The sequence below is a fragment of the Dunckerocampus dactyliophorus genome, chromosome 17 (assembly GCF_027744805.1).
Source record: "Dunckerocampus dactyliophorus isolate RoL2022-P2 chromosome 17, RoL_Ddac_1.1, whole genome shotgun sequence".
In the NCBI taxonomy this organism is placed as follows: domain Eukaryota; kingdom Metazoa; phylum Chordata; class Actinopteri; order Syngnathiformes; family Syngnathidae; genus Dunckerocampus; species Dunckerocampus dactyliophorus.
The window spans coordinates 9,545,943-9,690,121 of record NC_072835.1 but is presented as its reverse complement, the minus strand read 5'-3'; the positions used below and the strand labels follow the sequence as shown (position 1 = coordinate 9,690,121).

At 40.4% G+C, this 144,179-nt stretch overlaps 1 protein-coding gene across 1 annotated transcript; it reads right to left on the bottom strand.

Annotated features, from left to right (window-relative positions):
• Positions 1-57,031: 57,031 nt before the first annotated feature.
• Positions 57,032-143,116, bottom strand: LOC129169822 (ephrin-A5b-like). Its single transcript, XM_054756655.1, has 5 exons — positions 142,411-143,116; positions 70,271-70,563; positions 61,407-61,472; positions 61,193-61,273; positions 57,032-57,276 (listed from the first exon to the last, which is right to left on the bottom strand). Exons 1-5 carry the CDS (start codon positions 142,533-142,535, stop codon positions 57,152-57,154), a joined length of 690 nt encoding a protein of 229 aa, XP_054612630.1. The 5' UTR covers positions 142,536-143,116; the 3' UTR covers positions 57,032-57,151.
• Between the last annotated feature and the right edge of the window lie 1,063 nt (positions 143,117-144,179).

Genomic DNA, 144,179 nt, shown 5'->3' with positions numbered 1-144,179 from the left:
AGCTTCCCAAAGCGCGGGCTAATGCAAGGCTGCCAGAGCCGTGAATGAACTGACTGGGAGGCTGAAAGTTAACACAAATGCGGAGTAGGATAAGACGCCACTCACAGAATCATGTGTGTTGTGTAGTGTACGGGTGCTGTTGAAAAGGGTGACAGATATTGTTCAAAATAGCTCAGATCTTACACAGCGTTCTGTCTCTGATCACCTCCTCCAGTTGTAGCCACTCTGGCCACAGATGGCACAGCCTTTTTGAGTTTTTTCAGCTTGTTTTTATCTTTTACCTTAACTCCAGCTCCCCAACACGGCAAAGGAGAATGTGCCAGCCAGCAGTTTTTGAAGGACCTCAGCCTTCTGAGGAAATACAGCCAGCTCAGGCTCTTCCTGTAGATTGCCTCCGTGTTTGTGGACCACCCAACCTTCTTTGTTTTCTCCACATTCAGCTGCAGATAATTCTCCCCACATCACATCACGGTCATTCACCAGTGCTCTGTCCTCCTCTTCTTTCCTCTCTCAAGAGATCCCACTGTAGGCGTGTCATCAGAATATCTTTCTTACTTACGGTGGCCAGCAGGTCAGGTAGTTTATGATACAGGTGATGATTGACGTCCATGCTTTCCAACTTCTCCAGCAGCAGCCTGGGTTGGATGGTGTTGAAGGCAGACAAGAAATCGAAGAACATAATGAGGACGGAAGTGTTTGGTCTGTCCAGGGTGGAGTAGGCCATCTGCAGCACCTACACCAGCAAAGATCTACTCGACTACGATCTTCTTCCATAAAATGTATGTTCTGACATTGATTGTTCTCCACCATTTTTTTCCAGAAGCTTTTGAGGACATCCAGGACAGGGCAGGACAGATGTGAATTGTGCAGCATGCTGTTCATACCTCTTGTTATCGGCCTGGTCTATTGTCAGTGCAATGATACGGCATTTTGCCAATCTATGTTCTATTATGCCGACCACTGATAAAACAATTTAATTTTAAACATCAAAAGTAACAATTGAAGTGCCATACTTTGTCTCGCTGCAGTGGTTTCCTCTCCCTCCTGGTTTATATTCACTCACTGCTCTTATCTAACGTCCTGCCCACAATATTATCTTGGCTATATGTCACAGCAGTAATAGCCCATCGAATGAAGCGCCTATTAAAGAACGCACCCCAAACATGAGTGTCAAATCAACTTTGGTCCGAAAAAAATGACGATGAGTAGCGGACATTTGATCTTAGTAATACATATTGCCTTGCCTTTATTTATACATTTTTATTTGTCCCCTCTAGGCATTGTTACCCTGATTATGGAACCAGTCACTCCAACCTGCCCAACTACTCCAAGTGCCCCAGTGTCAACCACTCCAAATATACGTTCAAACTCCGGTTCACTCACAGGACCTGGCAGGTAGTAACGTGTCTTGGTAAGTGGGTATTGAGGTTGCAATTGAGGGCGTGGGTCCGAAGGTGATAGCATTATCACTGTTGCAGACATGGAAATGAACACCCCATCAACCAAAGGGATGTAGGTTGTCATTAATGATATTGTTGTGTCATTGTTTCTAAAGCAGATACATTAACTTAGCCACTGCAAGAACATAGGCACTGCTGTTGCAAAATAAACATTTGTAAATTGCTGAGAGGCACAGCTTATTTGTCATTCATATTTCATATTTATTCAAAAATGTTTCATATTTTCTCTAAACTATCATGTAAAGTTGTGCGGAACAACAAGCCTACTTTCCATTCAATGTTAGTCATGCAAGTTGTGCTCTGTTCCTCTGAGTTGCACTTCATTGGTTTCCATGTCAGGATTTCTGTCAATCTTCCTTGAAATTATAATCGAAAAGGTAGACTCGCAATGACACGTATCACCCCAGTGAGTTGTGTATCATCATAAAGAAAGGGAGTGTATAAGCTATAAATTACATAAAAATGAATATAATAATAGCCTAGGCCTAATTGATATTTTGAACTGTATAACTCTTAAACTGTCAACGCTGGACTTTAATTAATGCTGCAATTAAAATCCCAAATTTGTTCAGCAGTCTCCATTGTCTTTTGAACAATTACTGATAGTGATATTGAGAAGAACCTATATCAATAAGCAGTCTCAATAACGTCATAATAATATCAATGACATTTTAATCACACCCATCCCTACCGGCAGGCTATGGTGTACAAATTTCCAGGTCAATTGGGACCAGATGCCAGCAGCAGTTCAAACTGCACTCGAAACTGAAACAAGACCAACACCACAGGACAGAAGAGTCACGGTGAAAGCTGTGGTCGACCAGATTATGCAGCAAATTATCACAACCCCACCAGAGCAATGTGCCACTGTGTTGTCTGGGGTATTGTAAGGAGTCATACAATAACTTTTGGTGACATTGGAAGAGAAGGAGACCTTCTTGGAAATGGCTGTCACTCTCTTTTACTCTCATTTAGCACACTTTGGACACCCCTGCCTTAGACCTTCCTTAAGATCCAACAGTGCAAAATGTTTACCAGCATAGTACAAAAAATGAACAAAGGTTACCCGACAGGGATAACAAAAAGCACCGTGGGGGAGAAAATAGCTACAAAAAAATAGCTCACAGGGATCCAAAACGGCAACTGGGATGGAACAACAAGCCAGGCAGAAAGAAACTATAAGAAAAAAAAATACCACACCAAGAAAAGGATGGAAACAAAGCTCGGACAGGGAATGAGGCAGCTTGGAGTTTGCAGGGGAACGATCCGGTGTGTTCGTGCTGCAGCCGTTGCGCTTTAACGCACCTCTAACGGTCAATGGCTGCTGGTGTGCCTCGTTGTTCAAACAATATTTCATAGATCATTGACAATGTTTTTGGACAAAAGACATACCAGACACATTAAGCATTTCTATTCTACAGCTGAGCTCCTGAAGCCATTTCTGCAAAGCTCATTTTTAACCTCACACACACACGCACCCTAGTCTAGCCCCATTACTTCCGCGAATTCATGCATAATCAAACACATTAGCCTTTATGCTAATTTCCCAGGAATCAATTACGTAAAAGGCCAGGCTTAAATGACAGTTATAATTGCGCTCATAATGCTGGCGGAGATAGTAGAGAGTAATGAAAATGGATGTGAAGGAGCCTCTGTGGACATGCTATTGAACAGGTCAGACAGAACAAATAAATCACTTGCTTGTAAGCTCTTTTTGTTTATTAGCACAGAAGTGTGTGTGTATCTATCATGTGTACTTGGCTATTAAAACAAATATGCTCTTGACCAGCCATGACTAGGGATTTTAAAATCTTGGTACTTTGCTATTTGACATCTACATCGTCATGAACACAAAATGAAAGTGAAGACCCTGACATTTCTTTAGGAAAATATATACATTTCTTGGCTTTACAGGTCCAAAAAACAGTGCTTTATGTTTGGAACCAGGGATTTCTTTCTGTCTCTGTGACGTATTCATTCATAAATTAAGTACAAAGAAGTCCCTAATCTTGTGGCACTTGCCAGATGTACTGATAAGATGAATGTGAAACAATGCAATAAAGTAATGCACATCCAGAAAGGAATTATGACTGATCTATCCATATAACCGTGGAAGGCAAGCATTTCTTCTTAAGAATGTTGCACTCATTAGTCCACCAGGTGCTCCAACAAGCATCTTCTCCCGTTTACTGTATGTTTAAGCATCTGCCATGGCAGCCCAGTATGGTAAACAGTGACAGATTTACAGTTCAAAATGCATTTCAAGGATGTTTGGGAGTGTATGTACATCTTATATACAAAGGAAGAAGTTTGAATTAATCTTCTAAAGAGTTCCCCATGGCCATAAAAAGTGCTGTCCTGTTTACGTGCCCTATTTAGTACAAAAAGTATAATGCCAATAATTTGTAGGGGAAAAAATGTAAAAAAAAAATGTTGGCCTTTATTGTTGTGAGACATTAAAGGCACATTTCTCCAGAAAATGTTGGTTAAATGCAATAAAATTTCATTTGTATTGATATTACTAAGGCAGGGTGTAGAGATGGTATGATTACAATTTTATATCGATCAGGCTTGACAAATCTGTAACGATTTGTGATTGTTTTGGAAACACTTACAAAAAAGTGAAGAGAACAGTAGCTCCAACTAGCTCACAGAAAATACACAGCTCTGCCAAAAGGGCAACTGGGACGGAGGCAGGCAGGTTATAGGAAAACAAACCCATACCAGATGATAAAAAGGATCAAAATCACTGGAGGGGATGAGGTAGCTCTCTCAGTGGCTTGGATTTTGGGTGGGGGACAAAAACAGAGTGGGAGGAACCAAGACAAATAAAAAACGGGAACAAATTGTTTCATCCAAAAACGTAACAGACGGTACATTAGAAGTGTACAGTACATCCTTCAGGGCAGAAAAAAGATGAGGAAACCGCATAATAAACCATATAGATAATAAATATGTATTATTTGTGCATCATTCCTGTATTTCAAATATAACTGTACATTATCTACATCTTGCTGCCTTGGTTCACTACTGAATGTGACAAATATGACAATTACCTAAAGTAGCAGAAGGTGGCATAGACTCAAATATGGAAAGGAGATTGGATGCTAACGTATTTGAAGGCCACACCTGGGATAGCCTCCAGCTCACCTGTGACCTTAATGAGGACAAGCGGTATAGAAAATGGATGAATGAGTATCTATGAGTTGTTGGCCAGAAGGGTATCAATCCTGACTGTACGGCAAACTTAACATACAAATGAAACTCCAGGAGAGCCCCCCACCAGTGAGCTGGATAAATCACACCATATGTAAGTGTTTGGATATGCTCTGTTAATTGATTTGTTTTTATATGGACTATATGGATTCACTTGGGCGATGGTGAGTCATCCAGAGAGACAAAGCATCTGCCAATCACATGAGTGAAGAGGACATCCCAGGCATCTCACTTTATGACTTAATTCCATAAATGCAATTTAAGTTTTCCAAGGTTATATGTCGAGTTGACAAATTAATCTTTGAGTTATTAAGTGATGGAAAAAAAACACCCCAAAGCCACATGGTTTTAATTACCGTAATTTCCGGACAATAGAGTGCACAGGTATATAATCACCCAATAAATTTAAAGAGACAAAAAAGATTTGTACACATATAGGCCCCACCGGCCTATAAACTGCAAATGTCCATGTTGTAACATTGGATATTAAACTTTTGATTAAATAAATGCTTTTTTGTGAACATTGCGTGTAATACCACTAGTTAAAGAGTAGCCTACCAACACTAGAAGCCTATAGTAGCCTAAAAGTCATTCATCGCTGTCTTCATCCTCCTCTTGGAAACTAAAACTGCTAAAGTCGTCGTCTTCAGCGCTCAGAATTGAACAGCCTCATAATTCCTTCATCACACACTTTGTCAGTCTCTCTGATATCGATACTACTGACGTCACTGGTCCAAGTAATACGTTATAGAATGTTTACAATGAAGACACAAGCCAAGTGAAATTACAAGTGGATCTCATACAAGGGTACTTAAAAAAGGTTTGGGCCATTGTCCGGTCGGATTACCTGCCAGATGTAGAAAAGTATAACACAGCTGACACAGCTCCTCCACGTTCCACAGTGTTGTTTTCTTTGTGTGTATCATTTTGTGCGGCTATAAACATAAAACTTACCAAAAAGTCTGGTGGTTCGTGTCTTAGCTGCCCGGTAGCGTTGGTTGAACAGGTGGTGAGCGGGGTGTGACGTGTCCTTCAGGACAGTATCTGCTGCCATACTAAACCAGGATTCGGTAGGTCAGGACACTTAGGATAGAGGAGTGGTAGGACAGCAGCAGATGTTGTGACAGGTTGTACTTCCTGAGGGTTCTCAGGAAGTACAGTTGCTGCTGTGCTTCTTAACCACTCAGTTAGAATTTTTTTCCCAAGTGAGGTCCTCTGAAATGTGTGCCCAGAAACTTGAAGATTGTCATCCTCTCAAAACCTTCCTCGCATATCTCCAGTGGCTGATTGTCATTGTTTTCCTGTATCCTCGTGGGGCTGTGGTCGTTTGTTTAAAAAGTCCTGTATCCATAGGCAGATGTTATGGTGAAGGCCTTGTCAGTGTGCTTGGGAGGATGGTATTTAAGGCAGAACTGTAACACACAAACGGCAACCTTGCATATGTTCCTGGTTTTTCCAAGTGGAGCATTGCAGTGCGGAGGGCGATGGAGATAGCGTAGTCGGTCGACCTTTAGTTGGAATACTTCCTAATACTCTCCTGCCTTGGAGACTGTGTCTGCAAGTAATGTGCAACTATACTTATATGATACAGCAGTGCTGTATAATTAGGACACTGATTATGTCTAATTTAAAGATTGCAGCTGCTGTGTCAGCCACTGACTAACTAAATACACACACAACATTTTCAGTCTATCTTAATTATTTTGTGAATACAAAAATGACGTTTTGGTGTTAATATATGGCTGTTTCATCCGCTTATTTCAGCTTCTGTAACTTTAGTTTGTATCCTTGTTGGTGTAAACATTGCCCCCTCCCCCTGGCTTCGTCTTCTCTTGTGAATTTTAAGTTGTTAGGAGTGGCGCCATGATACTCCTACAAAAAGCACGCCCAGATGATAGCTCCATCGTAACTACCGCTTTAAGCGTCTTATAGTCCAGTGCTACTTATACATGTTTTTTTTCCTCTTCACGACACGTTTTTTTTGACTGATGCAACTTATTATACTGATTTATAGTCCAGAAAATACGCTGCATTTGTCACTTTTAAATTTAGAATTTTTAAAAATGTTTTGGATTACCAACAAAAAAAATATTTTTTTTTGCATTCCATCCAAATAACACATTAATTGACATTGTTACAGTTGTATGTAAGTAAATTCAAAGTCATTTGACAACAAATAGCAAGATCAGCAGTAACTGTGAAGGTGATGTCACAGGAGAGACAATAGATTACATCCTACTTGCTATGCAAATGAGAAGTACCTTCATCTTCCTTTGTAATATACCTTCTATGTCAACTCTAATCTACTTTCACAGTGATATCCTTCTCATCACAACTGTAATGGTGGTCATTACGCTCCATCTGATTTGATTTTAAGCTCATCACCTGGTGATTGGGGCACATATTTATTAGAGGAAGAAAATTGCTGTTAAATGACTTTCATTTAGTTTAGATGCACAATTATATTCCATCATTGTCTGCTTGTTAGTGCCTTTGTATCATCTGTTAGGTGTTCATGCTTGGTTCTTAATTACATTTAGAGGTTATTAAAAACGTTTTTGGTGATTATTTTGGGAGGAGGGATGTTTTCTTTTGCAATTCCTCCAAGTTGGAAATGTCAAAGTATTATTGAAGACAAACTGCAGATGTAGATACTGTAGTTGTCATGTTCAACCTACACTTTTTTTTTTTTTTGCCTTTGAATCGTTGTTTATTATGTGTGGACATCATCTAACACACATAACTGGCATCCGTATGGACACTTTCATTTTCTTCATTCCTGGCAACCTGGTGAGTCTCCTCCAGGCTCCGGGATGACCGACACTTGATCCAGTCCAAGACTCTATGAAATCTCCACCAAAGCCAAAACCAACGCGCTGTGATTAATAAATATAGGTCTGAGTTTGCGTGCTGGACCACAAGCAAGCGTGTTTTGAGTTAAGTTCTCAGCTGGAAGAGGCGACACAGATGCCACAGAGGAAATAAAAAGACAAGAGGAATCATATTTATGGCTGCAATATAGCAGATTTAAACACACCAGAACAGGCCAGAAAGACTTTCATTCGACAAAAGCAACAGATTAAAGGTAGTAGTAGTAGTAGTAGTAGTAGTAGTAGGTAGTCTGCCTGTCAGCTGGGATAGGCTCCAGCTCGCTCCCTGGGACCGTGAATAGGACATGTAAAAAAAAAAATGGATAGATGGATCTAGGGGCAGTTGTAGTGAGACTTGTGTTGTTTGTGTGGACGGCACCTTGAGTGAGATAGTGGTTCGAGTTGATGACCCTCTGTTCTTTTATGCTGATGCTTTTAGCAAATAAAAGAGCACTTCCTTAAAGCGGGTTGGACCATTTCCTGTCCAACTCAACTCTGTTATAAGAGTGCCAGTATCCAGCCCAGGGGCACTGTATAGGGGGGAAAGTTCGAACATCTCCAGTCCCTAAAAATAGGTAAATTTTTTTTTTTTTTTTTTGCGACAATATTTTTTATTTGCAAATACAACAAATCTAAGAATTTGTACAGTTACTATGCATCATCATAGGTTCATTACTGGACTCTAAGATAATTGCACCTTCCCCATGCCCCATTTTGTGAAAGTCACAGTGTACAAGGCATACAGTACCTCGAGGGTACCACCATGGTAATAACCCAGTTGTGTCAGTGAAGGTACAATGGGGTTAAACTTCAAACTGTTGGACATCTGTTGAAACCATAGTTGGCTTGACAGCAGTGCTGGAAGCTAAGTCCAATGATGTTCCACCGTCAAGGAGGGCAAAAGTTAATTGAATTGTCTGTCTTGACTGTACACTTCATTTCAAAAATATTAGTCTAGTATTGTGTGTGCTAGACCATTAAGAGGTTAAGTGTGTCTTTGTTTTCAGAAGCCTTGCAGACTCTTTGCTGCGCTGATGAAATCCATGCGCTGTAATCGAAGAGGTCTGTGAAAAAGAAGCAACTGCCAAATACACATCTTTAAAAGGGAGACCAGAGAACTGAAGACCAATGGTTGCTTTTGTCAAAGAGCATACATTTTGGGATTTGTGCAAATTACTAGTATAATATAATATTTGATATGTTGACCTGGATAAGTCCTTTTTCTTCCACGGACCTGTATGTTCCTAATAAAGTGTAATGGTCAAATAAAAGAACATATTTCCAAAATGTATTATGCAAGGTAAGAAGCTGTAATATAAGCCTAGCAGAATGAAATTGGCTCTTTCTCAGGGAACACAAAAGTGTTGCATTGTCAATCCATGTGGTTCTCGTTACCCTGGCAGGGTGAAGATGCCCGATAAGATGTGTAATTCACGCTTTTTATACTTTGATTTCTGGGACTCCACGGCAGTATCTACAGTGTATGTTAATAAAAGCTGAAAACTCTCTTCTCTGCCTTGTCTTTTATTCACCTGGCCGCTTCGGCACACTGACGCACAAGTGATTGTTCCTCGTACATGCGATTATATACAGTAAATACTTACAGTATTACTAACACAGCAGCAGTTTGCATTTATTAACCACACATCAAATGACACATTGATTCAACTTTCTTGAATCGGCTGGTCCTTATAGTCACGTGCAACTTGTACATCAAAATATATAATTTAACATGTTTAAGTTGGTTGGTGAGGCACACAAATTGAATGATACAGAGCGTACGATGCTTTTTGTTACGGAATACTTCCTAATACTTTATACCTTGGAGACTGTAAGCAATGTGCAACTATAATGATATGATACCTGTCCGGATTGAGAAATGTCATATTTTAGACAGCAGTGTTATTTATTACACTAATTATGTCTATTTATATTTTAATTCTTTGTAGATAGAAAAATTACATTTTGTAACACACATTAAAATTCACATATTCACATATTAAAAGTGTCTTCTTCAAAAAACTGGTAAGTTTGTATTTTGTCCATATGCTTAAAAAATTGACTTATTGCTGTCACGCTGTGTGAACTACTTTGCGTGACAGCTCATTTTGATGCCTTAGTTCCATTTTTTGTGCCCTTATTTTGCATTCGCTTCCATATCTGCTCCGTTCTGTGGTCTCATGCTTTGCTTCTCTGTTTTCCCGCACCTGCACCTAATTTTAGTTGTTCTATTTAGTTCAAGTGCGCGCGCCTCAGTTGGTCGGAGTATTGTCGTTTGTCGCTTGACTGCTCTTTTTGGTTATCCTGCTGCTCCACTGCAGCATTTCAACTTCTGTAGCTTTATTTTGTCTCCTTGTTGGTGTAAAGATTGCGCCCTCCCTCTGGCTTCATCTTCTTTTCTTGTGTTTTCAATCTTGTTATGACACACACACAAAAAAAAGCTCGCTCTGATAGCTTGATCGTAAATACCGGTAAATGCGACTTATAGTCCAATGTGACTTATATGTTTTTTCCCTCTGCATGGCACATTTTTAAAATAATACTCTGGAGCGACTTATGATCCGGAAAATAAGGTACTACTACCACGGGGGCAATAAACAACATCTAAGCGCAAACAAACAACATGTAACTTTAACTGTTATTTACAATTCCTGTGTACGTGCGGATGAACAATGAACGATAACGATGCAAAACACAGCAAAAATGCGGGAGAGAGTGTGGCATGCTACCCAGCATGCCTTGTGGCTGGAAGATATAGATGTCATTTTGACATATGTGCTGTGCGTTGACGTTTTGTTGAATACCCGCATGGTGCAGCGTGAGTAGGTTTAGTTAGTGTGTGTCATGCGTGTTGTTTTTGTTTGCACCTGTTTCCTGTGAGACTCGAATTTGCCACAATAGCACGATGTTTAAAAAGATAAATATATTGAAACATCGGGCGGGCCGGATTAAGACGCCTGGCGGGACTGATGTGGTCCACAGGTATGTCGATATCAGCTCTAGCGTCACCCCTGCTGTCAAACTGCAAAACTTTTGCAAAACAGTACCAGACCCCCCCGTGTGTAAGACAGATTACTGGCCATCCACTATATTTATAACATTTTAAAATAGCACTGGACAATTCCAGGGTGCTGACTGACAAATGCAATTTATTTTTTTATGTCTTGTCTTGACGCAGTCAGATGAAACATGATGTTTAGAATAGGGGGCTCATGCATGAGCAGAAGCCCCCAGGGCTCCTTCAGTCAGTGCTCCTCATGTCATGACCCAGAGGTGACCCTCATCATTTCTCACTTCCCACTATGCATTTTCCCACCAACATAGCAACACACTGTTGATGACCTGAGGGCCCTTCGTGATATAACTGCTGCCTCTTTATTTAATCGTCATTTGATTACAAGCCACAAGTCAAAGTCAGGTCAAAAATGTTTGGCTGCTTGTCCTTTTCACAATAAACCTTTCATGGTGTTGCGTTATTAATGAGTAAATGAATGGGTCGGCTTGAAAATGAAGTGCTAATTCCTTGACATGTTTAAAAAGCAATGTGTTTCAGTGTTTCTTTTTGGAGTGACAAGCATGTCAAATATGGAAGCGTCAACGGCGTCCGCTTATTTCCCTACCAAAGTCATGTTCTTTGCTACTTGCACGTACGTACATCTCTGGAGAGACGGCCATGCACAGTTAAATGAATTTTAATGACCGTTTCTGATTAACATCTCGAGGAACGCTCAACGAGGACCAATGATTTAATGAAGCGGTGTATAATTTAAACGCATGAGAAACGTCATCCTCAGCCACAAATAAAGGAAAGCTCAAGAGATGCATATGATATTTCCCCAGATATGAATTTAATACCATCACATGAGTAATGTGCTGCCTCAAAAAGGTATATCACACTGACTCTCAGGACTTTTTATGCCCGTGTTATTTACTGCGCTTTGAATAAATCATCGCGGTAAGGTCACATTAAAAAAACAAATATAATTGCAGACGTTACCTACTTGTCATTTCTCAATAGCTGCATAATGTGTTGGCTACAAGGTCTTAATAAGGCACCCGCAACTATGGGCTGCATCTATGTAAGAATGCTGATGGGACACTTTTTTGAGTCTGAAGGTTTTTTGTGAACTTTTCATACCACTCACAGTAATAATAAGAACAAAACATGAAATGACCTGCACCATCATTACCACATCATTACGACCCAGAATAACACTTGTATTCATATTATATACGGTACAGTGTTGTGCAAAGGCTGCCACTAGCTATTCTTTTTCACAGGATTCATTTTACTATAGTAAAACAGTCAGTAATCATACAGTCATCAGGATTACGCAAAAATTGCATAATCAATTTTGCTTTGTTTCGGTGACGTGCAAAAATTCACTTGGGCGAGGAATAAAGGTGCTGATACAATAATGAATTTTTATGTTTTAGTCAATTCCACCCTACCAGATTTTTAATTAGCACACACTTATGCTATAAGAAGTGGGAGGAATAATAAGGTGGCCGGCAATGCTGTGAAATGAACAGCTTCTATTACTGTTTTGCAGCATTGGAGGTTGCTATTGCTCTGCAAGCGTGAAGGCCCGTAATATTTCAACAGTTTCTTAACTCTCATAAGCAAGTAATCAACTTATTTTGGACCACGACAGAAGAAGAGGTAGTCTAGAGACACTGAAATCCCAATCAGTGAAAACAAAACACAGCGTAGCTTGTTTCCAAACATGCAAATTGTCTTCAATGCTGCATCAAGTAGCAAGGACCGGTTGTGTCGTTATTGCTGTTGTTGTTGGAACCATTAATTTCCCTTCCCCACTTCTTCCAGGCCTGAATCTAAATTTAGAGAACAGGGCTATTATAATGGGATGATAAATGGACTCACCGAGGCCTAATTTCATGGGGCAGGAAATCACTACAGAAAGGCTCAACTGCAGAGGTTGTAATCATCCTCAGGGGCAGATCAGCACAAAGTCCAATACAAGAGATGGATGTATCACGAGTCACTGCAAAGTAACATGATGTGAGTTTGATTTTGCACTGCGATACCGCCTTCACATGCTCACGCTGCTTTGTGTGCCCTCTTAAGCGATACAGTATATTTTCTATCGACGTAAATCCCTCATCGCATTCCACTTCCTTGGAGACACTGAGGCGTGAAGCTGCCTGACATACTGCGCATGACAGTATGTCACACTGGATGTTCATTGTATGCACCAATGTAGGTGCACCTTCATAATATCATTTTAAAAATTGCCTGATTGCTGACCAATCGCAACAGATTATGTGTGGTTGGGGGAGCAGGTTGCAGAATCTGAACGTTTCGGGCCAGGAGGAGAAGAATGCAGATTTATATCCACATCCAAAAGACGCCTGGGTCGCATTTGAAAAAAAATACTGTTCACGCATACATAAAAAAAAAATCCACTGCTATCCTGCATGCAACTTAATGTGGAAGTGAAGACCAACATTTTCTACATAAACGTCTGCTTTGTCCGCTGGTCCTCTTTATCAGAAGGAAATTAGAATTAGTCACTTTGCAGGTTATTTTACCACACTGCAGGTTGCAGGTGGAGCTCTTTTGTCTATGCCAAAGGAGCCCATGACACTTGGGTATTTCACTGTTTCGAGATTTCCCCTTCAAAGCATGTGTCTGGTTCTGCGGGAACCTGTGGACAAATGCGGTACAAACACAGACACTTCTTGTGACGATTGTCGAGGTCCCCCTTGAACTCGGTCACCACTCTCCCATACCAACTAGAAAAACATAGCCTGTCCAGGTTTACAGTTAAGTTGACCATGGCCATAGGTGAAGGTAGGGATGTAGATCGAGAGCTTTGCCTTTCAACTCAGCTCTCTCTTCACCACAACGGACCGATGCAGAGTCCACATCACTGTCGACACCGCACCAGTCCGCCTGTCCATTCCATCCCTCCCTCACTCGTGAACAAGACCCCGAGGTACTTAAACTCCTCCACTTGGGGCAGGATCTCATCCTCAACTCGGAGATGACAATCCACCCTTTTCCGAGCAGGAACCATGGACTCGGACTTGGAGGTGCTGATTGTTATACCTGATGCTTCACACTCGGCTGCGCACCGATCCAGTGAGAGTTGAAGGTCACAGCCCACTGAAGCCAGCAGGACCACGTCATCTGCAAAAAGCAAACACCCAATCCTACAGTCACCAAACTGGAACCCGTCAACGCCTTGACTGCACCCAGAAATTCTGTCCATGAAAAGTAATGAACAGAATCGGTGACAAAGGGCAGCCTTGGCGAAGTCCAATCCTCACTGGAAACGAGTCCCATTTATTGTCGGCAGTGCGGCCCAAGCTCTGACCCCAGTCATACAGGGAGTGAACTGCCTGATTAGGTTGTCTGGCACTCCAAACTCCTGGAGTACTCCCCACAGGATTCCTTGAGGAACACAGTCAGAGTCAGTGTCATGAGCCTTGGGTTGTGACCCAAAGGACAGGCCGCTGAAATGAGTTTGAAATCAGCCACCTGTGTTGGCTTGTTAATCTGATCGGGATGCCTCCTGGATGCCTCCCTGGGGAGGTGTTCAGTGTACATCCGACCGGTAGGAGGCCTCAGAGAATGCCCAGGATACGTTGGAGAGACTACGTCTCTTAACTGGCCTGGGAACGCCTCGCGATCCGCCGGAACGAGCTCAACGAAGTGGCCGGGGAAAGGGAAGTCTGTGCTTCTCTGCCTAGGCTGCTACCCCCACGACCCGACATCGGATAAGTGGAAGAACAAATGAGTTAGTCCCCTGTCCATCTCCAGGTTCTCCCACCAGGTTCCACAACCAGATCTCTCTCACTGATAAAAATACCATGCTCCATCTACTAAAAAAAAAAGTAAGGACATTTTTTATTCCTTAGATCAAACAAAAGTAGTCTTTCTTTGAACAACATTAATTTTGTAAGTAAAGTTGACTTACTTTTGCAGGTGACGTCAACTTGCTTTTACAACTCCCTCAAAAGGGAGTTGGCTTTTTTTTTGCAAAAGTTAACATCATCTGCAAATGCAAACCAGCTTTACACACAACTGATGCTGTACAACGACTACTCTTGATTGATCTTGATACGTATTAGCTAATGCTTCACCGCTAATGTGATGTAGAGGCTTACTTACCTTCAGTTGTTTTACTTAATCGTTTTTACAAAAATCAAAAACTGACAGACTGTAGCAATGAACCAACTATATGCCGAACAAGTGTCCCGCTTGTTCAAATTTCTCCCTTTTCTGCTGTTCAGGCGGTTTGAACTGATTGGCAGGAATTACCCAGAATTCACTACATCAGGGCACAGTTGGAGCAGAGTAAATACAACGAGGAAATTGTGTGTTTCGGGTGTCATCATATGAAGCTTTGTTGAGCCACTTACATATAGCTTCCATCCATCCATCTATTTTCTGTGTCGCTTATCCTAATTAGGGTCGCGGGGGTACGCTGGAGCCTATATCCCAGATGACTCTGGGCGAGAGGTACACCCTGGCCTGGTCGCCAGTCAATGGCAGGGCACATATAGACAAACAACCATTCACACTCACATTCATACCTATGGACAATTTACAGCCACCAATTAACCTAACATGGATTTTTTTTCGGGAGGAAACCAAAGTACGCGGAGAAAACCCACACATGCACAGGGAGAACATGCAAACTCCACACAGAGATGCCCAAACGGAGATTTGAAACCCAGATCTTCCCGATCTCCCGGCGTGGCCAACATGCTAACTACAAATAGCTTGTTAAGGTTAAATGAGAATGACTTTTTTTTAACAAATGATTCAGTCTATTAGCTCAGTGCCTCAAGAAGGCCTTCTTGACACACACATACACTCACATAGCACAAGTAGAGTTGCACAGCACTCACGGATAACCCATGGAAAAATACTGGGAGACACCCAATAGATGCATTGTGCTCACCCACATACGCTTAACTCTCACTTCCACACAAACTTAACTTTCACTTTTTAAAGGGTCTTTAGGGGCTAACTACTAGATAGACTGTGTATATTTATTCCTCCTTGATCTTCCTCATTGATGATAGAGTCCAGCGCTGTGGTCGAATATATTCCGCTTATTTTTTTAAATGCAATTCAAAAACCTTTTAAATTGTGGGATCATTGACTACTTCTCCGATAGCAACGCGGGCCAAAGAACCAGGAAGAAAGACTGAAGAAAAGAAATAGGCTTTACAATGTCAACAGACAAACTTAGTCTTTTAATATTATCACAGGCCTAATTATGTTATAATTGCATATTCTTAGATTGAAGTTTTTCTTTACTCCGATTGCAGTGAATGTTAATTTAACCGTTTTTATCTTCTGTCACTGCTTTCTCTCTTTCCTTTTTGCCTGTCCCCTCTTACGCGTGTTTAGTAGACTTAGAAATAAAACAGCGATACAAAAAAAAGGAAAGTAAATGACAACAAATGTTCTTAAGACTTGGTAAGGATCGCACAGTGACACCTGCAGACAGCGAATGAACAGGATGACATCTGTTTTGTGTCTCAGAAAAACATGAATTCTTTGTGTAAACATTTATATTAGACTTTGGAGTTCGTGTCTGATTGAGCTCACACACAAATACCACTTAATTCGATCTGAGGAAAAATAATAGTTTAGGCTTGAAGAAGTACTTTAGGAAAAGGGTTCGTGTTAGGAAAACACTGTGGTCTGGGTTCAATGGAGATTGCTACATAAATAAGCGTGGGGTTAATACCAGTGGACACGTGATCGTGGGTTTAAAAAAGCAATATAAATAGTGACCTCCCAGCCGTCAACCTCCTCACTCAAATGTTCCTCTCTGTTACTTCGTAATAGCATCATTAGATATCCTCCTTTGCTCCTGGTATATCCCTTACAGCTGCGCTTGTGACGCAACGCAGGGACAAGCGATACTGTTATTTTTCTTGGAGGGGCCGTCTCGACTGTGTAGGGACAAAACGGATGAAGGTGATAACAGTTAACGACCTTCGGTTGTGATGAGGGTAATTAAGGAACGCGAAGGCGTGGCTGACTACATTAATAGCGCAGAAAGATTAAGAATGCTCCATTCTCACAAGAAAAAATACAAAACATTATCCAGTTCATTTTCATTTATTATTTGATTCATTAATTACTTTATTACAAGACAGGTTTTTTTCAGTCATGGTAGTCATGGTCTTGGTCCAAAAATTCCCCCAAACTGGATCGAATTGTGTATGACAACTTAGACCAGGGGTGTCCAAATTGCGGCCCGGGGGCCATTTGAGGCCCGCAGCACTTTTTTAAAAATATAATTAAACAAGAAAAGTAAAAAAAAAAAAAAAACATAAAAAATGGAAAAATCAGCAGTACTTTTACAAAAAAAAGTAAGTCAAAATATGAAGAGAAAATGAAATAAGTTGTAATTTTATAAGAAAAAATGTCATTTTAGTAGCATAAATTTGAAATATTGAAGAAAAAAAAGACTTTTTATAAAGTTCAACCATGAGAAACAAAAACAAAACACAACAAAAACAAAACAAATAAAGCTGTAATTTTTGGAGAATTTTGTTATATGATGGGAATAAAATGAAAACATTATTGAAATAAAGTAAAGTAATAAAATTTACAAGAAGAAAGTTGAAGTAATTGAAAAACAAAAAGCTGTGAATTGAAGTCAAACTATTAAGACAAAAAAGTCTTATTCTAATGAGAAAATTTGCAATTTTACAAGAATAAACACATGAGGAAAAAAAATGTCATTTTAGTAGCATAGACTTGAAATATCAAAGAAAAAATATGTTATAAAATATAAAATATATACATACATATATATATATATATATATATATATATATATATATATATATATATGTATATATATATATATATATATATATATATATATATATATATATAATATATATATACACACACACACACATAATTGTATGATTTATTTATGTAATTATTTATATAATTTAGTATTTATATAATTTAAGTATTCAATTATAATTATGTTGCTTGTCACAAAATTCAGTAAAAATAAAATAACTTGTTAATAATAATTTGAATATTTTCCTTTTTTCAAAATCGTTTTGGGCACCTTTTAAGCGCCGGGACTGTTTCAAAAAGTATAGATTTGGCACCGGACTTAGACAAAATGTAAACGATACCTAACTCTAATCTAGAAGGGGCTTTCTGATGTCCAGGCGCCCGAATAAGGTCATACATTAACAATTATGCCTTAGATTATACATTTAGATCAGATAAATGTGGAGCTATTCTTGATTTACCCTGGATACATCACTCTGGTGGACCACCTAACCAGTTAAATCTTAAATGTACTTTTTATTTTCATTTTTAATCTTGTTAATGATGTATCAGAGACAGCGTTTAACTAAACGTCATTACCATCATCAGCTAAATTAAAAGCTAAACCAAACAAACTGAAAATAATGCAGTTCGCATTCAATTTTGATTTTATTGTCTTAGAAGTGGCCATGTTTTTTTTATAAACACTGTACAGTATAGCCTACTGATAGTGCCAGCAGAGGGCGCCAAAACTTGCCAGTTATTTTTGCTCTCCATCTCGTCAGTTGCACAGCTCTCAGATAGTATAGCTCTTTTCAGTGTGTGTGCGTGTGTGTATTCGTAAATATAAAAAAGGCTTCACACAGGAAAGCCCTAATTAGTCTGTCACTCCAAAGTCACCATCAAGACCCCCACAACAGCAACTCCTCATCCAACATTCCCCGACCCTCCCCCCCCTCACTCTCAGTATTTTGCCCTACTGTCAAGAGTTGGTCATCAGTGTCAGATTGAATCTGTTGTTGGGGTCAAATAAGTGCTAGTGTGTGTTTATCACAGATAGAACCGATAGAAGGATTGGGCCCTGGAGTACGGAAACAGCCTGACAAATCCAATAATTCAATAAAACACCTCAGAGGAGTGTTACCATTTCGCTTCGTCTCCTAGAATAAATAAGAGTTTGTCTAAATGCATCATGCGGCACCTTACTGTTGTGTGTAATTGACTCATTTTTCCTGGACTGTTCCTCGGAGTGAATCTCATTACAGGTGTCACCATCACTCAGGTTGGTTGATGGAGTGGATAATGTGGACAATTCATAGCTTGTTAAGAGGGAACCCTGGTGATTATTTGTATAGTAGTGGAACAAGCAATGTCTCTTAGTAGTTACAGGGGAGGAACACAAGACCTTTTATTTAATGTCCTCCATTACCAGTACACATGACCTACACAAATAAAACTAGCAGGTAAGTGAAGGTTTTTTTTAATAGACTTGTGGTACAAGAATAAACTTGCAATATCAGCTTGATAAGTGCTGTACGACACCGACAATGCAGGTATCAAGCTAGACGCTAACACACTAATATACTTGAAAACCACTACTTTAAAAAATAATAATAATTTACAACCCAAAAGTCATGCAGGGAAGCCTGCACACACACTTCCCCAACAGGAAGTTACCCAGCTTGATTTGCGTATTATAAATTAATATAAAACAGTATTGTTTTGCATGTATACTACCGAGTACGCGGTTATTTTGATACCGCAATAGTCTGTGTGGTACAGTTACATTGTGTGTTCCACATGTGCTGCTTTTCAGTTGGCGTGAGAATGTAAATAGCGCGGATCTACTGCATTGGGTAATACTAGTACACTACATTAAGAACAAAGAACCAAAGAAACCCAGCAAAAGAGGCCATTTCAAAGACGGTAGAGCAAACCAAACATTGGCACAATCACATTAAACTGCCAAAACACTGACTACAGCAATCCCGCATTTATCACGGTTAACTGGTTCTAGACTCGTCTGCGATAAGTTAATTTTCGGATAAGTCGGATTTGATATTAATAAATGGAATATTTTTGCAGTTAGAGCATAGAAAACCTGTTTATGACTTTTTAAACACTAGTTTTAACATTATTAGAGCCCTTTAGAGATGAAATAGCATCCATCTTCTATGTCGCTTGTCCTCACTAGGGTCGAGGGTGTATGCTGCAGCCTATCAAAGGTGACTTTGGGCGAGAGGCGGGGTACATCCTGGATTGGACGCCAAACAATGGCAGGGCAACAACCATTCACACTCACATTCATACCCATGGACAATTTAGAGTCTCCAATTAACCTAACATGCATGTTTCTGGAATGTGGGAGGAAACCGGAGTACCCGCAGAAAACCCACGCATGCACGGGTAGAACATGCAAACTCCACACAGAGATGCCCAACGGAGATTCGGACCCAGATCTTCCCGATCTCCTGACTGTGTGGCTAACCACGAGGCCACCGTGCGGCCCCTGGTAGTGTTGCATTGCCTTATATTGTTGTATTTATATAACGTTAAATTGGTTGTCCTTGTGTGATTATAATTATGATCAACAAATGAAAGGCAAAATCATTTGATGATCTTGAACATTTTCAAGTAAAAAGTACTTGTATTAACAATACCAAAACTTGCAGTATCGCCCAACTCGACTGCTGACCAACAGTTATTTAAAAAAGGATGAGATGCTTTAACTGAAGCTAAAGTTAATACTCGTAAACATGTATTTGTTGAATATAATTGTCAGTAAAAATGACAAAAAAAGAGTCCAGTAATAATAAGCGTTGATCTTTTTTGCTCACCAAGCAAATGCACAACAGTGTCATTCTGTTTTTTGGCCTTTGGGGTCACACATAAGTAGACAGGGTTAAAGACGCATCGAACCAGCCTGCCCTTCCTTTTAGGGGCCGAGGCCAAGAATCCCTGTAATCAGTGGTAATCGTTTTCAAAGGCAAAAATGTTGATAGATTACAGACAGGATTCACAGCATTTGGAATCAACTTTAATTGGTTTATTTCAAAGGTTTGAAACGTTCTGCTTAGAACTGACAACCTATCGTCCTCTTATTTAGGCCAAAATGTCTGAATGAATGTCATGTACTAGTAATGTTCAAAGAAACTGCTTACTTATCTATTCGTCAGTGCTAATGAGGCATTTCTCAAAATCTGACCATAGTAACTACTAGTTTTTCAGCCTGTATTATATATAGCTTCAAAGGGGCACCTGTGTGTGTGCACAGATGATGCATGAGTGTGCTTCATTCACCGGTTATGTTGGTTAAAAGGACAGGAAGGGTTTTAAGGTTTTTAATATGCAGAATTTTTCAAACATTTCGAACATTTCAGGATAACTAATAAGAAAGATACAAATTTGGGGCATGGGCTGAGGAGTAATGTCCACTTCGGCCCAAAACCTAAGAAAGGCTTTGAGTTTTGTCCCTCTGTGCAGTTGAGTTTGAGACCCCTGAACTATAACATTACTTGCTTAGACAGGAGTGACAGCTATCATAACGTTAAAAAAAATTGTAAGTTTAACGAGCTGATTGCTGCAAAGGTCACCAGTCAATCACAGGAGCTTTGTAAATGGAAATATATAAATAAATAAATGTACATAATGTATCATATTTAATCAGTATTATACATAATAATTAGATTAAAATTAAATTTAAACAAATTGTATTTATTTTAATTTTGATTTGAATTTATATTTTATTTAAATTATAATTTGTAACATTGCAACTTAGAAATTATAAACATAAATTTGTAAATGGCATTTTTCAAGTCATTTTTTTTATTTGTAAATATTTGGAATTGATCGCACGCCATCTCTGACATTCAGTTACGTGAACCACTGCATAATCAATGGCCCATCTATATGGAAGTTGTACCTGTCCTGTTCAGCAGCTTCGTCATGCAGTATGAGTCAACTGTATGATGTTTTGCCAAAACAGTTTTGCTTTACAAGAGGAGAGTCTGTTATACCCCTCCTGTACAAATTGCGTTGCAAATTTATTGTTAAGACCAACAGCAACAGATGGTGACAGCATCCACTTCATCGCCTGTTGCTGTGGTGCATCTGGTGCAGGAATAGTAGGGGTGTAGTTGTGAGAACCGATTGAAGAACCTTGGGATATGGAGGGGAGGGCAAGACATACCAGAGGGCAAGAGGGCAAGACATATCAGCACATAGCAATAACTATAGTAAAAGTATCTTTTTATATGTTGCTATTACTCCTACGGTTACTGTCATTACTGTAATATGAATACAAATTGAAACAATGGTGATAATAATAATATTAATAATATTAAGTCGCAAATTAAAGAATGCTGAAAACCATGCATGCATGCGTGTGTGTGCGCAAGTTTCCCCCGGGAGTGCCACGCCACCCCCCAACTCCGGAGGGTACCGAGGGCCCAGTTCAGATCACCCCACCTCCCCAAGCCACCAAGAGCACAGGAGACCCATGGAAACTCCATCCCCCGAAACAGCCCGACAGCCAACCCATTGAGGAACCCTCTTGCGGAGCGCGAGGGTACCCACTCCTCCAGAGGGGAAGCCCCCAAGAACGGGATGGGCAGGGACAGAGGACCCTTGTTTCACCCTGAAGCTTTTTCCAGTGATTCCTGTTTCCCACAACAGATTGCATTCAACATCAGAGGTTCCAAAATAGGGTTGTCAACTGTGTAAATTGTCGGTAAATGGTCGGTCGCAACCCATAAAGTGGGTCGTGGAAAATATTGTAACGACCCAATGTCTATGAGTGCACCTCGCGCTCTTCCTATCTGTGCTATTTGCTTGCGGCGCTGCCACGAGTTGCGTGCCATGTTTCTGGGCGACTTTGTCGAGCTTGAGCGGGAGGAGAAAACCATCTAGTGGGGACTGAACATGCGGCGTGTGCCATAAAGAGAGAGACAGTGTATCACTGTCGCATGGGGGAATTCCTCCCACAACGTAGACTCCCAGGTACGACAATAAAGCCGACTGGGAGGTGTTTCATGCATAATTTGAAGCTATTGGTCCAGGCTAGAGGGTGGCCTGCAGAAGAAATGGCCCTCCTGTTATTTTTAAACTGACCTACAGAGTTAATCAGAAGAAAAGTTACATTTGTACATTGAAATCTTTTTGAATTGTACTTTTAGTTTACTAGAGTTGAATCAGAGTAACTGAACTTGTTTGATTTTCTTGAAGATGTTTCACCACTTGTCCACGTCCAAGTCCACTTTCTCTGATTCAACTCCCCAGATATCCTTCAGACAACTTTTGTTCAAATACTTTGACTTGTGCATCGTTAAACTTGTTTTGTGTGATATTTTTCACTACCTCACATTCCAAATGCACTTTAATGTCTTTTCATTAAATATATGCTGTAATATTTCAGAAATTTAAGTTGAAACATGTCCGCAATTTGGGTCGCCTCTTGGCATTTAGGGACGATAGCTGCCAAACCAGTTAAGAACAACTGGTCTAGAATGTACATGGACTTCCTTCAGCTGACCCCCATGTTCCTCTACAAAGAGATATTAGAGCTGCTCCTCAGGGTGAGTCGTGCAATGTCAGTAATAGTCTTGAATAACCTCCAATTAATGAGCCAGATGGTGTTGCCATAGTTAACGCTCGGGATAGCCCTACGCTCAGCAGGTAGTATTAATTACACTTAGACTAATGTTTTAAAAAGTGTTATCCCCTCTACACCCCAGTCGCATTCATCTGGTAGGGTAGCTGCTTAAAGCTCTTATAAATGGCTTTCGTCCCTAATATGCCTGCACATGTTTTGAAAGCGTGGCTTTGTGGTTCCTGTTAAAAGATAAAACTGGGAGAGATGATTTCTTGGGAAGCACACATGTTTCACTTCCATGTACTGGTCTGTTAACTTCATAATCTTCTCAGGCCCCTGCAGCACAGCATGGAAGCTCTGGCCCGGCACACATGGACTGAATGATTTTATCTGGGCAAACACGGCAACATTAAGCAGGAATGCGAGCAAAGAAAGAGCAGCCAGCAGGGAACATGTGGACAACCTCTTGTATTTTGTCTTCACTTCAACCACATCCGTAAATACACATATGAGCCGTGACCAATCACTGTCCTGGGACTATTTTAGAGAAGGAGTATATTTTTTTGGTAGTATTTTTTAGATACAAATCTGCGTGGCATTAAATTCTCTGTATTGTTAACGTCATCGATATTTTGCTGGCGTCGCTTCTTTGGAATTTATGGTGGCTTTGTAGTTCAGAGCAAAACTTTTCTGATGAAACATCCAAATATAAAATGTAGCAACAAAGAGAAGCAGTGGGAATGAGAACAGAGTGGAAAAAAAGGGGTGAAGCCGAACTGAAATGTAGGATGAATGTTGAAATATCCTACAAATCTATCTGACGAGGATCGAACCAGCAACCCTCATTTTGGGAGATGACCGCTGTACGACCTGAGCCATGCCACCTTGCACAGAATGATCAGCATGCTACAGTACATGTAATGTTAAATGTAAAATGAATTTCCACCAATAGGGGGCAACATTGAAATGTCACACAAAATATTGAATTATGGAAAATGTGGGAATTTTATGAAAAGTCCTGATAGACAGCCTACGTGTTCCGAGTGATCTGAACATTTTGATGTCGGAATGGTTCAAAGCGAGTGAGAAATGTGGGAGTAGTTAGCAAAGAAAACACAGCAAAATTTGAAATGTTGAATGATTGACGAAATGTATAAATATGTTTAACCATAAGACAAGAACAAAGACAATCCATAAGACAATCGAACCAGCAATCATCAGGTTGGGAAATGATCGATCTACCACCTGAGCCATGTCTCTTGAATAAGTGGAATGTTACAGTAATGCAAAATTATTTTTTACCAGTAGGGGACACCGTTTAACTTGTCAATTGTTTTTAGCAGACTAAAAAAACGGCAGAACTTGAAATGTTGTAAAGTAAATCTGCAGACTGGATGGTGAAATATACAAATGATGAAGTATCAAACCAGCAACCATCAGGTTGGGAAACATAATGTGGGAGTAGTTAGCGGACAAAACACGAGGAGGAATAAATACAAGAAGAAGTAGAGAACTAAATAGATGAAAAATGGTGTAGAACTGTACATGTTTGCATTGTTTATTTATGTCTAATATGTCTTATTTTGTCCTATAGTATCTACTATAAGGTGGTCTAGTGGTTAGCATGTCGGCCACACAGTCAGGAAATCGGGAAAATATGGGTTCAAATCTCTGTTTGTTCTGTCCGTTTGCATGTTAGGTTCATCGGTTAATCAGACTGTAAATTGTCTGAAAAGGTATGAACGTGAGCGTGAATGATTGTATGTCTCTATGTGCCCTGTGATTGGCTGACGACCAGTCCAGTGTGTAACCCACCCCAAAAGTCAGCTGGGGCATACCCTCGCGACCCTAGTGAGCATAAGCGGCATAGTAAATGTATGTCTACTATATTGGGTAATACGAGTGTAAAAGTGACTACGGGGTGTTATTTCATGTCTAGAGGGCTCAAATCATGCTAAAAACTGTATTTTGAACGCCTCAAACAGGTTTTCTAAGCTCTAACTACAAAAATATTCAATTTATAAAGAAGGAATCCTATTTCATGGGAATTCACTTATCTGGAACCAGTTAACCACGATAAACAAGGGATTACTGTATGTGGTACCAGTTTAAAATACTTCATTTATAGACTTAATTGAGGAACCTCTGACCTGAGAGTTACAACAATCCAATCTGGAGATTAAAAAAGTTTGACGCTGCAAACTACAACCACATATTGTTAAATGAACACCTCTCTGACTGTGTCACTCGAAAGGGAGCAATTATATCTTGTGTTCACGCGGATTGTGCAGCTGCACCTAATATTTTGACAGGTGAGTGTATACAACATGCGACTAACCTGTTACTGGCTTGACAGTCTGGCTCGCTTATTATACGGCACCCATGCTGCCTTAAATACACAGAGTGGGCCGTGGGAGAAAGTGGCAGAACTTGGAGGGAACACATGCAGCCACAAGGAACCGTGTAAACTCTTCATAGAAAGGCTGCAGAAGCTCTTACTTTGAGAAAACAGTGATTGGGCACCAGTGCGCTGCTCAGCTATCCAGCACTTTACAATAAAACATCCTTAGGTAAATACGGTATATTATAACTCATGGGGGAATGTCCTGCTTGGGAACCTATGCCTATACAAATAGTGTGAAAATGAGAATAAAATGCGTACACATTTGTGTCAATGTAAGCTTTTCTATTTGAAGACTTAATAGTAATAGTTAGTTTTAATATAATTATATTAAAGGTCACTTTTTTCCACAATTTTTGGTGCCCCCCCGGAGGTCACGGCACCCCGAGAATTTGCCTATATTGCCTTAATGGGCATTTGATAGCAAGGGCATGATTGATACGCTTTCTTTCATGATCATTAATGGAATCAGAGCTCATTTGGGTGATTTTGCTGTCCTAAAATGATCAAAGTTGGCTCAAACGCATCTCCCCATGATGCTCCCGCTATGGTTTCGTGTTGCCGCCCGGGGGCTCGGCATGCCATATGGAAGACATGTGCATGGGGTTATTTCTTCATGCAGAGACAGCCTCTTTACTCTGTTCTATCATGTAATTAGTAGCTTCCCCTGTCAAGAATGAGGCTCCTGTTTATCTTTGTCAAAGCCTGTTCACTAAATCATTATTAGCTGGTGAAATGCTATTTGAGGAGTGTATGGCCTCAGTGTGAGTTATGACCAAATATCTGTTGTGTCTGGCTGCCCCATAATTGATGGCTCTGGTTTGAGTTTGGGTCCAGTATAAAGGCCACCGGGGTTCATTCAGGCCTGGAAACTGAGCAAATATGAGATTGGGGAGGTGGTGAGTCACAGGAGGACACAAAAATCCCTGTATAAAATCTATAAAAGACATGACATATATCAATGTAATGTAATTTTGCTATTGTCCAGCCAGATCAAACTATTACTTCTCTCGAGATCAATGAGGCGAATACAAAAGTGACTCACCTGGGGACTTTATAATGGTTTCAGCTCAGCATGTTTTTGTCATACAGTGCTGAGTTTCTGGACTGTCGGAGGAAACCAGAGAACCTGAAGAAAACCCATGCAAGCGCTGGGAGAACATGCAAACTCCACATAGACGTGCTAATGATTGCCACCACGCTGCCCAAATGTGTATAGTTGAGCCATATAACTGCCCTATAATGGCAGTGCATTTAAAGTGTGTCTCTGTTGAAACCGATCAGGGGTTTTATCCCAAACGTGTTCACAAAAGGCACAGTGTTTGTTACCACCCCAATATCTTTCAATATCTATATTTGTGAAGCAGCAAAATTAAAATGGTGAATAAAACTGTAAAGCAGGACATAGGAAAGGAAAAACAGAATAAGTATCGATGTAATACTTTGTGAAAACAAGAAAAAACAATAATTGGGATGCCAATGCTCGACTAATGCTGTTTCATTGCAGCAGGTTGCACTTTATCGGGCGAGAATTCCAACATAATTGCAGTAAATCAAGCCAGCCAAATAAAAATGATAATATTTGCTAGAAAAAAAACAATATGTTTATATTGTATAGTAACATTACATTACATTGTATTGTAAGTATTTCAATTATCGATCAATACACTAGTGCCATTAACTGTATGGAGTGTTACTTATTTTATTACCTTGAACACTTATGCGGTAGATATCACTACACCTTCAGATTGAGTCTAATAGTTTTTCATAGAAGGCTTTTTGACAAGATCGCGGGTACAAGCGGCCGAAATGATTTTTCACCGTAGGGTGGCTGGGCTCTCCCTTAGAGATAGGGTGAGAAGCACTGTCATCCGGGAGAGACTCGGAGTAGAACCGCTGCTCCTCCGCCGCGACCCGATCTCGGATAAGCGGTAGAAGATAGATGGATGGATGGATGGCTTTTTGACACACTCACATAGCACAATCAGAGTTGCGCAACACTTAGATATGACTCACGGAAAAATACCGGGACAAGAGGCAAGCACAAAACAGGTCCATCTCTCTCTCTCCTGGACGTCTCCCCGGTGAGGTGTTCCGGGCATGCCCACCTGGCAGAAGTCCCCGGGGCAGACCTAGGACACGCTGCAGGGATTAGGTCTCACAGCTGGCCTGGGAGCGCCTTGGTGTGGCTGGAGACGTCACTACGGAGACTACTGCCCCCGCGACCCAGACCCGGATAAGCGAAAGAAAATGGATGAATGGATGAAATTGTGTGATCATCGGCTATCCTCATCTTCGCTAGCAATGCGGTCCACCAGAACCAGGAAGAAAGACTAAAAAGAAGAAACAGCCTTTGCCTATGTAAGTTTGAATGTAGTACCAATTAGTTTGTCCACAAAACTACACATTTTCTGTGGCTTAATTTATTCCCTCTACACAGTTTATAGTCAGAAAAGCAGAACTAGTATCTAAAACTGGGAAATAAAGTATTTCATAAGCATATGTCATGGGCTATGTACTGTGTAATGATTAATGTAGGCAAAAACTTCCTGAGCTTATTATACAAGAAACCATTGCTTGCTGACTATCAATGGCTAGTGGTGGCCTCAAGTGAAGGGACTAGAGCGCGACACCAGACTACGATGATTAATGTGGCTGGCCAAACAATATCATTAATTCAAGCATCACTTACAGCAGGGGTACTCTAATACAAATCGTAATGGTTCAAATATTTCAATGACTGAAAGGTCCATTTTTTAATAGTCCGTCAAGCCACAAGCCATAGTACTCTTATGCTCAAAACAAAAAATGTATACTGCATTTTCTAGTGAACGTAGGTTCTAACAGTGAAGGAGACTCACCTCCAAGCATAGGGTCCGCAAATCAGACAATGAACAATGTTTAATGAAAACCACGATGTCTGATATCACATTCCCGAATTCATTCATTTGTTATAGCTTAATGAAAACCACAATGTCTGACATCACGTATCCTGAATTTATTCATGTATCACTGTTTAATCCAAACCACAGTGTCTGATATAATTGATCTTTAATGTGCAATGTGTTTTCCACAGGATATACAGTATGATATCAGACATTGTGGCATTCATAAAAAATAACAAATGAAGACATTCAGGGTAAATGATATCAGACATTGTTTCCACTCAACAATAAAGATGCCTTAAAATGTCCAAGAGTAACGATACAAGAAATGTCAACACGAGCCGATAAAGTTAACTTTGCGGTGGCGCTGCAAGGAAAGACAAAGTCATTTTTCAGGGACTGTACTGTATGTGTCACATTTCAAAATGCTAAACCACTCAGGATTGGCGGAGACTGTTTCTCTTTTGACCTCAAAAGATACAAGGGAACATTACGCTATTTCAAATTAAAGGAAAGGTTTTTGGTGATGTATTAACAACCCCGTCAAATATATTGTGTACAACTGATTTTATGGGAGCTCAGCTCCCACAGCTCCAGTGTAAGTCAAACACTGTATGTCATCTGACATGACAATACATATTTAAATCACGTTAAGCACTTAAGAAAAAAACTCCAGACTATAAAACTAATACATCAGCAGACTGAAAAGGCATGCAAAGAACTTTGGATGTGCCTCAATGTTATTCATCTTTCGCTGGTAACATGAATCACCACAGCATAGTTGCCATTTGACTCACACTGTGCATTTATGCTGGCTTGGATGAGTGTGAAGGTCGCAAGTGGGTCAAGTACAACTCACAGCAATTGTGCAATAACAAATACAGATTTCATTTGATTTGACACTCAGAGACTAGTCATTCCTACTAACAATGGGCCTCATTCACGAAACGTTCTTACGCACAAATCTGTTCTTAAAGCCTTCTTACGAAGATTTTTGGCATTCATGAAACGTGTTCTTAACTCACAGTTCTTAGATCTAAGAACAAATTCTACGAACGCTCAGGAGGACTCTTACGCACAAGCAAAGCTTGCACTTTCAATGCGCAATCGCCCTCATGATGGATTTTGCAACCTGATCCCAAAAAATGTAGTGCAAATAAAATATCCCAACAATGATTTATCATCAAAACAACTAAAATATACTCCATCGATAAATATATATTCAAATCCCAATTCATCAAAAAAAAGTAGCTGGCTGGACGTGCGCTGCGCAGAGAGAGAATGTAAAGGGACCATTAGATTTATTTGCTGAAAGCCACGAATATTTGATGTCCTGCTTCAGGCTTCAGGCTTCCCTCTCTGTTCTTGCAGGTGTTCAGGATCATCAGAATAACATCGCAATGAAACGTGGTGTGCCTATTGCGCACGTAGCACCCACAGATAACGACATGCGCCCCCAGCCACGTCTTGAGCCCGAGCACGGGGCTGCTGTATTAATTAGGCAGCGTCTAATCAAATGTAACCACAGAAAAAATAAATTGTCACACACAAACTATGTATTTTTACTTTATTTTTCCATCATGATTGTGTAAATATTTTCTGGAGTTTCTGAAATGGTTTGGTTTCTGATTGATGGCCCACCTCCCGTTTCCTCCAGATCCCTCCGGTGCAGTCCAATCTTTTTTTTTTAGTCTATTTTAAGTCAAAACACTTCTTTTTAACCTCGGTGGCGCGTTTCTCCGTGGAAACGGCATTTATGTTTCCTGCAATGGTGCTCCATGCCGACTCTTTTGGATGGCCTGATGACCGGTGGATACACGTGAAAATAAGGTGGTCTTGTGTTCGCTCACTCCTTGTAAAAGCACCTCTATTTCTGTAGAATTGAAGTTTTTCTTTCGTTTGTTGTCAAGCTGCTTCTCAGTCTCCCCCTTGCGCGTTGCCATCTCCGCCTCCAGCTGCCGGTTGCGCACGGCACATTTTTGACCTTGTATGGGAAATAATAGGCGGTGACCTATGCAAATTAGGGCTCACATGCACGGGTATCGCAGTTGGCATTCATCAACCTAAGAACACCGGTGCGAACGATTATCCCTACTTAAGAACGTGTCGTGAATGTGGCGCAGTTTCCAATCCGCGCCTTCTTAAGTACACCTCTTAAGAAGACTTTTAAGATTTTCGTGAATGAGGCCCAATATGCAGTGGTGCTGAAATGCATTGCATCATATTGGTATGAATTTATTTTTTTCCAACATGCGTAAGAAAACCACATACCATCACATGTTCACACTCGCAAAATTCAACATGTCTGAAAAAAGCTTGTTATATCCTACCCCTTCTCCGAGTCCCAAACATGGTACAATGAACAAATAAATATGGAATACATGATAGATGCCTAAATAAAAAAATAAACAAATACATTAAATATCAATTATATCAGACACTGGTTTGGATTAAACAGTGATACATGAATAAATTCAGGATACATGATGTCAGACATTGCGGTTTTCATTAAGCTATAACAAATGAATGAATTCGGGAATGTGATATCAGACATTGTGGTTTTCATTAAACTATAAAAAAATAATAAATTCAGGATAAATGATATCAGGCATTGTGGTTTCCAGTCAACAATAAAAATGCTTACATTCAGGATCTATGATATCGGACATTGTAATTTTAATTCAACGATGGATTTGGACAAATTATAATCGGACAATGTGTTTTCCACAGGATATACAGTATGATATCAGACATTGTGGCATTCATATAAAATAACGGATGAAGACATTCAGGGTAAATGATATCAGACATTGTTGTTTCCACTCAACTAGAATACATTTGGATAAATGATGTCAGACATTGGGTTTTTTACTCAATAACAAATGAATACATTCAGGATATATGACATTAGACATTGTGGTTTTAATGAAAAACAATAACAAATGAAGACAACCAGGACAAATGAAATCAGACATTCTGGTTTTCAGTAAACAATAAGAAATGAAGACGTAAAGGTTAAATGATATCAGACATTGTGCGTCACGGTGGCGCATGGTCTTGACTACAAGATGCAGACACAGAAGCAAAGTATTAAAGACTTTAACCTTCAATATCAGCACAGACAGGTGCAGGTACTCACAATAGCTGGAGTTCAATTCCAAAGTGGAAAAAGGCGAAATCGAAAATGCGGTGTGATGCATTAAACTGCTCCACAAGCATGTTACACACGTATGGCAAAGACACGCAAGCGATGACAATGATCCAGCAAACAAAAGAAGCTACCAGGTGAACTAAATACAGTAGGCGAAAACTCAAATTAGCACCAGGTGTGCAAAAAAGAGAAAAATCAAGACCGCTGAAAGGAGCAAGATGAAACAGGAAAAGGAAATACCAGAATAAAACACAGGAAATAAGGAGAACCACAACACAAAAGAATCCAACAAGTCACGCAGAGCGTGATCTTGTGGTTTTTATGAAACAATGATTCAAATCAGGATATATGATATCAAACATTGTGGTTTCCACTCAATAACAAAAGAATCAATACATTCAAGATATGACATCAAATGATATCAACCACTGAGGGTTTCACTAAACAATAAAAACTGAATAAATGTGGATACATGTTATTTAGAAAACCCAAAGTGTCTGATATCATTTATCCTGAATTTATTTATTTCTGTTTAATGAAAATCACAATGTCTGATATAATTTATGCTTAATGTTTTATTATATTAGTACATAGTTTGAGTTCCATAATTTCATTCCACATATCGATATGGTAAAGGTTTTTGTGTTTTGACAGATTTGACGTGTTTTAAATAAGGTGGTATTTCACCTTCCTTGCTGGAAAAAAAGAAACATTGTACATTAAAGGGGAGCAGGCTGTTGTTTGCTCAGAGTCATGATGGTTTTAGTTGTTTGAAAATGTTTGTTACAGGCATTGGCTGGACAGCTATGTAGTGGGGCTTGTTTAACCTTTGACTTGTGGGCAAGCAGGAAGGAGAGACGGGATTGGAGGTGTGTGTGTTCTGAGCTGCTCTCTGGTGGCCGCGTTCAATAAATAAAGTTGGCAGAAGCAACAGGAGAAGTTTCCTTCTTTGCTGGAGTCAGGTCGCCCTTACTACGGTTCGGAGCTGAAAATTCCGCTGTAGTAACGAACGGCAAAGAAGACGGCTTTTTTTTTGTGTCGAATACAGAAGATGAGGACTTTGATGGATTTGTGGATGAGGATTAATCAAAAATAACGTGAGTACATTCTAAAATACTTCAATTAAGTACAACCGAACTCAGTTTTTCCTCCCGCTGCTTTTTAAAAACATACGATAGCGTGCATGCTAGCATGGTTTTAGCGTGCAGGAGGTATTGTATTGTATTGTAGCATCGCTGGGAGCACGTCCTGTTCAGAGCCTACTTTGCGGTAATGTTTTGGTGCAAATGCTCTTAAAGTTACATGTTTAACCAGGAAATAGCAAGTTCAAAAGAAGACGGCTTTTTTATGTGGAACATCTGACAGTTTGTGTGGATCTTGTGAATGATTGTGACTGAGCTAGGACCCAGTAATTAAAGTCTACACATGACGGCTTCATTGATTGAAAAACGAAACTTTTTCGTGCATACTTGAGTCGGTAATTTGGCCGCTATATGCGGTCAGATATTGACCTAGGCAGACAAAATGGGTGGCCGCTGGCCGCGTTGGACAGGTGACTGCTAAACACAGGTTCTATAACATGTAAATTTGCTGCGGGGGATTTTTCAGTGGCCGCTATAGGCAGGTGGCCGTTCTATAAAGGTGGCCGCTAAGACAGGTTTGACTGTACTTACTTACAACACATTTGCATTTAAGTATGTTCAACGCAAAAATATTACGACGTAATGAAATACATGTGTGTGCAACAGGTTTGACTGCATTATATTGTGTTTATAATCAATGCAACACTCCATCATGAAGTTGACAGTTTACTGGTTCCCACCATCACCAGAAGGTTTTATGCAGGTACGAAGAAGTGCGATTCACTACCGTACTGGAGAGAAACCTCAAAGTGTGCAGCTAGATGTTGGAGCAAAGTACAAAAAAGCAAATTAAAAAAACAAGTTGACTCCTATCAGTAACGAGGTGAGAGGTGTTCTCATGAGGCAGCGTAACAAGCCTGGGCTATGGCACGTACGCCACACTGCGATTTCTGGCCATTAAAACCAGAAACCCTGAGCTCACCCCTACCGTCGTTATGTGGCGACTTGTTTACGCGAGGGTCAATGCTGACATGGTGCTCGGCTCTGATAGCGTGTCTCCATCTAATTGTAAGAACACTCATTATGGCTGATAAGGAAGAACATAAATCACCATGAAAGGTTTGACCTGCCGCTCCCCCCGGATGTTTTTGGCGGGGGAGAAAACTCTCAGGGGCGAACACAGAAGATCTCGTTATATCTTTGTCCTGACAAAGATGCAGCAGCATCTTTGATACGGTCAGAAAGACCTGCTGTCATACACAGTGCCTCTCCCGTGTGGTCACATAAAAGCAAACTGACACTAAGTGGCTGTCCATCTTCTTGAATATATAAATGATGTGGCTACAATGGCGCTCTTAATGTACATAAACAGACAGAGTCCTTTTATATTTCCTGTTCGGCAATTTAGTGATGTTCCTTTATAGATAAATGCACTTTTGCCTGTTTTGATTTATGTTGTTAGAATTGGCAGAAAACTATGGCAAACTCTAGTGAGCACGAAACAAACACACAGTGCTTCCTAAATGGTTTTAAAGCAAATGTTTGCATTATGCCAGTGCTTTCTTTGTCTATGTAGTGCATTTGGCAAGAGGAATAATTCATATACATGTAAGCACGTTGAGTGCAGAGTGGCTCATACAAGTGAATTGAATGCAAGGGAATCAAGGGAAGTGTGTGGTAAATCCACAAGTGTGCAAAATGCCAAAACACAAACCACCAGTATGCTTGCAGTCTCATTATGGAATGGGTTTATTTTTTTTTTGTAAAGGGATCTGTTTTCTGAACCTGCAGTCTTGCTTTTCTTCCTTGTTTTGGAATCCTTCTCTCGACGTTTTTGTTTTTCTTTCCTTATCTGATTATCTTTAGTGGTTGGATTCCTTCTTCCCTGCCTGGCCGTTCATGCTTTTTGTTCACTTCACCATTTAACCTCTCCCTCTTTTGATTCACCCCTTCATTCTTATTCATCGTATTCCTTTCTTTAGTTTCTCACATTTTTTATTTCCTCAGATAATTACCTCCACTTGTCTACTCGAATAAATAAACGCCACACCTCAAATAGACACATCGTTTTTTCCCCTACCTTACCACCATTTGTGGGGGTTACTACCACACACCCACCACACAGCAGACATGGCATCTTACAAATACTGTTTGGTGGCTCTTAAAGAGACTTTACTATTGTAAAGAAACAGCGGCTGAACGCTTCAGGATTGACGAACAACTTGAAAAAACAATCTGCTGATAAGAACAATGCATTCTTCGCTGGAGTGCAGAGACAGAAAGTTAGCGAGGAGTTGGATGGAAGAGTCGAGCAGATTTAGTCCAGTACTGGTAGTGATAACAAAGAAAGCTACTATGTGACACAAACTGTACATTAAATACATATTAAATGCAAAAAAATACAAAATAATATTAGTAATAATAATAATAATAATAATAATACATACTGTACTATAAAAAAAACAATATTATGAAAATTAATGTACCGGAATGATGTTAAACTCCAAGTTAATTTGCTTAATTTGTGGTGACGTGTGAAAAAAAACATCCGGTCTCTTTCCGTATACGTCACTCAGCCATTTTCTCATCGTCCTTCCAGTCCCTTTGGTCCGGCTGGAAACTTTTCTTTAGGCAGCGTCAGCGTCTACCACAGGTAGCGGTTTCTGTCCATTACCATGGCAACCAAGCACAACAGTAAAAGCCGACTTCTCGTGTCCCGTTGTGTGTATCGCTACCGTGCTGGTCTTCTCTACAGTGTGGTTCACCAGGATGTGGAAAGTGAGCGGCACGTCGTCCATGTTGGTGATGTAGTTGGGTAGTAGTTGGATGGATAGATGGCGCCATTTCATAAAATATACTTATATAACTACTGGGTCGTGCCTTTAGCGTCCTCAGTCACTCCACCTTTCCTTTCCTCTATACAAGCAGCGTGTCGGCAGGCTCCCAGTCAGTCGAGCCGAGCGCTCATAGAAGTCACGCAGCAACACTTACACATTTTGGAACTCGGTACACACATACGGCGCTCCGCATTATAAGGCGCCCCGCCCATTTTGGACCAAATTTAAGACTTTTAAGTGCGCCTTATGGTCGTGAAAATACGGTATACAATTAATGGCTTTGATTCTAATAAAAGCACCGACTACTCTCCATGTCCTCTGAAACTATAGGAGAATATTTATGCTTTATTTCTGCATGATGAGTGTGCGTGTGTGTGCAGAATTTACTACTGTATTTTACTATGGCAGAAAGATTTTCACGTTTAATTTGTGCAGCTTTTTTCTCCAAAGTAAATTTAGAGGAGGCTGTTGCACTATTCAGCAGGTGAGTGCACAGCAGGCCACCAGCGAATGCCGAAAACCGCGAGTAATAGATTCGCACATAAAAAGGTCGAAATGTTAAAATGTTACATTTTGGATCAACATCTGCAATAGCAGTGGCCGTTAATTATTTGATTATTTGATCTGTTCACATATGCCTCACACACTTGTTAAATGTTAAAGTATAAAACATATCGGCACTAGAGGTGTCACGAGACACCCAACTCACAAGACGAGACAATGCACGCAATATGGTCCACGAGAACGAGATGAGATTTTAACATTGATTTTAAGAAAAGTGCAATGAAAAAATATGACTGGACAAGCAAACATTTTATTTAACCAAGTCATGAATCAACACAGGTGTGTCTCTTTTCCGAAAAGTACAATGAAAAAATATTAAAAATTATATTACAATATATTGCAATCTACTAATTTAATTTCTACTACGTTCCACTCTGTGTTTATGCTACCGGCCCCCCGGTATGGTTGCCAAAAGGGCTACTCTGTTCATGTCACTGTTCTAATGAAACAAACGCACCAAGGTGAGTGAATCCTCTTCCTGCCTGTTTAGAGGCGAGAGACGAGGAAAAAAGACACACATGCACATGGCAATATATTAAAGGCCAGGAAAATGATCCAGTTCATTTTCATTTATTGTGTGATTCATTTATTTATTATTGTCCCAGGAGGCCTAGTGACCACAAGCTTTTTTTTTTCGGATTGAGAAATCTTGTCACGTTTTAATCTTGTGGGTGAATGATAATGTAAGATGATCGATATACAGATGGAATCGGAGTCTACTGCATCTCACAGCAACCATGGTTGCGTTCAAGGACCGCCGAACAAAGTCCAAATACTCAGCGCTTATCAATGAAGCATAAAGACAAAACCTTTTCAAATTGTGGGCGTTTCATATGTGTTAAAGGCTCTTGTTGACAGTTCCATTAGGTTTATGTAAATCCTGACTGATAGCAGCCTATTCTTGAATAAAAAATGCCTGGAGTTTGTGAGAATTTGCAAGTTTTTGTTTGCCCAGCCGCCTCTTGAGGACTGACCATAGCCCTCAAACAGGTTAAGGTCTGAGGAGTTTCCTGGCCAAAATATCGATATTTTGTTCCCCGAGCCAGTTAGTTATCACATTTGCCTTGTAGCAAGGTGCTCCTTTGTGCTGGAAAAAGCCTTGGTTGCCACCAAACTCTTGGATGGCTGGGAGAAGTTGCTCTCGGGGAATGTTTAGGTACCATTCTTTATTCATGGCTGTGTTCTTAGGGAAAATTGTGTGAGTGAGCCCACTCTCTTGGCTGAGAAGCCGCCCCACACATGAATGATTTCAGGATGCTTAACCGCTGGCATGACACAGGATGGTAGGACGGTAGGATGGTAGGATGGTAGCGCGCACCTTTTTTTCGCTGTACCAGGTATTCATCAGAAAAAATGGTCACACTAATGTACACAAAAATACAGTAGAGACTGAGGAACTAATTAAGAACTGAGGAACTAATGACTAAGGCACATACATTTAGTCTAGTCACTGAGGAACTAACGAAGAACTAATGAGGAACTAATGAGTAGAGTAGTTACCAAGGAACTAAGGCACATAAATTTATAGTAGTCTCTGAGGAACTAATGAGAAACAAATGAGGACCTAATGACTGAGGCACATACATTTAGAGTAGTTACTGAGGAACTAATGAAGAACTAATGAGTAACTAATGAGTAGTGGTTAGGGTTAGGTAGGTTTGTTCCTCATTAACTCCTGTTATTTTGTGTACCTTGTTGTAAAGTGTTACCAAAAAAATGACTTTACCATAGTCTTCAGGAGCCCAATTCCTGTACCTTTTGCCATTACCAGTCTGTCCCTGATGTTTTTCCTGGAGAGAAGTGGCTTTTTTGCTGCCCTTGTTGACACCAGACCATCTTGCAAAAGTCTTCAGCTTACTATGCAAGCCTGTCTGCTACCATTCCTGAGCAAGTGCTGCATTGGTGGTGCCCCGATCCTTGCAGCTGAACCAACTTTCGTTGACTTTCCTGACGCTTGCTGGACCTCCTTGGGCGCCCTGAAGCTTTTTTCACAACAATTGAACCTCTCTCATTGGAACTTCTTGATAAATGGTTAAATTAGTTGCAATCTTACCAGCAATATCTTTGCCTGCGAAGCCCTTTTTGTGCTAAGCAACGATGACTGCACATGTTTCCTTGCAGGTAACCATGGTTAACAGAGGAAAAACAACAATTTCAGGCACAACCCTCCTTTTAAAGCTATTATTCTAACTCAAGCATGATGACAGAGTCATCTTCAGCCTTTGTCCTTGTCAACACTCGGACCTGCGTTAAACAGAGAATCACTAACATGATGTCAGCTGGTCCTATTGTGGCAGGGCTGAAATGCAGTGGAAATGGTGAATTCAATTCATGACTCAGAAGGACTTTGCAATTCATTGCCATTCATCTTATCACTCTTCATAAAATTCTCATATATATGCAAATTGCCATTGTAAAAACTGAGGCAGCAGACTTTGTTTAAATTTTTACTTGTGTCATTCTCTTTTTGGTCATGACTGTATACAGTACATTTTACCTGTATTTTCACATATTTATCAATTATTACTGATTATTAGGGTGAATGCAATGTGTTTTCTGTGGAAAAAATTGCCTATTTTCAAAGTCAAAAAATACCAATAAAAACAGATTTTTTTGCTGGGCCGTGAATGGTGAATTGTGAGTGAAAGGGGTTGACCTACTAACTAGTTTTCTGTTTGAGGGTTGACAGTGCACAATGTGTTTCCATGTCTCTTCGAACACACCTTCTCCTCCAGAGAATCAGACCTGCACACGCCTGCAGACGTTTGACACACGCTGTTTTTCCAGCACATGGCTAATTTTGTCCTCAACACATTGAAAGCCAAGACAAATATTCTCTTTTTCTCTCCTGTGTGAGTTTGGATTTGTGATCAAACATTTGACTGAACACTATGGAAAGAGCTGACTGGAACGTTTTGCCTCTGTGGAGCACTGCTGAAACTCTAAAGGAAAAAAAAAATCATTGTATTGGACAAAAAGTTTACTTTTACTTGGCAACAAAGACATGGATGTATCCAAGAATCAATGCAAAGACACCGCTGACACTGTAGTATGTTGGGAATCATTATTGCTATCCAACTACACTTGGACCACCAGACAGGGTACATTCTTCCTATTTTAATTCAAGGATGTCTGCAAGAATCCTAACACTGCAACGCACTGTGATCTTCATCTTGTGAAGTCATTTCTGCCTTGTATGTTTTTACATGGAGGGACAGAGAGCAATACTTTCTCATGAGGTATTTTGCTTTATATTATTGTTCAATGCTCGATAAACTTTCCCAAGTGTCTGAGTCAATACCACCCCTTGTGCAGGAGACGCAGACAAAAGCACCTTTTACATTTCAGACCTGGAGTATTACGCTTCGCTCGGCGGTATAAACTAACATCAATTTGTACTATAAAGCTGCAGTGAAGACAGTGCTCAGTCAACGTCTGTTTTCCCAGGACAACCAACAAATCATTACAAAACTATTATACAAATACTGTTGACACATACTGTACATCTGGAAGCTTGGTGTTTGTAGGGGGTGTTATAGTATATCTGTACCTACTATGTGGGCTATGTGTCATTCATCAGGCTTTGCCCCAGCCTATTTTGTTTTTGTGTTGACGCAACATGAGCGCACCTGGGAATGTGTGTTACAACACTAGGTGCACTACAAGGAGCAGTAGTAGGAAATTCACGCTTAATGAGTGTATGATGCAACAGGAAGGTTGTGTGCAAGGTTTTGCGTCATAGTCTTGTCCCTGAATGCAAAGATTCAGCCAGGCCTCGGTAAGTGAACGAGGTGCATCATTACAAGTAAAATCAGTTTATGGAAATATTAATGCCGCTGTTGTAGCCAATTATAGAAGGCTTGAGGTCAGACCTCAGGAATTTCTTCTTCAATTTGACAACAACCTTCGAGAGTGGAACTTCTTAAGCCGAGGGTAGATTCTGTGAACATCAGTGAACCCATTTTTACATGTATGACAATTGGGGTTGTCAAAAATAACGCATTAACGGCGGTAAATTGTTTATTTAATTAATTCTGTTAAAATTTGACGGCAGACGGAGGCACAGTGTAGCGTCTCCACAGAGACAAACAGAGTCTGAAACTCTTTTAGAACTTTATTGTGACCTGAACACATCACAAGCAGTGCAATTCCAGCACCATATATGTATCTCCAACTCACAAACATGTCTCTTGTTTGGTCATCCTCCTTCACTTCCTCATTCTCGAGGTGCATTCACGGACACTCATACTCGCGGACAAATTCACAATCCAGGCTTTAAGCCCTTAATATGCCTTACACACTGTCAAAGCTAGTGCTTCGTAGCTAAACAAACTCTTGCATCTCAGCACACAACTATGGTGTGTTCAAGGCCTACCGAACAAAGTGACAATTCTCAAATCTTGAGGAAAAAACATTATGAGTAAAGCTTTAATACATAAATATGTTAAAAATGTGAACTTCATTTAAACAATGGTACATGTATGCTGTACATTTTACCTGTGTAATCACGTATTTATAAATTATTACCAATTTAGGGTAATTCAGATGCGTTTTCTGCGTTTCCTGTATAGTTAATAAAGGTTTAAAACTCAAACATTTTGACTAAGGCAGGTTGTATTTTTCATATTTCTGTTCAGTTGCAGCGGAGGCTTCTGTTAATCTAATTAACAAACCCTGTATGGGTGCCCACATACAAGCAAACTCTCATGCCCTGGTGTGGGAAACAGACGCAGGTGCCGCATCACCTGGAGCTATGCTAATTGGCCAGGCAATAAAGACATTTAACAAAGAAAGGCTTGAAAAAAGGAAAGAATGTCAAACACAGAGGATGAGGGTAATTCAAACTGCTGCTCACAAAGAAAGGAATGCAAAAGACCAAACACCCGCCAGTGTGTGTCTGTTTGCATGTGTGTGTATGTGCAGTTGCATTGTCCTATTGAGGCATAGTTATGTTGTGGGCTTGGTATCTAAAAAAATATTTAACTTTTGATGAAACCAAATGGGAATCAGATCAGAACAACTGTACATAAACCATTAGTCCCGACAGGATCGGTTTGCTTCAAGTAATAATTTAATAAAAAAAAAAAAAGAAATGAACAGAATTTGCTCCCGAGTATACAATAGCATTGTAATATCACAACCAGTAATAGTAGTTTTCATTATTACAATGGAACCATCCATCTATCCATTTCCATCTCATAGTGAGTTTTTACATGACAGAGAGCTGGAAGCTATTCCAGCTGACTTCAGGTGAGAGGCGGCGAACACATGGGACTGGTCACCAATCACAGAGAACATACTGTGGGGTAAATAATTATTTGATTTGCTTCCCTGCTGACTTTGTAAGCAGACCGCCTTACAAAAACATGAGCAGTCCATAGATTTATTTTTCATTGTCCAACATCTGCCAAGTTGTTCAAACAGAAGCTATAGTAATTCTACACTTGATCAAACTTACTTAAGATTTGTCAGATGAAAACACAATCACCGCATAAGACTTCAAAACATGATATTGGCTTCCACTTCAGTCGTCCAATTCACTGTTTGCTGAAGCTACACTGTAAGCATCATGGGAACTGCAGTTCTTGTAACCATAAATCCCTGTATAAGCTGCAGGGCTCAAAGCGTGAGAAAAAAGTAGCGGTTTTAACACTGGAAATGACAGAACTCGGGTTTTTTTACCATTTCGCTGGTGGTCGCGGAACGTAACTCTGCCGAAAAAACAAGATCTACTGTATTAACCAGCAATAATCCTGACCTGTGCCCATGAAGCACACACATTAGTCATGTCCCATCAGCCAGAAGCTTGGTGAAAAAAACACCACTGTCTGCATGCTAATTATAAAATGTAACAAATACAAGACAACAGTTCATGGCCCTCACTCTGGAGCTCCATGCAAGATCTCACTTTGTTGGGTAAGGATTATTCTGAGAAACAGCCCACGAGACGATGGGTCTTCCAGCATGACAATCACCCAAAACATACAACAAAGAAGTGGCTCAAGAAGAAGCACATGGTGGGGCCTATCCAGTCTATATGTATAATCAGAGGCATAACTAATAAATTACCCTGTCAAACGACAAGACTGTTGCCATTTACCTTGCAATAATTCCCAACAGTTGCATTTACCAGTACTCCCATGGCACTTCATTTGTTTTACTTCGCTATAATTCTGCTGGGGCAGAAGTTGACAGGTTGTGTATATGCTTGCGCATGTTTACGTGTGTTGAGTCGCTCTGTCAGTGAGTTGGCTCCCAGGATCTCATGAGGTGTGTAACAATGTGTGTGTACTTGTGTGCCAGGTGGCCTCCTGAGGGCCGGGGTGGAGAGAACACCTGCCTCTGCTCTGCCTGCAACTCCCCTAAATCCCTTGTGTTTTGTTTTTATGTTGTTATTGTGTTACAGTTACTGTAACATGTTGTCAAAGGATTGGTGCACGGTCTGGACTGAAACCAGGAGGAAAAAAAGATAGAACTTTTCACATCTAACTTGTAAATTAGTGTAGAAATAAGCTGTTAAAAATGAAGTGATGTAAGAGAGTTTCTCCCTATAGGTGCTCTATGACTTAATCTAAATAGAAAAATATGAAAATTCACCTGTTGCATGAGGTTCAACACCTTGGGCTGTCTTCAGTCTAATAACTTAATCATGTTAACTATTGCAAAAACCATTTCCTGTACAGTTAATACAGTTTTGTTACGGTGATAAGAACTGAACTATTCCACTGTACCTAGTGATGCTTCGTCACAAAAACTTGACATTATGAAAATGTTGATTAATTTCCTAAGAATAAAAGATTTTGATGATTTTACTGGCCTTGAGTCAATCACGGTGTGGTTCTCTGTTTCTCTGGCTCGCCCTTTCACAGATCACATCCTCGACAGTGAGAGGAAAGAGCAATGAATGAAAATATTCCCTTTCACTCGGCCTTTATATTTAGTCTTGAGTGGAATTACAGATGGCCTACATAAAAGTGAATAGGGCTTCATTATAACAGTGGGGCATAACTGCTCAGCAAGCCATTGTGTGGTCTCCATTATGTGAATACGTGGGAGGCGGGTAATACTTCTGATCCTGACGACAGCCGGCTTCATTTTTTATGATGATTTCTGAAATGTTGCCACGGGGTCAAAAGTCATTGCTACTAAAGGTACAATTGCTAGGGTGCTGATATTATCCCTCATTCTACCCCGAAATGGTTCATTTAGCAAAGGCCCGAGCTGAATTCCATCTGTTTGAGCATTCAACTAAATTGAAGCCGACAAGGAAAAAAGTGGAGTAGAAGCATTGAGAATTGAAGCGGCGATATTACGGGGAGGGCTGTGGGGGTTCACCCGGTGAGATCAAATTAACACAAGCCACAGGAGGTTTTCTTCGAACCAACATGACAGGAAAATGAATCACGTAAAATGAAGGATTATAAATTAGAAGGTGTCAAATTGGTAACATACCAGTGTGTAAAATGCATTCCAGCACAGTGCCACATCACATTAACCTACCAGTCAATGTGTTGTTTAGTCTCATTTAACTTTAAAGAACATTATTACCAAAGGTACAGCTACAAATTGTACTTCCTTCTGTTTTTTTCTTTCTTTTCTCCTCCTTCATAGAGATCAGCATTTTGTGGACATGAGCCTTTGCAGGATGTGTAGTGTCACTATCACCAAAAAAATGGACTGGCATCGACCACCATTGTGTAGTGAGAGTATAAATGTAGTATAGTATAGTATTTTGTTGTCTCTTCTCCCTGATCTGTTTCTTTAAGGTGACGTGGCTACTGACACGGGCCGTAGCAATGAGGCACCACTGGAAAATGCGTGGCATCCAGGCCAGGACGACGTCAGATTGTTCCTTTGTGCTCCACTTTTTTGCCGTGCTGTTTTGTGCGTGATGCCAAAATCTCCATCGGCTCCTTCAGATATGTTTTTTTTTTGCTCCACTGCTTAAGGAAGGTAACTCTTTGATCGTTGCGTTTGCTGCTTTGTATTGTTGTTGTCTTTCTGGTTTGCTTCATTGCTCTCTTTTCTTTTTTTTTTTTTGCTTTGTGTCCACCATGCCAAATGCTGTACAGTGCTTTTAGTTTTTATTACCCCGTTGTTTTTATTCATAATATTTGGACCTTGGACTAGCTACCTTTTTGTTTATTAAATAGTATTGTTATTATTATTTATTATTATTTATTTGTATATTATACATAGTACATTGTTATTAATATATATATATACATATATATATATATATACATTATTGTATATATTATAGAAATAATAATTATATATTTCCTATAATATATAATATATGGAATGTATGTTTATTATGTATAATAATTATTATATTATACATGGTTATAAATATAGTGGTAGTAATAATATTATACATTGTTATTATTACCCCTTTGTCTGCCCTTACTCTTAATCCTTCAGTTTATCAAAACATTCTTGGCAGTCTACCTTTCAAGTTGACGTACCTGTCAACTGAATAAGTTGGTTTACAAAAAATATTTAAGTTGAATTTTGTTTCCCGTGCTACCCCACTGTGCCGGCTTGACTTGATTTTTTTCATTTTTACTTTAATAATATGATCTGTTTTCCGTTTCATTGCAGTTTGGCAGGGTATTCCTTTGCAGCTGCTTTGCCAGTCTACCCTTCATCAACTCTCCCAGCCCTTGAGACTGTTGACCTTCCGTGGCATCCCCTGTGAAGTGGTATCTGACAGGGGAGCTGAGTTCCTTATGCCAGACCCTGGGAGATTTCCAGCCAGACAACCAGACAGAGTGGAGTCATCAAGACTCGGTGGCGAGAGAACATGCAAACTCCACACAGAGATGCTCCAACAGAGATTCAGACCCTTTATGGCTTGAATGGGAGGCCGAAATGTTCACCATTATTCCACCGTACAGCCCTCTATCCTATGACTTATCCTATCACGGGTAAGCCAGAGTCTTTCCCAGCTGACTTTGGGCAAACAGCATGGTCCATTCGCACTTCAGTTCAGAGTCACCTTCAATGCTAACATGTTTTGTATGTTTTTGGATTGTGGGAGAAAACTTGAGTGCCTGCAGAGAGCCCATACAAACACAGGGAGAACCTGCAAACTCCACATAGAAAGGCCCCATCTGTGATTTGAACCCAGAAGCTCCATGCTGGGCAAAAGGTGCCCCTCTGTGCTGTAAGACAAGTGTTTTTCATTTTTACTCTCATAATACAACACATTTTACACGGCATTGCAGTTTTGCAGGGTGTTGCTTTGCAGCTGCTTTGTCAGTCGACACTTCATCTCCTCTCTCAGACCAAACAACAGCAGACGCACTTCTTGCTGTTTTTCTCTCAAGGTTTCATCGCAGCTGACTTAATGAAAGTGACGTGCCTTGAACCTCTCGCCAAGTCGTCTGCCGCCTGGGGTGCACTGCACTGACAGAAAACAGCTTCTTGGCGTTTACTGGCTGTTTTGTTTTTGATGGAACATCCAACCATTTTTTTAGTCTTCATCCCATTGCAGTGAGAGGTCATTGCAGCCTTCCACCCAGGTAGCTACCGCTGATTGAATGTTTAATTCCTGACACTTTATGGCGTAAAAGTCTGAGAATTACCATAGGGATGCAATGCAGTCAGTTTTTAGACTATTTCATATCCAGGAACTGTAAATCACTCATTCAGTGATTGTAGCGCACTGAGCAGGAAGTGTCCGCCTAATATGTTTCTTTCAGACCCAATAAGCAGATAACAGGAGACTGGTGACAGTGGGAAGTCCCGTTCAAGACATTCCCACAATCCACCATGTGTCAACATGAAACTCATACAGGATGTAGCCAAAATAATTGAAACAATTCAGGGTGAACAACAGGCTTCCACTTGTAAAAGTCATTATAATTAAAGACAACCTGAATGAATCAACAAATAAATAAAGATGAAAAGATGTTCAAGGTTTCTTCGCCAGAGAGAGTTTGGTTTCACCCCACCCCGGTATTTGTAGCACTCAGTTTTCGACAAAATATTATTGAAAAAAATTATGGCTTTTGTTTTCGTACACTGTCTCGGTTATTGTACGGTCAAACGCATCCACGCATTGGTTGCGCAGTCTATTAGAAGAATGGATAGTGCTCCTTTTAGAATTCAGACACTAGAGAAATCTTCCAGCCAGGGAATCCTTTAATGATCTTTATTATTATAAAAAATTCTAATCAATTAAATTATAATTCTGGACTATTGAGCGCGCCTGAATATAAGCCGCACACACCACATTTAAATAGAAAAAAAATGTTGAGACTGCATTTGTCTATGGAATGGAATATTTACACAAAAAACACACTATAAACCTTACAATCCTACCTACATTTGGTGATTTGCGCCGATGAGTGAGATGTAATACGTGAGTGTAAAAGTGAGTTCTGTTGAGAATGGTGTTTCACCAGTGGTTGGACCCCAAAGCAGAAAACAAAGATGGCGAAGAAAAAAATGTTTTAATAACACAAAGCACATTCAAAATGAGTGGGAAAATAGAAATTAGACAAAAAAGTACAACATAAAATCCGCAGTCCAAGCAGAAGGTGTAGTAATTCTACACTTGATCAAACTTACTTAAGATTTGTCAGATCAAAACACAATCTCTAACACAATCTGCATAAGACTTCAAAACCTGATATTAGCGTCCGCTTCACTACTTCATGAATCTGCACCCTAAGCATCATGGTGACTGTAGTTATTTTAGTCATTAATAAAACACATTATTGTTTAAGCTGCAGGGTTCAAAGCGTGGGAAAAAAGTAACATCTTATAATCTTATAAAATTTACGGTGTGTGTGTGTGTATCTTATGTGTTCCCAGAGTGCACAGAATGATGAACAACGCCATTTCTATCTTCTTCCTTCCTCCTAATAAGCAACTGTGCACCCTGCACTGATAAGGTGTTCAAACGTACTACACATTCCTGAAGTGTACAGTGTGCTTATTTTGCATTACAGCTGCAAAATAAACCACCACGACCAAGAATAAATAAACTGAATACAAGAAAGAAAAGAAAAGAAGAAAGAACAAAGGCAGCGTCTGTTAGAATGTAATGTAAAGTTCATAGTTAACACGGGTTCCAGGGAGAATGGTTTAAGGGGGACACATTATAGGAAGTGAACGGGGGCAGTGTGTAACGATGATTGTACCTGCTGCTGTGCAAGTACAAAGCTCGAACTGTCCACTCTTTAAAGGACTAGAATGAAACAGCAAACAAACTGTGTGGCTCTTTCATCCCCTCCACCTCTCTCTGCAAGCATTTCTGTGTTTGCTCATCTTCAATACAGTTGAAAGAGAGGTTAAAAACTAAAAATGTGTCTTAAAAAAATTGCTTGTTTCGGTTTTCATCTGACATTTTGTAACAGATTAATGATGAAAACCAAGGTTTCATTGTTTTCACAGTTTTGTTGGTGCCGGTGAAAAGGAAGAGCAAAAATCTGAACTGTACTTTGTGGCGAAAATGGCGAATTAGTGACAGCAATTGCATGTTAAAAATGACAAATAGTTAAAGCCTCTAATAAAGTTGACATATTTGGCCTTAGGACGATTTGCATTCACACTCGAGGCAGAAAAGTCTGCTTAATATTGTCTTTTCCCATGTCTTTTACAAGGACATGTCAAAACAGTCATTTAAACAGTCATCTCGCGTTTGATGATCACTGAAGTACCGTTTGAGAGCAACCTTCAGACAAGATGTGCGAACAGACGGAGGGCGATGGAGGGCTTATGTGTCATAAAATGGAATGTATTTTGACTACTTTTGGAGGAAACTTTCACTAAATATTGGAAAGAAACTCCATCATGTTTCTCTTAGGGACCAAAGGGGTGGATCTCATGTCTCGTGTTGGTAATCATCATTGCTCATTGTTCCAACATGTTTCAACCGTGACTCGGAAGTTCTTACAAGGGATGGGTGTTGTTGATCATCATTATTATTCACAGGAGTATTTCATCATGATATGACTAATAATCATGCTAGTTCATGGTGACTGGCAATTAAAGTGCAGAGCAATGAAGCACAGGTGGACGTGATCAGTTATCAAGATTATTAATAAGCACTGCGTCCATGCCAGAAAGACATATTTTGCCTGCTTTGTTTGCTGCTTGTCAGTATTTTTTTGTGCAAGTTTTTGCTCGTCTGCATCATCTCACATGTTTGACGTCTTCCTGGTAGCCTCGTTGTTCTTCGTTGGCTACGTACCAAGCAGCCAGCGTTCTTTGTATTAGTCACTTTTCCCTTTCTAGTGTTCGTTTTGCTCAGTGCCTTTTTGCCCGTTGTCGTCTGTTGTACTTTCAGTTAGCTATTGTTTGCGAGGGTGCTTTGTGCCATTGTTCTCAGGTGTTGTTGGCTTTTTTTTTGTTTGTTCTTTTTAGTGTTCAGCGTCACACCCAGTTCCACATGAACATGTGCTGCGCATGGGGACTGGTGATGAGCTGAGGAAGCCAAGTCACGGACATAATGGATGTTGTCATTTTAATAACTCAGCTTCAGAAAATAGCGCTGTGACACATGCCTTTTTTAATATGACGGCACAAAGAGAAGTACAACTCATTTTTTTGGACATTCGTTGCTCCTCGGGTGATATCCTCAGTTGAATCTCCGATGGTGTAGGGTTGCAAATAAGTACAGTAATACTCGTTTATCGTGGTTAACTGGTTCCAGACCAGTTAATCAACCATGATAAACAGAGTTACAGAAAGTAGGACTCCTTATTTATAAATCAAACACACATAGTTACAAGTGCATAGAAAACCCGTTTACAACCTTCTAAATACATTTTTAAACATTCTTAGAGCCCTCTATACATGAAATAGCACCCCTATAGTCACATTTACACTTGTATTCTGCAATATAGTAGACATAATAACAGGCATATTAGACATAATATAGACTCACACATGGTATTGGTTGCCAGTTCTTCCTGGTGTCTATTGTCACATCAATGTCACATAATGGAACCCTACTGACACCTAGTGACTGGTGTAGAATACTACATACTACAGTGTGTTTTTCAATGCGCTTTCGGAATGCCTTATATTTGTATTCTAGTTCATTGAGGCAGTTTTATGTGTGAAAATGCTTAATTTAAGCCAAAAATCCATGACATTTTTTTAAATATGCATTTTTTTTTACTAATAGCAGGCTATAGTGAACCACAAAACAGCATGATTTATTAATTAATATATTTGGAAGAGCCGTGACAGAGTAAAGCCGTGAAATTTGAAGCACGATGTGGCAAGAGATGACTGTACATAAAGAATTGTGGAGCGAGCAATGAAGCTCTTGCAAATAGAAAACTGAAATTTAAGATGTAAGTTGCAAAGTGGCTAAACAAGCCCAAAGCCCATCACAAAAATAAGTATTTAAACAATGCAACACTTATTTCAGCAATGGCATTGCTGATAGACTATCATCTAAATCATCATCATCATTGCCAAAATAATCTTATATTAAGAAAGTATAGCTTGCCAATTCTTACGGAGATATTTTTTGCCAGAAATTAGTTCTTTTTTTTCTAATAACATGCTAAAAACCGTTTTGGTTATTCTTCAACAACAAATTAATATATATTTGTATTAAATTAAGAATAAAACTGGTTTCTAAAATTTCTAAATTTAAGAATGGACTCACACACAGGACACACTGCAGAAACTAAATTTTAAGAAAGTAAAAAAAGGCTCATTTTGAGCAACCATTTCTTAAAAATGTGCTGATTTCAGACCACGGTGAAGGCTGCACAGTATTTATTATAGATTTATTATATTATATTTATTATATTATATTGAATCGATTTATTATATTAAATCTATTCATAAAATCTGTGTAAATGTGTCAAATTATAAACTTGACTCAAGAAAATATTACTCTTTTTATCTAGTTTATAAATCTAAAAACTAGTGAATTTACATGCAAATCATGCCAAAAAAGAATTCTGATTCTGTTTACGACAATAGCTTTTCCTAAATGAATTAAGACTTTTAGATGCAATCACACTTTTTTCTTTTTAAATAAATTCATTTAATTCAGTCTTGTTGAAAAGCTCACACCGAAGAAGTAACCAACATAACGAGACAGGAAGAGCTGGTACAAGAAGCTGCACGGTGGCTGAGTGGTTAGGATTTTGGCCCCACCATCAGGCAACGCTCTCCCTGTGGGTATTTTCTGTGTATTCCGGCTTTCTTCCACATTTTAACAACATGCATGATAGGCCATGGAATGGTTGTTTGTCAATAGGAAAGCCTCTCTTAAAGAATAATCCTCCTACATCTACTTGTAGAATATGTCAAAACATTTTGCTTAAATCTAGTTTCTTAAAAGCAAGTTCTATCTCGATTTAGGAATCTTATAATAGCATTTGGCTTACTTCTCACTTTGTAATAAGAATATTTACAAAGTAGAACGTAAGGTATGCAGCTTTTGCTCTTACTTTCGTCCATCCATCCATTTTCTATACCGCTTCTTCCTCATTAGGGTCGCAGGGGCATGCTGGAGCCTATCCCAGCTGACTTCGGGCGACAGGCGGGGTACACCCTGGACTGGTCGCCAGCCAATCGCAGGGCACATATAGACAAACAACCATTCACACCTACGGGCAATTTAGAGTCATCAATTAACCTCACCTGCAATGTTTTTGGAATGGGAGGAAGCCGGAGTACCCGGAGAAAACCCTGCACACGGGGAGAACATGCAAACTCCACACAGAGATGCCCAGGGGAGAATCGAACACGGGTCTTCCCGATCTCCAAGCTGTTACTGTGTTGGCCAACGTGCTAACCACTAGACCACCGTACTTTCAAATATATATAAATCTGTTACTGAAGAATAATCAAATGAAGTTTTTAGCTTGTAATAAGAAAAAAGACCTAATTTCTAGCAAAGCAAAAAAATATCTTCATAAGAAATGGCTAGCTATACTTTCTTAATATAAGATTATTTGTCTCAGGTGAAATTTGCTATACAAGATATTATTTCTCTTTAGGAAAAAAATAAGAAATGGTTGCTTAAAATGGGACTTTTTTTTACTTTCTTGAAATGTAGTTTTTGCAGTGCAAGCATCACAACGTCAAGTTTGCATAATCATTAAAAAAATCACACACCATTGTTACAATGACCAAGAAATATTTATTACTATTGACCTTTTTTCTCCATGATTGTTTTCGTTAGTTATAGCTGCTCCAACACGTGTATTTACAAACAAATGTATTTTCTGTAGGGGAAAAAAAAAAATGTAGTGATGAATTCAGCAGGGAATCATAAACTTTACCAGAAATCAGGAGATGCACAGGGTACACTCACTACAATGTTACAACAAATGTGCAGTTTGGGTAATACAGCTGTTGCAAACATACATAACATGAATCTTTCCACAGACACAGTGGTCTTTGTAGCTACAAAGGATGGGAAAGTGATTCTGCAAACCAGGAACACAATGACATTGAGTTGCAGGCTACGTGGAAAATTCAGGTGGTGAAATCCAAACAAAACCATCCTAGTGGTATCGTTTCTTCAGAAGCACAGCGAGCTTGCATACCGCTGGAGGTGATGATTATCAATGGGCCACCGGGATATACATGAAACACCTGCATGAACAGGGGTGTCTTTCTAAAATGCAGCGAGTAGATTTTGTAGCTCTTAAAGACCCATCTGGTCTTCATTTAGGTTCCATTCCATGATTCATGAGTGTAAGACGATCACTCTGCTTGTCAAACGCTCCACATTTGTACAAATCCACGTCTCAAGGGTGTGATGATTTCTATATGTCATATAAAATACATAGAAAATAAAACAGATTTCTAATATCAAACGTTATTACTAATCACCCTTCAAGAGGGCTGTGGACAAAGTATCTAACACTGTATGTTACAACAGACTCAATGTTGGATACACAGTATCCAGGAAACTGGTTGTTTGTCTTGTGTTGGCATGGCTGAGGGTGAAGCAGGAGATTTCCGGTGGTCCTCAGGTTATGAACACGCCCCCATGAATTAATTCAAAACGTCATTTTGGTCCGTAAACACTCGCTCGGGAACTAGCCTCGTCTTGCGCAATATACAATACAGCGATCCCTCGTTTATTGCGATCAATTGCTCCCAAAGCCGACCACAATAAGTGAATTTCCGCAACGTAGGATTCCTCATTCATAACTGGAATAACTTTGTAGTTCGAGCATCGACAACCTGTTCACAACCTTCTAAATACAGCTTTTAACATTATTAGACCCCTCTAGACATGAAATATCAGTCACCTTTACACTTGTAGTACCCAATACAGTAGACATAATAAGAGTAAATAGCCATTTAATACATAAATAAGACTAATGCTCGTGTGTCTTGTTGTTCCCGTGCTTGGCAGAGCAGAGTGAGGGGCAGACAGTAAGTGAAGAGTTAAGTTTTAGCTGGCCGTGGGTTACGTGTTAGGAATTATTGTACCCGTTGTGAGATAATTCTAACCTGCAATATAAGCCTGTTGTTCCTGTGATCCAGTCTGGTGCTTGTGGGTCACCAAACATTACTGACACTCAGTGACCAAAGTAGAATACTATATCATCGTGTCTTTGAATGCGTCTTCTGAATGCCTTATATTTGTATTTTTGAAAAAAAATACATTTAGCTACAATATGCATATTTTTGGACTAATAATAGGCCGTATACATCCACGAACCAACATGATTTAAACCATGATAGGGCGAAGCTGCAAAATTTGCAGCACGAAATGGTGATTACATAGTGTGCCCCCTTTACATCTGCATGGAGTGGATAACATCAGTTGTTAATTGACTTTTTGCACTGCATTATGTCTCCAAAGTGTGAGGCAGGCTCTTCTGGTGGAAGTGCGTCAAGGAAAAGCATGGAAGTGAATATGAACATCATCAAAAGCTCCCGAGAGAGGAGAAACACCCACCAATACTGGCACCAATTTTATCACAACCATCATTAAGGATAAACAAACCTATCCTTGAGCATGTTAAAGGATCAGCTCCTATGAAAGCGACCGTAATAACTAAGTCCTACTATCGAGATAGAAAGATTGCTAGTGTTTTGGTTAGTAGAAGACCAGAATCGATATCCCATTACATCACGACCTAGGAACGGAACGAGTTCGTAACCGAAGGACCACCGGCATTGTTAGCTGAACTCGGATGTCCAGAGGCTGGTGGAAGATGCGAGGGAGAAAATGAATCAGGTAAATCCCTCTTTTGTTACAGTCCGCAGAGATGCAGGGATACAAGCACAGAGAAAGAAAAAAAAAACTCCACAAAAGACAAGGATGGGGGAGTTAAGTGAGGTCATGCGACGCAAATGCAAAGTAGTTAATGAATGCGGTGTTGCAACACATCAAATCGGAACGTGAACATTTTTAGCACCCACACTTGGCGGTATAATAGTACATATGCTCCTGAGAGGAAAAAAAAAAGTTAACAATCAAACTATAAAATTAGATCTTCACTGTGATAGTGTTTGTTTTTTTAAAGTAGTTACACATTCACTCCAATATATTTTTCTTGTAAAAATCTTGACTCTGAGTCTGATATATTTGAAATGACTGCCATGGCTATTTAAAGTTATTTTCATTCACTTACTGAATATCTGTCACTATTCTTTCAAAGTACTGACAAAAATGAAAGCTGACATCAAGGTACGACATGTGTTTACTTTCTATGGTTCAGGAAAATGAGCTTGGCAGTGAGTGGATGTGAGGGCCTCTGTGCTGAATGGATGTTTGCCCTTTTTTTTTTTGTGAGGCACAAAGTAGAAAAAAAGAAAGAAACAGAAGGCATTGATCTCAGCTCATCTTGTTCTCCTCCTTCTCAGGCGGTCAGGTTACAGTTGACCCTCAAGAGAACACAACTCTGCCTCTTTCTTGTTGATTTTTCATACTATGTACTATTCTACTGTATGGACAAAAGTATCTGGACACCTGAGACATTACAAACACAGGTGATGTCACCAAAAAAATTGAAAAAGACACACTTGGATTTTTGGCATAACGTCATGCCTGGAATGGAGGACATTTGTGAGTAGCGTTCCAAAACCAACAACAAACGGCGAAAACTGCAAGTACTCGGTACGCAGAGTGTTTTTGGATTTTGGATCAACATTTAGCAATAAAAGTGACTGTTTGGATTATTAGACTAGATTCAGTACCATAACCCTCTCCTCCTCTCATCAGTTGCCAGTGTTCAATCCAGGATGAAGCACTAAATATGCCTCACACAATTACTAACCACATTTAAAATCTAAAATGTATATTTACGCACAGTTAATGAATGATAATGTAAGATGATCCATGAACAGATGGAATCAGAGTCGCGGAGTAGCCTTTAGCCTGGTCGTCAGACTAGAAAGGCATTTCTCCAAGCCAAATCATACAATGGTGGTGCCTTCAAGGACCAGGAACAAAATGCGTAATCGCATCGCTGACTAAAAAAACATTATAATTTTAGCATGAAGACAAAAACTTTCTAACAGTAGTGTGTGCATGCTGTACATTTTACATTGTATTATCGCGTATTAATAAATTATTCAAACTATTACCAATTTATGCAGAATGAGAGGTGCTTTCTGCAGAAAAAAATGGCCTATTTGCGGAGAAAAAATGCAAATTTAAAAAAATCAGAAAATTGCGGGAAAATGCGGGAATCCACCCTACAACGTCCGACGACCACATGCATCCAAGACAAAATGACGTCTTCCGGGTCACATAGACTCCTAAGACTTTTCTTTCTATGGCAGATTTGTAACAATGAGGATACGAATTGCATTAAAAACATTCAAAAGGTTAGCGTTTGTGACAACTTCACTAAACTGTAATGAGCAACACGACCCCTGTGTTGAAAAGAGCCAAGAATTTTTAACTATTGTATTCCACAGTGGTGTGCCAAACACTATCAGAAGCACAGACCTGATAGTGTACAACTGAAATTCTCGTATTTCTTCCATGAAATTGTATTCATTTATTCCAAACAGTCTATTATCTTCATTTTGTAGCACATCTCCTGGCTGCACTGCTTCTATTAGTGTATATTAGATTTTTTTTTTTCCAATCAGATTTCAGCTTTTAAGTGTTACCATGTCTAATCCGCCCAGAGCCTTCAGAATCAGGAGTGCCGGCTCATGTCACTTAATGTTCACTCTTCCTAGAAATGGGTCTGTTTTTTTAACCAATCAGACTTTAGATTTGCCTCATTCCCACAGTCAGCATTTTTCTGCTGTCTGATTGGTTGATCAGAGCAAAACAAAGCCGAGTTCAACAAGCTGAATAGTCTGTTTTGCACACAATAACACCCACGATGGCTGAGGGAGGAGGAGGAGGAGAAATTGACTTGGTGTGGAACATTCTTTCATTTAATTTCATTCATTCAATTTTCAAAGCTGACTTTGATGAAAAGCTAGACAAGATAGAGGTCAGCATGTTAGCTAGCTAGCTTGTCTCATAATAGTACAATTTACAGCCTCTAATAAGCATACTTCTACTTATAAACGATGGTGTCGGGTAGATGTTTGGAGTTGTCTGATATTTGTTACATTTGGCCGAGCTCCAAACTTACTGGCAGATTCCACAGGTGCTCGGCAATGGAAATGCAACTCAGGTGTATCAGCAACAATGTATAAAAGATTAACTGGGCTTTGTGCGTAATAATAGTATTAATCCTTAATACGCAAAATGCCTCTCTCTCTGTAATGCCACATCTTGTTCTGTTGCGTTTTTGTGTATTATTGATGGTGTGTACGGTGACGTGACGGTGGATTAAGTCGGTTAAGTCTGCACTGAAGGCCCGGGTACCAAATGCACTGCCCACCACAGGGAGGAGCTGGATGAAGGGCTTCATCCAGCTTAGGCTGCTGCCCCCGCGACCCAACCTCGAATAAGCGGTCGAAGACGGATGGATGGACATATTATATTGTAAAATTGTTGGTCTTGCTTAAAAATGCTCGCGTTTAGTTGTATTCAGTGTTGAACACTATTATATGGTTCTCACGGAAATACATTTTTAAATATGTGGCTTGCATGGGTTCCCGGCCCCTAGTCTAGACCAATACCTGATTGATTACGTAATCAATTTAAAGGTGTCTCTCAATACAGTTGTCCATACAAGGCTGTCATTATCAGCTTTTTATATCTGAGGAAGACGAAAGTCACCATTTCTATATGTGTACCCTCATTTAAGTCATGGAAACATCCCTGAACTCTCTAGGACACGTGTCGCTATTTACAATAATTGTGTTATGACAGTGATACACAAAAGGAATAATGCAAGAGGAAAATTACAATTGTGACAATAACACATTTGAAACACATTTTCCACTATTTCTATACCCTGATAGCACATCAGACTTTTTTCTTCATTCCTGGACTTCTTTTTTTCAAGCAATAAAAAAAAACAACCCATTAATACGCAAACATACAAAACTATACTTGGGTTTCTTGTACGACTGATGGAATATGTGTTAGGAGATTTAACCTGATGAGTTACTGTGCATGTGTGTGTTTTATTGCCTTTTTACCAGAGCTACAGGCTGAAAAGAGCAGAAATAAAAGCACAAGGATTCACAATAAATAAAAACACATGTTGCCAGGACCAAAAAAAAAGAAACATATCACCGTGTCATTCAAATATCTTACTGTACACCCGTGTTGGCTGCTACACTTGAAGTATGTGATCCGTTTACAAAAAAAAAAAGAATAAAACACCATTAAATCGTTTCAATCCACACACTACAAATGAGTGCTTCTTTAAATGTTACAATATATTTTTAACAAGGGTCCTCTACAGTCTCATACTCCTTCTTCACCTGAGAGGCTCGCCCAAGCCCGAGCAGCCGCGTCCTTTCCTTTGACCCCATGTGTTGCTGTTAGATCTTCCGACGTGAGATGTAAGCATGTTACATGTCGGGGCTCTTATGTGATATTGCAAGACTCAAAAACAATGTCTGTAAACTTTGAGGACTCCTGCGGCGCTTCTCAAAAGAACGTGCACACTGATGTTGTGTGTGTGTGTGTGTGTGTGTGTGTGTGTACGTGTGTGTTTGCTGTGACACAAATCCATGTCTAATATTTATGAGTAGTATCGAGACTCTCCGTCCTTTACTGTGGGCCATCAGCACCCGCCAATCACACTAGCTGGCAAAATGAGTACTTTCAAGGTCCCTTCCTCTTTCACTGAGAAAGATTGTCAGTGTTTTTCTTGTTTCTTTTTTTTTTTTTTCCTTTTTTTATTTAATAAAAAAAAGTGCTCCTTTGCAGGGAAGAGGTTGCAGCCTGTGGTCCAATGAGGACAGTCCATTCCTCAGGATGAGCGCTATAAGGACAAGATAGCAGCCAGGAGTATGAGGGCGGAGCTAAGCAGGAGAACAGAGTTGCGGCAACGGGGAGTGGAGTTCACGTCCGTTCGAGAAGGCTCGGGCGACTCGTGACTGATGTCATCTAAGAAGAAAAGAATCATTGTTAATATACAGGTAAAACAGTAAATATCTATAAATAAGGCTGTTTTTGTATTGGCCTGCAGCACATTCGAAAAATATTACTAAACAAGGGAAAAAAAAGGAAACGTCAGCAGTACAAGTCAAAATATTAAGAGAAAAAAATTGTAATATAACGAGAAAAAAAGGTGCAATTTTACGTGAATAAACTCGTCAGATTATGAGGAAAAATAATGTCATTTCTTTTCTAAATATAGTGGAAACATGGTTAGCGTACACCCCATTTTTCGGCTTACATCCGAAATTGAAATTTTGCCTCAGTTCGCGTACATTACTTGGGTAGCACACAATACGACATGTCTTGTTGCATTATTGAAACACTGTGTGGTCTATATTTTATTTTATTTTGCCTTGTAGTCGCTCAATCAGTATTTATACTGCTACTGTACATGCTTGACCAGTAGAGGGCACTGTGACACTGCTAATGAAGCCTTAGAGCTAATGAAACCAACAGAGGAAGAGTTAGACGCTGAGGAGATAAAGCTAAAGGGAAAGCTAAATTATACAACCCGGACAGAGCGTGTGATTAAAGTTTATGAAGAGTTAATAGACCTGCTTAATTCTACACCATCCACAGAACACTACCTCTTTTAGAAGAGTGTAAGACGACGATTTGTCCTTTTTTTCAATAACTCCTCCTCCAACTCCACCACAACGACGTATGCTCGACCACTCCTCTTCAAAGGTAAATAACATTTATCATTACGTATTATTATATCATTTTTATTATTGTTCTTTTCATTAATTATCCTCGTTTAATATTACTACTGCATCCAAACTCATATTTACATACATATGCATATACTGTATATGTATACACGTACATGTAGTACCTATATCATTGGTAATATTACCTTTTCCCCTACTTAAGAACGATTCAACATAAGAACGGTCGTCTGGAACCAACTGTGTTCGTTAGTTGGGGACTTAGTGTATTTTTATCACAAACGTCTCTATTAGCATCATGTCAGCATGGAAACCGCAACCGGAAGTCATTGTTCCCCAGCTCCATCACCCGTCTTCGACAAGCGGTTGACACTCTAATTCTTTGCTAACTAACACAATTCTAATGGCTTATTTTCTCTAATTATGTCTACTATATTGGGCAAATGGGTGTCATTTCATATCTAGAGGGTTCTAATAATGTTAAAACCTGTATTTAGAAGGTTTTTATAAATACGGAATCCTACTACAAAAATTCACTTATCATGGTCTGGTCTGGAAACAATCATATGTTCAGGAAGTGGACAAATGTATTAGCAGCAATTGATGTCATACAGAGAGGCGGTAGGATTAAATAAGATCCGCTTCTTCCTACTTCTTTTCGGACATGTGGAATTGTGAATTGTAACATGAAGCATTCAATGTAAACTGTATGCATGTTTTAAAATAAATTAAACGATAACCATAATTAACCGCAATAAGTGAGGGATGACTGCATATGCATTTATTGAATATGCAGTTCAATTTTTTTCCCCCGAGTGTAAAACAATAAAATCGTGTTTGTGTGTGGATTAATTGGAATAACATGATTTCTTATGGAAAATATTTAGTCAATTAGAGTACATTTCAGTTTGAGTCGGACCTTCCGGGACAAATTAATGACCGAGACTCCACTGTCCACTACACAGTCAAATATTCAGCTATAGGGAGGTCATTTAAATGCATTTCAACCTGAGACACATTTTTACTAACATTATTTTTCATGATATTGATGTACAGTACAATTTGATTTCATTGCAGTTCCTTATGTTCACTTATTATTATTATTATTATCCTGTTGATTGGCTAGGAATCTTGGTTTACCATGAAGACATAAAGCAGCAATACATTGTGGGAAATGATGTGCTAACGGAGGCCGTAATTGATTCATGCTGTCAGGAAAATAAGAGACAAGGAAGTTGTGCCACTGGCACAATGCCACAAATAGTGTCTTGGGTGAAAAAAACATGTCACGATAGTTTTTTCTGTCAGAAAATGTGTGTATTTATTTTGAATACAATGTTGTTGTCAATGGCATCTAACACCAAATGAATAATTCTTTCTTCTATCATCTTTTCTATTGTTGTCATGAGAGGAATAACAAGGTTTTTTTTACAGTTACAGGGACTTTATGCAGTGGGTTCCTCCAGCTGCCTGGAGGGTGCCGAAATTCGAACGTACTTTATATGTCGCCTCTTCCTGTTTACAGTATTGAAGCTATGCCGACACACGCACGCGCATTAGTTATGTTTCATGTCATGTAATAGCCATGTGGCAAAGTTTAGCGACTAACTTAGCTATCATTCAAAGGATAGCAAAGTATATCATAACGGCACTATGACTCCCAATTGTCTCTTGCTTCTCTGAGACTGCTTTTGTGTTCATGCACACACGATGGATACGTAGTAACAGCAGTTAATTTCATTCGGGCCGAGCGAAATTTACAATAATTTTGAAAAAATGTTTTTCCTAGTAAAAAATATGCATGTAAAATTTTATGTACCGGTTAAAATTAAGCATTTCCAAGCATAAAAATGGCTAAATGAACTAAAATACAGATATAAGGCATTCAGAAGACGTAGTCAAAGACGTTGCGATGTGTAGTACTCTACACTGGTCACTAGGTGTCAGTAATGTTACATTGATGAGGCAATAGCCACTGCAGGAAGTCCTGTACAGAACAGGAAGTAAAAAAAGAACAACACCAAACTCTCCCAACATATGCGTCTTATTTATGTCTATATGTCTCATTTTCTCTTATCATGTCTACTATATTGGGTAATACGAGTGTAAAGGGGTCTTACTTCATGTATAATCATTTTAAAAACTGTATTTAGAAGGTTGTAAACATGTTTTCTATGCTCTAACTACGGAAATATTCAATTTATAAAGAAGGACTCCTACACTGTAAAATCCAATAGCACTGTCAAATCAGATAAACAAACTTATTTAAAAAAAAAAATAGTTAACTCACTTGAGCGTACTAACTAAAACATAAAGATCTATTTTGGTCAACTATAACTAATAAGTTCCATTTACTTGATTTCCGTTAGCATTTTTAAGTAAGGTTAACTAATGGATTTTACAGTGTACTTCACAAAAATGTACTCATCACAATAGAGTCTGGAACCAATTAACGGCGATAAACGAGGGATTACTGTTCTTTTAAACCACTATTAGTAGCATACGCCAAAAAGGTCATTTGGAGCGAGCTGCACTGAGTCCCTCTAATACTGGACATTTTAAAATCATTGCTCAAACGTCATTCACCATCATTTTATATATGATAATGCCACAATCATTTGTTTTCTTCTTGGTTACACATGTGCATTTTTGCATCTTGGTGCATCAACCGTATTCATAATTTGATATAAAAAAGTATTAAGTCCTCAGGTCCATCACAGAGGACAATGGAAGAAAGTACCAAAACCACTTCCAACTGGAGTTGTGATTAAAAAAAGAAAGAACTAAATAATAAGCAGCGATCCTGGGAAGAAAAAAGAAAGTATTACATACCATTGGCTGTCCTGGATGACCGGTTCACAGCACAACAGATTTTATTTTTTTTTTGCAGAGTTTTGTGTTGATTTTATGAAACACTTGTCCATACAGAGGACAAAAAATGCATTGTTGGGTCTGAGGAGGATATGCTGACCTAAACTACCCATGCTCTTCTAACCCTAAATCCAGTTCTATTTGTACACTATGTTCCTGCCCAACTCAACATCTTTGGGAGTGCTTCACTGCAGGGTTTTGAAGTGAATGATTTCCTACTAAATTCTCATGAGAACACATTGAACACACACACACACACACACACACACACACACACACACACACACACACACACACACACACGTCTGTATAATCTCACCAACCTCTGGGTTCTAGACTGTTGTGACTGTTTTCGTCAAAGTCGACCCCTTCCTGTACGTTCCCAGAGTTTCGCGCACAATTGTCTTTAAAAACAAAGAGGAGAGAAGCAGACGTGTGATTAGCAAAATCCGACGTCACTCATCTGAAGCACGGTCAAAAGCCGGTGCACAGCAAAATGGAAAACAGGCAGAACAGCACCAACAATGTGTGACTTACTTTGTGGCCGGACAAAGACTTTGAGGCGAAGGCAGCTCCTTCTTCCTTTGGCGTCAGTGAGGGAAGCTGTGAAAAAATAAACCACAATTAAGCCCGACTCATGTAAACTTTCCCTTTTTTTTGTTTTGTTTCTTTGGATACATGTAAATTCCATTGCAAAGCTTTACGCCACTGGTTTGCAAAATATTGAAACATCCAATTAATTTTGAATTTTTTTTGCATGTTTGTCACACTTAAATGCTTCAGATCAAATCAAATACATTTAAATATTAGTCAATGACAACACAAAGAATCTAAAATGCAGCTTTTAAATGAAACTTTTTATTATTAAAGGGAGAAAAAAAATGATTGCCCCCAAAACCTAATAACTGGTTGGACCGGCCTTAGCAGCAACAACCGCAATCAAGCATCTGCGATAACTTGCAATGAGTCTCTTACAGCGCTGTGGAGGAATTTTGGCCCACTCATCTTTGCAGAATTGTTGTAATTCAGCCACATTGGAGGGTTTTCCAGCTTGAAGGCCTTTTTGAGGTCATGCCACAGCATCTCAATAGGATTCAGGTCAGGACTTTTGGTAGACAGCAGAATTCATGGTTCCATTTATCACACTACCACCACCATATTTTACTGTTGGTATGATGATCTTTTTATTAAATACGGTGTTATTTTTATGCCAGATTTAATGGGACACACACCTTCCAAAAAGTTCAACTTTTGTCTTGTCAGACCACAGAGTATTTTCTCAAAGGTCGTCAGGATCATCAAGATGTTTTCTGGCAAAATTGAGACAAGCCTTAATGTTCTTTTTGTTCAGCAGTGGTTTTCGTCTTGGAACTCTGCCATGCAGGCTGTTTTTGCCCAGTGTCTTTCTTATGGTGGAGTCATGAACACTGACCTTAACTGAGGCAAGTAAGGACTGCAGGTCTTTGGATGTTGTTGTGGGGTCTTTTGTGACCTCTTGGATGAGTCGTCGCTGCGCTCTTGGGGTCATTTTGGTTGGCCGGCCACTCCTGGAAAGGTTTACCACTGTTCCATGCTTTCGCCATTTGTGGATAATGGCTCTCACTGTGGTTCGCCGGAGTCCCAAAGCTTTAGAAATGACTTTATAACCCTTACCAGACTGATAGATTTCAATTAATCTCAATTAAGTTATGTTTTAACAAAGAGGGACAATCACTTTTTCACAAAGGGCCATGTAGGTTTGGATGTTTTTCTCCCTTAATGATAAAAAGTTTCATTTAAAAACTGCATTTTGTTTTTTGTGTTGTCATTGACCAATTTTTAAATTTGTTTGCTGATCTGAAACATTTAAATGTGACAAACATACAAAAAATAAGAACTCAGGAAGGAGGTAGACACTTTTTCACAACACCGTATGAGGGGTAAAAATAGTAACTATAATGCCAAAAATAGCATCATACAAATTGATGCACAGTTTTTTGCCATTTGACTCAATCATCACTCAATCATTTGATCGGTATGCATCCACCAAAATTGCAGGTTTAGGCTAAAACGTACTGTTCCAATCATTCTTTTGGCTGAGTTACATTCTGATAATCTTAAAAACATTTGCATACTATTAGCTACTTAAAATATTTGTATTGCAGATAATACTGGTCTGCGAAGCGGGTATCTCTGTATTTGTGGTGAAAGGTCGATGATGTGGTTACAATTCCGCAGGGTTGAGGCAATAATGGGGCTGTGCAAGTCCAACATTGTGAAACGTCAGCTAGCTCAGCAGCTGTGTTTGTGCCTTAACCAGTGATAACTGCATCAACAGTAACTGAATCCGCAGTCATGTTTTTTGAATGCTAAAAAGGCCAAACCACCTAAGAAATGAGGACAAACTTCAACAGAAAGAGAGAGAAAAACACAGCTGTTCTTGTTCTTTTCAACAACTATGACTACGTGTACAATTATCCACCCTGAGGTGTCATGTGTCGCAGACCTTGACCTCAACATGCGGAATTTCTTTCGGGACATAAAGCCAATTATTGTTCCGTGAGCACATTTACATTTGTCATGCAAGAATCGGCAGATGAGGTCAGGCGACTTTTCTCAGTCATGTTCTAATGTTTGCTCATTCAGAGTTTTGCCACTTTGTGGATCAGGTTTTTACTGTTTGTCACTGACATTTTATTCCAGTGTTCTCTCTTCGCTCACTCTTTCTCAGCCAGTACAATCATCTCTTCAGATTCCAGCACACTGACAATTACACTTGTGTCTCTCTTGCTTTGCTCATGTCTGCCACTGAGGTCAGAGTCTGGCTTTTCTATCCTCGAGCGAGCAACACGGCCCAGCACCGACGCCACTCAGTGAAACGCCAGCTCTACCTACAACTTCACCTGCGCTTCCCACTCAGATGCAGAGTACATGTTCAGTCATGCGTTTGAAATTATTTCAGCACATGCGCAACTTTCTTTCAGCTTTTTTCAATACATTCACCGTCAGTATGTCTCTCGTTCACGACGTTTACAAATATTCCTGTATTAATCGCAACATTATTTCAAAAACCTCTCGAATCACCTTTTTCCGATTGGCAATTCCGTATCAAAAGAAGTCATCCCTCAATTCTCCGCGCTTTTGCGGCTTCACTCTATCGCGGTCTTTAAAAAATATATTAAATAATAAACCATTGTTGTTGAATATTATTCGACCTATTATTCAACCTATTCGACTTGTTGTTATGGTTATGGTTTAATTTATGTGAACATGCATACAAGTTACATCGGAATACATCACATGTCCAAAAGGAGTAGGAACAAGCAAAGCTTATTTAATCCTACCCCCCATCCGTTTCACATCAACTGCAATACATTTGATTGCTTCCTGTAGTCCAAATGCACTTTTGCTGGTTTAAAATACATAGCACACACACGCTAGTATATGATATGCATATTTAAGCTAATTCTACGTATTTTTTGCCTAAATTAAGCATTTTCATGAATAAAAATGCCTAAATGAGCCAAAATACAAATATAAGGCATTCAGACGACGCATTCAAAGATGTTGTGATATGTAGTATTTCTGCCAATCACTCTGTGTCAGTAATGTTACACTGATGAGACAATAGCCACCACAGGAACTACTGTAAGCAAGTAAAAAAACACTCCCAATGCTAACGTTTGAATCTATATTATGTCTTATTTAGCATCATTTTCTCTGATTGTGTCTACTATATTCAGTAATACAACATAAAGGTGACTATGGGGTGTTGTTTCATGCCTAGACAGCTCTAATAATGTTAAAAACAATATTTAGAAGGTCATAAACAGCTTTTCTATGCTCCAACTACAAAAAGATTTGATTTCTAAATAAGGAATCGTACTTATCTTGGTCGAGTCTGGAACCAATTATCTGCAATAACTGAGGACCATTTTAACCATTTTAACAACCTGATTCCGAACCCCAGCATACAGTATGCCTGTATCATTATGTCATGTAAATGTTTACATTTCAGCGGTGTGGAGGAAACTAATTTATATACTATATAGATAAACTTCAAGACTTAAATATTATGGAGTGCATCGATGGGGTAAGTATCAGAACAGTAATAATTTTCTACGAGTATCTTAAAAAAATGTTTTTGTATGTACAGTTGTTCACAACACAACAACTCCTTACTTTTACCCTTGCAGATGTCTTGCACACTGGAAGGGACATTGCAAGGGAGGTAGAAGGGAGGTAGATTAAGGCTTACAAGGAGGAGGACGTCTCAATAATGACACCACTGTGCTGCTTAATTGTCACTGTCCATTTCATAGGAGCAGATCCTCTCACATGTTCAAAGATACCATCTTTATCCATGATGCTGATCGCAACAGCCGAACAGCGTAGACGAGGCATGAGGCTCAGGTTGGTCGGCATTTCTCCACTTTCTCAGTATTTTACAAGATCAAATCGACTTTTCACTTTCCTTTTCTTTGTCACACTGCCATCAGAAAGGTCTGCCTCACGCTTGGGAGACATAATCAAAAGTTAGCAAAAACAAAAGTGTTGTCTTTCCTCTGTCCAACGACGCACATCTTTGTATTATTCTGCCGAATTGTATATTTCTGCAAGCACGCACGAAAATAGTTGTAGAGTGGTAATAATTTACGGGAGTATGTTATAACCATGAAGATCTTAACACAAGAACCACTTGTAAATCATAGATGAAAACTACTTTAATCAGCTGAGATATGACAGAGGCGACCATGTGTACGGCAGAAAAGGTAAGCATATTTTTTTATTGTGCTCTTATGGAGACCAAATTGATTCACCACAACTTGGCACAATACTTGGCACAGTTTGCAAGCTTGTACATCACCATGGTAACACGCATTTGCAGACGTGAAAACCGGATTTTAGGTGGAAAAAAACGTTTGTTTTGTTTTGACGTTATGACGTCATTACCAACAATAATGGGAATATGCTAGATAGAGATTTTATTTATCTCCAAGAGAAACTGGAAACTGCAATATTGCTATTGCTTGTGGTGGCAAGTTTTCCGAATATTTCGGTTACTACAGAAATAGTAGTCACTGCATCAAACTAAATAAATAGTGATGACGGCTTACACTGTGACATCAAACAAAGGTGACTAGGTAAATTACAAAACAAATCATTGTGTGTCTACAGTACATGCAAACCCTGGAAAATTCATCCCCTGCTGGGAGTTTCATTTTACAAAACGTGGTCTGCAGATGGCCAAAATGTGCACGTTTAAAAAAAAAAAAAAGTGGCCTCAGCCTCACGATGGCTGTTATTTCAGGTTGGTTCCAACAAGGCCTTGCAGTAATAAGGCTTAGAACCCATGTAAGTCCCTTCAGTCATGTGAATTATCTAGAACCTGATATAAATACTGAGGGATCAGACATGCAAGGATTGGTTTATCTTGGGGCACAAAGCCTTTTGTCCTTGTTTTGCTGCGAGAAGCTAAAGGAAAAGATGCAGGGGCCTTGTGCTGTCTAAGCCCACGTCATTATCAATGTAGATCTGTGCTGGGTGTACACAAGCGCGAGCCCGGGCGTTTGAAGCATTGGGGGCTTTACAAGGAGTCAGTCATCTCTCTCACACAGGGAGAGCCAGACTCTCAACTGTCTCCTCTGAAAATTGGATTTCTATCCCGAGATTAGGATCAGGCTTCCCCTGCTCTACTACAGCTCCATAAGAAAAACATGCCGCCCTCTGAGGCCTTGAGAAGCCAGCAGCACTGACTTCATAGTCATCTTGGTGAACTTTGACCTTACTGGGCCAGTCGGCAATACTGCTCTGCTTTTATTCGGGTGTCTGCCAGACGGCTTGGCCAGTAGCCAACTGCAGGTGTCATCTATTTGACGTGGTTCCGCCTCCACTTCCCCCCTGCCTGAGGGTAGTGACAATCACCGTGGAGCAGGATAAAGGAGTATCTGTCTCACTGAGGCAGGCGGACATGATCCCCCCCCGTATGTCACTTTCAAAATCCCAAACCAAACTTGAATGTGTCAATGAGCTCCCATCTATTGTTACAATAATACACAGTTTGGAACGGGACACTAATACATAATAATACCAGCAACTGCTAAAACATAGTTTACTGTGAACACAGTGGAAACGAGAAGATGTCTTTTAAATAAAACTGCATCAGTCTGGACTAATATGGACTAAAAAAGCCACCATTTTTACGTTTCTGTCACTTTTTTTGTCAAGTGTTGAGATTCCGCACTTTGTTGATTTGATGGTGGTCCCGGACATAACCCCCGTCAAAAGTTGTGTACATCAGGTACACAAAATCCTGTTCCTGGTATTCAGCAGCTGTAATGCATACTTTTTTATATATACTGTATATATATGTTAGGTGCATCACAGCACATTGTCTTGGCTTCCTCTCAACAGCAACATACTACGCAAAGGCTCTTGGGTATTTTCATATTTCAAGCCATTTATCACAACAAAATGTTCATGCTTTGTCGAAACAAAACAAAAAAAGAAAACAGTCACACCTTAAGCCATCACTGCACTACTAACTGTGTGCTGAGTTATACACTCAAACACCATTATCAACATGGTTACATTTGCAGTCATCAGTACATCCAGACTGTTCCATAAATACAAGTTCATTCATATTACAGGCTATGAGACAGCAAACTTTCATGGATTTGCTGCAAATGAAACAAAAGTATCACCACACAAAAGCGTGTGTTTTGTTCTTTGTACTCGTCTTTGACCAGAAGTGTTAGTGCAAAATACCTCAAATCTACCAACGGGAGCCACTGTATCTAGTTTGGGTCTTCTTTTCTGACGCCACATGGCAGCGATATCACCAGCTGAACAAGTTTCCAGCTGCTTGTTTTCGTGAGGAGAAAACTGAGCTCAGCATGTCAGCAACAAAAAACACTTCCCTACAAAACCTACAAAGTGAAGGTAATTTGCTCCTTGCGATTTGTATTTTGGGTTCTTTGTCACTGAACCGGAACAAAATAGTTACACTGAGAAGATATTTTTCCAGGCTTGTTGATAGTTATCGTGTGTGCTTCTTCGTTAACATTAAAAGGCCAACATTTTCCAATTACAGAGGAAACCCTGAGGTCCAACACCTTTCAGGTTGTACAAGATGGAATGTGAAGAATGTTTTGTTGGGAAAACACAACGTGACACAATGTTCTCATTCTTTGCCAGAAATTATTTTCCATGACTTTTCCAGGCGCTACAGAGACAAGTTATAAGGTCAATACCAGCAACATTTTTCAACTTACAGTTTTGTCTCTAGGCGCTAAGTACTTAACGGGGTCGAAAAAGTCTAGCAAAATCTAGTGACAAAGTCAAATGGAAGCGCTGGGTTGCAGAACTGCTCAAAGCGTAAATGCTAATTTGTTTGGCTGGTAGCGTCACGTGGGGATGCTGAGAAGCGCTGTGCCTTAATGTTGCCTAGAAGACATGGGGACAACAAGCATGTATGCACATAACGTTGAACCCATTTGCATTCACAAGACGGGGGAGGGTACATCATTTCCCAACATAAATTCAGTGATGAATTCACTGTTTCCAGGACGTTTGACCTTTATTTTATTTTCCATATGTTTTCCATGAGGCCACACGGTGGCCGAGTGGTTACCATGTTGGCCACACAGTCAAGAGATCGGGAAGACCTGGGTTTGAATCTCCGCTTGGGCATCTGTGTGTGTGGAGTTTGCATGTGCTCCCGCGTGTACGTGGGCTTTCTCCGGGTACTCCCACAATCCAAAAATATGCATGTTAGGTTAATCAAAGACTCTAAATTGTCCATAGCTATGAGTGTGACCGTGAATGGTTGTTTGTCTATATGTGCCCTGTGATTGGCTGGTGACCAGTCCAGGGTGTACCTTGCCTCTCGCCCAACGTCAGCTGGGCTAAGCTCCAGCATACCCCGGCAACTTTTATGAGGATAAGCAGCATTGAAAATATATGGATGGACGGTTTCCATGACTGGAAAATTGGTAAATCATTTTCCAGGTTTTCCAGGACACGTAGGAACCATGTGAGAAAATATACTCGAAGGTATGGATTTAGTAAGACACCAGCATATCGGCCCCTTATCTAAGTGACAAACGATGTAAGTTTATTGTTTTTTATCTCACAGTAGTCAGATATTGTGTCTGTGGAAATTGCTGAATATCAATAAATAACTAAAAGAACGTCAGCTAAAATCACAATTAAAATCACAATCACAATCACCCATCACTGGATGAGCAAATGTTAAAAACAAGTGAACATTCCCACACTAGCAAATCCACCCATCCATTTTTTATGCCGCTTATCCTCATTAGGGTCTCGGGGGTATGCTAAAGTCTATCCCAGCTGACTTTGGGCGAGAGGCGGGGTACACCCTGGACTGGTCGCCAGCCAGTCCCAGGGCACATATAGACAAACAACCATTCACACTCACATTCATACCTATGGACAATTTAGAGTCGCTAATTGAGCTAACATGCATGTTTTTGGAATGTGGGAGGAAACCGGAGTAACTGGAGAAAACCTACGGACGCACGCAGATAACATGTAAACTCCACACAGAGATGCCCAAGCGGAGATTCGAACCCAGGTCTTCCCGATCTCCTGACTGTGTGGCCAACATGCTAACCACTCGGACACCAGCAAACGTAATGAATAATTTCATAAAATGAACTTCCGAATGTGAAATACTTGGCCTAACTTGAAAACTATCATATAAATGGTAAAAGTATCATACCTCTACCCCTAAAACTCACTGAACAAGCAGCCTTTGCACTTACCCAGTGTCAGAGGTATCAAAATATTCCTATCTACAGTAAGTATGTGAGTCTTTCATACCAAGATCATCCATGTAGACCTTGTAGATGCAGAGAAATATATCAGTGGATGTTCTCATTCATCCAAGCCATTGTATTCTCTGGGTATTCAATCGATCGCAAATAGACTGTGCAAGTTGTCTTAGAAGACGTTTCGCCTCTCATCCGAGCAAAACATCTCAGGTTACTTTCTGAGCCTTTCATATTTCTGCACCATTGTGAGGGCATCAAACCCAAATGTGAATATTCTCATTAATCCAGGTCATTGTACTCTCAGGGCTTTGAATTGATCGTAACAGGACTGCTTGAACAGTCCAGTTGCAATCAATTCAATGCCCTGAGAATGCATGTAGAGAAAAAGTATTTATTGTGGAAATGTATTTTTTCAGCAAAATGGCCTAGGGTTAAAGAGGTTAAAAATGGCTAACTTATTTTTTAAGAATAATACAACATGACAAGCACAATATTGTCAAAAAATAAAGAAGGCTAAAACCACTGAAGGTCTAAACTAGAAATTATGATAGAACAGAATTCCTTATGCTGATTTCTTTCAATGACTCAAATACCTACTGTAGGTACAAAAATTGTTATACTCACAGATGTAGTAGTACTCTCTGCCAGGACGAAACTCAAACCCTAATGAGAATGGTGTGAACAGCTGGAACTTTTCCGAAAACTTCAGTGGCCCGTTTGAGGACAAAGGCCTGTTGCACTCCCAGCGTTTGAAGCCCTTGGCAGTGTGGTCACATGAGCTGTAGCCATCGTAGTTCACCATGTAAAGGACGTAGCGCTCGGCCCGCTCATCTGACACCGGGCTGATGTAATGCGGACAGTAGACGTCAAGGTAATCATTTATGCAGACATCAATGTGGTAATCCCCCCGGTAAAACCTAAAGAAAAAAGATAAAAAAACTAAATGTTAGTATCCTTAGAAGGAGTGGAACACAAAAGTAAAGCATGACAACACCGGAGCTGGTTGGAACATATTGTTTTGTCGCCAAATCATCTTTTTCAAGTGTGTGTGAATCTGAACTGCGTTACAATACTGCATTGTGGGATTCTAGGGTTTTACCAACCGCGATGTTTTCAAGTCAAGTCCGTAGGGAGACTCAAGAAAGTAATCGAGTCAAAGCCTTAAAAATAGTGTAACAAGTACCAAGTTGTCTAACACAATATGGTCATTAGTCATTACACCTACTGTATAAGAGTTCAAAGTGAACCGAGACATTAGACATGGCCGAACAGCTTACATTATTCTGAGAAGACTTCACAATATCAGGCAAAAACAGTAATCCCTCGTTTATCGCAGTTAACTGGTTCCAGACCCTACCGTGATAAGTGAATTATAGCAAAGTAGGATTCAATGTTAATATAATTGAATATTTTCCTAGTTAGATGATAGAAAACCTGTTTATAACTTTCTAAATACAATTTGCACCAATATTAGAGCCCTCTAGACATGAAATACCACCCCTTTAGTCACCTTTTCACTCATATTACCCAATATAGTAGATATAATAAGAAAAAATGTGTGGACAGGAAGTGACGTCAGGGATTCAGTGTTGAGTTTTAGCTGGAGTACGGCCACAACAGTAGCTTGTAGCTTGAAAACAATTGTTATTATTATTATGTTATTATTGTGCCTGTTGTGAGATAAACAATTATAACATAATAAAAGCCTGTCGTTGGCAATCAAGTCTGGTACATGTTACGAGTGGCACCCCGCGGCCAGTGTAGGTTACAGTACATCAATGTCTTGTATTGCCTTAAACTGTACACTAGGTCCCCAACTTACGAACATCCGACTAGCGAACACACAAGCCGACTGGTCTATATTTTATTTTATTTTGCCTTGTAGTCGCTCAATTAGTATTTATACTGCTACTGTACATGCTTGACCAGTAGAGGGCACTGTGACACTGCTAATGGGACCAACAGAGGACGCCTTAGAGCTAATGAAACCAACAGAGGAAGAGTTAGACGCTGGGGAGATAAAGCTAAATGGAAAGCTAAATTGTACAACCCGGACAGAGCGTGTGATTAAAGTTTATGAAGAGTTAACAGACCTGCTTAATTCTGCACCACCCACAGAACACTACCTCTTTTAGAAGAGTCTAACGACGACGACGATTTGTCCTTTTTTTCAATAACTCCTCCTCCAACTCCACCACAACGACGTATGCTCGACCACTCCTCTTCAAAGGTAAATAACATTTATCATTACATATTATTATATCATTTTTATTATTGTTCTTTCATTAATTATCCTTGTTTAATATTACTACTGCATTCAAACTCACATTTACATACATACGCATATACTGTATATGTATACACGTACATGTAGTACCTACATCATTGGTAATATTACCTTTTCCCCTACTTAAGAACAATTCGACTTAAGAACGATCGTCTAGAACCAACTGTGTTTGTTAGTTGGGGACTTAGTGTACTTGTATTTTAGTTCATTATGCTTGAAAATGCTTAATTTAGCCCAATAATACAAAACATTTGCTTAAATATGCATTTTTTGGACTAATTAAAGGCCTTAGTCAACCATGAAACAGCAATCATTAATGAATCTATTTTTGAAAAACCGTAAGCGAGGGATGTTCGACCCACGATGGAGCGAGGGACGACTGTACTTGGGAACGTTTGTCCATTAATCTAGAAAATCGCACAGTTGACTGATGTTCAACGAGATGGCCTGACTCTGATTTTTTTATTTTTGATGATTCAGGCAGAGCCGCCGTGTTTTACTGCGTAAGCAATAATGCTACATGCAACATGATATTGCATACCATTAGAGCGGGATTTATTTTGCATTCTGTAGGTGGGACATCATAAAGCTTGATGACAAGACTAATATTCCAACAGAATTACAGTGTACACAGCCTATTTTGTTTCCGGAATTTCATAATGCCAGACTTAATCAACTCAAACTGCTTGCGAGTCTCTGCTGTATCCCTCCATTCATCAGTCCAAACTTATACAGTATATCAATGTCTGAGTAGTGATGACTTACTGTACGCTGGTGGAGAAATTAAGGTCCCATAGTGATTATAGGGCTAATCGTGTGGTTAGCATGAGCCTTTAGGAGTTATAAGAGGATCCCTTTTTAGTACGTGACTTTCACTAACCAAATATGACAGCTTGAAGCGGGGTTTTTTGAAAGAGACTAAAACCTATAATGTAAATTGTGTGGAAAAGAGATGGGGGGAAAAAAAAGCTCAGCAAGGATACGACAGGTATTCATTCCAGAGGAAAACGCTTGTAAACATATATTCCCAGAGGTGCCGTATAAGGTTGCATATGTGAGGCTTTTAGCGTATGCGATTAAAGCCATAACGGCAGCCTGGTTGTGTCACTATAGCTGCTAATGGTCTTTGGATCAGTATCACTGACATGCTACGGACGTCTTGAATACTCCACCTCTGTTCATTGACACAAAAGTCATGAAGCGGGGTGGGGGTCAGGGTGGTGACTGTGTTCAAGACTGCAGTAGGATGAACCGACAAGGTTGTCAAACAACACAACAGGTTTATTTAGCGAGGCAGGACGGGAATTGGCTGGCTTCAGGTCAGATAATGAGGTAAATCCTGCTTCATGTTAACGGTAGCAGACGGAGCAGTCAGCTGATCTGTAACCAGGTGAAAGCAGAAAGGAAAATGTTTGATGCACAGCTGTTGCAGCTGACATGTAGGGGCTAAGGGAGACGTGAGTAGCATAAAGGGGGGTATTGAGGGTATCAGGTTGTTGCTGCACAGATTGTAAATGTGCTGCAGGATTAGTGACCATCTTCAAGTTTTTTTGTAGAGGGCCACAGATGAGCGGATGTGTGTCTTGCGGCAACATCAGCTACGCTCTAATCTTTTTCTCTCTCTCTATAATTATAACTAGACAAATGTGAAACCAAAGACCTTGTTTTCTCCACCACACTCCCACCCCTTCCAGGGTTTTGGTTCCAGGGAGGCACAGCATGTCCTCCCAAAGCCTTAGTGTCAGAGCATCTTGCTGATATTATGACTAGCAGAGGTCAAGCAGCTTCACGGCATCACGACCTCAGCCAGCAGCAGTGGATGGTCTCGCTTTGTCCAGCCGTGTCTTTAACGAACGCTCTTTGTCAGCTTCAACCCTGCTAGTGTCAGTCGCTGTCCATCAAACCCGACCCAGATCCAACCACTCAAGTTACTGAGGGCTCAGAGAAGAACTTACAACTAATGCCTTTCTACCAGAAAGGTGGAAACACGTTTTTGAAAGCGAAGATGACACTTTGTATTCAGACCCAGATCGTGTCTGGAGTGGGGCCACTGTTTACTCACTAATTTTAACAGGCTTTACAAATCAGTCTCCAGTGAACAATTCTGACTTCCCCGATGAATACAAATGCATTCGGCACCATCTAATGAGAAGTCAAACAGTCAGAGGCCATCCTTGCCTCTAGCAGTCAAGCATGGAATTAAGTTGTTCTGACTAAAATGTCCAGGGCTTTTATATTATTTTTTGCCATTGGGAATACTTCGGTAAGCAGACATTTGACAACTTAAGTCAAATTCCATTGTGAGGCAGAAAATATCTCACTACCACAACAAAGAGCCGAATGCCTCAAAGGAAACAGAGACAATAGAAAGATATGACAAGGAAATGGCTGAATAGGGAAGTAACATGGTGGATCATCCTACTTATTACTTTCTTATTCACCCGGGGAGGAGTGATTCATGATGGACAGCCTTATGAAAATCCCAAAATGCATTGTCAGTAAGGGTTGGGGGGACTTGTCGTCCATTCAGATCATATAATTGGCAACAAGAAAATCCATGATGAAAGAAGGTCAGCACAACAACTGACCATAGCTCGGGGAGATCACTGGACATTTCCAATCTCTTGCCGCGAGTGAACATTTGTTTTGACACTGCAACTTGGGTGTAACTTTAAAACAGAAATTTAGTATAAACATGTCTTACAGTTGAAGTATCACTTTAGTGTGAGGTGTGACACGATACTAGGCTAGACTACCACATTAAAATATACAAAATAGGCTCTTATTTACAATACATGTTGGCAAGATGGCCATATAAAGACATTGTGGAGATTGTTGAGTAACAGAAATGAAATATTGCTAAAGATGTACTGACTCAAGATGTGTTCAAATAGACAGCATTTATGCTTTAACTGTCTTTTGGTTTCTATTTAAGAGGAAGCTGATCACAGTCTTTTTTCTGGTGGGTCTACTTTGATCTGAGCTATCTTTGCCCGAAGAACATCCGCTACCCCCCACCGTGTCCAGTTTTCCTCCCGGGTCATCAAATACAGATGTAAAAGTGAATCACTGCCGGTTACACAGACACACCAATGAGTTCAATATAAGGTTCAAATATAAAGCCATAAGCAACAAAGTCAGGCCCCGTCCACACAAGCAAACCATGACGGCAACATTTCTATTACTGTTTTCATAAAGTTATCTCTCCACAATGGATCATATGAGGGGATATTCCTGTCCACAGAGAAACACAAACCAACTGAAAACTGTGTAGTACAGTCATCCCTTGTTTGTCACATTTAATTGGTTCCAGCCCCGACCGCGATAGTAGAATTCAATATTAATAAATGGAATATTTTCATAATTAGAGTACAGAAAACCTGTCTATGACTTTCTCAGAAACATTTTTTTTAACATTATTAAAGCCCTGTAGACATGAAATAACTCCACTATCGTCACCATTATACTCGATCGCGTGATGTTAAAAAAAAAGTGGACACCAGCCTATCATCCATCCTCACTATTACCATTGCCACTTGACAGGACGGCTGGTCTGACATGAATCTGACATACAGACGTACGCGCCGGCAATACTGCTAACTTTGTTTACACGGCATTGCGCACTGCGTATGCATAGGCTATAGGATCTCTGAAGTCCCACAAGAGACGGCCCCCGCATTAACAATAGCACGCTACCAAGCTAACTGGCTAACCAATTTATTTATTCTAAACTTAAGAATAGGTTTGAAACAGAATGGGCCATAAGCCAAAAACATACCACTTCCACACAAAATGGGAGGAGAACTTCTTTTCACTATGTCATGTTGGACTGGCTGCAAGTTAAGGTAATGTGATGTAAGGTAATGTCTCATCAATGTAACATTACTGATGCCTAGTGAACAGAATACTACATCTAACTTGTCTTTCCACATATTTTGACTAATAACAGGTAGGTAATAATAGAACATAGTCAACCACCAAACAGCAATTCATGAATTATTTTTTTTAAAACCGCGATAGCCAGAGGGAGCAATGTTTGAACCGCTAAACTATATACTAGGGGAGTAACAGAATATTTAGTTGTAATCTGATTTTTCGGAATGGAACCTTTGGGTCGGCACAAAGGCGTAGCATATTTTCCCACACAGGACACACTAGAAATGCGGGACAGGAAGTGTGCATTCGGCATTACGCTGCAGCTTCACCCGTTTTTAGATTGTATCTAAAAGTGGATGAAAAGACGAGGCGAGCAGTGGTCCAGGTGGACAAAAACAGTGCAGACCAGCCTTTGGCTAGAGGGAGTCATGGCAAGCGAAAGTGCCATGGAGAGCCTCTTCTGACGCCTCCTGGTTGTGAACACTTCACTTTGAAAGACGTAAACTGACAATATGTAGTGCTGTGTAATCCTACCACTACAGTCGCTTTCAAAGTATTAAAAACTCCAAGAACATGTTGACTGAGAGTCATGTCAAATGTATCTTATAAAAACACTGGCATTGCGTGGATGCAGGGTAAAACCAAACATCTTTCTGTATGGGCGGTGCCTAAGACGGTCAGAATGATGATTTCTACTTTGGCAAAATCTGACAAAGTACATCTATTATGTTGTACATATGGATTTTTAGTGTATTTTCTTGTAGAGGTTTATATTCTCCCAAATTTGCTAAACTGTGATGTATTGCGTACAAGTGTTTTGGCATTTGTAACAACCCTCAACTCTTCATATAACCTTCATTATTAGGTGGACAAGCAAATTTAAAGTCGGTGTTTTTAAGTGGTTGTGTTGCTTGTGGCAACCTGGTGACTCATTAACCACTTCAGAGGCGATTTCAACTGAGGGAATGTGCGGGCGGAGGTGATGACAGCAACAGCCATCATCACCAAAGTTCAGCACTTTATATCATAATAAGCCTTTGGTAAATAAAAAAAAAACTATCATCCTAAATCCATTTGTCAGGGGGATTAATGATCCATACTTGGTTGAATGACCCTCAGCTAGTAAGAGGGGCTTATCAATAAATCTGTAACTAGAGCTCTTAGCAAAGCACATACTATGGATAATCCCTCTTTTCAGTCAGCTCCCCTCCTTGTTTGCTTTCTTTATCCCCTTCTGCTGTGTTGGCCTGGCACCTTTAAGGTATGGCGGAGCCAGTAAGGAGAGAAGTGAACAGTGTTTGGTTTGTGTGCATTTGGGGAGGGAGATGCTGTAGGAAGTGATAAAAAAGCGAGCAGGAAAGGACAGAGGGAGTGAGAAAAGGAAAATACAAGGAACTGGAAAGTTACAGAAAAAGTAAACAATAAAGTGAATTGGAGGAAAGACAATGTTTAGCTTTTATTTACCATGCATTAAACGCGCCCTGCTGGAAAGCATTCTGGTGTAAAACGCTGATTTGATCCAGAGATAGGGGACAAAGGCAAAAGGAGAAGAACGATAACTCTCGTGTTGTTTTCCTCATGTCTAGAATTGAGGAACCGCTTCCCAGGATTCTTCCAAGAAATAAAGGAAGAGATACTAAACTCCTGTCTAAACACCCTCACAAAGGTAGTGCTCACAAATGATTTACTCCTTCACAGTCATGTGTGTCTTACGGTTCCACCAAGGAAATCTGTCTTCTCTATTAAAACTATGAAAGAGGGGAATAAGGAATAATTAATTTATAATGCATAGGCTTCAAGAATAGGCTTTTTATAAACAATACATTGTAGCATCAGTACTTTTTAAACAATAATAATTGCCTAAGGGTTTGTTTGTGATGTGCTGTATATACTCTTGCCACAAGCTGTATCGTGTTGTACGTGAATTGAATGTGAGCGTATGTTATTGCATATGCTGTAGAGCAGGGGTAGGGAACCTATGGCTCGGGAGCCAGATGTGGCTCTTCTGGTGGTTGCATCTGGCTCTCTGACTTTAACACAATACTATTTTTTCTGTTGTAATTTTATTTGACAGAAATCACAGTGTTAAAAATAACATTCAAAATATAAAACATCTTTATGCACATTAATCCATCCATCCATGTTCTACCGCAAGCACAGAAGTCACATTAATGGTAAGAAATATTTCACAGTATTTATTATTGGTTAGCTTCAATATAATAATGTTATTAAAAAGACTAAATTCAGAGACTTATTATAATCTAAAATTGTTGGTCATGCTTAATAATGCACATATTTAGTTGTATTGTCAGTTGTTGTTATTTGTACATGGCTCTCACGGAAATACATTTTAAAATATGTGGCTTTCTTGGCTCTCTTAGCAAAAAAGGCTCCCGACCCCTGCTGTAGAGCATGGTCATATTGCCAATTTTGGTATCAATACAAGGCCATTATTGCCAATTATTTGTGAACAGTAACAATATATAAATATGTAAATTTAACACAATGCAACCATGTCACAATATGAGCAACATGGATATTTGTGAAAACAACATTGACGAGAACTGAAAAACATCGATACTACCGGGGTATCAATACTATCGATATTTGGATCGATCCGCCCACCCCTAATATGCTGTCATTTTATTGTATATGATAATACTAGGTGTTGCATCACTTATGCTGTCTTTCATGTGTAGTGAGTATGAATATATGTCAGGTGGTGACTATGAAGTGTGTTTTGAGGACTAGAGATGGAAATTAGCCGCCTGCTACTCATCTATTGGAAAAAAAATGTTCACAGACAAAACCTTTAAAATGAGCTCCCTGGCTTTCCCACTAAGGGGCACCCTGTACAAAAAGGGAACAGAGGCAAAGGTTGTGACATGATGTCACTAAATGAGGTCTGGCCATCTGCCCCGAGGGTCAGGAGTCTCCATCACCCTCCCTCCTCTTTTTGCATGTCCCATAATTCGTAGCATTGCTGCAGGGAAGTTAGAGTCATTATTACTGAGTTAGCTAATTACATACACACATCTGTTTGTCGGCTCTCGTTTATGCGCACACACACACTGTTTTTAAACACAATATGCCTGTCGAGGGACTCAGTCCGATGGGGAGCTGACAGCAGAAAGATGGGAAAATTGAGCCAGTAAAGTATAGACAGCTTTTTTTGTTTTGTTTTTTTCTCTCTGCTGGGAACAAAGCCAGAGGAGGTGAATAATTGGTCTCAGATTGAAAGCACATTTCTGCTTATGGGAAGGCACCTAAGGTACTTAAAAAATACAACAGAGTGAGAGGAAACAGACAGGAAGAATGTAAAAGCACTGTCTGTTTATGGAAGCCGGTGGTCCTCACTGTGCAAATCGCTGCTCTTTCAATACAGCTGGAGTCGCACTGTGTTATGTGCGATGTAAAGCTTTGTATATAAACTAATCTCCATCTGTTTGCTTCATCCTATTGTCTGTGTATTGTATAATTACAGTTCGCAAAATCATTTTCATGTCAATCACGAATTACATAATCTACATGACATCATACAATGTTATAAATATCAAATGATGAAGTCTTTATTTAGAATAGAAAAAATGTAATAGCATGAGATATTATTACATTTATAAGAAGACTCATCAACTGCCTGAAAGTCATATTTTTTATTTAAACCTGATGTCAAATTTGGCATCTTGGTGTCATCTTCTGATTTGCATAATTTGGTACTGTATATACAGTACAGTAAGTAACCCCTTGTTTATGGCAGTTGATTGATTCCAGACCCGACCAGTGATAAGTGAATTTCCGCTAAGTAGGATTCCTTATTTATAAAGGGAATATTTCATAGTTAGAGCATAGAAAACCTGACCTTGACAACCTTCCAAATACAGTTAACATTATGAGAGCCCTCTAGACATAAAATAACACCCCTATAGTAACCTTTACACTCGTATTACCCAATATAATAGACACAATAAGAGGAGATAAGTCATTTAAGACATAAATGAGCCTTGTGCTCGTGTGTGTTGTTGTAAATGTGTTCCGGCGCTAGGGGAGCTGAGTTGGGGGTGGACCGGAAGTGACGTCAGGGGTTCAGAGTTGAATTTTAGCTTGCCGTGGGTTACGGCAAAAGTAGCCCATTTTTAGTAATTATTGTGCCTGTTGTGAGATAATTCAACCCTGCAATAAAAACTTGTTGCTCCGGCAATCAAGTCCTGTTCTTGTATGTCTCACCAAACATTACAGTAACATTACTGAAACCTAGTGACCAGTGGAGAATACTACATATCATCACATTGTCTTTCAATGCATCTTCTTAATGCCTTATGTTAGTATTTTAGTTCATTGAGACATTTTAATGCATGAAGGTGCTTAATTAAGGCAAAAAAATTACAATTTGGTTAAATATCCATCTTTTCTTTTCTTTTTTTTTTTTTTACTAATAATAAAGTCTCTTTGTTTTAGTCTCCAAAAGTCGCACTAGATTTGTTGAGTTGTACTTTAAAAAAAAAAAAAAAAAGGTATCTAGAGGGGTCTGGCAACACTGATCCCTCTTCTACCTCTTCTTATTCTCTGGCAGACCAGGTGCGTATGAGGTGTGTTAAGAAATGGAGTTACACAGATAGTCCCATTATAATGTGTTTATGAGCAAGGGCGAACAGGCAGCACCGACTCTAATTGCGGCGGGCCTAATATGTGGTGGTGTAGGAACGAATGGGAAACGTGTTTTAAATTTAAATGAGGATACTTGACACTGTTAGAGCTGATAGAGGGCAAATTCATCACTGATAAACAAAGAGTTGTAAAACACCAACTTGGACGTAAAATAAAGAAAAAGCATTTTCAAATCAAAAACAAAATTACAAAATTCAAGTCACAGGAGACAAGTGTGTCCAGCGGGTTTATTACTGACAACGCTACTCTGGTGTCAGGGAGGTCAAAGCCGCAACAGCAGCATGGGGTTAGTGTCACTCAACACACATACAAACACACACACAGCAGGGTGCTGTCATTCAATTGATGTAAAACCTCAAGGGGGCTAAAAGCCAGAGTCATAAACCCCCCTTTGTACCAAAGATGCTTGCTGCGGTTGCCATAACAGCAGTTTACAGCAATACAATGTTCAGACCAAAGGGAGCCGCCGCTTTGACCAACAGTGTTCAAACCAGAAAGTGTTTACATGCAACAACGCAGGAGCTCGGGCACACACGGGCACGTTTCTTAATGCCAACGTAACTGCGGGACGCCGTGTAAAAAAAAAGTCCCACCATCACGTTTTGGTTGCAAGTGTGCTAATAAATGAGATGAATTCAAATTAGGAATGCGAGGGCACAAACAATAACCTCCAAAACCATGTCCGCACAAAGACAAAAAAACCTCCCTCCAGATCGGTGACGTTTAAAAAAAAATTCTATCCGCATGAAAGCGCATTCACCAGCTGTCATGCGCATCTCGTCCAATCAGAAGCCTGAAAAAGCAGGCAGCTGACTTGGTCATTAAATATAGTCAACATAGTGATATATAGTGACATATAACATGTATAATGACGTGTACATTATCTTTAAAATCAATGTTCCCCAGCAGATGAAGACCGCTGTGATGTGAGACTCCCGCTCATCCGCGCATGTAAACACTGTGGATCTCATACACAACAATAAACAGGCGACAGCGCTCAATGATACGACGGGAAAGAAAGTAACGCCGAGCGATTGTGATTTTTCCAAGGAGGCATTATTGTAATGCAAATGTATTACTCTTTTGAACGCATATTGTTTTGAAAAGCCAAACTCTTCCGCCAACTAACCGGAACCACGTTCGTCATCACCGAAATCTGAGCAGAACTCGGCTCACGGGACAAAGTGGGGGGGGGTGGAGGGGGGGGTCACGGTTGATGCCTACACTGCTGATGGGGATGTCATACAACTTCATGTCAAAAATTCCGAACTATACCTTTTATATTCTTGACACAGTGTCAGGAATATTTCCTGTTACGATCCCGTGTGGACAGACAACTTATCAAAAATTGCCGAAGAGTGCCGCTCAGCATGCTGATATTGATCTGACGCCGAAGACTGTGAGCTGAGGTCAAGGGTTAGTGACAGTCCATTATTCAGCTTGAGAGCTAGTCTTTGGTCCGTGTCTGAGCGCAGGTGATGGACTGACCTTAACGCTGTACATCACATCTGCTGAAGGATGGAAGGTTAAGTTTAAAAGTCTGTTAATATATGTAATGGGCTCCATTCACTGCCGCACACGGTCCAATGCTTGGCCATCTTTCTTAAGACACTATTTTTAGATACTTCAGGTTCAAGTATTGGCATGTGCAAAGATTAGGGTTTTATATACCGGTATACTGGTATAAATTCTTCCAATGATAAGAAAATGACTTATACCGCTATAAATTATACATAAAAGCAGAGTTGATGACATCTTTTTCCCGCGACTGCGCACCGCGGCGCACTGTATTGGTGCCGCACGTCTACCACAGAATGGTCCAGCGGTGGCGGCGAAAGCAGAGCAAACAACAAAACAACGAAAGAGAGAAAATGAGCATGGCTGAAGGCTGAGGAGAAGCAGAGGCTACAGACGAAGAAACTGCTAAACGGGGAGGGACCTCTGTAATATGGAAGTGGTTTGGTTTCGATCAGATATCTGTACTACAGACATATGGAGTAGCCGAGCGACTCAACAATATACTGTATTAGCCTCACGGTTCACTGCATAATCAGTGACTGGACTTGGGAGTCTCCAGACAAGTTTTTTTCCCCAGAGGAACACAGGTGAAAACATTGCAAGTGAGTTGAAGGTGTTTCTCCAGGAATAGGACTTAGATGAGAAGGAACAAGTGTGTGGAACGACTGACAGTGGATCTCTTATTGTGAAAGTAACAACTGGAATAAAGTGGCTTGCTTTGGACACTATCTAAACAGTGCCATAGGTACGCTTACTTTGAATTATTTTTAATTATATGGGTTAAGGTTTGTAGCTTTTTATACAAGGCTCAGCTGAATTTAATTATATCATCATATCGTGACAAATCCCCAAAATATCGTGATACATGCTAAGGTCCATATCGTCCCACTCTAATGAAGATAAACATCTGACATTAGAAAAAGGTGATTAGCACATAAAAATGATAAAAAATGAAATGAGATTAAGTCAACTGAGGTAATTTAGAATAGAAATGTGAAACGTGGTGAAAACAAGGACTACTTTGAGGCACACATGGACACACTAGTTCACACCTGAAGTGTGTTTGACTAGCATGGCCCTGATCGCCACGCTGCAAACTCAGACCCCTGACCTTCCTCCCCAGGGGCGATCCAAGCTCCCTGGCCTCTGCTATCACTTTACTGCACCCCAGGGAGCCCCAGCCCGCCCCTCCTGCTGCTGCTGTTCCCTGCACACTCTGAACCCGCAACCAGGGGAGGAGGGGACGGCGGCAAAGAGAGGAACCCGCAAGGTCTGGATTCAATCACCCGCCCATGACAAGCCTGCAAAGCAGCCACACACACACATACCGCAGGTTACACACAAACACACATACTCACACACACATATACCACCAGCACTTATCCACGAGTGAGGTCTCATACACTTCAAAGTGTGGTAGTGCTGACTGCTTGAGTAATAGGTGCTCTATGGGGAGATCTGGAAAAAAAAGTCCCTGAAAGATTGTTGTGCTTGAGATTTTGAGAAGAGATGAGGAACGAGACGGGGGGCGGGGGGGATGACAACATCTGAGGTATGATTGGGAAGAGTCGGGCAGGAAAGTGGCAAATGAACCATTGAGAAGTGAAGGAATGTGCAACAAAAAGCCTGACTGACGTGAGAAAATTTGGGAGCTTTGGAAAAGGGCACGTGTGATGTAGAGATCCGCTAGGTCCTGTGCATGGGTCTACACCCTTTCATAAAAGCTTAATTTAAACAACTAATGTCACATAATGCAAATGTTTATTCATCGTTATGTGAAATATTACAGGGTTTCGCATGCATTCATTTATTATTAGCAGCCTGCCATTTATTTTTTTAAATATTTGGCCTATCTGCTCGCGCTCACTCCCAATCACATAATAATAGGCCTAATTGAATGGCTTGTCGTTGCAACTCCATAGACTAGATGGCATGTAACTCTGCATGGTCACAGGTACTTCAGCTTGTTTAAGAAAGGTGCTTCCCAATTTGCAAGCGATGGCCAACAAGTAGCTTGGCAATACGGTGCAAACGGACAGATGGTCATCAAATACAGTGACAACAATATCGGATTATATCAACCTGCATCTCAAATCTCTGATATTAGCACTCCGATATAAGCGATCGAATCCAGACTCCATCCAGGCACGCCTATCTACCAACAGTGTTTGCTAACATAGCAGCAAGCAGCAGGAGTAATGTCTGCCGTGGCAGTCATGAGACAATACAATTGACTGTAAAACTTGTCATGCACAAGTTTCCCATGACGGCACAGAACCGGGGACCTTTAATTCGACTAACCTCATCGCGAATATGAAGCGTAATCACATAGGAAACTACCACGGGATGGCCCGAGTCATTAGCTATAACAGAAAGGATGACCAGCCCCGTCGGTTGTGAGTAATGTCGGGTTTAAGCGTTTCATTGAGCACCTCAAACTTCGCTATATTATGCCTAGCTGCCACTACATTGTCCATAAAACCACAACCTACATGCATAAGCAACTTTTGCGGACTATTGTTCTCTGTTTGAGTAATATCACTCGATCAAGCCTTTTTCTAATAAAACATGATCTTTAAAATCAGCACACACTTACATGGAGCCCATGACACTTTATTATAGTTTCTTTTTAACCATTTTTAACTGTAAGTCGATAACTTCATGCACTAATGTTAATAAGGTTTAAAAACACAAACACAAACATGGCCAATTATGCCATTTACACAACGATGTAATCTATCGCAGCGTAGTAGAGGTGATCGGGAGGGAGTCGAAACAGAGAGCTGTTAATACATGCATGGTGAGGGTCACTTAGCAATGCTGTCCTTGACTTCCAACTAAAACGTAAACATAAAAATTTATGGAAACGAGCTGTCACACCTCAGACTTTTACATCAATGAACAAGAATCTCCCGAAAACGTAACTGTATCCCTGTTTTAAAGAGTGGTGTGATTGTGTTGCTTCCCTACAATATAAGGGAGTTATTTGCAGTTTTACCATAGTGAAAATGGAAGAACAAATCAAGTTTCCATTTCGGACCCTCCAAGATTCTGGAGTGTGTCCGTGGGAATGTTTATTCATTCTTTCAGAAGAGCCATTGTTAGGTCACAGGTCACTGATGTTGGACGAAAAGCACAGTCCCTGTTCTGGTTCATCCCAAAGGTGTTTGATTTGTATGAGGTCAGGGTTTTCTGCAAGTTCTTCCACACAATTACAAATGTATGTATGAACCTTGCTTTGTGCACTGGGCCACGGTCAAGGAACAGAAAAGTTGGAAGCACACAAAATTGACCAAAATGCCTGGATTCATTCATTAAACTGATGTCTAAATACAAAAGATATGTCTAAAATGTCCACTGAGAACCACTTAGTAGCCGCAGCGTCTTCCCTTTCACCTCCCACAGCAGGCTCAGAAAAACAGCACATGTAACATCATGTAACCGCTAAACATAGAAGTGCCCCGCATGCCAGTACCAAGCTGAAACGCCACCTGGTCTCCTCAATCTGCCCCAGCAGGGCCCCACAACATCACAGAGCCCGTTCCCTTGACACAGGGTGTCTGTCAAAGTCTCGTCCATCAGTCGGCAAATCAGAGTCCGTCTCTGATCTGCACATACCGCTAAAAGTTGAGGCCCGGCTCAGATTCATGCACAAGTGTCTTTAAAAGTCCTCGGCTTGGATACATAAGCTCCGTCATAACAGGGTGTATTTAATATTCACACCCGCTGAGGCATTTGAGTTCACCGCTGGTGGAGGTTCCTCATTCACATATTCCCCAATGTGCACAGCAGTCAGTAACAGAGCAACTCTTTGCCTTTTTTGGGGCAAATTTCAATGCATATGAAATGAATTCCCACTGTTACTGAACATAAATGCGCCTGAGAGACTTGCCATAATATGTGATTATGTAGCTACAAATGTATATACACTCCGACATGAAGGCAGCAGGGGCTAAAGAAGTTTGTGTGCCATGAATCCGTAACGAGGCAAGGACTAGGCAATTTCTGTTATATTATCACTAATATTATCTTTAGTGTATGTGCGTGTCACGCATGGGCGAATAAGAAAAAAACATTACTAATGTATCCAGGGCTCCATGTAAGTTTGCGCTGATTCTAAAGATAACGTACTTTTTATTGTACAGTACATCTAATATCTCACTACAATAATCCCAAATTTATTGTGGTTAATTGGTTCCAGATCCGACTGTGATAAGTGAACTTCCGCCAAGTAGAATTCCTTATTTATAAATCAAATATTTTATAGTTAGAGCACAGGGCGTAGCACAACAAGTTTACTTCCTTCTAAATACATTTTTTTACATTATTAGAGCCCTCTAGACATTAAATAATACCCCAAGAGTCACCTTTACACTCATATTACCCAATATAGACATAATAAAAAATAATAAGACATAAATAAGACATAATATAGACTAACACATCTTAACATTGGGAAAGTTCCTTCTTGTTCTTCTTTTATAACTTCCTGTTCTGTACAATATTTCCTGTGACGGCTATTGTCTCATCAATGTCATGTGATGACCCTTAAGAGCATTATTATTGTGTTCATGTTATTGTGCTCACGTGTGTTGCTGTAAATGTGTTACAGTGCTGGGGAGCTGAGTGGGGGGCAGACAGAAAGTGATGTCAGGGGTTCAGAGTTGAGTGTTAGCTTGGCGTGGGTTCCGCCCGCAACAGTAGCCCGTGTTCGGGATTATTGTGCCTGTTGTGACATAATTCCAAACTGAAATAAAAGTCTGATGTTCCGCGGATCAAGTCTGAACATTACAGTAACATTACTGACACCTAGTGACCAGTGTAGAATACTACATATGATCAGTGTTTATGAATGTGTCTTCTGAATGCCTTATATTTGTATTTTAGTTCATTGGGCCATTTTTATGCTTGAAAAACAGCTTAAAATTTGCTTAAATATGCATATTTTTTATTACCAGGCCTATTCAACCATGAAACAATATGGTTTATAAATTCAGTAAAACCGTAATAGAGTGAAGCTGATAGATTCGAAGAGCAAAGTCGCGAGGTATTACTGTACATCGTAGCGTCGAGGGGAGTTGCCGCTACAGCACCCAGCATGCCTTGCGGGCGCTTTGTAAATATAATAAACAGTTAAAATGACCTGTTTGTTGTTAGCCATTTGTCGTTGTTACCCACATAACATGATAGCTCATTGTTGCTGGGCGTTAACTTACCTGCTACATGTTTGGTTCGCCATCCGACTGTCGTTCTGTTTGACGTCTGTTTGCATTGTTTTGATTAGTCAGAGTTACAAGGTCATCTACTGGACGGAGTTGTAATTACAAGCCATTCAGACACTTCATTATAATGTGAACGTGAGTGAGGGTGACCAGACAGCGCCCAATTTAAAACCCTTCTGTGGTTGTCCGAAATTAATTGGATGTTAAAACAAACAAAAAAACGAATTTGTGAATAAATACAATTTAAGGAGAAAAAACAGAAAATCCCGGTCCACCCACAACAGTTCATTTCGTATTATTGTGTACAGGCCACAGCAGAAGTCTGGCTCCATGACAAGCTAAACTGCTCTCACAGGAAAGACTGGTCAAAAACAATATCAAAAATTATCACTCACATCGAGCAATGCAGAATCCAAACATTTAACCAAACACCAAGAAAGGTCATGTGTACTCCCAGCCACTCAGTCTCATCCGTGAAGTGAACAAATGACCCCGGCTCGGCCCTTTCCTCACCATGTTGAGTGTCACCCTCACGTAGATGAAAAAAACGGCTTTGGAAATGACTAGAAAGTAACTATGTCAGCAGATGCATGTCAGTTCGAGGAAGGATTTACAGCTGGATGTGCTGATGGAGAGGGCCATAAAGGAGCGATAGAACCACTGTTGATAGATCGCCTCACCGCAGGCCAACTTTCCATCCCTTAGAGAACACAGGACATGTGTATCTCTTTCTCTGACGATCTCTAAGTCAGCAAATGTCTGTTTTTGCTTTTCCTTCCCTTTTTCCCAGTACCACTGTGCGCCTGGGTTAAATTAAACTGGAGGGGGAATAGAATCCTCCACACTGCCCGTTATTATTGCTTACTTTTTTTTAGGGAAGCAGACTGCAGCGATTACCCTCGGCCTCTGAACTGTGTGCCGCCTCGTTTAACACCACTTGATGTAATTGTTATTGGAGAGGAGATACTCGTCTGCTGTCGACACCGCAACAAACCTCTCACCTTCCCATTTCTGACAGTGAGTGGCAGCATCGCCAGTGCCGCACTAGAAACGAGAAGAGGTGTGTCCAAACTTTTTCCACTGTGGGCCACATGCTCAAAAATGAAAGGATGCAAGGGAAACCAAAATATGTAAAAAAAAATATGTATATATAAATGTATATATAAATGTAGATATGCTAAGAACAAAAAACATGTCAGCTTTATGATATACTTGAAAAAGCTTATTATTATTATGAATTTTGGTCTTTGCTTTTTCCCACATTTTTTCTGTTGTTTATATATATATATACTGTATATATATATATATATATATATATATATATATACACACAAGTATATATATATATATATATGTGTATATACATGATTTCTTCCTGATTTCTTATTTTTTTGCATGTTTGTCAATCATGACTTTATTCTCATAAGATTATAACTTTTTCTGCAACCTAAATTTTCCAAAAATTACAACTCTGTTTGTTTTTTCATATTACAACTTAAAAAAAAACTTTTTTCGTGCTTATTTCAGCTTTATGCTACTAAAATTATGTTATTGTTCGTCATAATATTGTGACGTTATTTTCGTAAATTGCAACTTTTTCTCGTTATAGTAGAACTTTTTTTCTCTCAATATCTTGACTTTCTTGTTGTACAGTTACTGATGATTTTTCCATTTTTGCTGTTGTTTTTTTTAGTTCTCTTGCTCATTTATATTTTTAGAATGTGACGCGGGCCGATAAAAAAACAGTCATGGGCCGCAAATGACCCCCCCCCCGGCCGCACTTTGGACACCCCTGAACTAGCATGCAGACAAGCAAGATCAAGGGCATGCTGACATGGCAACATTCTAGCATACAAAAGTTTTACAATGACAATGTGGTCAAAACAATCAAAAACAAAAACTAATGAAACACAGTCGTGCCAAGCCAGTAGTGGCAGATGTTACTTTGAAAAGATACACTAGATGCATGCATATTCATTGCACATTCTTATCCAAAAATGTCTTTTCAATCCCCGTTGTCAGCATATACAGTACGTGGGTGTTTGCTGCTATTGTTGCTTTTCCAGGATATGCAGCATGTAACATGTAAATCCTCTGTTTCCAAAAATCCACTTTAACCATTTCCAAATGTTTATGTTTGTCATGCGTAGGAATGACCAAACTACACAATTAATAATAAATAAATGCATTTAACTTTGCCGTTAGAATGTAATTTTGCAGGATATTGAATAGTAGGAGGCTCCAACTGGACCATTTTACATGAGACTCCTCTACCCATTTCCATGCAAATATGAGGCACACGTTAAAAGAACTTGCCCCCGTAGAGACACACTCCATAAACATAGCGGCCATGCTGGGCTGAAAATGCTACATTTTGAAAACGTTTCTTTCAGCAATTGCAGATGCAATAACTTCAAGTGGCTAGGATTAGGACATTATTTTTTTTTTCGGTAAAAGTCATGTACTGCAGGAGCATCCAAAGTGAGGCTGCTTTATATTGTGTACTGCTTTTTGTATAAACTCCACAGTTGAAAATATTCTCAGGGACCAAATCCTAGGTAGAATAGTACAGATGAAGAGGTTTTGGTAAGTAAGTACCACAGTACAATCACAGTGACTACATTTCAATGTGAACTACGTACCAACCACAAGTTTTTAAGTACACAAAACAGTCTAGCCTTTATTTGTACTTAGAAATGTCTTTTTGCTTTACAATGTTGTGTTTCCGGCCTCTGTCGAGCCTTTATTCCACACTTCAGCAGCTATTTGATCTCAGTTCAAATTCCGTTTTATGGACCCTGTCCCTATAATGCAAAACTATGCAAAGTATTTCAGTGTTTGCATACCAAAAATTCAGATTGAATTAATTATATATCCAGACAACAACTCTGGTGGACGTTCCTGCAGTCAGCATGCCTATTACACGCGCCCTCAAACTTGGCATTGTGCTGTGTGATAAAAGTGCATATTTTAGACTGGCCTTTTATTGTGGCCAACAAATCTTTGAGTTCAGCTCATGAAAGACCAAAAACAAAAGTGTTGCGTTTATTTTGTTGTTGAATGTACAAAACACATACTTTTGTTGCAATAATGTGTCTCTGCTGATGATAAGGTAGCGGCATAGGAAAAGGATGGCTGGATGGATGTATTATATCTTATTATGCAGCATAATTGGACCTTAAAGATTTATATGAAAAGAGCAAGAGGAGGAAAGAAAAGAAAAAAACGATACCTAAATATATTCATTTCAGTGCTGTTCATTGAATGAAAGGCTTTCTCATCTCTCATCTACCCCCCCCAAGGGAGGCTAAAAGAGAAAAGTGGGGTGGATCGGTCATCTTAACCTTTCATCTATGCTCATTTTATACTATCGCTTTCTTCGATGCTCAGATTGCTCTTCCAATCAGAGGCTGCCGCCACTTTCTATCTTTCTCTTCATGTCCACATAAGCTACCATCACTATCCCCACTCCCTTGTCCTAAATGGCTTTTGACCACCATTATCACCTTTTGGAAAGAGCAGCGTCATCTTGTGTGCAATCTTTTTTCATCTATAATCATTAGAAAGGCTGTAAAAAGAAACGATCACTCCCACATAATGGACTGAAGCACTGGTTGGATTGTGGCTGCTTGCAATCATCAGCTGTCATTATTTTTTATGACTTTAAGTACTTGGGTCCTTAATGTACATCCTTCCTCTCATGTTGTGTTTGAACCCGAAGAGGTAGGGGCGGGGAAGGCCATCTGGTTATCAAAAGAGCCACAAGTTTGATCTGTGCACCAATTAGAACTAATTAGCCAAGCCATTGGACCAAGGAAGCGCAGCAAATGCATTCTGGGATGGTTGGGACCTTTATTTTTATGACAACAGGTTTTCCTGTTGGACAGTGTATCTCTTGGTGTGCCATAATTGCTGGATATACATGTTAGTGTTATTTTTCGCCCGCAATACTACCTCTGCTCTCATTTTTTTGGAATAAAATTAAAGATTTGGTTGAACAATTTGAGCAGCGATGGTATATGAAGCCACTCTGTCTGCTTGCACTGATATGCAAATGGTGCCACAGACAGTGAAGTGGAGAGATGTCACGGGTTGCCTATTGTCTGTAAGACGTCACCACTGCCCACTTAGGAGGAGGAGCCTCTGAACTATGACCACGACCCAGAGAGGGCGACTAGTACTAGTACTCGTGCTCATATATGAGAAACTGGAAAAAGAATGTACATTATATTATTATTTTGTTAGGTAGGTATTTTTTACCCGCGACCCTAAAGAGAAGAAGCGGTATAGAAAATGGATGGATGCATTTTTTATTTATTTATTTGATTTATACAGTAGATCCCTCTACATTCGCAATTCAGCATTCATCACCCTGCAATTTCTCTGATTTTCCGTCAGGATTTTTTTTTTTTTTCACAGAAATAATCCTTTTTTTTCCAGAAATCAAATATCGTTATCACTATAAGTGAGCAATAATTTATACATGTGATGATACAAGTGAAATGTGCAGCATGCATGTACAACTGTCAGAAAAAGCCCGCCGTTTTTACATTTTTATGCTTTACTGACAATGTTTCATCAAGTGTTGAGATTTCACACTTTGTTTGGCGGTTCTTGAATGCACCGTAGTTGTGTGCTTAAAAGCAAAACCTTGCTTCGACAGTCATCGCTCGTCTTACATCAGGGGTGTCCAAACTTTTCCACCAAGAGCCACATAGTGAACAACGAAAGGATGCAAGGGCTACTTTGATATTTTGTAAAGCAACACAAGTAGGCATGCTAACAAGTTATATATACTTCAAGAAAAAACTGTGACTCAGCTTTGCGATGTAGGTGAAAAAGCGTATTATTAGTATGACCTTCTTTCTCTTTGCTCTTTCTTGTTTGTTAAATGATGTTAATGTTTATTCTTTCTTCTGAAATAATCATTACACATTTTCTTCTTGTAATATTTATTATTATTTAGGCAGTAGCCAATTTTTGTCACACAGCGGTGCAGGAAAAAGTATGCGTCTTTCAAGAAGATTATGATTTTTACACAGGACAATGCTCCATCTCATGCATCCAAGTACTCCACTGCGTGGCTAGCTAGCAAAGGTCTTAAAAAATAATGACATGACCTCCTTGCTCACCTGACCTAAACCCCATTGAGTACCTGCGGGCCCTTAAACGTAAGATTTACCTTGAAGAAAAAAGGTACACCTCTCCGAACAGTGTCTGGGAGGCTTCGGTTGCTGCTGCACAAAACGTTGATGGTCAAATGATGAATTTATTGAAAAGAAGGCTGGCTATAATGGTCACTGAATTATTTTTGGAAATGTCAGAAATATTTATTTGTAAACTTTGTGTTGTTTATTTATCATTCTGACTTTAAAAAAAATGAAAATAAAGTAGTGAGATGGGAATAATTTAGTTTTTCTTTGAGTGGCCTAATAATTCTGCACACTAATAGTTGCCTAATAACTGTGCACACAGAGATAGTCTCAACAAAAGCCCAAACCTCACTTTCACTTCCTTAAATATTCAAGTTTGAGGTTTATTAACATTTTGGCACTGTAATTGGTAAATAATAAAACTAAAAATCAATAATGCAAATAGCCCAATAATTGTGGACGCAGTGTATTATTCTAATCTGGAATGATAACTGCGGCCCTCTGGATTGTAATGCAATTGAATCAGGTGCCTTGAGAGAACAGAGTGTGAAACCTTTACAGCTAAAAATATCATGTGGGTCTTGGTGATGGACACAAAGCAAAGCTGGGTCTGAGATATAAAAATGACGGACGATAGCCCTTTTGCACATCTTTGGCCATAAAGCAATTAAAAATGCGACCAAGTAAAGTTCATCATCATAGTGAGTCATTTTCCACCATTTCTTCAAGCAAGTATTGGCAAGTGGGGTGGAGCAGCCGGTACAGACCCTCTCCCTTGTTTGCATGACCACAACAATCAAAATCTGGCTGAATTAAATAGAAAAAGGATAGAAAGTTGTAGTTTAAAATTACTTGAGACTTGGATCAACACACACATAAATTACACACACACGTCACAAAATACACAGCGTGCACGCTTCACTCGGCTGTCACTGCGCTAAAACACACACAAAAACACTTCAGAGGCTCAACACTTCTCAGATAGTGTTTACCGTGTGAACAACAGCCAATTACATAGACAGGGATGCTTTCAGCAGCTGACTGGGAGCCGTTCCAATCGCATGGAAACAAATGGACGGATAGATATCGATTGACGACGATCACTTCTTCTTGATAACATTCATTCCTCGCTGGTTTAAGGTCATTCACGTGGAAAACCTGTCTGCGAGTGGCTATAAGAGTGAAGACATCACACGGCACATGCAACCTGTCCGATTGCACCGTCGGGTCATCTCAGTTGAGAAGAGGTCTCAGTTTAACGCCTACAGGTCAAAGAGTGCTCCGTTTCTCTGTCATTAGGCGCTAGTTGAGCCTAACCCGGCGCGTAACCCGAGTGTGCGGCTGCAGGGGGCTAATCCACTCTAACAAAGCCTATCTGCTGCCCTGACAGTCGCAGCCATCATCAGTCAGGTAAAGCAAACTGCTCGGACACTACCGTACACACAGGTGGCTTTGCGGACCACTCAATGTGTATGCTATGGGTGTGGACTTGCGTGTGTATTCAAGTGCTTGAAGATTGGAGGAAACACATTTGTTAAACATTGTGCTAGCGTGCTTTTGTGGATGGATGTGTGAGACATGCCCAGACCTGAGGGTGCATCCATCACTGGTCTCGAGACTGATGGGGGCGTGTTTTCTCACGGCTGGCAAAGACTCATGCTTATAATCGATTAAATTCAGGTCATGGTAAAGTCCAATAAAATTGGTCTTTAATCAGACCTGACATACTTATGTACTACACCTACAGTACAGTGTCCCCTCGTTTATCGCGGGGGAAAGGTTCCCAAAATAGCCTACAATAAGCGAAATTTTAATAATAATTCTAGAAATTCCACAATGTTAACACCAAACACGTTTTTATATTTTTACAAATATAGTTTTAAATGCAGAAAACACTTCTAAATGCATATAAATGACGAATGAAAGGGGTAAATGAACTTTTAATGTGACTTTTACTTTGACTGAAGACGTCATTGTTGGCAAAGACGGCAGTGTGGCAGCGAGATCGACTCGGACACCACCTTCGTGTTATTTCTCGAATGGAATCGTGTTTCTTAACTTCTTTATCCAAATTCGGACACTTGCAACTGTCTTTGCCTCTGTTGTGGGTTATTTTGAAGCCGTGGTCAAAAGAAAATCAGACTAGTGGCATAACTGTGTTAGCAAACAACTACAGTCAACTACTGATGACATCATAGACAGATGGTGGAGCTGACTTCCGGTTCCAGTCTCCATTTTCTTTTCTTGCTAATAGGCTGTTAACAAGGATGTTTTGTGCTAAAAAATCCACAACAAACAAGAGTTGGACCCAGGCAGTGCATCAATAACGCGATAAGATGCATGCCATATTGTACGCTAACAGAAAAATGTACGTAAACCGAGGCAAAATTTGCGATGTAAACCGAAACACATGCGACCCGGGGTAAACTCTAAATGAGGTTCCACTGTATCCGCTTTGTAACAAATGTCATTACTTCAAAATTGTACATAATACACTTCCCTGGTGCTAAAGAGGCAATACATACAAAATGCCTTTTATTCAGCTGGTTTATCAAGATTCAGATGACGATGCCAGAGGCAAAGAAGGCTGAAAAAAAGGAAAAACAGACAATATTAACCTCAATAAGCTAGGAAAACTCATTCTTACGACCTGCACTCAAAGAGCGCCTGCTGCATTCTTGTGTGCCTTCTGGCTCTCTTCCCTCTCCACTTGTCACCAGGAAGTGCAGGGCCTCGCGGTGAATGTGTGTGTGTGTGTGTCCCGAAGAGCCTCTTGCAGGCCTGTTAGCATGCAGACGGTGTCAGGTGACAAGAGCCCGTGTAGCAGGGTGCAGATGGGAGGCAAGTGGTTGCTGCAGCCAGACTCCAGATTGGTCTTACATTTAAAGAGCAAAAGTAGGTCAGTTACGTTCCAAATTCAACAAACCGGCATTAGCAACCTTCAGGGAACTTGTGTGGCTTTTGGCATTAACTCAAACTAATTTGAAGTACAACAAAGGTCCGGGACTCTGGATTAGGCCTTCACGATTTTTTTTTTTTTAAGTGTGATCTTAATTCACATAATATAATTTCTAAATTTAACTTAACTTCTTGTTGCGCACTCTTCCTCCTTGCTTTCTCTGTCTACTAGCAAGTCTCACCAGCCAGGGCGAGTTGGCTCTGATGCCTTGGTTCACTGGCTATCATTCATCAGCGTGCACGGGACGAGCAAACACATTAAGTAACTTTTCTTTTGACTTGTCTTTATTATGTGCATGAATGTTAGCGGGTGTGCCTTGTTTTTGACTTAATGGATTATTTTCAGCCTTTTCATTCATTTCTATCAAGTCCCCTATAAATTGTCCTTCCGGGGCCTCCCAAACATCCTACAGAACCTCCTTTCACAAACAATTGCTGGTATGCAGAGTTAATGGATCGATTGCTGTTGGCCTTTGTGTGAAATTGCGCTACATTTGCTCTCCAGGAGGTTTTCTGAGTCCACTAGAGGCACAAAACAGCAGAGAAAGCGAGCTGAGACATCATCAAACGGTCTGAAACCAGTTGTGCTGCATGTCACTCAAACAAAGAAGATAGAACATGAAGGGAAATCGTAACAGATATCCGGTTATCCAATAATTATACCACAACTGTAAGGCATGCAATTCATGTAATGCCGTTTGTGGACTATTTACATTCAGCAGCGTACCTACAGAGCCTTGTTTGCCGTGCTCCATATGTTTCGTATAAACTGTTTTCAGACAGTCCCTGCAGCAGGACCATTAAGACAAATTATTGCCTGTTCAGAGTTTCCTGGTGATTAATTGATTCTTGATGAAAGCCCCCTCGTTAGACTTGAATTCCTGCATTACATTATCCTGAACTCATAGGAGACAGAAGATGGGGGGACATGTAACATTGCAGCAGGAAAACAAGTACATCTTAATAACTGCAAATGAATCTTTTTAGACAGTTTTATTTGGGGAATCCTTCACGGCTCTATCAAAACCTACATTTGTCTTTATGAAGAAGAATTCTGGCACTTTGGAATACATAATCACCTCTCTGCTATCTCTTTGCAGCAACGACATGACACTGAAGAGCGAGTGCACGCACACGCACACACATGCCGACACACACCTCCGGGCTGTTCTGCTTCTCATTAACACTGCACTGAAGTTCACAGATGTACACACACAAAGGTATGCACACACATGCGCAGTTTAAAAAAAAAACACAAGAGAAAAGGTCGCATGTCAGAAACTAAACATCCTTCCTACATCAGAATGCACATCATCACATATTTGACACATTTCTTTGCCTGTGACACACACGTCAAAGACGGCTGCATTCAATCACTCACTACCAAACTCTCTCAAGCACCCATGGGCGCTGCCAGTTCAGCCTCCGGGTCTCTGGTCTTGAATGAACCACTCGCAGCCACACCATAAATGGTGCACAGCATCAGGGTGGTCAAGCACTTAGTGGGACGGTCCCACTAAAATGACAAGTCATAGATTCTGGCCCAGCAACGGCTGATAGGCACATCTGTGGCCATGCTAAGTGGGTGGCGCTGACAGCCAACACAGCACAATTGGATAATAATCCAGTGGATGACTTTTTAAATGGGCCCGAATGGCCTCTAAGCACAGAATGGTTGCTCCAATCCAAGAGTGAGGAACAAGCTGAAAGTGTGGCCTGTCATCTTTACTGATTCAGAGAGTTAAGGATTTGTGGATGCCGCTGTTTGATTGGTTGGCAGCCATAGAAATAGTCTGCAAGGATTTTTTGTGCAAATTCGTAGTCTGGGTTACCGGTGGGCACTGAATATCAACTCAGAACGTTTGAAAAATGAAACTAGTAATTGTGTACAGTCGTCCGTTGCCATGTTTTACTTCAAATTTTGCAATTTCATTCTAGCACGTTTTTTCACAAATATATTAGTTAATAAATCATGCTGTTGTGTGTTTGAATACGTCCTATTGTTAGTAACACAAATATGCATATTTAAGCAAATGTTATGTATTTTTCGCCTAAATTAAGCATTTTCAAGCATAAAAATGAGTACATTCACTAAAAATAAAGATTGAAGGCATTCAAAAGACGCATTCGAAGACGATCATGAAATGTATTATTGTACACTGGTCACTAGGTGTCAGTAATGTTACTGTAATGTTATCGGAGACACACAAGCACCAGTATATGTACTTCATGTATTCTGTGTACAGTGTGAGTGACTTACTGTAGGTGTTAATTCAGGCATAAGTGCCGACTTACACTAAAACGTTAGGTTGGCCGACTACTTAGTACCTTGAGTGTCACTTTGAGAAACTGCTGCAGAAAACAAGTTTGACAGGCACTGCGCAAATGTAGTGCTTAAAGGACAACTGCACTCTCTTTGGAATTTTGCCCTTCATCTGCAATCCTTATGTGAGACATGAATACACGGCTTTCTCTTTCCTGTGCGTTCTAAAGATGGGGCAGCAGTGGCTCAGGAGGTAGAGCGGGTCATCCGGAAACGGGAAGATTGGCGGCTCGATCCTCACTCCCTCCACACAGTCGCTGTCGTTGTGACCCTGGGCAAGACGCAACCTTGCCTCCAGTGCTGCCCACACTGGTGTATGATTATACTGGTTGGGTGGCGGTCGGAGAGGCCCTTAGTGTGAATTGGCAGCCACGTTTCCGTCAGATGTACAGTAGATTACCACCACCAGTGTGTGACTGAGGAGTGAATGAATAATGGGTTCACCTCGTTGTGAAGCGCTTTGGGTACCTTGAAAAACGCTATACATCGACTCTATTATTATATAAGAACAGACAGAAGGACTGAAAGGAATCCATGCCTGCCATATACAGATTTTACTTGTCGAGTTCATTCTAATTTATTTTTACAGCAGTTTATCCAATCTCCCCCCAAAAAGTAGTAACTCCATGTCAATATTGCAGGAAACATTTTTTACTCCCACAACTCTTTTCTAATATATGTGAGGGACTTTTGGCATTCCGAGAAACTTGCTGAACCATCCATAATTTAAGCCAAGAAGTGCCAACTTCAGTTTCCATTCAATTGAAAACCACCGAAATGCCAGACACATGTTTTTTTCTTCTTTAAGCGTGACAGTTGAGATAAGTTCCACTGCACTCCTACGAGGAACGGAGGCTGGTTCAAGATATAGGCGGGGATGGTGAGGATTGACGGGAGTCATGGAGGAGGGGTTATAAGAGCCTAAAATTGGGCTCTAATCCGCATGGGCTCAAGTGAAGGTGCCGGGTTGGCGTGCTGGCCTGTCAACATCCTCCAACTTTTCCCCGTCATCCTTTCCCTTCCTTCATTCCCACATTCCTCAGATAAAATGGCAGGTAGGAGAAATGAAGAGGAGGAAGAGAGAATGTTGCAGGGGGTGAAAAGGTGGTTAAGGCCAGAAAGAGGAGTTGAGTCGGGTAAACTGAAGCCACCGAGGCCCTGATAAGCGTATCTGCCACTCTTGTGTGCGCCAGACAAAACCCATTTGTTTTTCATCTGTTCCCCTGATTTGGGCCTGACAGGTCAGAGTGTGGAGAAGCAGCAACAAGAGTGATGGAGGCAAAGACTGGGAAAGACCTGAAAGAATGGAATCCCATGCATGCTTTGCGGTTTGGTCAGTGAGACAAACAAGTACACCTCGACACAAGACTAATGTTTATCTATCACCGCTGACGATGGACATATTTATCGAGACAAAGACCGAAAATGAAAGTAAAATACATCTTGGGGGTTGTCCAGACATACTCTATATTGGTATTTGTACTTAGGAATGTCCAATAATATCGTCCGGACGTTAAAAATGCAATATCATATTGTTTTTTCCTGTCGATAATGATATCGGTGTGTGAGTGATGTTGCATAGTGGGTTCACTTGGTTGTTGTCATGTGAAAGTAACCTGAGGACACGTCAAGGCATTAAAAGTGTAGGTCAAAGTTCATGTTTGAATGTACATGGATGGAAAAAGTAATTGTATAAAGACAACATCAGACTACTGGACACACATGCCACACACACACACACACACACACACACATGCCACACACACACAAAAGCATACAGTCAGCAAGGCACGCAGTTGTCCTGAAAAGCAGAATGATATTCAAAGAATTTCCACAACTGCCTGCCGAGCAGAAGGACAAAGAAAAAGAAGTGCAAGTACAGTATGTGTGGTCTTGTAATGGCAGTGCCTGGCACCATTACACCACGAGTGTGTTGTAGCAGGTGATGAAGGGCTGGACTGTTTGGTGGTTGGGGGCCGATTTCCCCCACCAAGAAAATGTATGCACGCACAGTATGGAGAAGCACTTAGGGTAAAAGCTAGCTGAATGTTTCAGGAGAACAAAGGAGAAGAAGAGACAGGCGGAGAACACATCTGTTTAATCGAAAATGGACTCTCTCCTTCTGGGTTCTCCCCTTCATCATGTTCTGTGTTGGTGTAGGTCTCTCATCCCTCATAATCCCTTCCTCAAACACAGATGAGTAAGTCCTGACACATCGCCACATTGCACGACTTGGCCCTGCCTGTTGGGGATTTACTTCTTAAATAAACTCCCCCCCTGCCACACACATACACACAAATAAATTAAATCGACGCACACTGATACAGTATCTCGTACTAGGCGTCTCAACTGGATTCTCTCAAATACGACATGCAATAGTGCTATTTAGTGTGGTTTACCATTGTAAAATCATTTGTATTTATTGCTTTCAGCGCAGATTTGGATCAGGCAGAAAACACAATTCTCTAAAGACAGACAACACGTTCTACGTCAAGCTTTGTGTTTATTCCCCAGGAGGATTGAAGAGAAACCTTAAGAAGTAGTATTTTCTCCTTTGACAATCACCCGTTCCAGAATATAGTACATCAAATAAAGACGAGTTAAATCTGGAGTCACGCAAATGAAACATCAACTGCAAAAGAAATAACTGCGTTTAACATTTAACTCACATTTATGGAGTGCAATACTTGGCTGCGACCAGCAGAGGTGCCGTTGACTCAGTCTCGACTAAACAAGAGTTAGTTATGGAGCATCTTCATCACATACACACGCATGGACAGGCGACAGGGCGAAGAGACACTGTTAAAATAGTCCACTGCTGATGGGGATGTGATACAACTTCATGTCAAAAAAATCCGAACTATCCCTTTAAAAGTGTCCTCATTAAGAAAATTATGACATTTATTAGGTATGGTTTTATTGTATCCATATACTTAAAAAATGACTTATTTTGGTGTAAACATTGCCCCCCTCTGGCTTTGTTTTCTTCTCTTGCGATGTTGTTAAGACACGCATCAGCTCACGCAGATGACACCTCGATTATAAATACCGGAAAATGCTCTGGAGCGCCTTGTAGTCCGGTAAAATACGGTAATCAATTCATTGACTGTTTCTTGGCAAGATGTACTTGAAGGCCAACGGGAGTTAGATTTCATCTCATTCTGCTCCCCCAAAGCCTGATGATACAATGAAACATAGAAAACGGATAAAAGCATGCAGTGTCAATTTGATTTTCAACTCCATCGTTCACCTTTTATTTATAAAATAATTAAAACTTCTCTATTTTACAGCCACTAATTTTCACTTTTAACCTACAGTGCATACCACCTGTCTGTGCCACCTTTTACAAAAGGTGATAGGCAAAAGCTTTTAGCACCAGTGTGTTAAAGGTGTCGCCCAATAACATTGGGTGTAAATGGCAATCAAGAGTACATCCTTGAAGAATAGAGCCTGTTGGCTAAAGCAGATGAAAATGAATGGAAATGAGGTTTGTGCAGTCACACGGTGTTTAGCAGTGTGAACCTGCAATGTCACACTACCTGAGGAATTTAATTAGTGTTGCTCTCTGTGGAGACCTCAAATGATACATCAAGTGAAAATAATACATCAGCTGAGCTTTTTTTTCTTCTTTTTTACAGGCCATGATTAATTCTACAGGGCAGAGTGCAAAGTTAAATTCTCATCTTTGCCAGTCTTTATGTTCTTCCAAATGTCAAACACAGCTCGAAAGACAGGAAATGTCTCCCAGGAGGTTTAGGTTTCTCTCTTCCTTCCATCTTTTTTTCTCTGTCGGCTTGCAGCTAACGACCGTGCAGCTTGCTGGCACACGGCCCACGTCCATCCGTACACACTTATTTGGCCTGGATGCGATGGCTGTGTGGCGCTCTGATGAGCCTATGATGAAGGTGCATGATAATGAGTGAATGAAGGCTACTCCAAATACAACAGTCTCATCATAACAGAGATCCCTGTGGTGTGAAGGGTAATGTTTGGGGTTCCAAGAACATTGTACACTTGAATGGGAGAGGAATGTGGCACAGATGTCTTTTGGCTCAGGAACCACATGTACACACTGACTCAGACGGGGGGGGGGGAATTCAATGTACTTGATATATAGACCATAGAACAGTTCATTTAAAACAAGTAGTATAAAACAATCCTGCCTGATTATGAAAAGCTTTTTTACTTTGTTTTAATTTTTGCACGGCAGTTATAAAATCATTGAAAGCGACAACTGCAGCTAAAACACTCATGTCTCTCTAAAACTACTAAAACTATGACCTTGCAGTCCAAAAGCCTTTTACTGTGGGTGATGTGGAATCGTCACTCGTCCATTTTATTTACTAAAGATCGCACATTAGCAAGAAAAATGCTCAGTCAGGCGAGTCTGCTCATATTCCTCCGCGCTTTGCTCGCCTTTGTTTACATTCTCGACACCGCTTGCAAGCACCTCCGCCCGGCTTGATGGTGTGTGTAGACTCCGGTACTCTGGAGATCTCAGGAACGAGTCGAATATCTATCTAAATCAAATATGCAAAAGCTCTTGTCGAGTGTAAGATGTTAAACTAGACCCGATATTAACAAAATAATAACTATAAAGCTGCAACACTGGAAGAGACGCTGGGCTTCGCTGTGTGTATGAGCCGCCATCTTGCCCAATATGGGTCTTCTGTTAAAGACACATGTCATTTTCAATTCTTTTTTAATACAAAAGAAGCTGAATTTCTATCAAAATAGGCTATTTATAACAAAAACTAAGACATTCTATGTAAAAATGTATGCTCGGCTGCAGCCGTGGGCACCCCTATGTGTTCAGAATGGTACAATCTTGATCACATTTTTGTATGATTCGACGGGATTGATTCTAATCACACTCCTCCAAATCGAAGCATCATTTAAGCAAATTTTACATATGCCTATCTAAATTAAGCATTTTCAAGCATAAACGTGGCTACATTAATTAAAATACAAATATAAGGCATTCATAAGACGCATTGAAAGACTTTGATATGTAGAATTCTACACTTGTCACCAAGTGTTAGTAACGTGACTGTAATGTTCAGTGAGACACGCGACTTGATTGCCGGAACAACAGGCTTTTATTTCAGGTTTGAGTTATCTCACAACAGGCACAATAATCCCTAACACGGGCTACAACTGTGACCACATACGTCACCCCTCCCACACACACACACACACACACATCTAATATCTTGTCTAGAGGGCTCTAATCATGTTAAAAAAAACATATTTAGAAGGTTGGTTTTCTATGCTACAAAAATAGCTCTTTTGCGGTTCACCTTCCGCGGGTTCGCTGTTTCGCGGAAGGTTTTTAGTGCTTCTTTTTTTATTACAGTGTATGAAGGCCGTTGCAGGCCGATCCTGGCCCTTTAAGAAGAACTGCATTGTAGGAAGTTGAGTGTCTCTCTTCCCTCTCTCGTCTGTCTGCACCGCCCATCGTCCTGATTGGCTGTAGACCATTGTCAATCAAGCTCCTGTGTCATTGCTAGCTTGCTTGCTTGCTAGCTTGTAAATGAATCTTCGGCTCAAAGGAGGAGGACTACAACAGGAGTAGAATACACGTGAGTGACTTCAGAATTTCTTGTGTCTGACCTGTAGGTTGATCATTAATATTCAAACAAAGGTTTAAACTTTTTTGAGAGTGTTTAAACAAAAGAGAAACGTGAGAAAATGTTATTGCCGTTCTGAGAAAAGTGTATAAAGTGTATGGCAAGGGGTTTTTCAACCTTAAAACATATATAATAATTATTAAAAAATGAAGTTGGCTACTTCGCGGATTTCACTTATTGCAGGCTATTTCGGGAACCTATCCTGTGTGATAAATGAGGGAACACTGTGCATCTAATTAGAACATTCACATTTTACTGAATCCATGGTAAAGTGTCACCCTTGATGTTACACGCTGCACTCAAAACTCCCAATTAACTTGTAAGAGCAAGAATTCTGTCACATTTTCAGCATGCATGACAGCTATCAAAAATATCCTGATGCAACCAAGGTATTGATCATTACTGCCTTAGAAAAAAAGAAGTATTTTTGGAGTATTGACTGTTCTTACATAGACACATCTACTAGTGAAAAAACCCACACCAGATGCAATCCAATACCAGTCCTACCTCAGCAAAGCTACAACTCTCACTGCATTCCGAGAAGAAACACACAAACAACTTCAGCAAGAAGACAATGAGGCAATAATTCTTCCTCCCTAAAAGGACGGTTATTATGACAGCATAGCCATTAGCTAAATGGAGAAAGAGCATGAGCAGCGTGTAGTATAAATCTGGATCTCTCACCCTGACCTCCTGCAGTCAGGCCCCTGAAGAGTCAAAGTGGTATAATTCCAGACGCCTCATGGAGGCCTTCCCTCAGTCAGGTCACAGTAAATCTCTCGCTGATCAAGAGCAGGTGACATAAAGGGAACCTCCTTTTTTTTTTAAGGGAGACAGCTCAAGGACTCGGTCATGAGCACAATGTGCTCAGCTGGGCAGCTGGTGGTCAAGAGGCCTGTCACATGCTCTGGCTTTTGTTGTTTTTGTTTTTTTTTTCTTAACGCTACATATTTATGTGACAGCACAAAGAGGGAAAGGAAAAGAATGAAGTGTGGCTTAGAGGCATGCTCGGGGAGTCACACGTGTGTGGGGGTTACATGACTTCCTCTTGATGCTTCCAAACCGATTACAAGTGAAACAGTCAACACACTATGTTTAAATGCACAAAAAAAAAAAATCAAAATCATTGCACAAATCGGGTCAAAACCAGCTTTTTAAAACACATGTAAACACCTTAATTAGATTGTTTTCAACTATTTAAGGGATTCGATTATGTGACTGGAAACCATATTCCCCTTGCATGGAAGTGCTTCCACGTATCAATCATCAGAAGGGCGCCAATCTCTGTGGAGGATCACGGCGCTCCTCATAACAACATTCAGCTCACAGGAGAGGAAGACAAGGCCAGAAGGAGGGGTACTGTTTCCAACAAAGATACAGAAGCTGAAAAAGTCAATATTTTTTAAGTATCGTATATGGATATAATAAAAACCTTAATAAGTGGCAGAATGTTGCTTTTGAAGACAGTTTTAATAAGTGACAGATAGCACCTGAACACGTATTTTAACAGTAAAACTCCATTTTTGTTTTCACAATTGAATTAAAATACAGTGAAATGGATACAGTGAAATCTCTCAATAAATATATCTCATTATGTGAGAAGAACATCCACAACAAACATCCTGAATCAACTTTATTGAGTGACGTAAGAATGGGATGTCTATATACTATTATATAGTATATATACTATACTATACTATACTATCTATAATTTAGAGCAATGGATCTCAACTGTGGTAATAATTTAAACACACATTGAAACATTACCGACCGTACGTGAGAGCTGTGGAAAGCTATGTTATCCATTTCACCAGACGACTTCTACTAGTGACAGCTATTGGCATGTGGCATCCTCTTTCTCTACCCTTAGCAAATCAGGCTGATATGACCAAAAGGGACAGGCCGTTTTTGGCTAATGATCGAATTAGAGACATGGGAACGTCACATCGAAGTGAGAAAAATGCAAAAACAAAGTCTTACTAGAATCCGACTGTTTTAGTGTGTGTAAATGTGCTGACAAACACTTAAAATAACAAAGAAAAACAAACTACGCATTTAGAAGAAACAAACTCACGGAAACTACATCAACAAAAAGGCACCAACCCACGAGGTTCCCCCTATACTGTATATCACACATAAAGCTAGACCCAGAAAAATGTCAAATTGAGAAATAAATCTTCATGCTTTAGGAAGAGCCACCAGTGGGTTTTTCCCCACTCTCATCAATCACATCACTTTCCCGATTTATTCAATCCCGCCTGGTTCCCGCAGCTAAACAGCATTTTATGAGCTTCCATGTAAAAAGGAACTGAAATCTGCATGAATCACCATTCTTGTCTTGGATGTGACAGCATGTATGAATTATATTACCAAATTGGAGTGTAGAGCTCGAGCACGGCGGCATTTAAGGCTTGAAATAAAATACACAACATGAACGCTCAAAATGGCCACATTTCATAACAAGTGCAACTGTCATAGCATTTTAAACTCCTTAAATGTATGTATTAATGGATCGCTGTGTTTAGAGAGTGCACTGCGACCCGTAACCACAGTTGGCTGTTCTGTCTGAGTGACCACATTGGACCAACCCAAACAAATATCTGATATTGACCAGTCTTCCGGTCAGTCGATACCACTCGTCTGGATGGGTCGCCACACACTGGACTACCCAGCTTTCAAAGAGTGTCACAGGCAGATGTATTGAGCTGTTGTGATGCATCTCCCCTCATCCATTGCATGGGCCCGACAGTGTGTGTGTTGGGGGGGGATACAGGGGACGGCAGAGACACTCTGATAAGGACAGTCCCCCTTCTGTGTGCTGACAAAGCAAGACACACACACACACACCCTCACACACACTTAGATATCCTTAAGCAAATCTTCAAAAAGACTGATAGCACACCTTGTCCATGACATCACACATACTCATGTATTTCCATTTACCATTTAAAGTCAATCCAAAGTGATCATTTTGGAAAATTACATGACTCCTGAACAAAATCTATACCCCATATCCCATACATTTTAGATTTCTGGAAAATGAGGATTTAATTTCCTGATGCCCATACTTGTGTTTGCAACAAAATAATACAGATCTCACGAGAAACATACTTGAGGAATTGAGATTTTCAGAGATAAGTTAGGTTGTGTTGTGTGTGGAAATCCAACCTCCAGACAATAGCCTTATCCCTCATTTAGCACAAAGCCCATTCAGTCAGCTCTTTCATCTGCACAAACACAGCAGGGGGAGGCAAAAACATTTGATGTCGTCAAAGTTAATCTTCGAACAGTTTAAACTCACCATTCTTTGTTGAAACGGCACCTGTTGAGGGGTCTTCCCAATATATTTTTTAAACTTTGTGTTAGATTGGATCTATTGTCTTGAATTTTGACCATTACGTACCCACGTGTTGTGTTGAATGTGTGCACATTTGTCCCTCGCAAACATCGTGCCCTCACTCTATCACGGTTTTTCCACAATTAATTCATTAATAAATGATCGCTGTTTCATGGTTAAATATGGTCTACTATTAGTAAAATATATATGCATATTTAAGCAAATTGTACATATTTATGGTGTAAATTAAGCATTTTCAAGCATAAAAATAGCTAAATTGTCAGCTGAGTGCTGGCAGCAGGTTAGCAGTGTAGAGCGTGGCCGACAACAGCTCCTGTGTGAATGTTCAGGGATTTTTAATAAAGCAATTTAAGTGAATCGTGAGTCTCTTCTTAACCATAAACAGTGGCAGCAGAGTAGTATTCTACACTGGTCTCTAGGTGTCAGTAATGTTACATTGATGAGACAATAGCCACCAGGAGCTAACGTGTGAGTCATATTTATGTGTAGGATGGCTTATTTTTGTAAGGGTAACTATAGAGTAGACTATAAAAGTAGTCTCACAGAAGCAACCAACAATTTGGAGTCATTTTGTTCGGAGGTAAACCGTTAGTTTTGGCTATTACTAGTTGACAAAAACCGGACATTCGAACATTGGTGCCCTCAGGCACCCCACTGCATACTTTCCCTTTAATACAGGGGTGCCCAAACATTTTCCACTGAGGAAAGCATACTGAAACATCATAGAATGTGGGAGGACATATTTCTATATATGTTTCAAATTTAGTAAAGGGCTACATAGATGTAGATAGATTTAGATCATTTGCGATCATGTGGACATGTATGGTAGGCACGTAATAAGTATTTTTTTGTGGCAGTGTACATTACGGTATGTGTTTGTGTGTACATTTTTACCAAAAAGCAAAAAGTAATTCACCGAAACAGATCATTACACGAAAGTTATCATGATTTAGAGTTTCCATCTTCCACGTGGCCCTGAACAATAGTGATGACAAACCCATTTCTTTTACTGACTCAAGTTCTTATGAGTCACTGACTGGAGTGAATCGGGTACTCGATTGGCTCGAGTGGCGAGTCACAAAGCGCATGCGTACAAACTTGCACATGCACAAGTTGCACCAATGGGTCAGTGAAACCTGATTTTCGATGAGTCAGTGAATGTCGCTTGCTGAGAAAGTGAATCGTTCGTTTGTTTCGTTTTGTCAAGCCTGTGATGCAGCTTGGGTATGAAGGGGAAAGGAGAGTTTCTTTGAGGCAAGGATCAGATCTGTTGCTATTTCCACGGGGCTAATACATTTATACAAATGCTGTAACAGTTGTACAATTAGTGACATGCTAATTGGTTTTGTTTTTTAATTAAGCCAACAGTAGCAGGGGTGAGTAATTTGATCACTGATTCAGTAAAAAGTTTTGAAAGACATGTTCATGACGACCACATCTCTTCTTAATAGTTGCATACTGAGTTTAGGTCTGTAGGATACATGTTTTCCACCTACATGGTATGAATTTGACGGGAAAAAACTACTGCAATCATAACAATTTTGTGGATTTTCCAACTGATATCCCAGAAACAGATGCACATTGTTGAGTTTAAATGAGGCGACACAGTCATCTACCTCGGGGGAACCCGACACCTGCACTGCACGATAAAAAGCTGGCCTGACAAACTGTTGATAAGGGCATACATGTAAGTTATTAAAGGGCATGAAGTAAACAGGCATGCGGAACTCGACTCCTGCAGCCCCGGGATTGCACAGGGAGCAGCAGTGCCACCCGATCCCAGTGCCACGGAGCCTCACTGCTGTAAATCAAGAGGCATCTGAGATGTTAACTTCTGTGAGACGACGCCACAACAGGACAGACAGGAACGATGATGTGTGTCTCTGATAACACATGCATTCACAAAGGTCTCACACACACACACATTTGGCGCAGTCTTCCCACTCGTCTCACAATAGAGCCCCACAAACAATTGAACAAGGAGAGATCACAGGAGGACTGACATAGCTGTGTAGACACTAATTAGGCACACTGGCCATACCACAATGGGCCTTTTCTTGGCCTCTATGCACAAATCACACAGCATAACACACACTCATAGGATGGCTATCATGTTCGGGATCGCTGCCATGTTTGCAAAGATACCCTCTTTGATCCGGGGTGAGAAGTTCCCGGCCCCTGATGGGAAAAAAGAAATGAGACAAGCAGGTTTTCGTTTCTTTTTTTTTAAGGGAGGTTGCCCTGTTTGTTCGAGTGTGTGACAGTCACAGTGTGAATGGAGGATGCTGTGTTTTGTTCCGTCTCTCTATGATCGGGCGTTTTGTTTGCTGGGTGACATTTAGACAATGGCGACGGGGCGGATTGGAAGGTGAGGAGGGGGGGGCATGTCGGTGACGATCATATGAACAATGTCTGAAGCTTTTGTGAAAGGATGAAGAGGGTCAGGAGGTCAAGACCGGTCACCGCGGACAACAAGGCACAAAACATAGCGAGGAGGAAACGGTAATTCCTGGCTGTTGGTTTTCCAATTATTGCAGGAATGCTGGGGGAGTCCAGCATTCACACTAATACCTGCAATTACATATGATATGCTGTGATGTATTAAACTAGCGTTACAGTCCTCAATGGCTTTCCTTATTTGGCTCAAAAACAGCGTCTCTCAGAATTTTCATGCAATTTAAAAAAAAAAAAAAGCACCAAATCTGTGGAAGTCCGAATTTATTTGTGGCGGCCTGCCGTATGAATGTGTGGGAAACTTTACATGCATACTAGTGCCAACATCCATGTATCTCCTTAGGCTGCTGGGTTGGGATACAGGTGGTTCCTAAGGTAGGACCAGCCCAGATACCAGCTCAAATTGGCCATCAAACACACACACACACACGCCAACACACACACACACACTCGCCAACACACACACACACACACACACACACACACACACACACACACAGATCAGCAGAACACCAACAGGCATCATGTTAGATTGGCATGCGTGGACATTGTAGCATAACTTGACACCCCAGTCAAAATAGACCCACTAGGTATATACAATAGACTTGCTCAAGAACTAGTTCCAGCACGAGCAGCGGGTGAATATGAGTGCAGCCCGAGAGTGCAGTGTATGCCTCATCTCGCCTGCCGAGGATAAATACAGTGTGTTCAGCTACACGGAGTGGAACCTCACTTATTCATTCAATTTCTGCACCTAATTATGTCTCCTAAGCATAAGACAGGCTCTTCTGGTGGAAATGTGCCAAGGAAAAAGCAATCCATCACCATGCAAGTGAAAATGAACATCATATAAAGCTGGCGCGTGAGGAGACATGCCCACCAATACTGGCTGCATGTTTGGACTGTGGAGACCATCATTAAGGCTAAAGATGCTGCTATATAAGTGACAGTAATAACTAAGCAGCACAGTGATCTTAGACCCAATAACCCAGTTAGCCTGATGCTGATTCAGGAGAAGGCTACATTATTGGCAATGCTAATGGTTTGAACATGCATACAAGTTACATTGGAATACATCACATATTACCGTTCACAAAAGGAGTAGAAAGAAGCAAAGCTTAGCCTGTCTGTTTCATTAGAAGACATCTGTTCTCCTCCTGTATTCCAGATGTACTCTTTGCCAATTTTAAATGCGGAAAATGATAAGACAGTATAACAATGTGGTACAATAGGAGTCAAGGTTTATAATCACTGTGAATAAATCATATAACAGTCCATCCATCCATCCATTTTCGATACCGCTTCATCCTCATTAGGGTCGCGGGGGCATGCTGGAGCCTATCCCAGCTGACTTCCGGCGAGAGGCGGGGGTACACCCTGGACTGGTCGCCAGCCAATTGCAGGGCACATATAGACAAACAACCATTCACACTCACATTCATACCTATGGACAATTTAGAGTCGCCAATTAACCTAACATGCATGTTTTTGGAATGTGGGAGGAAACCGGAGTACCCAGAGACAACCCACACACGCACGGGGAGAACATGCAAACTCTACACAGAGATGCCGATCGAACCCAGATCTTCCCGATATCCTGACTGTGTGGCCGACATGCTAACCACTAAGCCACCGCGCGGCCAATATATAATAATAACTGCTGAAAAGGTAAATAGTTGACAGAAACATAGTTGGATGATGAGTGAGTCCAGACGCAACGGAATGAAGAGTTTGTCGTAAGTGCACGAGTGGTTAGACACAGCATCGTATGTACAAAGTGGTTCAGGACTCTTCTTCCTTGATCTTTGTAAACATCACCTGCTTGTGCTGTTTCTTCAAATCGCTCATTTTAGTGCTTTACTCAATCCGTTCTTGTTTTACTTGTTCTCCTGCCTCTTCTTCTTCCTCCCAATACGCCACAGGAATAAAGGTAAGGAGTTGTTCTCTCTTTATCACAGTTTGATTTATTCATGTATGTGATCTTTTCATTATTGTATTTCATATGAGCGTCATGTGCTCTGTGTACAGTGTGAGAGACTTGGGAGTTCATTTAGGTTCAATTTAGATGAAAATAGACAAACGAGCTCAGAAGATCACTTTGCATTCCATTTTTTGCCAACATTTCCGTGGAACTCCACAATTTACTATCCTATGCTGAGCATTCTTTATCCCTGTCCTCCCAGTGATCAGAAATTAACCCCAGTTGATGACTAAGACCCTCCCAGAGCCCTAAGCTTGGCCTTTATCCACCCAATTTGAGCACCTCATTAAACTAGCCTTACACCTTTCCCAAAATAGACACTTTCCATAGATAGCAAATAAAATAAACTCCCTCCCCTGCTGCTTCGGGCCAGACAGGACACTGGTTTCAGTTTCAGTTGCCTTGAAGGACCATTTTTGACCTCCAGCGCTGTAGACACTGTTCAGCAAAATGAGCTAAAAAGAACCACATTTCATTTTCAAGGGGTGTTTTACTGCGTGTAAAATATGAGGTGTTGATGCTGTGTGGTTGAGAGAAACGGAAATGAAAGGCAGAGAGTCTTTCTTTCACATTTGGGGGGTTAGTTTTCCCATCAATTTCACTTGAGTCTCTCTAAAAGGTCCATTAAAGGGAGTCCGGCAGAAAAGACACAGAGGGCGAGGTGACATCCATCACCTCCGCAGCTTCGAAGCCAGGCAATGCAAAGCCCAAAGAAAAGTAGTGAAAGAACGGCGGTCAAGTTGAGTGTGCCCACAGGAAAATCACCGTCTTTTGAGTAAAATCCTGTCAATGTCACAAAGGTTACGCTCCCTCAAGATAACCCGCAGCGTTGCTGTGAGCTCGGTCGCATTTTTTGTACTCCTCTCTCTCTTTTTTGTGATTAGATGTCAGCAGAATTTTCTTTGGTGCGCAGACGGCTTTCATGTCGGAGCTTTCTCATGGTCTCAAGCACTATCGAGTTGCTCATTCAAACGCCACACAAAGTGCGAAGCAAAGTACACAATGTCTGTTTGTGGTTTAGTCTGGTAAAGTGCGCATCCATATGCATGTGAAGACAATGCTGTACTTCTGTAACTGTAACAAATACTGTAGACAAGGATGCCGACAAGTCAAAATATGTCACATTTAGATGATGAAGTTGAAGTTCGCAAGCTTAAGGAATCTGGGGAACATTTCTAAAACCATAATCCTCTGGTACTGAGGTGGAGATTCTCTTAGAAAACATGTCTTCCTGACAAAGATCAAACTGTGGGATAGTTGGTAGGACCTACACATTACACTGTGTACACTTTTCCGCTGTAAAAAACCCCACATGGTTGGCGTTAGTGTCCTTCAAGACTGTACTCACTGATGTTTTATTAAAGGTTTTTCACTAAATAAACATGTCTGTGACTGAATACCTCTGCCAAGACTTACCGCCAAGGATATTTTAGTGTTCTGAAACATGTATGCAGTTTTACAGTGGTTGAAAAACATTCCTTTGTCTTGCTGTGTTGATAGTAACATCCTGCAACATACCGTATTTCCTCTTGTATATTACGATTAAAGCATGACGGCAAGCCTTCTGTGTTTTTTTGCATTCATTCATTATAAATTTCTTGCAGAGCGGGCAGACATGATCTTACGTTGCGGTTCCTTGGAATGTTAATTGGCGAAAAGGACGCCATGGTAGGGTATGTAAATGAACTTTGACACTGTTACCACATTTACCTACTGATGACACAGCACCAGCAGCAACAGGGGGTCCAGTATCTTGCTCAAAGATCATTCGGCGGATCGAACCAGTAACCTTCAGGTCGGGAGACAACCGTTCTACCACCTGAGGCGTGCCGCCCCCAAACACGTTGTATTAAGAAACATCCGGCGATACATTTGTACAATTCAACAAGTAATACAACAGGAATGTTGTTTTCACGTTCAAATAAAAGGTTAAAAGAAAATAAAAATAAATGAAGAAATACAGAAAAAATCAATATGTTTGAATAAGGATAAGTAAAGCAAGACATTGAGCATAAATGTACAAATACTGGAGTAAAAATGTTGACTGAATTGCACAATTCATGAGTGATTTACGGGTATAGATTCAAGTGAAATAATCACAGTTCGACTTTTTACAGGAGTTGAAAAAGAGTCTATTTGACGGAAGGATTTATTTGTTTTATGTGTATGAAGCAATCAGGGGACTGCACCGCTATTTGTGGAAATATCATTCTATCACTAATAGTTGGAGAAGAAGAAGAAGAAGACATTTTCTGTGTTCGTCCCACATATTTACTGCATTTATCTGTACAAACCACTGTATGAGTTGCTGGCACCAGCAATGAATAAAGACACTAAGGGGCTGTCCACACGGAAACGTTTTCAGATCAATACAGTATTTTATACAGGGCCTAACAGACCTGCCAACCATGAAGAAATGTTATGATTTGTGCCCACTGCCTCTCATGCCCCTCCGACACCTCCCACCTTTTTTTACATACATCGTAAGAACAGACAATATTTTAATGAGATTGGTGAGCTTGTTTAGAGTACAAAAAATGTTTCTGGGGCAATTCTCTCCCAGCACTCAACTACTACATTGTGATAAATAAAGCACAGATGTTGCTTTATTTATTGAAATAGGACTTAGAGCAGGACAGGATAGGGACATAGAAGGGCTTAAAGATTTGAATGTGTGGCTATAGACATTTTAAGTATGTGACTGACCCACATTGTTATTAACGGAACTGGATTTTCTTCCTATTAAGGAAGAAAATCATTTGTTTCTGCCAAATGTCTGGACTGATTGATATCTGACTGGACTCTTTGGTGCTCCTTCACCTATGACGACATTTGTGGGCATCCTAAACAGTTTTTAATGCGGTCTTGTTGTGGGTTTTGTATTCATAGCGGTGTTTGAAATGTAAATGGGAATGTGATTTACCATGGGAACTTCATGGCATTCTTCTTCTTTTAAAGCACCGTGAAAGGAACCGGACTCGGGCCAGATGAAACTAACAGTGCGGTCTCACGGCCAAGAAGCGGCAGCAGGGAAGCTAAACTGAGAGCGCCATATAAATCTTGGCTTTAAAGGGTGCGGCAGCAATGCGCTATCGCACACACGCATGCAGATGCATGCGCATGTAGCTGTTTACAGCTGATATGTGGTTTGCTTCTACAGTTGACATGGTTGATTGGAGTCCACTGTGGTGCCAGAATTCCCACACCAGGTCCAGTTTTCCTGAAGAGGATGTCATAAAACTTGTCTAAATATGGAGGCCGGAGCAAAAACACCAGAGTAGGTGTGTAACTAAACATGAGTCTCTCTGCCGGTCAGCATGTGTATGTGTAAGCATGCGTGAAATGTGTGTGTGTGTGTGACAGAGAGCAAGAAGAGGTAGAGAGAGCAAACAGCGCAAGTGTCAAATCCAAACAGCCACCCCAGCACTAATGTGCACCCAAGGCAGGGATGTCAATGGCGAATGGAGGAGGGAGGAGTAAGGAGGAGAGCGGTAAGAGCAGTCAGTGCCCGCGTGAGTGAGAATAGACTCAGGTGAGTAGACCTAACTAGCAACGGAGGGGCCGGCAGAAGCAGGGGTCATCTCACGGCTGGAGGAGTGTCGAGCAGCGGGTGATGAAGAGGTGAGGAAGAGCAAGTCACGAATGTGATGTTGGAGGAAGCCAAGGGAGGAAAGGTGTCACGGGAGGGGGGAGGCCTCTTACTACAAAGCTAAACTCGGTCTGCCCTCGTCTTCCAAGTGTGTAAGTGTAGTTCCGACTGTCTGTGTTGTTGTGGCCGCTTGCGGACGTAACAACAGCAACTGGAGGCTGAACATTAAACATTTGACAATATACCTTTGAATGCTGTTGTTTTGTTTTTTTTTTAACCAACATTAGGTTTTACATTTTTTTGAAAAGGGAAAAAACAGCTTTTTCTAGGTTGGACTCCAAAAATTGGAGTTATTTTAATGTAATTTTGGGTAGGACATGATTAAACTACAGAGCCACGCATCGTTTCATGCACATTGTCCTGACTGGCTGCACTCTGACAGTAATTTTGTAAGTGTTGCACTGTAATAAGCATAAAAGTGACATGTTTTTTTTAGATTTACCCCTAACCAAAATATCATGTTTGTGTGGTGCACTTTGGGATTTTCGTCACACCATGTTTGTGGATTGTGTTGCGGTCGTTTTGGAGTGCATTGCTGAAAAAAAATTGCATTTGTGCACAGATGTCGTGCAGTGATGGTGTGGTTCCCTATCAAAGATCCGTGTTATCGTGTTGACTGCACAATGCAGCCCACGTACACTGTGTACAGTGGATCCCCCACCCTGAAAACGTTTGGTTTAAAAAAATGCTGTTTTCTCTCAACCATTTTTTCCACAGAAAGCACATCTCATTCACTGTATAATTATTATATTTACACATATGTGATAACAGAGGTAAAACGTAATTGTTACATGTTTATGTCTTTATGCTTGTGTTTGTTGGGTGGTCCACCATCGTTGTGAGCTGTCTACACCGTGACCCGATCATCTTACGTTATCATTCATTAGAGCTGAGTATACTTCAAATGCATTTAATAAGGGTTTGAGGTAGGCTTAAACCTGGATTGGGTCGCAAGTGAACAATGGCAATTGAAGAGAGAAGGGGAGCTGAATCAAATCTAATAATAACAACTTTCACTTTTATTGCAAATGTTGATTAGAACATTAACGTCAGGCTAGCAGGTGGGTTTGGAGGTGCAAGAGTGAGCCGTGTGTTAAAAATAGACATTTTTTATGGCCGTCTCAATTGCTGGTCGGCGTGGAATGTAACTCAGGGTACAATATTGGTTGTATATTTACATAAAGGAAAGCCTGCTCAGTGACTTTTTTTTCCCTTGTCTTTAGTTAAACCAATACTTTATATTATTGTATTTCCTCCAACATGTTAGTTATTTATGTCATATTTTAAGAATGAGGTAACACAAAACATCAGGTCTTTTTTTCTTTTTGTATTTGCTCCTTTGGGACTTACTTGCCCTCATTCCCCAGCCCAGTCAGCACATGCTATCTGCAGGCCACAGCCAAACACCCGCAGGGAGCGAGGTCATCCTTCCTCACACATCGCGCAGTTTCTTCCCGCCTCCCACTTAACCCTCCCCACAATCACAAATATGCCTCCCGCTGCCCGGAGACCAAACAAACACGGCGATGCGGTGAGGAAATGCGAATAAATGTTGAGATGCAAAGCAAAAAATTGAACGGATGCTGAAGCCGGCAGCTGAAGGGATGCTGGCGATGCACCACAACACATAATTCCACACACACACACACACACACACACACACACACTTAGATCTGCCGTACAACGAGGTGTCACAGCCTGTTAGAGGCCTTTGGCTGGACGCAACCAAAGAACAAGCTGGACAAAAGCATTGCCTGTCTCCCCTCATTAAGTGATTTAGGATCCCATGTTCCCCCTACTCCTTTCATCACCATCCAAAGTGAACACACTTAAAAAGCTCAAGAAGAATGCCAGGGTCCGCTGACATGAATGGGGTGAAGAGGGGCAGGAAAGCCAAGTTTATGGCGGAGGACCATGGTATAAATCAGAGGTACGCTGGCCATGCCTATTAGCCAGCATTCAGATTACGGGGGGAAATACTGGGGTACGCTAGATGCTTGGCCCTCGGGTGGGAAATAGCAGCCACTTAATCCATTAACATTTCTTCCTCCACAGAAAAAGCGACCCTTTCCCATGAACGTTTAGTTTAGCTGAGCTTTGCCATTTTGATGTTACAGTCTAACTGGGACATGATGGAAGGCTGGAGGTGGGGGGTGTGATGGAATATCAGCGTTACATCCAAAACCAGTCTCCTGAAAGCACGGGTTTGGTCGGACTGTCGTCATGCAGAAGTATGGGGGGTTAAAGCGGGCTATCGTATATCACACACTTTGGAGGATTTGCAATGAAAACTCCATTACTGCATGTGATGGCTTAGCAAGGGGAGGGTGCAACCACAAACTTCTGCAGCTGTTGCACACACAACTCAATCTCTGTCAGGGCGCTGTGTTACATTACTAAACCTCATTATCTTGAAATAAAAGGACGCATATGAATGTTCATTTTTGCAAATCGTGCATGCACTGAGATAACAGACAAATGAAAGCTGCCAGCAGCGTTGGGCCCTCACTGCTCCAGGCAACTCGGGGTTCACGCAAGTCAGCGGGGCAAGCAGGACGCAGGACGACGCCATTATCCTGAGTCTGAAGGAATCGCAGCGCCTCAAGCGGAATTTTCATATGCATACTGTTTGGCCAGTAGGGGGGCGCTAATTGAATTGATGCATACACACAGCCACTGACTGGAGTGTGACCTAACCCACCATAAACATTTTCGGAAGATGGGACTGTGTGGAAGGTACAGTAGTGATGATAGTTATCATTTTCCATCACAAGGGGGCCGCACTGGTGTCAAGGTACCATGCAGTAGTGTCCGGTCCTATGCCCCAACTCACCATAAACCTTTGCACGTAGTAAAAGATTCTGTTTGGTTGTGTAATGGCTCACTATCAAATACTTTATTGATTTAGTACTGTAATGTAAAATCGTTGGACAAACTCTAACAGCAAAACACTATAGTGGTTCAGACTATACAGTAGATCCCACGCCGCTTGCTTTCCTGGACCACCAGCAAATACAAAGCACATAAAAATGCTTATTTTTGGCACATCAACAACCCATCGGCATTTGCAATAAATGTGCAATTTGCAATAAATTCACCCACAACACAATCCAGGTTTAAACCCCAACTATACCTCACACACTTAATAAACACATGTAATGTATAAACTGTATACAGTAGGTACTCACCACTAATGAATGGTAATGGAAGATGACCGGTGAAAAGAGAATTGGATTCACGGTGTAGCCTTTAGCCTGCATGGTCGCCTAGGTTCCCAAAGTGGGGGTTTACCAATTGTCAGACGGGGGTAGGTGAATAAAAATGAAAAATGAAATTAGCGCCTAACTCTCACAATTACGAGTGCGCCTGAGCGCCTCACGGCACAAGGAGAACGGAGCGGACTTAAGCCATAGCCGCCGTGAGGGGACAAAAAAACTGAAGCTCAAATTCAACCCATTCGAACGGAAGGATGCCAACATCAAACTGGAATATAAGATAAGTAGGATGATTACTTATCAATTTATCAGTGCTCATATGAATCTTTATCAAAATGTGACCATGTAAAGTACACGAGACGGAAGTATAAACACAACAACCCCATCAAGACTATACAATACACATTTCTAAAGGTTACATTGAGTCATTATGTCAAGGCTTAGCTTTCCCATCATAGCTGCTTCTCAAATGCTAACATGTTTGATGAGGGATGTGACAAGAAGAGCAGCGGATTAAACTCTAATTTGGACTGCACTCGAATGCAACATAGCATTCACTGTATGGCGGTGCCATTAAAGGAAGGCCTAATTGGAGAGTACGTGTGGTCTGAGGTGTACAGAACATGCATAATCTGAATGTGGAGAAAAGAGGAGCTCCTCTCAGCAGCCCGGGTCCAATTAGTGCGGTATAAAATGTGGAAGCCAAAAATGTGTTTACAAGAGACTTTTTTAGAATAGGGTGTTTTTTTTTTCTCCTCCATCTCGCAGCTCTGTCTCACAGAGACGGAGGGACTCGGGTTGGAGACAACAGAGTGGGTGTGGCTACGCCCTGCAAACCTCAGGGCCTTTGACATTACACTGCACAAACCATGAGGTCAGAGGAAGGCTGTTTCTTCCGAGGCACAAAGGAGTGATTTTTCACTCACCCCGTGAGATCAGCGACAAATAATGAACTCCGGGGCCTTCTGCTGTCACATTTGGATTCACGCGCGTCAACTCCATTCTGGAGCGGAACAAAAGGGCGGTAGGCCAGTGGTGGGCAGGGCACAGCATGCACATGCACGGTGAGTTTGCTTAATTCTGAGATTTAACATTAAATGTGGTTGACTGATATTTTCCACTCCAAGATGCAAAACAGCGTTAAAATTAAGACCAGGGGAAGGACATGAAGACACGGGGAGCGTCAGGGTTAAAGGCACACGGCCTGACCATCGCATGACAATAAGAATAAAACGCAAACTGTTTGAGCAAGTCTGTGCATACTGTATCTTGCTTGACTCTAGTCAGTTGGGGGCAGGGGGGTTGCTCATGAACAACAAAATGGAGGCAGACAGCTCATGCGTTCGAGTACAACCTGGCGACATCTAGACATTTACAGCAAAATTTTACCTCAAATGCCCAGATTTTTGCTTGCACTTACAAAAATGCCTTCTGCCTCAGTGCATGCCTGTCAACTCTCCCGTTTTAATATTTTCCCATATTTTTCCCTTATGAAAACAGCTGGGAGGGCAGCGGTGGGTGCTGGGAGTGGAGGTCGCTGTGGTGGAAAGACCATCATTTCCCTTATTTTCCTTCATTTTCCGTCATTTTCCGTCAATTTTCCCATATCGCAATGCAAATTTTGACAGGCCTGTTGAATTATTTTGCTATTTTGCTGCCCATATTTTCTTTTTAATATCGTTTTAAATTTTAAATGCACTGACGAACTGATAACTACAGCTGAAACAATGAACCGTTTAATCGATTATCCATTTAATCAACTATTTTGGTATTCGATTATCATTTTTTTTTAGATAAAAATGTAAATATCCTCTTTTGTAAGTAGTTTTTTTTAATTCAGCCATGAAAGCAGACTTTATTTTCCAGGCAAAACAGTACATTCGCAGACATCAGCTTTGACTTTGGAAAACAGTGATCAACATTTTTGCCTCTTCTCAATACTTCTTGTTACACAGACATTTAATGAGAGAAATGTATTGTTCTCAAGATATGCCAGACTAACGCTCGCTGCATTCCAGGCACAGACTGCCACCACCACACCCCCCTGGCATCATCTGCTCGGCTAAACCAGAAAGCGTTCAGGAATGGCCAGACGGATCAAGCTGCACGAACTCTGACATGAAAAGCTGCACTTCATTCAAAGCGTCCCATGGCTGATTAATCACAATTTATGATCAAACAGCTGACTTACAGGATCAACATACGTGTCCGTGTGTGTTTACCTCCGTGTGCAGGCACGTATGGCATGTGTGTCTGTGACACACTGTCTCCAAAGTCTGTAACACCAGCAGTGTGTGTGTGTACGCGCACATATATGCACATTACAGCTCTGTCTTAGATATGCAAGCTTAAACACCTTTTTCTTTACAGACAGAAAATTAATTATAAGGAGCTTAAGCTTAGGCACTCCACTGACCAGACCCGTTAATTTAAAAGAGGAAAACATCCCATTGTCGCAGAAAGGTCCAAATTCTATGGTGGAACTGATCCCTTTGTGTCATCGGATGGTGGTTTAACCCTTATAATAATGGTTTGGTACTTGTACGTCACACGCATGGACGACCCAGGACTGGCAGCTAAACAGTCAAGGGTTATTTATTTTTATTTTTTTTTCCATCAAGGCACTAAATTCTCAGGCTGAACAGCCTTAATCACCACGCCTGGTCCCGTCTGATGGCAGCGGGAGTCAGCAGCTGGATGACAAACAATGTAAGACACATAGGACACTATTCAAAATGTATCTTTTTTCTCTTTTTCCGAACACAACGACGCTTGTTTGTTGGCTTTATGTTGGTTGTGTGATTACGCAATATTTTCTTTTTGTTTATTTATTTATTTTTATTTTCTTAATTATGTTTACATATACAGGGTGTCCCTACAAACTGCACAGTAATATACGTACAGCACATTATACAGAGAAGTTTAATTTAATTCATAATTAATTGATCAATAAAAATAAATCATAAATCAGAGGTTATTTCGAGTAATTAAAATGACATAATTAAAATACTGAAAATAAATACATTCATAAATCAAAATATGGAAGATAAATAAAACATAAAACAATTAAATTACATTAAAAATCAATTAAAATTATTTACACATTATATTAGTGTATACAAATTAAATACATTTACACAAATTATTTCAAAATTGTAATCATAATATTAATTGTATTAAACATTCATTTGTGCCGATTCGTCCAGACTTCAGGGACGCTGTATAGTCCCAGACGACGACATTGGTTTTGTTATCGTCCAAATAAAGAGTCCAGGTGCCTGTTTCATGTTGATAAACAACAATGTGTGCAACTGGAGACGGTTGGATGCAGCTAAACACGTGACCACCTGGGTTTTCCAGTCATTAGTCTGTCATTAAATTCACTTTGATGGGGTAAAAGTAGTATTGTTGATGCCAGGTCGACATGCCAAAAGCAGAACAGTTAATATGATCATTTTAAAGAATAAAACATAGCTTGTTTGAATAGAGAGGCTTTTTTATGGCATACTGTATTTCCTTAACGGAACTGATGAAGATAATATCTGTGAAAGTGTATCTGTGACTGACGTGATGATGAAACAACGTAGTGTGGGTTAAGATGACTGGAAAAAAACATCCCCATGCCATTGCGTCAGTATCAGCTGCATAGTTTAATAGGCGGGGGCTCCCGTGATGATACTAACAGCTTAATGCAGCAGTGAAGACTTGATCAAGCTGAGAAATAAATGGAATTTATGTCAGATGTTATTTATTTATTTATTTTTTGCAAACTTCCTTGTAAGCGTGAGTGTGTCAGGCAAAAGTAAGCAAATTCGCCTCCTTGTAACCTTCTACGTCCTTGCCAGGACGCACACAGGGACCATACAGTTTACAAATGACTGAAATATTTGCAGCCTTTTCAAACTTCTCCAAGAATTGAGCACGCTGCATTAAGAGCTTTGCTCCCTTAAGGCAAACGCAGTTGTGTGTTATTTCTACCCTGGCGTGTCTGGCACAGTTTTGGTGAGCCGCGCTCGACGGGCCAATGAGAGCGCAGCTGCTTCGTCTCTCATTGGCTCTCTTAAAGTTGCAAGCTGAATCCTGATTGGTGAGAGGACGCATCCCTGATGTCTCTCCTCCTTTTGTGGGGGGAACTCATTTGCATATCAATTCATGTCTCTAGCAGAGAGTTGATGGTTTGTAACCTCGGGTTTTTTTTTTTTAACATTTTGAGGTGTAAAGATGCCGTAAAGTCACTCAGTGGCGACATTTGCAACTCATTAAGAAATCCCATGAAGGACAGCTTGGACTCCAATAACAAAATAAATAAATAAATGCATCCAAAATAGCTTTGCTGCTTGAAAAATATATTTAAAAACATTTTGTTGTTGTGTAAATGCTTAACTGTGTCACACCGGCATGCTGCACCTTTGCACCACATCTCCCACTACACTGCTGGGTTGCTGGGCAAACCTTGGAATGGGCCTGCCTCCATACGGGAGCGGATTGGCGGATGGAAAACGTGCGTGACGTCCTAGCTGCCGTGTTCCTTGAAACCCCCCAGTGTATCGCGTGTCTAGACCTCACTTCTGCAAAGACCACGTGACCCAGAGGAGTGCCCATACGACTTAGCCATCTTTACGGGGGGATCAATGTGTCCACTTCCAGCCCATAACCAAACGAACGGAAATGATCAAACTAAGGGAGAGTGACAGAAATGGAACGCACGGCTCCGCCAAGCCGTAAATGATATTTTTGCCTTTGATGCACTGGTCAGAAGTCCTAAAATCAGATTTATTTGCTGCGATGATGCTCAGGTTTGTGTGTTATAATTACGGCGGCACAAGAACACAATTTTATTTAATTTTTACATCATAGAAAAATTACGAAACTGTCGAAAACCCGATCCCAGCTTCATTTCTAATAAGTCTTCCCATTAATGCTGCAACAGCATTTAAAAATAATAACATTACTTAGTATATTGTATTTTTTTACTTATTTGTATTAACCTAAACAATTAAGATGTGCATTTAAATAGACAAACTTTACTTCTAGCAACATATGATTATTTAAGTACAGTATGCAAGCATATGTGAGTTATTTTTAAAACATTTCTTTATTGTCTGAGTATCATATATGCACACTTAGAGTTGTACTTATAATAAAATATAGAAAAGAATAAAATAAAATAACCATATATATAATATATATGATATATTAATACTCACCAACAATACACAATAAAACAATACTACAAAATACCAGAGAAATGTTAGCATTTACGTATCCTAGCTATGATAAATATGTTTCCATGGACTGCTTCACAATCTGTGAACTTCTGGTGACCATGATCTTGCAATTTCCTAAAGTCCACTAAAAACTAACAGTACCCCCCTCCCATTCCGGGAGACAGAAATATGAGCAGCGAACCATAAAGACTACTGATGGAAACCTAAGCAGCCAGCATACTCAGGAAACAAATAAAACATCTTTATGAGTTTGCTTTTATGACCTTAATAGTCGAGTCAAGGGCCAGCGACCTCTAAGTGCTCTCCTGAACAGGTCGGCGTCTCCGAACCAACTTCAGATCACAGCTACTGTCTGCACAAATCCACTTTCCACTGCACAGCATCATTGTTTTTATTACACTGATAAGTGCAAGAACACTTTCTCTGCCTGTGAAATGACAATATATCCCCATTAGCCACGTCTCATGTACATTTCCCACTTAACGACACTGAATAGAAAACGAACGCACGACAAACACAAACATGAACAATAGTCGACAATAACATTAACCTTTTCTACTGAAGTCATTCAAAAAGTTGTCATTTTCACCCCGCAAGTATATAACGTGAATTATTTTTTTCATTTTTCCATCATTTTGTTGTTATATTTGTATTTTATGTTTAATCTAACCACGTTAATGCATTAAGCTATGATTTTTATGAGAGTTTATTGGCTTGAGGATATCATACTGATGTTTTTATTTATTTTTTTTATTTTATTTTAACAATTTACCAAAAAAAAAAAAAAAAAAAAAAGTGAATTGCCTTGTGGACTTTGTAAATACAGGGTGGGCCAAAAGTAGGGTTACAGTTACTTCATTATCTGTTTCACCATAACAATGATTTTTAGTTATTTTTTGTTTCAAAATCCACAGTTTCTCAAGTATGAGTTTTTTTTGTTAATTTGAATTAATTTGCAACTTTTCCTCGTACATTTGAATATCAGTATTTAGTATTTAGTGATTCATCCAGGCTGAAATAAAAGTGTTTTCGTTATTGTTATTTAATTGGTAAATGCTTATAAGAATCTCATCATTCTTTTTAATTATTTGGATTATATTAGTATAATTCACCTTATAATTACTGTAAGTATTTTTTTTTTTATAATGGCAGCGAGAGAAGAGTTTTATGTAAAAAAGGGAGAAACAGAAACACGTCAGCTCTGCTGTTAAGCAGACAATACAGGTTTGTTGAACAATTAGCGTCTCCTTTGTGGGAGCTGTGATATCCGCCCGGTTCACACTGACAAAGTGTCGAAAGAATTCAAAAACATGACAACAAAGCCAAAAAACCACCACAAGGTCAATCTCGCCATTGCGGCCTTTAAACTGTGAATTATCCTGAGAGTCTACTTGAAGCTGTAATAAGAAGCGATTGAAGCCAACAAGATCTGTGAGAAATTGTCCGAGGCCGTAGTACTCTGCTGGAGTGGAGGCCTCTCATTGGTGGAGAAGCGGGCCGCTGTGGTTGGCTAGCACGATGACATTCTGTGTCGACTCAGTGCTGGGACCTGTTCCGCCAGATGCCCTCCTCTCGTCCCCTGCAATGTTTGCAGCCCCACGCACGCGATCCCTCGCTCCGCTTGGCTGCACCCTCTCATCACATTACTTCTGCTATTCTAACTCCTCCATCAATTATGCACTAGAATAACTCTGGGCCCTGATGGAGCCAAGACATAAAAGGGGATCATGAATGTGAGCGCTAGCAGCGTCTGCCCACGTGCGCTGCTGCCCGGACCACTGATACCAACTTAAAAAGGTGCACCAGGTAGCCGCACACAACACTGCTTGTGCAAATGCCACAGCGCTTAAGTGCTAACCAGCCTTGAACTACGCCATCGCTCTTCTTCATCAAGGAGAATAATTGCTCCAATAAGATCATTTTAAGTTACAGTAAGTAGTTTCTTTGTCGGTTTGTAAGGCAGTAGACTGCATAGACCTCCTCTTCATCCCATAACGTACACCAAAATAAAACCAAGTGGCTTTACTAGAGCTGCACGAAAAAACATCTAATTTGTAGGTATCAACTTTTTTCATCATAAACAAACGCTGCCATTTTACTCAAGGAAGGCCGACACTTCTTCGTCGCTCTCCCTATCCCCCAGTAAGCCTCGCCAGCCAGGTAGAGTTGGTCCCTCTGCCCGGCCGGCGAGGCACAGCGGTCATCATTGATCAGCCTGTGGGAGGAGTGATTGCATGAATTTGACTTTTGTCTTTACTAAATGCATGAATGTATACGCCGAGTGAGTGATCCATTTCGGACTTAATGGATTATTGGCTGTCTATTCACTTCTATAAAGAAAGTTCACCATCAGCTGTCCTGAAAAACGGCAGAATGACCAGTGAAAGTTTTCAAATGGAAGAAGTTTGTGGCTTCAGTCTATCACAGTTTTTCAAAAATATCATTACGAAATGATGTTGTGTGGTTGAATATGGCCTATTATTAGTCAGATCAAATATACATATAAGCTAACTTTTTGCTTTTTTTTGTATTTTTTGCCTAAATTAAGCATTTTCAAGTAGAAAAATGGATAAATGAACTAAAATACAAATGAGGCATTCAGAAGACGCACTCAAAGACGTTGTGATGATATGCAGTATTCCCCACTGGTCACTAGGTGTCAGTAATGCTACTGTAATGTTCAGTCAATGTCACTTCTAAGCAAGAAAATGCGGAGTCACACGTTTTTGTAGAATCCTGCAGCCCTATTCTTTATTTTCTCAACAAATTTAAAGGCGACACAGCATAGAGCTAAAATATATGTTTCAAAAATCCTTATGGAAGGTTTTGACGCTGGTAACACAACTCACGTCAGTTTCAACGTTTCTGGAACATACCCGTCAACATTCATTGGAAATAAGGGTCATTTTTCAGAAAATAAAGGAAATTGTGTTTTTTCCACTTGAATTTTTACTATGAGAAACCCGGCAGCCTACTGTGATGCAAATGTCTTATTTCACTGACATGCTTTTATTTTAAAGGCCTGACTTTACCAGCTACAGGATGTGTTACGCGGTGTTATGTGTTCTTGTGGGTTTTCTTTTTTCTATTTAACTATTTCAAACGGGAGCTTGCCGGGAAAGAAGGGCAAAATATGGGTCTGGAAATATGATGCAGTTTATTTAAAAATAGTCCGGTGTAGAAAAAAAAAAACGGCAAACATGTGTGCAAACGTTTACAAATATATGATTGTGTATTGGAAACTTCAAGTTTGGATAATTCGGGGACTCCACAAAAAAAAATGTATAAAAGTGATTTACCAATTAAAAGAAATAAAATCACAGAAAAAGAAAAAAGGCAACCCTGACACCAAGATCACGAAAAATCTAAAAAATATTTCCACTATGTTATGATGAAGGGATATTTTTCAAGGATTTAAGCACACGTCCTTGACTTCATATGGAACCTAAAAAAGATTTCTCTTTGAAGCTCAGCTGATTCCCTGAGAATCGTAACCTACTTTTTATTCTCGGAGACAAAATGGAGTCGATTTTGGAAAATGGCTGCCTCAGCTCGCCGCACCGCCACGCAAGCGTGGAGAAAAAAGGTGAAGAGGAGAAGTCAAACGTGTCGTCATGGAAAGTGCAGAGCGCTGGACAGCTGGAAAGCTGGAAAGCATGGACCCTGCAGTCAAGTTGGGTGATATTACAACAAAAAAAAAACTATTCTATCTTCCCGGTAATCAGTAAGCAAAAAGAGAAAAGTATTTTTGAAAAAAAAAAAAGAAAAGGCAACATAATGTTGATCCATCCATGTAAGTCATGGCGCTCCTGACCTGGATTTCTCCTGGTTGCGTGTGAAGGTTTGTCCGAGCTCTATCGTGAGATCACAAACGGCGTCTTAAATATTTAATTAGTCCCACAGCAGTGTGCAGAAATCCTACAGGAGGAAACACTCAATGGACCCTGGAGTCACACGAAAGGTCCAACAAAGTCAGCCTAAGTTCATGAAACCAATGACGCACTGATAAATCACATTTGCACTCTTGTGTGCGACCACTTGAATCCTTAACCCCTCATGCATGTCAGTTTTATCCATCTGCATCCCCAATAAGACAACATTCATTTGCTCCATACGTGATGCGGTGCTGTGTCGCTTTGGTCGCAAACTGGCCATCAGATGTGCGGCTTTAGACCGCCTCCATGTTATGTGATTAACATGATTCACTCAAGCTCGGCATCGCATTATCCAAGAGCGACACATAAGCCTTTAAGGAATGTCGCCGCATTTTTTCCAGGCCAAAACCCATGGCTGCAGAACTTTCAAAACTATTTATCTTATTGATACACTCAACAGCTACAGCATTAGTTATGGTTTCCTTGTATTGTCAATCCAGCATAAAAGTGGTATAAAAAAAGAAATATTAATAATGCAGCGTTGTGATTGGCTGTCAGAGAAGTAGGTTTATCATTGTGATTGTAATTTGCAATGATAAAGAAATGCATTGCATCATACATACGTCTTTAATGTTCCGAGTATAAACAATTTTATTAACACCAGAGAAATTGTGCATTACTCCAAACCACATAAGCCTACATAAAAACTCAGCGTTGCGTTTTTTTTACAGGCAGATTTGGTTTAAATGAACTCTTTGCAGGAAATAGTGTGTTTTTTTTATACTTTATACTTTATGCTTTGTGTCTGTCAGGGGTGTCCAGGGTGCAGCCCGGGGGGTCATTTTTTGGTGTGTATTGACCCTCAGCATATTCGAAAAAAATAAATAAATAAATGTATTAATATTTAGATATATTATTAGATATTATATACATTTGATTTGTCACAAAGCTAAGTTGTCATATATTGACCAACATGGGCTGGTTTCAGCATCTTTAACACACTGAATGTATCAAAATGTCCCCGCATCCTTTTATTTTTCTTGACGTTGACGTTCTCCTTCGATTTGCAATAACAGCGACGAGATTCAGCTCCAGAAATGCCCCCTCACATATTTGAAGTATAAAATGCATCGGTACTCACCGCTAATGAATGATAATGTAAGATGATCCATGAACAGATGGACGGCAAACGGTAAACGGGTGAATGTTCAATTTCTTATAGTCAGACAAGGTATATGTTTTGAAGGTATATGGAATATACATTCAAAAGTTTGTCTGACAATAACAAATTGAACATTCATTCAATAAGAGGACAAAATGAACATCGATCCATCCATCTTCTATGCCGCTTATCCTCACTAGGGTCGCGGGTATGCTGGAGCCTATCCCAGCTGACTTTGGGCGAGAGGCGGGGTACACCCTGGACTGGTCGCCAGCCAATCGCAGACAAAATTAACCTAATCGAGTTCATAAGTTCTATGGGTGATTCTCCTAAAAGGGGTACCAGCGAGGGTGCCGTCATTTTGAGAGGCATGAGGCACAGACTACAGTGATTTGAAGGTACAACCACATAAAAATAGACTACAAACACATTGAATAAACAGGGGAAACGGTGTAGAATACAACGTCTGTTGTGTATAAAACGCAATTTCAGCCCGTTTGTGCACCGCCATTTTGTGACATGCAAAGGTTCGTCACAAAGACGATGCAATAAATAACAACTTACGTTTCAGCTGCTGTGATTTCCGAAGTATAACACCTCATATATTGTGCACCAAACGCATTTTGCTGCATCCAAAACATGTACGTTGACCAAACTCTGCCGAAACACTTTGCGTCGTTAACGTAAACATCGTTGTGACAAAAGTGACACTGATTCCAAATGATGATACATGTTACGATCCGATTTTCTACTGATCAACACGCTTTGTGGTTTGTTTTACATCATGTTCCATGTGCTACTCTTGTGCTAACTAACAATGCTTTGGAGAACGCATTGTGAGTTTGAAGTTACAAGTCCTTCCACTAGCTCAACTATATGTTGCCATTACATCACAGTTGGTTAGCCCATCAACATTAAAATGGTTAAAAAAATAAATCAAATACAGAAAAAGCATCACCATCATGAATTGTAATAAATAGAGTGGACAATATCACTTTTCCATGACTGTTTATGCGTATGCACGAAAAACTAAAGAAAAGGTGAGATGGACCACACTGAAAATTTGATGCCGAACTTGCTTTTTTTCAAAACCTTTCACTTAAAACTGCTTTATTTACTCACACAACGTGCAGATGCAGATCAAGTATAATAATCTATCCATTTTTTATACCGCTTCTCCTTTTTAGGGTCGCGGGGGCATGCTGGAGCCTATCCCAGCTGACTTCGGGCGACAGGCGGGGTACACCCTGGACTGGTCGTCAGCCAATCACAGGGCACATATAGACAAACAACCATCCACACTCACATTCATACCTATGGACAATTTAGAGTCGCCAATTAACCTAACATGCACGTTTTTGGAATGTGGGAGCATAATTAGCAAAAAAATTACAGCATTTTTTATGTAAATGCTACAATTTAGATTTCGGTAAACAGTGTCGTTTGAGGTGATACTTTATTTTAATATGCAAATTGGTTAGAAAATAACAACTTTAATTTTTGCTTGCTATGTCACACTTTTGGTACCCCTATCAGGAGAATGACCCATGCATAAGTTGCACTTTTGCGTCTCACAGCAAGGACCAGCGAACAAAGTGTGAAATCTCAACGCTTGACGACTAAACCTTGTCAGTGAAGCATAAAGACATAAACATGTAAAAATGGTGGGACTTTTCAACACTGGTATGTAGGGGTGTAACGGTTCACACGGATGTATTGAGCCGTTTCGGTTCTGCATGTTCGGTTCAGTCCACTTGCCTACCGTTTCGGTTATATTTTAATGCTATTTTTGTCATTCAATTTATTACCAGAGTGATCTAAGCGCCTCACGCGGAACTAAAGTCCTGGGCGAGTTTCCGCGCGAACGCCTCTGAGTGTCGGACACTGACTGAGGGGGAGCAACCCTAGTAGCTTGCAGGTGTGACCAATGGCATCATGGCAAATGCAATGAGACCCTCCCATCTCACTACGGTCTCCTGTTTGGGAACACTTTGGCTTCCCTGTTAAAATTACAGATGGACAAAATCCAAAGTTGTGTGTTGACATTGTTCCACGGATATCGGGTATGCTGCAGGAAACACGTCTAACATGTTAGCGTACCTAAAGCAGCATCGTCCGGCAGTGAATGTTACATCTTCAAGAAAGAAAACCAGCTAAGTGCGAACACCGATAACTTCAGCATATAAACAACATCTAGCAAGCAACTCTGACCGGGCCAAAGCAGCGACACATGGTGTTGGGAGTTTTTATAGTCCTCACTTTAGCCAGAAAGTTATACCAGCACTTTATGAACAAGCTAAAAGTGATGTGGTCAACGAGCTATCACATGTTTGGATTTCACGTGCAAAAGAGAGCTATTTAAGTGTAACTGTACATTACATTTGGCCACAATGTGTAAACAATTGTTTAAATACAGCTGTTTATTTTATTATTATTTTTCTATTTAAAAAAAAAACTCTTAACTCTTTATTTGAAATATAACCCAAATGGACTGCTTTTATTTATTTAAAAAAAGTTGTGTTTGCAATTTTTAAATAAAAGCATTTAAATTAACCGAACCGAAATTACATTCGAGTGTACCGCTACACCCCTACTGGTACGTGTATGCTATACCTGTATTACCATGTATTTTCGGTCTTGTGCCGAAGTGCATCTCTGACATGTTCGAGCCACATGAACCATCTCGAGCTCTGAGAAGCTCAGCGAGTGGTCTCCAGCGGGTGCTCACAGTCAGGACTAAACATGCTGAGGCTGCATTTCGGTTTTATGCTGCCAAAATCTGGAACAGCCTTCCAGAAGATCAACTCAACTCTGGCAACGTTGAAATCCAGGCTGAAAACGCTTCTATTCATTTTAATTAATGATTTTAAGAGGTGATTTTACCCTTCTTTTCAGTAAAGCACTTTGAATGACCTTGTGTACGAATAGTGCTCTATAAATAATAATAATAAAATAATAATAAACTTGCCTTGCCTTGCTTATTTATAAATTATGAGAAAAAAAATATTTTCAGAAATTAAAATATAAAGATAAAATTATTTTTTTTTAGCAAAAATTTGAAAAATGCGGAGCCGTGAATGCTGAATTGCAAATGTGCTGTACTGTATGATGTACTGTACATTCTACACACCGGATGAAAAGATTTGTCGGAAAGCGGGTTCGTAGCTTTCATCGGCTGCAGTAGAGTGAATTGGTGTGCCTAATAAAGTGGCCACTGAGTGAACTCTACAGAAATGTGCATTTGTGTTATAATTGTTGCTATCTGAGAACCTTGAGTTTGGTGCATGTTTTAGCACATATGCACTTGAAAAGAATTCAACTAAAATGTAAGAACTCAAAAAGTAAAACACAAAACCTTACTTTGGCAGAAGCCCTGCTCATCTTTGACGTTGTTTGACTTTGGCATTCCTCCCATCTCAACAACTGAGCTCACGCTTTTCCAGCCTCGTTTGGGGGTACAAGCAGACGCCTCCATATGAACCTTACTTGCGCCGCCTGTTATCAGCTTAATGGCTCTTTAGGAGCTTCTTGGAAGCAGTTTTAGGAGCTTTACTGCAGTCATTAGGAGGTAAGACTGATTAATGTGAATGGTCAGGCAGGAGCTGGCATTCTGAAGGAGGAACACAGAGGGGTGAAGGGTCCCACAGGAAGTGTTTTGTGTCTCCGCACAAAAGGAGGGCTGACCTCTTAAGCCCCTTAGAGGCTCTTTGCTAATACCCTCACCGGTGCCTACAAAGACACAGGGGATGCCATTTCACCACTCACATTTAAACAGCGTACACAAAAAGCCTCACCAAGATTCTAACAGCAGAAGAGTGAACCTCTGTGCAGCGGAGTGAGACTGAGATTAGGCCTGAAGAGTCTCCCGCTAATCCATTGACTGGCGCGCATATCAAACAGAAGAAAGCTAAAGTCACACAATATCTGATCCGGACACAGAGGGGGACTTAACGGGCCTTTTTGCTACACTGATCATCTTGGTTTGATTTTGTGAGCATAAGAAATCCACCATAAAACAACCACATCTCCTCTTTTTCACAGATCTTTCTTAACAGACAACGACAGCAATTCCCATTGAAGTTGGTGTAGGACTTTTCCTTTTTAATTTTGTGAACATGACTAGATGTTTGTATATTTTCCTTCATTTCTCAGGGCAAATAACATGCATGCTGCTGATCCCGGTCTTGGCAGAGGGTTCCACTGTGCCGACAATCTGCTTTTCAAGATTAGAAGAGTGCAACAAAAGCCCGAAAGATTGCAAAAATTGGAATTATTATTTCAACCCCGATGAGGAGGGAGTGTTCAGTCTTCCCCTTGCATTCATTGCCACGGATAAATTTGGCGCTACCTGTCAAAAAAGAGATTCTAATGGGACTGTCGATGCAGCTCGTCGTTACAACTTCGTACAGTAGATGGCATCACACCTGCTTCGAAACGCACCTCATACACACATACCGCAACTGACAAAATAAACCAACATTGTTTTTGGTCCAAATTTTGTATGTTTTCCTTCGTTTAAGTACGGGCACAAAGTCAAAAGCCATTTTCACCGTTGTAAAATAATATGTAAGCCATACCCAATCCAGGTCACAACTAAATAAATAACATAAGCTAATATAATCTAACAAGGGGTGAAACGTTTCCTCGACTAATTCCAGTACTTTGATAACAACAAAATAATGGCCGACGTCACCAAAGCAAGATTAAAGAGGCGAGAGAAAACGACAAGGAAAACCGCAAAAACAGACAGAAAATGTGGAAAGTGTGCGAGCGTTTCAGGCTAAACAGCGAGTGTAACACCGTGACGTGTAACCGTTGTAACGCAGCACTTACACACCTCAAAAGTGCATCTCCGATGTTGTGTCATCTCCGAAGACATCCAGAATGGAGCGGAAGACCCGAGACAAAGTAAATTTAACATAGCGCAAATCAGTGTGATGAACGTGAATGTACCTTACTAACACAACATTAGCCGTGTAGAGGGCTAGGATTCTCTTCACGGGTCCCTGACATGATTAATCAATCTTCAAATATATCATATAATGTTTGTAATTATTGTCTACATTGAAAGCAAACAGTAAATTAGCAAAAATGACATTTGTAGCTCATGGCGCTAGCCATGACGAGCTAGTTGTCACAGCTCGGCCTCATTTCCGGTGGTAACGTCATCAGGGTTCAGCTACCCGAACATAGAGGTATACAGTACGAGACATAGGATGTTTACAGCCATTAGAGTGAAGATTTTGAGCGACGTGTCAATAGTTTGAGGAGGAAGAAACATTTGGAGATGAAATAGAGAACTTGCAGAACATGGACTTAATCTTTATGACATAGAGATGGAGATCGGTCGCCTTCAAAACACTGAATGGTACGTTACTCTGGGGATGCTTTTTATAGCATTTGTTAGCATAAAGTTTGTTTTAATGTACATGTGGCCTCACGTTGATGATGAATGACGCCGCGCTAGTTCACCATGAACTACAAATATCATTTTTGCTAATTTACCGTTTGCTTTTAACAAATCGAACAATACTGTGTAATGGAACAAGGAAGTAGGTGTATCACTCTCCGGTCTAAGTTTAGGGTTCATAAATGCGTAGCCATCAACATAATGTAATACATCATTTAGTCTTTGTGATGCCAATTAACTAATTCTAATTCCTCTTCTTTTCCAGTAAATGATTACAGTCTTGGATGGATCCATGTATCTCACTACAAAGCGCCATTATGTACTTCCGAGCAAGCAGCTGAGCTAACAAGTAGCATTCTAAACATGATAGTTCAAGACATGCGCCCCCTGAGCATGGTGCATAAATACAGTTAGTTCCTATGTAAAATGTGAATTTAAGAAATAAAACTGTTGTTTTGAAAAAAAAAAGCAAAAATATGTTTTATCCGATGACTCCATGAATCAAAGGAATTTTCAGTAGAATACTCCATTACTAAAACATTCGATAGACGCAGCCCTGAATCTAAAATATGTCTAATTTCAACATTCCTGACACGAGGAAAGAAAGAAGACAGTAGCACTGTTTTATGACTATATACGGGTGGAAAATGGGTAATAAAAATCAATGAATGAATGAATGAATGAAGATTTTGCAGTCCAGGAAGAATTGGACGCTGATAAGTGTCCTTAAAGCGCAGCAGACCTGAACTGGAGCATTCACACATCTAAAAACAACACACAGTTTCACACATTTGCTGCAACCTACTGTGATGTCATAGTAGCACAGTATGAGTAAATAGAATGGATGATAAAAACGTACTTTTGCTTTAGAAATATTCATCATTTATTCATTAATGACATTACTTTTGGTTTTCTTTTTTACTTTTTGCCAAGTTAGTATGGTTTGTGTGAAATGTAAAATGTCCAAATTATATTTAAAAAAAATATATCACAACTATATAACATATATATACAAAATATAATATATGTATCAATGCTAAGCTAGAAATGTTTTGATTCACTTATTTGAAGATAGTAACAAACATTTCCATAGTTTGTTGAAATAGTCTGAAAAATACTGCCCTGTTTTCTGGAACTGTGCTTTTTATAAGAATAACGCTTGATATATTTGGTTAAAAAACTGGAAAAAAAAAAAAGAAGAAAAGATAGCTCCATACAGTGCCGCAACAAGCCGTTACTTTTGCCCTAAACGAGTCATCCCGCCAATCCCGCCACACCGAGTAACCTCTCGTCACTAGTTCCTGTCAATCAAAGCCCAGCCGCCCCAGGGCCTTGTCTTATTAGTCAGAGCGTAAAAAGAGAAGGTTGGGGTCACTCCTCTCTGCAGGCAGGGTCATCGAGAGCATGAGGAATGACGGGCGTCACCACAGGGCCACTGAGCTCCCAATATAAAACCCAAGGCCTAATGGATCTGAAGTTTCACTGTCTTCAAGTAAATGTAGCAAGGATCAGGAGCCACAGTGTGAGACCAGCAGCTGTTACATACATATTTCGCTCGTAATATCATTATACAATATTTCTATCATTTAAGACTCAAAGTTTAATCACTTGTTCATTTTTATTATCTGTTCTGTCGACCACTTAGAACCATGCTGGCCTGAAATCTGCTAAAAAGTAGCCAAATTATTAGAAACAAAGTTCATCCTGGTCAGCGTCACAGGTGACCTGGAGCCTACCACAGGAGTGGGGTGGACTAATCCTGGACTAAACAGATGCCAGCTAGTGTGGCTGTATAGCATAGTATGTTGTGTAAAATTCACTCCCTGACACTTTAAGAGCTGCGCTGGACAATGAGTTGACAGACCAGGGCTTTTAGCTCATTGGCCACTTAATAGGTGGACGCAAAGACTGGGAAAGGTGCGAAGGTGAGAACCAAACGTGTTGGAAAGAAAACTGGCAGTATTAAGCCTTGAACTCTAGCAGTTTGGGGTCATATTCTGGGAGGAAAGGTTCCATTTAGGAATATTCAGTAGAAAACAAATATAGATTTCATCTATATTCATGGTTATGTTAGTGCCAAATGTAGCCAATGAGTGGAAGTCTTCTTCGGTCTTAATTTTGAGCTGAGGCCCAGCAGTCGGTGTTAATGGCGTAGAACGCAGTTAATAAAATGGAGGATAAACCCCAGATTTAAAATAAAAAAACATTATCCTTTTAACCGGTATTGATACTTTCTAAGGCTCCTGGGCAGGAAATCACATTCATTCAGCTTTCTTTGATCCTCATTGTGAGAGTGACATTTCCTCAGTGGACACGCTGGTTCTGACCACACCATGTGACGTATAGCCTCTGGCCTCTTCCAAGGAAGCTCCTTTCACCTCCATGACACTTGTTATAATTCCCCTTCCCCACCTCGGATAACACATGCCCACGCTGCTCCGTCGCCTTCTTTCTCTCGGTCTGTCTCCCAGAACAGTTAAATGCTGGCTACGGGCTGCTGAGACAACAATAGCGGCCTTTCAGACGGAGTGTTCCGGCGCTGGGAGAGAACCTCAGTCCTGAGACCCAGTCAATATTTGGACGTGGTTACCTTTTTGTATCCGTTTTTAATCCGAGTGGAACCAAGCGTCGGGGAGCCGGGAAAAGGCTGACGGACGGGGGGTTGGGGGAGTGAGGGTAAACACTTGAAACAATGCAAACGGGCCAACTCACAATATCACCCCGTCACCCAGGGAAAAATGGACTATTGTTCTTTTAAGTGAAGATTAAAAAGATGGCAGTGAAAGGAAAGCAAACAGAAGTGGTCATTGCATGACGGAGAGAACAGGGACGAGTGTCAAGTTGAGGTGCTCACATTGTCCGAGTATACGCATGTGGCACTTCCTGTGAAACGGAACCTAAGCCTACCGTCACACTCTTATCTGAATTTTAGACTACTTTACCAGATCACAGATCTTGACCACGATTACAGCAATGCCTGCTGACATCCCGAGATTGAATACGGTTTGTCGTGGTACTGATGCCGATTCTTTGGGAAAAAATGAGTAAGACTTTCCGCTAGAAAGTCAGCTGAATCAAAACAATTGTCCTCCAAGAGATGGGAATCTCTCAGGCCGGAGGAAAGGTTCCAGGACAAAAAAGCATCCCAGGAACAAGGGAGGACATTCCATCAGACATTAATAAAGGAAATATACGGAATATGAAGGGAGTTCTCAGTCCATTAGAAAGAGAACCCAAGCAATGGCAGGAGGATAAAAATGTCTAAAGGACTTTAATGGAGCACTATGGCGTTTGACATTTGGCACAATTTTGACACAATCACAGGGCTTTTGACGACTTGAAAAAAGATCTGGAAACCTGGAGTGACGCTGAGAAGGGAATGGATTTTGAGCTGGAAGGATAAGAACTTAACTGCATCAACAGAAAGCGCAAAATCGGACTAACTATGGAACAGACTGAGTGAAGAACTCAAACAAGAAAGTTTAAAACAGGGTACAAAAAAGCAGAATGGTCAGAACCATTGTATAAGATTGCTGAATTTCTTCATTCATTCATTATTTTATAATATCCACCCATCCATTTTCGATACTGCTTGTCCTCACTAGGGTTGCGGCTATGTTGGAGCCTATCCCGGTTGTCTCCAGGCGAGGGGCGGGGTCCACTCTGGACTGGTCTGGAGCACATACATAGACAAACAACCACTCACACTCACATTCACACCTTTGGACAATTTAGAGGCTCCTATGAACCTCACATGCATATTTTGGTAATGTGGGAGAAAGCCGGAGTACCCGGAGGAAACCCACGCAAGGGAAGAGCATGCAAAATCCACACAGAGATGTTACAATGTAGATATTTTGTAACTATTTTGTAATCATTGTAATAATTTATTTTAAGTTATGGGTCTACTCACTCACCATTCAATGGGCAGTATTTTCCTGAATAAATACATTTGTTATGTCTTCAAATAAGTATTATGGATTAATGTCTTCAAATTAAATGATCATTTATTACATTTTTTGTATTTATTCATTCATCACACCTTGTTTCTGCCAGTATTTATTCCTCTGTTTATTCTTTCATTATTTAATACCTTATCTATTTATTTGTAACACATTATGTATTATTTTCAGTCCCTATTAACACGTGTTATTGTAATTTAACATGTTGAAAACAGGAAGTAATTGCTGAGATGCGGGGAAGGGGTAAAAATAGATACACTGTACTTCTTCCTACTTCTTTTCAGGCATATTGAACTGTACAACCATAAGACACTCCTAAATGTTTGACATAAACTAAGCCATGACCATAATAACAACAACACAAACACGCCAAGTGTGCACTGAAACTGACCGGATGATCCAAGCTCTATTAGGTCAGCAACGGCACTTATCAAACATGAGAACTGGCCACTGAAAAGACTCTTTGATTACAGGACAGCAAACTAGCTTGCATCTGCTGCGGAAAGCTTTGGATGACTATTGTCAGGGATTAAGAGAAACCCCTGGGGTGACAGTGCTCTGGTAGAATGCCGGGATACCTTCTTCCCCAGCTGTCCGCTTGTTAGTCCCACCCAATGAGCTTCTTTGATGAGGAGGGTATCAGTTTCCATGGCGTTGGAGACACAAACAGCTTGAGAGATTAGAAACGGAACCCTGCCCCAAATTCTCATGCTGATCCCACCTATCAGCAACAAATAAACACCTTAGGTCACATCAGCGCCTGCGTGCGCACCATATGGACCCGGGTGGCTTTTAATGAAGCGGCTAAATAGCGGCTGAGCGGGGAATTCACTAATAGCTCCTTGTCAGAGCAGCAGTAAATGCCCCACTCACACAATTTATTTCAATGGTGGCTTACCGAAACAGACGGCGAAGCTGACGATGAACATGTGCGGCTCGTTTTTCTTACAGTGTTCCCGCCACAAAATGTACCGCTTTTTAGGTCACATATCAAAGACCGTGTTTTGATTCTTCCGCCCGATCTGATCTATAACAGCATGCCTACAAAATGTTTTATGTGTTGTGACAAATGGGTTCTGGCAGTCTGTCATTTATGTACTGATGTTTTATGGATTTTTAGGAGGAATTTGTGCTAGATGACACAAAAAAAAAGACCCACTCGTCTTTGCGTTTTTATGAAAACTGTATGTTTTAGATCAGGTGTAGTTTAAGTTTAAAATGTAGATATTTATTACTTACCATACCTGTCAACCTTCCTGTTTTCCCAGGGGAACTCACATATTTTCCGGTATTGTAACTTTCATGAAAAAAAAATCCTCTCCGCTACTGCCGCCAGAGCAGCACAGCTGGCGGAGGGTTGGTCGGAAGCGTTGTGGAAAGTCCAGAATTTCCCTTATTTTCACTCATTTTCCCTTATTCCCCTAAAAAAAAATCTGTATTTCTTATTTTCAAATGCAAATGTTGACAGGTATGTTATACTTAGTCTGAATGTGACACACATTTCATCGAGGTGAAATTATGTTTATTCATATGCTACTTTGTATGTTATCGTGTTTTCCCTCACAAACTCCTAATAATTTAAGACAGGGGAGAGATTGTGGGTTTGTACTGTATCTCCGTTGGAACATCTCTGTGTGGAGTCTGCATGTGCTCACCGTGCGTGCGTGGGTTCTCTCCGGGTACTTAACTCCCACATTCCAAAAACATGCATGTTAGGTTAACTGAAGGCTCTAGATTGTCCATAGGTATGAATGAATGGTTGTTTGTCTATATGTGCCCTGCATTTGGCTGGCGACCAGTCCAGGGTGTACCCTGCCTCCCGCCTGAAGACAGCTGGGATAGGCTCCAGCATGCCTGCAACCCTCGTGAGGACAAGTGGTATAGAAAATGGATGGATGGATTAATGATGAATTAGTGTTATTTTTAGAATATGTCAAAGGTTAATAATAAATGAACTACGGGCCGAAAATGCCCCCAGGGCCGCATTTTGGACATCCTCGACTTAAAATAATAACTGCAAGAATCCCAAATGACTGCCCAGTACCAACATCTCACAATCACTGTGCTGCTTTTGTATAGCGTTTTAACAATTAATCAATGAGTCGATGATTAATCGACTATCCAATTAATCGACAACTATTTTGGCATTTGATTGTTTTTTTAATTAAAAAATGTAAATATCCTCTGATTTCAGCCTCTCAAATATGTTAGCTTCCGTAGTCATCCATGAACGCAGACATATTATCTTTGTGTTTTAGGCAAAACAAGATATTCACACATCAGCTTTGACTTTGGAAAACAGTGATCAACATGTTTGCCTCTTTTCTGTCATGTCGCAGAACAAAACCACTAACTGTGAGTGTTTGGTTCATGTTGATTTGGTCCGTCTACCGCCTAATCGATTACTCGATTAACCGAAACAACAAGCTCCAGATTCATCTACTAAGAAAATAATTGTTAGTTGCGTCCCTACTTTCGTATACAACCTGGCAACCTTAAGACCAGCAAAATGACTGCATCTTGGTATTAAATCATGACCAAATCATTGTCTTTGAAATAAAAAAGAATGAAAAACCTGCTTGAAACTGCTTTGTCCCTGTAGGAACTTGTACAAGGGCAGGTAGGCACTACTCTATGTTGTTCTTAAATGACAGAAATGCGCATTTAACCACGTCTTTAAAGAAACTGCATTCCTAGTATTCCCACGCAAGCATCTTTTCCAGACTTGAAATCTGCATAGCAACGACAGAACGGCACCCCTCAAGAGGTAAACTGACTCCGAGGGGAGCAAACAATGTTAAACAATTCCAAACACTGTTGGGCTGCTGCATCTGCACTGGAGAAACCGCTCAACTGATAAATTGCAATATATTATGAGGATCTGGCATCTTTCGAAGAATATTCCCAGATACTAGATTTCTCTTTAATTCCATGAAGTTATCATCCTGAGTGAGCAAGGAAAAATGTTTCCCACACATGACAGAGTTGCAGGGCAGCATGGTGGCGGAGTGGTTAGCACGTCTCCCTCACAGTGTGGAGTTTGCATGTTCTCAACCTAGTCCCACATCCCAAAAACAGGCTAATTGGAGACGGTAAATTGCCCGTAGGTGCGAATGTGCGTGTGAATGTTTGCCCAAACAGTGCTGGGATTGGGTCCAGCTCAACTGCAACCCTAATGAAGACAAGCGGTATAAATCAGTCGGACGGAAATGTGAATATGGATGTATGTTTATCTAAATTACAATATATTTGTGTTGCTTCACTTCTTATTTCATTTCCAAAGCTCCTGTTGGTATTCTACTGCTACGCCGGATGCCGTTTCTCTTCACTTTGGTCAAAGATACAGCTGAGGAGCAGAAGCAAAAGAAGGGGGTAAAAAAAAGCTAATCTAGAAGTTGGGAGTCTATCGCAGCTGGGAGTCTATCGCAGCAGGTTACCAGGCCTCCAACAGAGGATGTGGTTCCATTAAGCAGCAGGGTCATGGGGTTACATCTTATGTGGAATACTGTCGGTCAGGAGCGAGCAAATTTTTAGAACGGCCATCGCTTATATTATGCAGCCATGGTCTGGTTTAGATAGAAGTCATGAATGAGAAAGGGACACAGTCATTTAGAGTTACTCATTTATTTAGATGCCTTTCTACCAAAACAAAGCCGAGGCAGGGTGCCGTGCCGAAACCATGACCGGGCCCCCATAGCTGGCGGTGCTGCCCCGGTTTTGACCCTGACAACGGGTCCCCTAACCTGCAGCCCGCCTGGTTACTACCAAGTGTGTGACCTCAGCATGTGTGGATCTCTCACAAGATCCAGCATCACGCTGTGTCTTGGCCGCTGCTAAAATACCCATGTGCCCCCTTATTGTCTGCCCCAGCGTGGGATGGATGGAGGGGGGCGAGATGGGATAAAGGGGGACACTTGGGCATGAAGGGAGGCGGGGGTGGGTGGCTGCCAAGTAACCAGACTTGGGAACAGTTTGAAGGCCAAAAGAGAAAAAAAAGGCGACAGCCAGTGAGTGAGACCAGGAGTTACGGGTGACACTTCAACACTGGGAGTGAACAAACTTTAAATGACAAAATGTAAGCAAATATTGTGTAGTAAAAGACACGGTGTGAATGAATTATCAGTATGCAGAAGGGGTAGGATTCAAAAAGAACCCCAGCAAGAACCCCATCGGCTACCTTTGATGTCACCTCTACATTTGCATTTGTATCATTAACATCCTGTCAAAGCTCTGCCTTAGGGTCTTGGTGACAAACAGCAGCCGCCTTGTTAACTATTTATTATACTTAGAATCTCAGCAAACCAGTATTTTGTCCTCAAGCAGGTATCGATACAAGGCGCAAAGAAAAAGAACGACAAGTCTGACCAACTGGGAATAAAGTGACTGACTCATATTAGGTAGAACAATGAACTTTCACTACAACTTAATTCTAAATGCTTTAAAAATATAACTTTACAATTGTTTTAATGAGGATAAAACCCTACTTGAAACTATGCCTTCTGTCACTGATGGCAGCAGCGGAGGAGACCCAGCATTATTTCGTTTCCACACACTCTGCGCTTGTTTTAATTTTACGAAAGTGGAGCAAAACAAGGAGTATTAAACGCGTAATGGCGCGTAAAAGCGCAACAAGAATGACGGAGCTGTTAATAACATGCACGTGTCTCCGCCTCACCAGTGTTTGTAACATCTGATGCGCTTCAAAAATCACAGCAACATCAAAGTTTTTAACCATGTTTTGTTCCTGACGTACTAGAATGTACGCGTTTTAATTGGTAACACGCAGCATTTTAATGCATCTGTGTCCGTGCAAAGAAAGCCAGCGGAGGAGCACTTACTTGGGGTTGGTGCGGTTCCAGAAGACGGCGTAGCGGTCGGACACCACCTTGGAAGCCGGGTCCTGGCCGAACACGCACATCCCAAAGACGAGGACGAGGAAGAAGATCATGTCCACCTGGGGCATGCTTGCAATGAAGCCAAACTGATGGAAAGTCAGGTTGAAGGTTGAACGGCTTCTGATGGATGATGCTGGAAGTTAAGTCCGCTCACTTCAAAAGTTCATCTACAAATCAATTTCTTGGGTAAAAGTGCAGTTTGCTCCGCTTTCAAAGTAAAAAAAAAGAGAAATCCACACTCACTTAGTTTGACCAAGTTGCGCAGCTAAATTCTTCGAAGAGGCGCACTTGTGAGCGTATAACATAAAAAAGGAAAAAAACAGAATCGATGTTCCACAGAGTAGAGATAAAGCGTGGAAATGTTGTCCTTATGCTATCATTGTCATGGAAATCCTCTCAGCTGTGGATCTCCTGCCGGTGGGACTCGCCAAGAAACCGAAGAGAGCAACGCCAGCAGCGGCGGATCCGCTAGAAAGAAATGCAACCAAAAAATACTGACAGAAAATCAAAGTCGCGCTCGTTCAGAAGCACGCAGTGTCCTCAGTGGAATGTCCACGGTAGATGCCACACGACCGATACCCTGCTGTCAAGAAGCGGTGCGATCTACCTGGAGGAAGCAGACCAAGTGTGCGCTTCTGATCTTGCAGCCATGCTTCCTTGGACCCTCCCCCGCTTCCTTCACCCTCCCCACCCCCTTCCCTCTCTCTCCCTCTCTTTACTCACTATGGGGATGGGCGATACCGCACATTTTTGGTATCGACACAACATCACGTCAAAACATACTGATTTTTTTTTCTTTTTACCTGGAATAATTCTGTGATTTATTTTGATTTTAATTTGTTGATGTTGATTACAATCGCAATAAAACACAGGACGAATATTTAACACAAACTAAAACTTATGAAATAAAGAGCAACACAAGTAAACAAAAGCAAAAACTATCATATAAATCATTTGACTTTTTTCCCCCCAAAGCCTCCTTGTGTCTAAAAACGTATTCCCTGAGTTAATATAAAGAGGCACGGGGGACTGTACTTTTGGCAGGTGTGTTAGTGTGTGTAGGTGTGTGTGACCAGTCCAGGATCTACCCCACCTCTCGCCCAAAATCAGCTGGGATAGGCTCCAGCATACCCTCACGACCCTCGTGAGGACAAGCGGCATAGAAAACGGATAGATGGATGGATAAATACTCCAACATACAACACCAAAATAATACAATTATCCCCAGCCAAAGCTGTATTGGCTCTCATTCAAATCCTTCGGCTTTTTGGCTCTAAAGCCATCCAGTGTCCAGTAACTTATTCCCTGAGTGTGTAAACCCTATAATGAACAACTCACCAACAGCACAATTTAAACTGAACAAAATCGAATCACCACGCTAGTATCGATACGATACCTCTATAATCGACGTTTGGATCACTTCAACCTTACTCGCGATTGTACCAACCAGAGATCGCTGTTTAAAAAAAAAAAAAGAGCCCATATTTTAGTGGTTGTGGTTGTTTTCTCAATTAGGGGCTCCAAATGAAACCTTTCCTCCAATAAAAGGTTTCCATGAGAATACTGCAGTTTGAATGCAGTAAAAACTACCCGTGCAGAAAATGCATTCCCATCAACCTCTGCATTTTTTTTTTTTTTTTAGCATTCCCTGTGTTTTTTGTTTTGTCTCGGCGTGTTGATTTTGTATTGTACGGATTTTGCATGCTGACAAA

Excerpts from the sequence above, each read along its gene's own strand:
- LOC129169822 (XM_054756655.1), bottom strand. The coding sequence starts at position 142,535 with ATGCCCCAGGTGGACATGATCTTCTTCCTCGTCCTCGTCTTTGGGATG. Across the intron at positions 70,564-142,410 it reads TGGAACCGCACCAACCCCAA|GTTTTACCGGGGGGATTACC; the intron begins GTAAGTGCTCCT and ends TTTTTTCTTTAG. Across the intron at positions 61,274-61,406 it reads AGTCTTTGTCCGGCCACAAA|ACAATTGTGCGCGAAACTCT; the intron begins GTAAGTCACACA and ends TTGTTTTTAAAG.